General features: G+C 44.1%; 3 protein-coding genes and 4 non-coding genes across 9 annotated transcripts; 6 read left to right on the plus strand and 1 right to left on the minus strand.

The window, feature by feature from the left end:
* The first annotated feature begins 2027 nt into the window (after positions 1 to 2027).
* On the plus strand, positions 2028 to 35689 carry DHX37 (DEAH-box helicase 37). The gene is made up of 27 exons (XM_026716213.2): positions 2028 to 2188; positions 3601 to 3770; positions 3901 to 4013; positions 4706 to 5048; positions 6719 to 6867; positions 8199 to 8291; positions 9010 to 9106; positions 10771 to 10884; positions 11859 to 11960; positions 12648 to 12762; positions 14813 to 14908; positions 17638 to 17717; positions 18153 to 18300; positions 19118 to 19194; positions 20909 to 21141; positions 23176 to 23287; positions 24128 to 24234; positions 26559 to 26747; positions 27847 to 27971; positions 28427 to 28543; positions 28987 to 29159; positions 29869 to 29983; positions 30946 to 31083; positions 32872 to 32966; positions 33627 to 33700; positions 34478 to 34575; positions 34749 to 35689. Exons 1-27 carry the CDS (start codon positions 2086 to 2088, stop codon positions 34826 to 34828), a joined length of 3456 nt encoding a protein of 1151 aa, XP_026571998.2. The 5' UTR covers positions 2028 to 2085; the 3' UTR covers positions 34829 to 35689.
* Positions 35690 to 39483: 3794 nt separating this feature from the next.
* On the minus strand, positions 39484 to 39555 carry TRNAA-UGC (transfer RNA alanine (anticodon UGC)). Its single transcript has one exon. It is a non-coding gene; the product is annotated as a tRNA-Ala (tRNA).
* A 1178-nt stretch (positions 39556 to 40733) lies between these two features.
* TRNAD-GUC (transfer RNA aspartic acid (anticodon GUC)) lies at positions 40734 to 40805 on the plus strand. The gene has a single exon. It is a non-coding gene; the product is annotated as a tRNA-Asp (tRNA).
* Positions 40806 to 41527: 722 nt separating this feature from the next.
* On the plus strand, positions 41528 to 41600 carry TRNAF-GAA (transfer RNA phenylalanine (anticodon GAA)). The gene has a single exon. It is a non-coding gene; the product is annotated as a tRNA-Phe (tRNA).
* A 4974-nt stretch (positions 41601 to 46574) lies between these two features.
* TRNAD-GUC (transfer RNA aspartic acid (anticodon GUC)) lies at positions 46575 to 46646 on the plus strand. The gene has a single exon. It is a non-coding gene; the product is annotated as a tRNA-Asp (tRNA).
* A 616-nt stretch (positions 46647 to 47262) lies between these two features.
* UBC (ubiquitin C) lies at positions 47263 to 51181 on the plus strand. The gene is made up of 2 exons (XM_087913479.1): positions 47263 to 47401; positions 48591 to 51181. Exon 2 carries the CDS (start codon positions 48596 to 48598, stop codon positions 51107 to 51109), a length of 2514 nt encoding a protein of 837 aa, XP_087769605.1. The 5' UTR covers positions 47263 to 47401; positions 48591 to 48595; the 3' UTR covers positions 51110 to 51181.
* Positions 51182 to 53309: 2128 nt separating this feature from the next.
* Positions 53310 to 108138, plus strand: SCARB1 (scavenger receptor class B member 1). Of its 3 annotated transcripts, XM_026716192.2 has the most exons (14): positions 53310 to 53502; positions 72270 to 72427; positions 78313 to 78454; positions 81480 to 81683; positions 86076 to 86171; positions 88946 to 89061; positions 90157 to 90323; positions 93801 to 93919; positions 97012 to 97085; positions 97304 to 97355; positions 99387 to 99533; positions 102913 to 102996; positions 103448 to 103602; positions 106329 to 108138. In XM_026716192.2, the coding sequence occupies exons 1-13, from the start codon at positions 53356 to 53358 to the stop codon at positions 103553 to 103555; spliced, it is 1614 nt and encodes a 537-aa protein (XP_026571977.1). In that variant the 5' UTR covers positions 53310 to 53355; the 3' UTR covers positions 103556 to 103602; positions 106329 to 108138. The 3 variants fall into 3 exon arrangements, with proteins under 3 accessions (XP_026571977.1, XP_026571979.1, XP_026571978.1); XM_026716194.2 differs by lacking the exon at positions 102913 to 102996; XM_026716193.2 differs by lacking the exons at positions 102913 to 102996; positions 103448 to 103602.
* Positions 108139 to 142080: the final 33942 nt, after the last annotated feature.

Here is a 142080-nt window from a genome sequence, read left to right on the forward strand (position 1 = left end):
TTAAATAATGCAAGAATATAGAAAACTAAAACTCTTTTGTATAGTTAAGAGGTATTAGACGTGCTAAAATTCCACTTTGCCAAGATTTCTACATTCCTAGGGTGGTTTTTGTTCAAACAACTTAACAAACCCCAATCTTGCTGGGATATTACAGTGATGGCAGCTCAAGGGAACGTTTTTTTCCCCAATCAGAGAATTCCAGTCTTGTGTTAAAAATCAAGAGTGTCATGTAGACATTTGTTGTGATCCATCTGTGCAATTATTGTGATCGATTGAGGCACATCGGCCTGACCAAGAAATAGAACAGAACTACTGAATTTAATGTGTGTGTTTTTTTAAAGTTGTCTTGGGTTTTGGAATATTGTGTGCAAACATACTAAGATAATGTCATACTTTTGCCTTTTGGGATATGATTAGGGTTTTGGTTTTTTTCCAAAACTGCTTTGTGGGCTGTCTTTATTTTTTGGCTGAAGGTTATCTTTTTTTTTTCTGTTGATGAAGGTGAAATACGTTTTCTTGCTTGTTAATTTGTATTTTGCAGCTAAGATTCTATCTTATTGGGCTTCTCTTATCTTCTTCTTTTAAAGATCTTTAATCTTTCTTATGTTTTGCATGAGACTTAAAACTGCTTCCTTGATTCCTTGGATCCTTGTTGCCAAGTGCCATGTTTAAAAATTTCCTGTTGTAAAAGCAGAAATATATAGTATCTAGATATCTAGATATAGATATATATACCTGGAGCATAACTGTTCATCTGCACTGAGTATAGTGATTGATTATCCTACCTGGACATTTGATCTCCTGAGTATTAGCTTTTTTTTTAAAAAAAAAAATCTATTTAGCAAAATTACGTGTTTTGTTTAAGGGAAAAAAAAAAAAGATGATTTTGGTGAGAAGGAAATGTCGTGGGCTTCCTTTTAATTAAAGATCTTAATAAAACCTTAGTTCTATGAATAATGCTGTTGAATAACTGTGAAGATTTGGGGAAAAAGTTTGTCCGCGCCTTTATTTATTACCTGACCACCAAGACCTATGTATTTCTACATAGTGAATTGTTTGTAGACTGATGTCACAACTGAATTATGGTGTGGTGACCAAATAAATCTTAAATGTTTACTGTAACTTTTGCAGTGGTCTCTCTCTCTCTCTCTCTCTCTCTCTCTCTCCCTCCCCCTCTCCCTCTCCCTCATATGTGTGTATACACTTGTGGAGTGGAATCTGGCCAACTGAATGGAGTGTTTTTAATGGCTGGACGCCCTTACTGTGACCACTGTGGAGTTTTGTTCAGCTGATATACTCTCATGGTGGCCAGAGAGAGAAATATTTGCCTCTCCCTCCCTCCCTCTACAGTACACAAAAACACACAAAAAATCAATCAATTTGTGCACTGCCTTACAAAGAACCTGGCTTGTGGGATGCAGATTTGAAACTTCCTGTGACTTCATGCTAAAAAATTCCAAAGAAACTTTTTTTTTTTAACTGATCATCTGGAGCTGATGGAAGATTTTAATGCCTTTCTCCCCACCCCACACCAATGCTGAATGCAAAATCCCAATTTTGTTGAAAAATGCAAAAAAGAGGAAACCGTCTAGACTCAGTGAAAGGGAAAAGAAAAAAAGACGTCACTTCCAAGGTGGTTTTTTAATCATTAATCATGTTAATTTTTATTAATTTCAATAACAATAATGTTAATAAAATTATTAAAAATTAAAATTAATAAAATTGGATTGTATTACTATTTATTACTAATATTAATATTTTAATAATAAAATTAAGTTTATTAAAATTAATAGATTTTAATAATTAATCTTAACTACAGCCTCAGCCTCTGGGTTATCAGCGTCGTCCCGTTCCGCCATGACTGGATTCCCCCGCCGCGTTTTGCTTCCCACCCACTGGGGAAGCTGCAAGTTCCTCTTTTTCCTTCGAACGGACCTCTTTTTTTTTTAGTACCATAGAGTCGGAGTCCTGAGATGGGACGGGGCCGGACGAGTTCTCGCGAGACGAGACGCTGTAGAAGGCGGAAGTGTTTGCTTCCCGGGGAGGTCCACGTGGGTTGGAGTGGCTCCGTTGACGGGCGCCTCGATGGGGAAGGCGCAAAAGAGGCGCAACTGGCGGGCGCGGCTGCCAGGATCGCCCAGGAGGGGGGGTCCCGCTCCCCAGGAGCCCGTGCAGCTGGAACTGGGAGGTGAATTATTATTATTATTATTCTATTTTTAAACCCGCCTTTTTGATACAGCCCGCCTCCTGTTTCCCTTATAACAACAACCTTGCGAGGTAGGCTGATTTGGAGAGGGAAGGGCAGGCCCAAAAGTTCCAGATAAAGTGACATCTGTCAGAAATGGTGGAGGGTCTCCTGCTTGGGGGAGGGAGGGTCTTGGACTTTAGAGCATTTTTGTCCACCTATCGAGCCCTTCCCGAAGAGCTAAAATAGGCCAATGTGGTTGATTGGTGGTATTTTTGTTTGATTTATTTATTTATTTGCCAAAAGCTTACAATACAACAGAAACGAGAATAAACGTAAATTTAAATACGAGAAATAGGAACTAATAATTGGGGACAATAGGACAGGGACGGTAGGCACGACTGCGCGCTTATGCTTGCACCTTACAGAGCCCTTAGGAATGGGGTGAGGTCAATAGAGGTTAGTTTGAGGGTGAAGGAGTGGGGGTTTGAGCAGGTGGCAACAGGTAGTGAGTTCCAGACATTGACCACTCTCTGTTGCTGAAATCGTACCTCCTGCAATCAAGTTTGGAGTGGTTTACATTGAGTTTATATCTGTTGTGTGCTCTTGTGTTGTTGCAGTTAAAGCTGAAATATTCATTAACTGTTAAGATGTTGTAATGTATGATTTTATATACTATTCTTAAGTCCAATCTTAGGCGGCGTAGTTCAAGGTTGTCTAAGCCTAGAATCTTAAGTCTGGTGCTGTAGGGTATTCTGTTGCGAACAGAGGAGTGTGTAGTACTCTTCAGGTAAAATACTTCTGGACCTGCTCAATTATGTGTATGTCTGATATACAGTGTGGATTCCAGACAGCAGAGCTGAATTCAAGTATTGGTCTAGCAAAGGTTTTGAATGCCCTAGTTTGCAAATCAGTATTACCCGAGGAGAAGCTTCGTAAAATTATATTTACAACTCCTAAAGCAATACTGTTGCAGTGAGCTTTGGCGCTTAGGTCATTCGGTATGAGAACTCCAAGGTCCTTGACAGAGTGAGGGTCATCAACCAGGTCATATCCGCCTAGCTTGTATTTAGTATATGGATTTTTTTTTAACCGATGTGTAGGAGAGAGTATTTGTTGGTAGAGATTTGGAGTTGCCAATTGTTATTAAAGATATCATTGTCATAGGATGTAAGCTATGCCACGTAAAGCAGCCTTTTGCAATTGACTGACGGGGATTTCGTCAATGCCGAATTATGGTCAAGTGATGTTCCCAACTATTTGGGGATGGAACCCAAGGAACTATTGGTACTATCTTAGCCTTTGAGTTCGCAGGACTTCTTTCAGAGTGAACTTGGCGTGGAAGTGGCGTAGCAAAGTTAGGGTTGCAATTTAACTTGGTGGGGTCCTCCTTTCCCCTCCCACCCCCCTTCTAGATGAAGCCATTTTGAAAGGAGTGGATGAGAGCAACGCCCTGGTTCTTCCATCCCGAAAAACCCAGGAGAAACCAGCAACCTGCTTTAAAAGTCCAGGAAAGAAACCCCTGACCAAGAAGCAGAAGAAGAATTTGCAAAAGGTTTTGGAACAGAAAGCCAAGAAAGAGAAGGTGGGTACTTGATTTCAGGGGAAAAGCCCACGCTTGATTGAATACGGTGATGCGGGGAGGCAGGAGGCTTCACCCACCCTCCTCCTCGGCTCACGTGGTTTGTTCTGTTGGGTTGGGTTTGAAATTGTAGCGAGCGGAATTGCTGAAAAAGCTGAGCGAAGTCCAGGTGCCTGAAGCTGAAATGAAGCTTCTCTATACCACGTCCAAGCTGGGAACAGGAAAACGGATGTTCCAGGCGAAAAGGTAAGATAAAAGAAGTGGGAGGGGTCCCTGGCGCTCTCTCAGCTCGGTGGTCTCCTTGCAGACGTTTTATGACCCATCTAGGTAACATCATCAGTGGTAGAAGGGAGTGGGGTTTTCAGAGTAGAGAAGGAGAAAAAAGAGGAGGAAGAGGAGGACTGTGGGGTTCTTGGTGCTCTCTGAGCTTGGCGGGTTTCTTGCAGATGACCCAGATAGGTAACATTATCAGTGCTAGAAGGGAGTGGGGTTTGCAGAGGAGGAGGAGGAGGAGGAGGGAGGGAAATGACAACGACTATGGCGTATTTGATATATTCTCTGAGCTTGGCTATTTTCTTGCAGACATTTCATTACTCGACTAAGTAACACAATCAGTGCTAGTGAGATGTGGGGTTTGCTTTAAGGACGGGTCAAGTTCATTGGCTCATTTTATTTATGCAACATGGATATATGTTTCATGGCACCTTTCGGCAGCCATTTGAGCTTCTAACTCCTTTAGGAGGGGCTGATGATGTGCAGAAAGGGCAGCCAGCCTTTCTAGGCACCTAACAGATAACGGGAGCCTCCAGAATTGTTAGGAAAAAAATACCGGTATTTATCTGACTGGGGGATTCTGGGAGTGGACTATCCAAGCTGGCAAATCTTCCCTGGTGTCTCTTCAGTGCTTGGGGGATAATGTGGAAGTCTTGGTGTTTCAGGTCAGTCCAGGAAGCAAATGCCAGCTGGTCGAAGAATATCAAAAGCATTGCGGGTGCCAATAGGAAAAGAGGCAGACTTGAATTGGAGGAGGAAGAGGTAGAAGAAGAGGAGGAGGAGGAAGAGGAGGAGGAGGAGGATTCTGAGAAGGAAGAACAGGTTGGCAAGGCACTCCCAGAAGCCTCCACCACCACCACCACCGAGATAGAATCCACAAAGGTCTCCAAATCTCCACCTTCTTTACCCAAAGAACTTGATAAACCTTCTGGGCAAAGAAACACAACCTCTAAGGCCACGTCTGAACCTGCAGTATTTGTTCCAGTGGATCGATCCCCCGAGATCCAGGTTGGTTTTGAATCAGGTCCATGGAGAATGTTCTCATACGTCATTCAAGTTTGCTAGCTAAACTAAAAGCAGTTAAACTATCTGGTCTGGGAAGTGTGAAGCGACATGCAGCTTGCAACGAAAAGAAGTTCTTAGGGTGGGAATATTAACCACAAGCGGTTTTAAAACTCCAAAACGATGCGTGTTGAAATTCCGTTTAGAGTTTGGGCTGCCACAGCGTTTGTTGTTTCCAGTTTAACAGTAGTATTGAGTTATAAAATGAAATAGACAAAATGCGAAAGTAAATAGGAAAACAGGAGGAAGAGGGGGAAGAGAAGTGAGGAAGGATTAGGAAAAAGAAGCATTGACTTCCGACTCTCTCTGTTGCAGCAAAATAAGGCATTAACGTCAAATCCAACTTTTGGGGTTTTTTTTCCATAATAATATAAACTAGCCATTTTGTAAGGATCTATCAGTCTAATCGGTAAAACCCCAAATCAGAGTTTCATTCTTTTCCAATTCAAGCACAAAGTTCAGAAGCGGTCTCCAGGTGGAAATAAAAGTTCTTATGTTTCTTTTCTTTAATCAAAATAGTCAATTTTGCCATTTCAGCCAAGTCCATCAACTTCTGCAACCGTTTACCCATAGTAGGAATCAAAGTGTCCTTCCAGTTTTGTGCATACAATAGTCAACATACATAGTAGCAAAGTTCCCAATTTTTTTTTCTCCAAGTCTTTTCCCATTTAGTCCCCAAAGGAAAAATTCTGGTTTCATCTTTATCTTCATTTGATTGCCTATTTGTACCCTATGACTATATTAAGTGGAATAGAATAGAATAGAATAGAATAGAATAGAATAGAATAGAATAGAATAGAATAGAATAGAATAGAATAGAATTATTTATTGGCCAAGTGCGATTGGACACACAAGGAATTTCTCTTGGTGCAGAAGCTCTCAGTGTACATAAAATCATCAAGAGTCAAGAATCATCAGGTACAACACTTAATAATAGTCACAGGGTACAAGAAGCAATCAAATCATACTGGGAAACAGTCAATATAAATCGTAAGCATACAAGCGACAAAGTTACAGTCATACAGTCAAGTGGGAGGAGAAGGGTGATCAGGAGTGATGGGAAGATTAATAGAGTAGTGCAGACTTAGTAAATAGTTGGACAGTGTTGAGGGAATTAGTTGCTTAGCAGAGTGATGGCATTTGGGGAAAAAACTATCTTTGTCTCTAGTTGTTCTGGTGTGCAGGGCTCTATGGCGTCATTTTGAGGGTAGGAGTACCTTATGATTCTTGAGGAATGTTTCTTTTATGTACACTGAGAGCACATGCACCGAAGACAAATTCCTTGTGTGTCCAATCATTTTCAAAATTTTCTGTATTAAAATATGAATCGTACTCCTTTTTTTTTTTGGCTTTATCACATGTCCACCACAGCTGATAAAAAGTCCCTTCTTTGCTTTTACACTTCTAACATTTCTTTGACATACCTTCATGCACCTTAGGTAATTTAGGTGGTGTTAAAATACCAGCGATACCTCATCTTACAGAAGTTTTCTTTTAGGTTATAATTTTAAACTCTTCGTCCATCTATTTTCTCCATTGCTCAAGCGTCACATTATAGCCCAAATCCTAACATATTTTGTTTTTGTGAATATTCTCTTTGTCTTTGTTTGTCAAAGGAAGCCAGGTTGAAACTCCCAATTCTTGGAGAAGAGCAGGTTGTAATGGAAGCTGTGCGGGAGAATCCCATCGTCATCATATGCGGGGAAACAGGTTGCGGGAAAACTACACAAGTGCCTCAGTTCCTCTATGAAGCAGGCTACGCGAGGTATAAATATGGGGGCTTCTAAGGCAGCCCCTTGGACAGGAAGTCCTCAACTTATAACAGTTCATTTAGTGACCGCACCGGAAAAAGTAACTTAGAGTGTCATGCCCCTGTCAGAGTCTGACTCGGAGGAGGAAGCCAAACAAATGACAGGGAGTGAGAGTGTGGCTCTGTTGGCTGTGGAGGAAACTGGGGAAGGTCAAAGTCCAGCTGGGCAGAGCAGGGAAGAGGTAGAACAAGGGAGAGGGAGTTCAGAGGAAGATCCGGGCCCACCCCCTCTTCATCCTAGGGCATACAGGGAGGAATGGAGAAGGGAGCAATGTGGGTTGCGTGGCTTACGGGGGAGGAAAGGGCCCCGATTCCCTTCATTAGCCACACCTGGGAAGAAAGTTTATAAGAAATGCGTGCTGAGTGTGGCAGCTGCTGGGAACAAACGTGAATTTATCTTGTATCGTCATGGCTTATCTGTGTTCCTGGCATCTTCTGAGTTTTGCCGTGCTTTCAAGTTTGAAATTCTTGTTCCTGCCCTGCCAAACTGATTACTTAAGTTTGGCTTGTTTGGACTTTTAAGTTACAGTTTGTTTGTTTACCCTGTTTTGGACTTAATTTTCTGCAGTCAAAGGCTGCTCCTGGGAGAGTTTTTCTCCAGCCAGAACCTAACCTCAACATTAGGGGCAAAGTTGGAGATAATAAAGGGACTCTTCTTGATTATTTGACTGTGTTGCCTTTGTGCCACGCCCCTTTGGGTCATCACAAGGACCATTTTTCACACTTATGACCGTGGCAGCATTCCCCATTGGCCATGTGATCAAAATTTGGATGCTTGGCAACTGGTTCATATTTATGACTGTCCCAGGATCATGTGAACGCCTTTTGCGACCTTCTGACAAGTAAAATCAATGGGAAAGTCAGATTCACACGACGACTGTTTTACTATTTTAACAGCTGCAGTGTTTCACTTAACAACTGTGAGGAAGTTCCTCCTTAATTCCAGGTTGCTTCTCTCCTTGATTAGTTTCCAACCGTCAATTAACAATAGCTCACACATACTTTGGCTTTAAGCCTTCATTTCCGTAAAGCTCTGGTACAAATAATTATTTTAAACCAGTCTTTTTCTTAAGCTTACCAACTTTAAACAGGCATGGATTTCTTCAGCTCCCAGAATTCCTCAGCCAGAATCTTGGGAGTTGAAGTCCATCCGTGCTGCCTATGGAATTCTGCAAAGTGAAGCCTACTCAGGCGGCTAGGGAATTCTGGGAGTTGAAGTCCACACATCGCAAAGTTGCCGTTCTCTTAACTAATTCACTAAAGTCTCACCTCAATTCTGTTTGTAGCACCGGTGGCATCATCGGGATCACAGAACCTCGGCGTGTAGCAGCGATATCTATGTCTCAGCGAGTTGCAGCAGAAATGAACTTATCCCAACAGTAAGGATGGCCTCTTTCCAATATTGGTTTCAGATATTATTCGGGGTGAGGGCGGGAAATTCTGTTGAAATAGAAACATTGCAAGTTCTGGCATCTAGAATGCAGTACTGCAGGGCTACTTCTGCTGACTGCTGGCTGCTTGCAATTCGGCAGTTCAAATCTCACCAGGTTCAAGGTTAACTCCGCCTTTTGTCCTTCTGAGGTCGGTAAAATGAGGACCCAGATTGTTGGGGGCAAGAGGCTTGACTGTAAACCGCTTAGAGAGGGCTGTAAAACACTGTGAAGCAGTATATAAGTCCTATTGCTATTGCGCTTCCTTCCATCCACCCATCCATCCATGGTGCACAGTGGTTAGAATGCACTATTGCAGGCAAATTCTGCCCACTGTCAGCAGTTCCATTCTGACTGGCTCAAGGTTGACTCAGCCTTCCCTCCTTCCGAGGTGGGTAAAATGAGGATCCAAATTGTTGGGGGCAAGAGGCTGACTCTGTAAACTGCTGTAAAAGCACTGTGAAACAGTATATAAGTCTAAGTGCTATTGCTATTGTTATTATTCTGACTAACTCGATCCAATCAAATGCGTTCTCAGTGTTTGGAGGTCGTGAGCCTAATGTTCTTTAAGCATTTATTTGCCGTTTCCATTTGCCCTAAATACATCCAGCGAGATGGGTTGAAATGATGTCATCTCAGTTTTGTGTTTTCACATTCTCTGTCCCAGTGTGATTTCCTACCAAATCCGTTATGAGGGGAATGTGACCAAGGAGACGAAAATCAAGTTCATGACAGATGGTGTCCTGTTGAAAGAAATCCAGAAGGTGAGGACTTTTTATAGTTTCCTCTTTTGAAACGTGGGGTGGAAATGGATTTTTAGAATAATGCGCATACGCGCGGAGCATTTTCTTGTACTTTAGCACAGGGCTCTCTAACCTTGGCAACTTTTAAGGCTTGTGGACTCCCAGAATTCCTCAGACAGCTTAAGACTTGTCGACTTCAACTCCCAGAATTCCCCAAGCCAGTTTAAAACGTGTAGACCAACTCCCAGAATTCCTCAGCCAGGAATTCTGGGAGTTGTCTTAAAATTACCAAGGTTGGAGATGCCTGCTTTAGCCGGTTTGAGAAGGGATTTGGGGAGTCAGATAATCTCTGCTTCCTCCCCAGTAATGAAACAAAAGAGCAGGGAAGATTGATTTCTTTTTATTCTTCCTTAAAACGCTTTGAAATTTCCAAGAGTATTGCAAGTAGTCTTCAACTTACGGCCACCATTGGGGCCAGAATTTCTATTGCTAAGCCAGGAAGTTTTTAAACAAGTCACACCCAATTTTGCATCCTTTTCATTTTTTTTAGTATGATTGTTAAACAGATGAGTGCAGTTGTTAATTGAAACATACAGTCATTAAGCAAATACAGCTTCGCTCATTGACTTGGCTCGTCTCAACATCTTTTTAATAGTGCGGTGACCAAAACTGGATGCGGTACTCTAGGTGTGGTCTTACTAAGGCTTTGTAGAGTGGGATTAGTGCGTCCCTTGATCTTTTTTTTTTAATATATACTTATTCAATGTTTATGAAATTAAAAACATATATACATTTTACAGCGTTGTTTGAGCAGTAGATACACTTGTACTTTCCTTCTGATAGCGTGCTATACATTGTCATAATAACTGCTTCGTCATTTTAAATTCCATATATGCATACATATAGTTTATTTACATTTATTTACACGTCACCCTTATTTCCCAAAATGTTACCAGGTCATCAGATATCACCTTTTCTTTAGCCAGTCGTAACAGATATCCCATATTTTATAATATTCACTGTCTTGGTTGTCTTTTAACAATTTGGTTAGTCTATCCATCTTGGCACATTCATGTATCTTATTGATTATCATATTTTCTGAAGGAGTCATAGCCAATTTCCAGTTTTGAGCAAAACTTATTCTAGCTGCTGTTGTGATGTGCAAAGTCAAGTATTAGTGCTTCTTATTCATATTTGGTTCTAACATGCCCAATAAAAAAAAATCTGGTTTGAATTTTATTTTCTGTTTTGTTATTTCCTCTACCCATATTCTATTTTTTTCCAATATTTTTGTGCATGAGGGCATGTCCACCACATGTGGAAATATGTTCCCTGATTATAATTACATTTCCAACAGTTGAGTGTCACGTTAGGGAACATTTTGGCTAACCTCGGTGGCAGTAAGTGCCAGCAATGAAACATTTTATATAAGTTCTCTTTGTAACAGACCAACATTGTTAGCCCATAGTTTGTCTGTCTCCCTTGATCTTGATTGTATCTCTCTGTTAATGCAACTTAAGATTGCATTGGCTTTTTGGGCTGCCACCACACATTGCTGGCTCAATTTTTAGAAATCCAAGGCTTCTCTCACAGTTACTATTGCTAGTAGGTCTGGTTTTACCCAGTCTATATGTGTACTTTTGGTTTTTATTGCCTAATTCTTTCACGTCTTAATTTTTTTCCAGGATTTTTTGTTATCCAAGTATCACGTCATCATTCTGGATGAAGCCCACGAGAGGAGCGTCTATACCGACATCTTAATCGGTCTTTTATCTCGCATCGTGCCTCTTCGAGCCAAGGTAAAGCAGAAAAGAAGAGATTCATTCATGCAACGTATGCAGTGTTTCCACGCTGGGCTCCGTTTAATCAAAAAGTGTCTTACTTCAGAATTCTGTGTCCACTTTTGGTCACCACACTATAAAAAATATGCTGATACTCTAGAAAAAGCGCAGAGAAGAGCAGCCAAGAGGATTAGGGGACTGGAGGCTAAAACATACAAAAAAACAATGCAATCCTAAATTGCATTAACAGAGGATACAATAAAAATCAAGTAAAGTACTAATAGCACTCTATGAAGTCTTAGTAAGACCACACCTAGAATACTGCACCCAGTTCTGGTCACCACACTATAAAAAAGACATTGAGACTCTAGAAAGAATGCAGAGAAGAGCAACCAGGATGATGAGGGGACTGGAGGCTAAAACATACAATGAACGGTTGCAGGAACTGGGCCTGGCTAGTCTAGTGACGAGAAGGACCAGGGTTCCAATCTAAGGGGCTGCCACAGAGAGGAAGGGGGTCAAGCTATTTTCCAAAGCCCGCAAAGGCCAGACAAGGAATAATGGATGGAAATTGACCAAGGAGAGATTCAACCTAGAAACAAGGAAACATTTTCTGACGGTGGGAACAATCAACCAGTGGAACAAAAGTTGCCTTCATAAGTTGTGGGAGCTTCATCCCTGGAGGCTTTCAAGAAGAGACTGAACTGCCATCTGTCAGAAATGGTGTAGGGTCTCCTGCTTGGGCGGGGGGGGTCAGATTAGATGACCTACAAGGTCCCTTCCAACTCTGTTGTTCTAAAAATAATCGCCTACCTTTAAGCAAGATAAAAGCCAGCTAAAACCGTTTGCCAGATTTAAGAGGAAGCTTCTTCCACACAAACACCCTGCCTTCCTCCTCTTGTCTTACTCCCCACAGCCCCCCAAAAAACGTAATCTTTAATTTTTCCAGGAAAACCCAGCCGTTGAGCGTTGTGTTTCTCTTTTGTTTTCAGAAAGGGCAGCTGCTGAAACTGATCATCATGTCTGCAACGCTGCGGGTCGAGGATTTCACCGCCAACCAGAAACTCTTTCCTGTTCCTCCTCCGGTTATCCAGGTGAAAAGGGAGTCGGGGAAGGGTTGGAGGGATAGGAAAAATAAATGAGATTTTTGAACATTTTGCTCGGGCTTCCTTTCCAATCTCTGCTTCGATACAAGCCTCACGAAGCAGACTCCTCGTCGTTCCTCCCTGCATGTCCCAGGACGAAGAGGGGGTGGGCCTGAGTCTTCCTCTGAACTCCCTCTCCCTTGTTCTACCTCTCCCCTGCTCTGCCCAGCCGGACTTTGCCCTCCCCCAGTTTCCTCCACAGCCAATGGAGCCGCACACTCCCACTCCCTGTCAGCTGTTCGTCTTCCTCCTCGGATTCAGACTCCAACGGGCGTGAACAACTGCAGTGATTCACTTAACGACTGTGGCAGGAAAAAGCACTAAAATGGGCCGAACCTCACTTTTAGCTGTCTTGCTTATCCGCTGGGCTCGGTTGTGGTCATAAGCCAAGGACTGCCTGTATTATAATTATAGATCGTATTTATGTGAACCGTAAAATAAATGACAGGCCTTTATTCTGGGAAAAAAACCTGAAGGAACGGGGACAGTAATTTAATCCACAACCTTCTGATAATGTCGATTAAATCCGGGTTCAGACCATATTTTTTGGGTGTCTTCTTGCAGTTTGGCACTTTTTACTTACTTATTTACTTACTTACTTACTTATTTATTTGCCTGTGGTCTTTTCTGTATCAGGTGGATGCGAGGCAGTTTCCAGTCACTGTCCATTTCAACAAGAGGACCCCGTTGGAAGATTACCGCGGGGAATGTTTCCGGAAAGTTTGCAAAATTCACCGAATGCTTCCTCCAGGTCAGAGGGCTATTTAAAACAAAACAGAACAGTTGCCTGAAGAGATCTTCATCATCTTGTAACCCCCATAATCCATGCGGGCAACTGAATGGAGCCAGCAGAGCTTTTACTGGCCGGATGCCCTTCCTGTTGCCAGTGCAGAGTTTTTTGTTCGGCGGAGATATTCTCATCGTGCCCAGAGAGAGAGAAATATCTGCCTCTACCTCGGATCGAACTCCCAGCCTCCTGATTGTGAGGCGAGAGCTCCACCTTCTAGGCCACCACACCACTCAGTGGCCTGAAGAGATACCTCTGCAATTTAATTTTGTCTTTGCAAAGCATTCAAGTAGTAGCAGCAGCAGCAGCAGCACGCAATTCCCTGAGGGAGTTGCAATAAAGTTCCAACTGGAGGGGTCCTTGGTGCTCTCTGAGCTTGGTTATTTTCTTACAGACGTTTCATTACCCAGCTAGGGAACATCAATGCTAAATGTGAGGTTTTCAGCCTGCTATCACTGATGATGTTGCCTAGTTGGATCTTGAAACGTCTGCAAGAAAACCACCAAGCTCAGAGAGCACCAAGGACCCTAAGGTTGCCCCCCCCTCTTCCTCCTTCCCCCCCTCTCCATACATCCCACTCCCTTCTAGCACTGATGATGCTACCTAGTTAGGTCATGAAACGTCTGCAAGAAAACCGCCAAGCTCAGAGAGCACCAAGGACCCTAAGGTTGCCCTCCTCCTCCTCCTCCTCCTCCCCGCTCTCCATACACCCCACTCCCTTCTAGCACTGATGATGCTACCTAGTTAAGTCATGAAACATCTGCAAGAAAACCGCCAAGCTCAGAGAGCCCCAAGGACTGCTCACTTCAACCCTGAGCTACAAATATTCCCTTTAAAGTTCTGACTACCCATAGATCTCTCTGCTTCTTCCCCAAAGCAGGACCACCCAGCTGGATATCTACCCCCATCATCCCCAGCCAGGTGTTTCGGCATTTAAACATTTTGATATTCTGCAAAGGGAAACGGGAGGTTTTCATTATTATTATTTTTGCATAGACAGATGTTCTACGCCTCCTTGTTTTTTTCTTTTGAAGACGTTTCGCTTCTCATCCAAGAAGCTTCTTTAGCTCTGACAGGAAAGTGAGGCATGGAAGGGCTCATCTAAGAGAGGTGAAAGAGTGAAGAAAACCAACTGCCCCAAGACTACAGGTAGTTCTTGATTTACAAATGTTCATTGAGTGACTGTTTGACGTCACTGAAAAAAGGGACTTAGCAAGTGTGTTCACACTGATGATTGTAGCAGCGTTCCTCCGGGGGTCAGACCTGAAGAAGCTTCTTGGATGAGAAGTGAAACATCTTCAGAAGAAAAAGAAGAAGAAAATCCAGTCGCCTCCTGAAAAAAAAGGACCTTTGGGCCAACCAAGGCCTGGAGAATCTCTGCCAACTTTTTAGCTATACAATTTGGGATGAACCCCCTTTGAATGGTGTGGAAGTAGGAATGGATTTCCAGAGGGAAAAATAGCAGGAACCAGGAGTGACTTCAATGGCTCTGTAAAAGGATGCAAATGACCAGCTGTCTTCGAGGAGTATAAATCCTTCCATTCTCTACCATCAGAGCTGAAGAAGCTTCTTGGAGGAGAAGCGAAACGTCTTCAAAAGAAAAAAAAGTCCAATTTGGGACGAACACCCTTTGGATGAAGTGGGAATAGGAATATATTTCCAGAGGAAAAATTGCAGGCTACAAAAAAGCAGCAGCCCCATTCAGGTGACCTTGAGGACACAGATAAACCTCCAAGTGGCCTCAACGACCCTCTCAAAGGATGCAAATGACCAGCTGTCTGCAAGGAATATAAATCCTTCCATGCCCCACCGTCCATTCAGAGCTGAAGAAGCTTCTTGGAGGAGAAGTGAAATGTCTTCAAATGAAAAAAAAAAAAAGAACCAAGAAAGTCCAGTTACCTCCTGAAAAAAAAAAAAGCACCATGACTTGGATGACTGAGAATCTCTTTGTGCTCTTTGCAACTTTCTCTCCAATGGTCCAGTTTAAAATGCTGCCCTTCCTTTCCTTTTGCAGGGGGTATTTTGGTGTTCTTAACCGGACAGGCCGAAGTCCATTCCCTGTGTCGGAGGCTAAGGAAGTCCTTTCCATTTTGCAAAAATGCAACCGCGGGTAAGTTTTGCACTTTTTGAAATTTACCCCTGTTGTCCTCCGATTTAAGGCTTTTTCAGGCAGCAACACGGAAAAAGGGTGAAACACAGCCGTTTCTTCTCTGCTCTGGGAGGGGGCAACCAGGGGCCATCCAGAGGTTTTTGGGGGTGTTAACCTGGCCAAGGGATTGTGGGAGGGGTAAATCCAAGCATCTATTTACAGCTGTGTGGAAAAGTCCTGCATGCGTTCAGTTTTAAGCTGTATTGATACGTTTAATCAACTTTTCAACTCATAGAAACCACACAAAATTAGTGCTTTGATACAAATTGAGATGCATAATTTTTATTAATATCACCAAAGTCTTTTTAAGGTTTTGAGTGAGTTTATGTGCCAAAACAAACACAACTCGAATTTATTTATTTATTTAAATAAATTTTATTAAGTTTCCAACTTTTAAAAACATAAAATAAAACTTTATACATTGTTATCAACATCAAGACATCTTTTGCATGTCCTCACATTTTTCAGTATATGTATTTACTTATTCCTTTACCATTACATCTTACTCTTACTATAAATCAATATCTTTTATCCTTACATCTCAATCTTCTCCATGGTCTATTCTATATTCCCTCATTCTTTTCCTAATTGCCATTTTATTTTCTTTTTATTTCTAAACCATTCATCCCAGGCCCTATAATAAATTGAATCTTCTCTGTCTTTTATTTTCATCGTTAGCCTGTCCATCTCTATACAATCTATTATTTTTTTAATCACCATGCCTTCCGGTGGAACCCTTTTTTCCTTCCAGAGTTGTGCATACGAAATCCTTGCAGCTGTTAATATATATAACATAATATGATCTATCTGTTTTATTGTGTTTTTGTGTTGTTATACCTAATAAAAAAGATTCCAGATTAAATTCAGTTTTCTGATTCGTGATTTCTTCTATCCATTGTCTAATTGTATTCCAATAATTTTTCACTTCATGGCATGTCCACCAGGTATGAAAATAAGTGCCTTTTTCTTTTCCACCTTTCCAACAATTTGGGTCTGAGTTTAAACATTTTTGCCAATCTAGCGGGAAATATATAACAATATATTTGCATAGCAGTTAGTATAAAATATCATAAAATCAGTGGTCTATCCAAAAAATGTCACAAATGATAAAGCGTGCAGGACTTTTTCACACAGCTGTACCTGTGTTCTACATTTCTTGGTAGGTGACCTGGTTGAACTCTTTAGGGATGATACATAGCTTTTTTCTTTTTTCCTTTGCTAACAGCAGAAAATATAATACAGGTAGTCCTCGACTTACAAAGCTCAATATTTCTGTTATTAAGTGAGGCAATTGTTAAGTGAATTTTGCCCATATTACAATCTTTCTTGCTTCTGTTGTTAAGTGAATCCCTGCAATGGTTAACTTAATCACTCAGTTGGCTAAGCGAATCTGGCTTCCACATTAACTTTGCTGGTCAGACAGTCACAAAATGGGATCACCGGACCCCCTGGACACTGTGAGTCATAAATAGGCAGTTATACATGCGAGTCATAAATATGCGACCAACACAAATACGAGTTGCCAAGCATCTGATGCTGCCACAATCATCAGAGTGAAAACGCTCGCAAGTCACTTTTTTCAACAACGTCGTCACTTTGAGCGTCGCTAAATGAACTGTTGTAAGTCAGGGACTAGTTGTAGTCTTGAAGAAATTGTGTCAGCTTTGGAAGCCATATTAGCACCAGAAGCTTCCACGCTGCCACATTCTTGAGCCTGGGAAGGTGGGAGGGATAAATTTCTTAGAGTGTATGTGGTTGGACATAATAACATTCTTCTTTTAAGCCAAGGTCATGTCATTTCTGCACCTGGGTGAGAGGATGTCTCAAGTTGGGACAGATGGAGATTGGGGCATGTGATGCGATGATGGGTGCAGGGGGTGGATTTGTAGTTTTTTACTTATTGGAAGGAAACCCAGAACTTTCAGATTCGGAATTTCCCAGATGGGCCAGTTTACTACTCGAATAAAAGGAACCTTTGAGAAGATGCTTGTCTCTGAGTTTTTAATTGGAGTTCGGGTTTTCTGGAACACTGAAAAATTGATTTTCTCCACTCTTTCACCTCTTTGAGATGGCCCTGATGATAAGTGAACCCCACCAGGAAGTTCTGGCCCTTTTCATCACTGTCTTAAATTGGCTTTTTGAATTATTCACTCTGGAATTGTATTTCTCTGGCCACTTTAAGAGGAGAGGGCTTCACCTCCCATACTTCCCCAGCAAGAATGGATGGACTTGCCCGGGAATTCTGGGAGTTAGTTCATCTGTGCTGAGTGGAAAAATTTGGGAGTTGGTCCACACCTGCTGGCTGGGGAATTACGGGAGTCGAAATCTGTCCATGTTGGCTGGGAAATTCTGGGAATTGAAGACCATATTGGATGGGAATTCTGTGAATTGAAGTCCATCCATGTTGCCTGGAGAATTCTAGGTGATGAGGTCCATATTGGATGGGGAATTCTGGGAGTTGAAGTCCATCCATTTTGCCTGGAGAATTCTAGGTGATGAGGTCCATATTGGATGGGAAATTCTGGGAGTTGAAGTCCATCCATGTTGCCTGGAAAATTCTAGGCGATGAGGTCCATATTGGATGGGGAATTCTGGGAGTTGAAGTCCATCCATGCCGGCTGGGGAATTCTGAGAGTTCTACTAACATTTTATAGTCCTGATTGAGAAAAGTGTGGCTTTGCTCTTTGTAGGCTTTGAATTTGAGGACGATTCCGTAGAAGCCGTCAGAAAGTTTAAGAAATCCAGGCAGAAAAAGAAACACGCTCTTCAAGTAAGCAATATTTTCCTGCAACTGTCACAAATGACAGGCTTGGTTGCCAAGTGCCCAAATTTTGATCATGTGACCATTTATACACTGCAAAAATTACAGCTGCAAAAACCAGTTGTAAGTCACTTTTTTTTCAGTGCTGTTGTAACTTTGGTCATTAAATGGTTTTAAGTCAAGGACAACCTATGTCTGCTCCTTCTTTAAAAAAAAAAAAAAACTCCCCCCAAATACCTTAGTTTTGCACATTCATCTCCTCTAAGTACCCTCTATCTACTAAATGATAAGAATCTGATTTATCTTCTTGCTTTAGAATGATTGGATATGTTCCTACTTTCCAAACAGGTTTTAAGATTCTCCCAAATGCCTTCTAAATTTTAAATCTAGAAGGATGTTGAGACTTTGAAGTTGTTAGGTTTTTTTTTTTCTCTTTCTTTCTAGTCCCTGCCCAAAATTAATCTGGATAATTATTCCATTCTGCCGATTGACGAAGGGGATGAAGATCGAGAAGCCGCGGAAGACGACGAAGAAGCGAACTCGGCTGGTTCGGATCTTGATCTTGATCTGGGTGAAAATTGCCTGCAAGAAGGTTTGTCCTTTCCGGGCCTTTGAAAGTTGGCTGAGTTTTCAGAAGGCCAAAGAGAATTTTAATCATGGTTAGCCGATCAAATCACATTAGCCTGAGTAACAAACATTGTATTGATAAGATGAGACGTCGTCTGATTCAGCCTCGTTTCCCCCCCTATTTTAGGGACAGATCTTGCCTTCGTATTAACCAAAATTGGCAACTTTAAGACTTGTGGACTTCAACATAGCTGGCTGGAGAATTCTGGGAGTTGAAGTCCACAAATCTTAAAGTTGCCAAGTTTGGGGACCTCTGATATTAACGTAGGAAAACGAAACCTGGCTTATTCAACAAATCACAAATGTTAAGTTAGCACCTTATTAGATCACCTCCTCAAAGATGGTCTTTCTTTAAATGCAGGAGAGCTTTTTTTAAGGTCGACTATCCCTGTTGTTAGAGTGACCGCTCTGTTAGATTTATGCTCAATAGATCAATAGATTTAGGAAATAAAATCACAAAGAGGCTAATTCTTATGAAGCTGCCAGGAAAAAAAATACACGTTGCTTTTCTTCTTCCCTAACCCCTTAGCTCTGATTTTGAAAAACATACTGAAACATATTTATTTATTTATTGGTTATATTTTTATACTGCCTTATTTCCCAAGAATTCATAGGGTTGAGCAATTAAAACAAAAACACGTAAGGTTAATCATCAAATGGTTAAAAAAAAATAGCACAGGTCTTACTGTGCCTTGAAAAGGCAGATTATAGTACTAATAACCTAAAAGGCTAATCTTTTCAGCACTTATATATATATTTTCCTATTTATAATTTGAATGCAGGTGAAAAACCAGATTCTTCCCACCCACTTTACATTCTTCCTCTCTACTCTTTGTTGGCTCCTGAAAAGCAAGCCAAGGTAAGACTAAACACCCCTGTAGGAATATTGAGGTACATTCAGAAAAGCTGTGTGTACTTATGAACATTTGTAGACTTAGAATAACTTGCTTGTCAGTTTGAACATACATTAATTGGCATACATTAAAATGAAATTCCATTGCATACAGCTCTCAAAGGGTCACCACTCAGAATAGAATAGAATAGAATAGAATAGAATAGAATAGAATAGAATAGAATAGAATAGAATAGAACAACAGAACAGAACAGAATAGAATAGAATAGAATTCTTCATTGGCCAAGTGTGATTGGACACACAAGGAATTTGTCTTCAGTGCAGATGCTCTCAGTGTACATAAAAGATACGTTCATCAGGAATCCTCAGGTACAACACTTAATAATAGTCATAGGGTACAATAGGCAATCATATCATACTAGGAAACAGTCAATAAAAATCGTAAGGATACAAGTGACAAAGTTACAGCCATGCAGTCACAAGTGGGAGGGGATGGGTGATAAGGAGTGATGAGAAAATTAACAGTAATAGCAGTGCAGACTTTGTAAATCGTTGGACAGTGTTGAGGGAATTATTTGTTTAGCAGAGTGAGGGCGTTTGGGGAAAAACTATCGTGTGTAGTTATTCTGGTGTGCACGGCTCTATAGCGTCGTTACACCTTATGTAAATATGACAAAGTATATAAATACAAAATTATGCTTATACCCACATATATTCTATGACACAGAGATACAACACTGTCTAGTTCAGATGTATAGATGTTTATGGTGAGAGAAACTAAACTTGTGAGTTTAGCAGACGGGTGGCGGCGTAGGGAACAAAACTTACAGAATCTGGAAGTCCTGCTAGAAATACTCCAAAAACTCCTCCCAGACGGGAGCAACAGAAACAGACCCTAAAGTGGGCATGTGGGGTCTCTAACAATGATTTGAACTCTAAGCCCATAGCGCTTATAAGCAGTATCCTGAATAAAGAGAAGTGAGCTTCCTAAAATCTTCTCCGCTGTCCTCACCACTCTCTGTAGGGACTTTCTATTGGAGGCACTGCAGCCACCAAACCAAACAGGGATGCAGTTTGTGCAAAAACGCTCTCAGTCGTGCCTCTGTTAAAAATTGCAGTGTCCCAAGGTCACGTGTTTTCCTTTTGCGGACCTTCTGACAAGCAAAGGCAAGGGGGAATCCAGACCACATTCCACCCCAGTAAATGGAGTTGTCAGGACTCCGACATGCATTCAAATCATAAGTCTCCAGCTGCATCTCTCGAAGTAAAAAAGATCGATTTATTAGGAGTTTACATGTTGGCTTGTCCCAGTTACAGCCGACTCTAAGACACATCATTCATTTCATCCTTGACCCTGGTCTTCCACCCACCCCCTGGATGTATATTCTCCAATGAGACACATCCATAGCCAAGAGTCATCAATCATGCGCTCCAATAATAATCTTGCATGCCAGAAGCTTCGGTTGCCAAAGCAATTATCTGAAGCATTTAAGGAATGCACTGCTTTCCCCCGTCCCTTTCTGCTGACAACTAAAAAGGCCAAAGAAGTGTTTTTTTAGTTGACAGGAGTCTTTACAAATGGGGCATGGGCTGGTGGGAAGCCTGGAGCTCTCCAGTGTGGAGAACATCACTGCAGTTGCTCCTTGTAGGAGTGACTAGTAGACTTCATTCTCTTGTCTTTGGTGAGATGGTTCTCTGTTGAAACCTGCCCCCTTCTCAGGTTTTCAGGCCGCCTCCCCCTGGGACCAGGCTGTGCGTCGTGGCTACCAACGTGGCAGAGACATCACTCACCATCCCGGGCGTCAGATACGTGGTTGATTGCGGGAAGGTCAAGAAACGGTTCTACGACAAAGTCACCGGCATTTCGTCCTTCAAGGTTATGTGGACGTCACAGGCTTCGGCCAACCAGCGGGCGGGCCGAGCTGGCCGAACAGAGCCAGGACACTGTTACAGGTCAGCTAAATGCCCTTTTTGACCATGGACTGTGGGGCTTTTGGTGCTGTCTGAGCTCAGTTGTGTTCTTGTAGACGTTTCATAACCCAACTAGGTAACATCATCCGTGCTAGAAGGGAGTGGGGTTTGTGGAGGAGGAGACAAAGGAGGAGGAGGAGGATAATGACAGGGTTCTTGGTGGCTTTCTTGCAGGTGTTCCATGACCCAACTGGGGAACATCATCTATGCTAGAAGGGTTTGTAGAGTGGAGAAGAAGATGAGGGACCACTCTATGGTCCTTGGTGCTCTCTGAGCTGGCTTGTTTTCTTGCAGATGTTTCATGACCCAACTAGGGAACTTCATCAGTGCTAGAACTGCATGGGGTTTGTGGAGTGGAGGAGAAGACAGGAGGAGGAGCGGGGCTGCAGGTTCCTTGGTGGTCTCTGAGCTGGGTGATTTTCTTGCAGACGTTTCATGACCCGACTAGATAACATCATCAGTGTTAGGAGGGAGCAAGGGTTTGCAGAGTGGAGGAGAAGGAAGAGGAGGAGAAGGACTGTGGGATCCTGGGTGCTCTCTGAGCTTGGTGGTTTTCTTGTGGACATTTCATGACCCAACTAGGTAACATAATCAGTGCTGAAAGGAAGTGGAGTTTCCCCTTATTTTTATATACTAACGGTTTGCCCTCCCAGTGTGTCCTTTATACTAGCCTGTTTTTGTTGCTTCGTTGTTGGTCTGGTATTTGTATACAGGCAGTCCTCGATTTACAGCCACAATTGAGTCCCCAAATGTATGCTATTAAGGGAGACCTTTGTTAAGAGAGTTTTGCCCCATTTTACGACCATAGTTGCCACAGTTGTTAAGTGAATCGCCGCAGTTGATAAGGTAGGAACGCGGCTTCCATGAGAATGTGGCTTCCCCCTTGAGTTTGCTTTTCAGAAAGTCGCAAAAGGGGGAAATCACCTGACCTAGGGACACAGCAACGGTCGTAAGTAGGAACCAGTTGGCCAAGCGTCTGAATTTTGGTCACGGGGATGCTACCAGGGTTGTAAGCGTGAAAAAAGGTTGTAAGTCACTTTTCTCAGTGCCGCTGTAAGTTTGAATGGTCACGAAATGAACCGTTGTAAGTCAGAATACCTCGTATGATGAGCCGCGGTGGCACAGTGGTTAAGAGTGCAGGACTACAAGCTATTTCTGCTGACTGCCTGCAATTTGGCAGTTCGAATCTCACCAGGGTTAAGGTTGGCTCAGCCTTCCGTCCTTCTGAGGTGGGTAAAATGAGGACCCAAATAGTTGGGGGGCCAGAGGCTGACTCTGTAAACCGCTTAGAGGGGGCTGGAAAGCATTATGAAGAGGTATATAAATCTAAGGAATATTGATATTGCTATAAACAGAGGGAAAACCCCGCTCCCTTCTAGCACTGATGATATTACTTCATTGGATCATGAAACGTCTGCAAGAAAACCACCCAGCTCAGAGAGCACCAAGGACCCCACAATAATCCTCCTCCTCCTCTTCCTCACCTCCTGCCAATCTCCACTCCCTTCCAGCACTGATGATGTTACCTAGTCGGGTCATGAAACGTCTGCAAAAAAAAACCAACCCAGCTCAGAGAGCACCAAGGACCTCCCAGTTCAATCCTGAACTACAAATATTCTCTTCTACCAATGCCCAAATTTTCGGGAAAACGTCTTTAATTCCCTAGCTCTGAGGATCAGCAATTGGTACCCACTGAGTGAAGATAGCAATTTCTGATTTGGGCAGCTGGCTCCTTGGAAAGGCAGAGCCTTAGTGTGTGCATGGTGTGTGTTTGAGTGTACATATGGACAATATTTGCCCACACACTTCGGTTTCCTTTTTAAAACCCCTTTCTGTCACCATCCCAGTCCTAAATCATCTTGGATTATTTTTTTTAACACAACAAGGGGATTAGCACGGTTCTTTAAAAACAGATGTTTGTTAGCCACTCGTTGCTGTTGTTGTTTTCCAAGGATTGCTTTGATCTCCGTTGTTCACTTTTGTGTGTGTCTCTATTGTGTGTGTCTCTATATCCAGGCTCTATTCTTCAGCTGTGTTCAGCGATTTTGAGCCATTCTCTGCTCCCGAGATCACCAGGCGACCCGTGGACGATTTAATCCTGCAAATGAAAGCGTTGAACATCGAGAAGGTGGGAGTCCCATATTTTTAGGCGCTTCCTTGATAGGTGTTCCTCAACTTACAACCGTTCATTCATTTTGAAGTTACAACGTCCCTGGGGGTGGGAAATGGGGGAACTTGTGACTGTCCTCGCACTTACAACCGTTGCAGCATCCCTGTGGTCATTGGATCAAAATAACAGGGTAGTTCCTGTTTGCCAGCTTTTCCGGAACTGGAAGCCGATAGGAAAAGTTGGATTTACTTGAGGGGCTTCCCCCCAAAAAAGGAAGCACCAGAAAGGCAGGACAAGAAGCAATGGGTGGAAACTAACCAAGGAGAGGAGCAACCTGGAATTAAGGAGAAACTTCCTAACAGGGAGGACAGTGAACCAGTGGAACAGCTGGCCACCAGAAGTTGTAGATCCTTCATCACTGAAGGAGGTTTTTAAGAAGAGACTGGACAGCCACTTGTCTGAAATGGGATATAAGGGTCTTCTGCTCGGGTCCCTTCCAACTCTGTTCTATTCTGTTCTGATTTGCTTAACAACCATGGCAAAAAAAAATGGTCATAAAATCAAGCATGGCTCACTTAAACGATTACCTCGCTTAGCGATGTTAATTCCAGTCCCAGTTGTAGTCATGAGGTCAAGGCATTCAGAGTTTGGTCAATCTCCTTCCTAGCTTTTGTTTGTTCTTTTTTTTCATTTTTTTTGGCGGGGGGGTGAAAGTTGAATTATTTCTTGTAAGGCTGAGATTGTTCGCTAGGGAAGCCCCTCTTCCTTCCATCCGCCAAGGTCCTTCCCTCCTACCACCCCAGGACTATACCGCACGTAACCTCTCCATCTCACCGGTCGTCTCTTTCCTCTCTGCAGGTAATCAACTTCCCATTTCCTACCCCTCCGTCCTCCGATGCCCTGAAGGCCGCGGAGGAATTGCTGATCGCCCTTGGTGCCTTGAAGGCTCCCGCCACGTCTGGAAGGTACGAAAGACGGAAAGGGACCAGAACCGGGATGGCAAACCTACGGCTCGCATGCTGGAAATGGCGGACCTAGGGCTTGCCAGCCGTTGCCTGTTGCCTCTTCGCGCGTGCATGCTTGCCAGAAACTGGAAGACCGACCGGGTGGCTGGCGTGCATGCAGAAACTGGAAGTTCAGCTTCCCAGTGTTCTTCCGGTTTGTGGTGGTCCCTCCCCAGTGTGCGCTCCCATTTCGGCACTCGGTGCCCCAAAGATTCGCCAACGCTGAACTAGAAGAACTTAGAACAAACGCAGTTGGGTACAATTCCGAGTCTACCTTTGCGTAATGCAGCATCCGATCCATTGGAGACGTCCCTCTCGGACGTGTCCTGGTGTGGAGTAGCTGACCTTAGATAGATTAACAAGAGTCGGAAGGGACTTTGTAGGTCATCTAGTCCAACACGTACACACTCCTGCCCAAGCAGGAGACCCTACACCGTTTCTGACAGATGGCAGTTGAAATTTCTTGTTGAATCCATCAGGATATGGGCTGCCAGGGTTGCCCCCTAGCCACACTGGATGATATCGCCAGGTCCCGCTGTCCCAGCAGAGTGAGGAAGGATCCTGAGGGATGATTCACACCCTGGACATCATTTCTTTATTCTCCTCCCATCGGGCAGGAGATACAGAAGCATAGCTAGCCAGACAAATAGGCTGCCAAATAGCTTTTATCCGTGGGCTGTTAGACTTTTAAACGAAACGCAACACTACAATCAGATTTAATAGGACAGACTTACAGTGCTAATGTAACAGTTAATATGTCTATACCGATGTAGTATTTTTGTATGTATGTATGTGGAAATGTGTGCCTAGTTCTATTACTTACTTGGGTTTAAGAATTTTCTTTCAGAATAGAATAGAACAGAATAGAATAGAATAGAATTCTTGATTGGCCAAGTGTGATTGGACACACAAGGAATTTGTCTTGGTGCAAATGCTCTCAGTGTGCATAAAAGAAAAGATAAATTAGTCAAGAGTTAAGAATAGAATTGAAATAGAATAGAATAGAATAGAATAGAATAGAATAGAAGAGAAGAGAATAGAAGAGAATAGAAGAGAATAGAAAATATGGAATGGAATTAGAATAGAAAATATGGAATGGAATTAGAATAGAATATAGGATAGGATAGGACAGGACAGGACAGGACAGGACAGGACAGGACAGGATAGGATAGGATAGGATAGGATAGGATAGGATTCTTGATTGGCCAAGTGTGATTGGACACACAAGGAATTTGTCTTGGTGCAAATGCTCTCAGTGTACATAAAAGGTACATTCGTCAAGAGTCAAGAATCATAAGGTGCAACACTTAATGATAGCCATAGGATATGATAAGCAATCCAATCATACTAGGAGACAGTCAATATAAATCGTAAGGATATACTAGTGACAAAGTTACAGTCATACAGTCACAAGTGGGAGGGGATGGGTGATAAGGAGTGTTGAGAAGATTAATACAATAGTAGTGCAGTCTTAGCAAATAGTTGGACAGTGTTGAGGGAATTATTTGTTTAGCAGAGTGATGGCGTTCGGGGAAATAACTCCCCTTGTGTCCAGTTGTTCTGGTGTGCAGGGCTCTATAGTGTCATTTTGAGGGAAAGAGTTGAAACAATTTATGTCCAGGATGCGAGGGGTCTGTAGATATTTTCACAGCCCTCTTTTTGACTTGTGCAGCATACAGGTCCTCAATGGAAGGCAGGTTGATAGTAATTGTTTTTTTCTGCAGTCCTATTTATCCCCTGAAGTCTGTGTCTCTCATTATTGAGATGTATTCTGTATTTTGTGTGGGCTGCACCAATGGCAAAGGTAAAGGTTCCCCTCGCACATAACACATGCTAGTCGTTTCTGGCTCTAGGGGCCAGTGCTCATCTCTGTTACAAAGCTGAAGAGCCAGCACTGTCCGAAGACGTCTCCATGGTCATGTGGCCAGAAGGACCAAACGCCGAAGGTGTATGGAGGAACGCTGTTACCTTCCACCAAAGGGGTCCCTATTTTTCTACTTGCATTTACATGCTTTCGAGCTGCTAGTAATACTTCACCCGATCTTGATTCTATGCCTCTGTTTATACAACCCAGGATTGTATTAGCTTTAATTTAGAGTTAAAATTTGAAGAATTTTAGTTCTTCAAAAGAAAGGATTGAACATCAAGCAGGTGGGATGGAGTCCATTTTTTTTAGTACTTGGTCGAAAGATAATCCTTGACTTGCCTTTCATTTGTTTAACCACCTTCCTTCCTTCCTTCCCTCTCTTCCAAATGCCCTTCTTCTTCTTCTTCCCTTCTTCCAGGTTGGGAAAGCTGCAGGAAGCCAAGTTCAGCTGTCCCATCAGCCCTTTGGGCGTCCTCATGGCCTCCTTCCCGGTAGCCCCACGCTACGCCAAGATGCTGGCCTTGAGCCAACAGCATCACTGCCTGCCCTACACCATCGCCTTAGTCTCGGCCTTGACGGTGAGGGAGCTGTTTGAAGAATTCAACAGGTAAAGCCACGGTGGGGCTACCGAGAAACTCAGTGGTTTTTATGGGCTCCAACTCTTAAAAATGGCACCGATTTGTCCATGGATTTGGAAGAGTTTAGTCATTTTAGTCATTGCACCATCTTCAGTGTAAAATTTATGACTATGAAAATAAGCACAAACACACATTCTCACACTCCACACATTGAATTGAAAACCCCTGATATCGCATTAATATTGCACTATGGGATAGAAGCTGTTTTTCAGCCTTTTTGTCCTTGTTTTGAATATTCTGTACCGTCTGCCAGATGGTAATAGTGCAAAAAAAAGGGTGCCCCAGGATGAGATGGATCTTTGAGAATGTTTTGAACCTTTCTTAAGGCAGGGGAGCTATAAAGCTCTTCCAAAGAGGGGAGAGGACAACCCAGGATCCTCTGGGCAATGACGTTAACCCCCTGGAGCGCTGTCCTATCTGCCCCTGTGCAATTGGCAAACCATACAGAGGTGCCGTCAGTTAAGATACTCTCTATGGTGCAGCGGTAGAAGGTCAACAGCAGTTTTTCGTTTGAGTTGTTGTTTTCTGAGAAGCCTCAGGTAGTCTAATCTCTGCTGGGCCCTTTTGGCCAGGGCTTCAATGTGAGCCCCCCAGGTCAGGTCCTCTTTTAGGGTAACACCCAGAAACTTTAAACTGGCCACGCTCCACTGATAAGCAAGGGCTGGATGTCTGATCTATTCCTTCTGTAGTCCACTATAAGCTCCTTGGTCTTATTGGGGTTGAGGACCAAGGTATTGTCTCCACACCACAAAAGCAACCATTGGTCCACCTCATCTCAGTAGGCAGATTCATCCACCCTGGAGATGAGTCCCACCACTGTTGTATCATCTGCAAATTTAGTAATATGGTAGAAAGAAACATCAGGTTTGATAAAGCTAACTGAGAACTTGACACTTAAGATTCCTCTCATTATCACGTATTCCTTCCACATTTCACTCTCCCCTCCTCTAAAACATTCGTTTTCCACCCCAAATCAGTAACTAGGGACATTTCTGTGGCCTGCACGATGGAACGATTGTTTCATCGAATCCTTCATTTATTCTTTTTTTTTTCTTTTTTTAAATGCAGGCCTGCCCTGAATGAAGAAGATCATGAGAATCTGAAAGGGAAGAGAGCCCGTATGGCACAGATGCAAAGGATTTGGGCTGGCCAAGGACCTTCCCAGAAGCTGGGAGATCTCATGGTGATGCTTGGTAAAACTGACCTATCTACTTGTCGATTGGGTTGGGGGATGTAAACTTTCAATGGGTCAAGGGTTTCCATCAGAAATAAGAGACACCCCCCATGCTCACTTGAAGTGTTAGTACCACTTTATAATTTTGGTCACCACACGATTAAAAAGATGCTGAGACTCTAGTAAGAGTGCAGGGAAGAGCAACCAAGAGGATTAGGGAACTGGAGGCTAAAACGTATGAAGACCAGTGGCTGGAGTTGGATTCAGGTTTAATGGAAAGAAGGATTAAGGGTGACATGAGAGCAGTGTTCCAATATTTGAGGGGCTGCCCCAAAGAAGAAGGGGTCAAGCTATTTTCCTAAGCACCTGAAGGCAAGACAAGAAGCAACGGATGGAAATTAAACAAGGACAGAAGCAGCCTAGAACTAGGGAGGAATTTCCTGACAGTGAGACGCTGTTATTCCGTTACTCCAGGAGCCGTGGGGGCTTGTGAGTATGCAGGATGCACTCCTCATTTCTGTAGCTCCAATGGCCTGCGCTACAAGGCCATGGTGGAAATCCGGCGGCTGCGCGGGCAGCTCACCACGGCAGGTAAGACTCCACACCTGCTGTCTTCCTTGGGACCTGCTCTTCCTTGTCTTGGGAGCATCATTCAGGTGGGGCCACCTCCGTCCGTCCCTTGACTCTCACAATCTTGGTATGTGTACGTGTACCAGTGATGAGGATTCAAACAGGTTTTTTTAACTGCTGGTCCTGTGGGCGTGGCATGGAAAGGATACTGCAAAATCCCCATTCCCTCCCCACCCCACTAACCTGCTTTCCAGCTCCGTTCTCCTGTGCAGGGCAACCAAAGGAGACCCAGCCGATTGACTGGGACTCAATAGGAGGCAGAGAAGAGATGGGGTTGGCGGGGCCAGTCAGAGGTGGGATTGGCCGGTCCTCCGAACTACTCCACATTTCCGCTACCGGTTCTCCACAACCGGTCAGAACCGGCTGAATGCCACCTCTGATGTGTGTGTATGTTCCTTCCCAAGTGAATGCCGTTTGCCCGGGTTCAGAGCTCTTCGTTGACCCCCAAATGAAGCCCCCCACAGAAGAACAGGCCACTTTCTTGAGGCAGATCGTCCTGGCCGGATTGGGAGATCACGTTGCCCGAAGGATCCAGGCGGATGAACTCCTTGATGAGAAGTGGAAAAACGGCTACAAGGTCTGCCTCTCAGACTCCTTTTTAAGTGCCAGCAGTTTGCTTCTGGAATTCATTTAATCAATGTTATGTACAAATTGGAAGAAAAAAGGTAGACAGAACAACGCAGTGTATTGAAACACAGACAGATGTAATTGAAGCCATCTCTAAAAATAGAGGAAACAAATTAAGAAACTAGGAAGGAAGGAAGGAAGGAAGGAAGGAAGGAAGGAAGGAAGAGGGAGGGAGGGAAAAGAATGAAAGAATAGAGAGGAAGAAATAGATGAGGGGAGAAAGGAAGGAAAAAAAAAGAATAGAGAGGAATAAGGGAGGGAAGGAAGGAAGAAAAAGGAGGGAGGAAAAAGGATGAATGAAAGAAAATATAGGGAGAAAGGAATAGGGGAGGGAAGGAAGAAAGGAATAGAGGGAAGGAGGAATAGGAGAGGGAGGGAAGGAAAGAAGGGAAAAAGAAAGGAATAAAGGAATAGAGAGAGGAAGAAAAACGTTCCTCGTATGTTATACTTAATAGTTGCTGGTTTACTAATAGATATAATAAAGTAATATAATATGATAAGTAGGTAGTATTGTTATAAAATGTCACATAATCTTTACAGAGGACTTTTAGCTGCATAGATGAGGTTGCTGTTGGTTTGTGCTAGATGGGAATTTTTTAATTCTTTCTTTTCCTATTTCTGCCCTCCCTCCTTCCCTCCTCCCCCCGCCCCCAAATTAGACGCCACTGCTGGATGATCCGGTCTTCATCCACCCCAATTCCATCCTGTTTAAGCAGCTCCCGGAGTTTGTGGTGTATCAGGAAATCGTTGAAACCACCAAGATGTACATGAAAGGTGAGCGGGCGCCTCTTTTCCCTTCCTTGACTTCTGTCTGTCTGTGTGTGTGTGTGTGTGTGTGTGTGTGTGTGTGTGTGTGTGTGTTAATATTCCTTTAAGAAAAGAATCTACACCGGAGGAGAGAGAAAAGACCAGCATTGAGCTGCAAATATTTTAACAACCGGTAGGCGTGGCCAATTGGTCATGTGACTGGGTGGGTGACATCACTCATCACACCCAGCCCCGCCTCCCAGCCGCTCGCCGCAAAGGAAGAGGTGGGATTCAGCCAGTTGGGGCTAATCCCGCCGCTGGATGGCCCCGCTCCCACCTGATCTTTTGGCCAGTTTGGGGGCTGTTTTCAGCCGTTTTTTTCAAACTGTTCTCAGACTGTTTGGGGGGCTATTTTCAGGTCATTTTCAGGTCATTTTACCCGAAAACAGCCCAAGAAACTGCATGAAAACGACTCAAAAACCAGAGTGTTTTGGGGCCAATTTCAGGCAGTTTTCCCAGGCTGTATTTATCCCAGAAAATAGCTTGAAAATGACCTGATAAACAGTCTGAAAACGGCCCCAAACCCAGGCCATTTTCAGGGTGTTTGGGGGGGCGTTTTTGGCCCAAAAAACAGTTGAAAAATGGCCCCAAAATTCCCCCAATATGGCCTGGGTTTGGGGCCATTTCTCAGGCTGTTTTTCGGGCCGTTTTCAGGTCGGTTTTGGCCCCAAAATGGGTGGGGGTGGGGCCAGCCAGGGGTGGGATTTGCCAGTTCGCTGAACTGTGCCGAATCCTTACTACCGGTCTGCCTAAACCGGTGCGAACCGGCAGCAGCCCAACTCTGGAAAAGACACCTCCAAATAATCCGAAAATAATATATTGCAACCATATTAGCTTAGGAAATTATCATTTGTATTGTGTCACTTTTTAGCCGATCTAAACTCCTGCTTTCTCCCAATTTTTTTTTCTGGCTTCTCTCCCTTCTGAAGGGGTTTCGGCAATTGAACCTGAGTGGATCCCTCTTCTCCTGCCCCCCTACTGCCATTTTGAAAAGCCCCTGGAAGAGCCGCCTCCATTTTTCTGTCCCGAAACTGGCCATGTCCGTTGCCACAGGCCCAGCGTCTTCTGTAAGTCTGTTTTTCCCCAGGAAATTAAATTATCTTTCTTTTCTCCTTACCAGTCCACCACAAAAGAAACAGAAGTTCAGTTGTGATTCTGCTACCTTTAGGCAAATCCTGCTTGTGTGCCTCAGAACCACTTTCTATATTATTGTGCAAGTGGTCCTTGACTTATGACTGCAAGTCAGGCCAAAATTTGCATTGCTCAGCAAGACAGTTGTTAAATGAATTTTGCCCCGGGGTATGACTTGTTAAGCGAATCCCTGTAGCAATTAAGATGTTGTTGTTATTATTATTATTATTATTATTATTATTATTATTATTATTATTATTCATCGCACAGTCAGCCAGATGTTCAGACTGGGTTTGGCATTTTTGTCTACCTATCGAGTCCTTACCCAGGACCTGGGATAAGCGAATATGGAAGTTTAATGGCGTTTACAAATCTCGCCGCTGGATGGAAACTGTTCCAAGGAAAGCTGCCTTCTGCAATTGACCGATGGCAAATTAGTCAATGCCATTGATGGTGTTCAAGTGATGCGCCAGTTGTTTTGGAACAGCACCCACCCAAGTACTATTGGTACTACCCTTGCTTGCCTTTGCCACAGACGTTCTATTTTTATTTGTAGATCTTTGCATTTTGTTATCTTCTGCAGTTCTTTCTTTTCTGTTCTGCTGTCTCCAGGCACTGCCACATCCACTATCTAGACTTTTTTGTCGTTCTTATCGACAACGGTTAAGTCCGGAGTGTTATATGGTGGGTGCTTGTCTGTCTGGATTCTGAAGTCCCAGAGCAATTTCACTTATTCATGTTCTATGACTTTTTTCTATTTTATGGTCCCACCAGTTCTTGCTTACGAGCAAATGATATTTCTTGCAGATCTTCCAATGTACCATTGTTGTGGCTTTGTCATGCTGATGCTTGTAGTCAGTTTATTATTGTTATTGTTATTATTATAATTAAATCTTTAGTGAGATTCATAGCCTTCGACTGTGAAGTCCTAACCAAGGAGCTAGGAACTGTTTAGGTAGCGTTGGAGGATATAAGCTGTTCCAAGTAGGGTGGTTTTTTGTAGAATCAGGGTATTCAAGTCTGATACATTCAGAATTTCCAAATAGTGAGGTAGCCCTTTAGATATTGCTCCAAGGGCTCCAATTACAATTGGGATAACACACAATTTCTTTTTCCAAAGTTGCTCAACTTCAATTTGTAAGTCCCGATACTTTGTGATTTTTTTCTTGCTGCGTGTCTACAATTCGTGCATCACCAGATATTACAATGTCAATGAACCAAATTTTATTATTATTATTATTGTTGTTGTTGTTCTTATCTTAACTTTATTCATTAAACATGAAACACAGTCAACTGAACATTCAACAATGTATCACAAATATCACTGATATTATTATTAGCTCTTTTATTCATTAAACATGCAATTCAGGCACCTGAACATTCAAAAATGCATCACAAAATAGTCCACCTGTGGCCTTACTCCCATGTCGACCCTGAGTTCATAATTGTGCCTTCCTTTTGGCAGCTCTGTGCATGCGCAGGCTGGGAACTGGCTCCAGCTGCTCCTCCGCCTCAATGCTGTCTGAGCCCGAAGGCAACTGATGACTGCCAGCCTGCCCTGGCCCCATCTCTGCCTCTGATGCAGAGCCCTTGTCCGAGCCTTCCTCAGCCTCCAGGACCTGCCCATCCTCCTCACTACCATCCGAGTCTGCTGCCGGCTCCACCAGCCACCGGCGGGCCACAACATACCTGTATATTCGTTCAGCTCTCTTCTCTTCCTACAGATCGGGTCGGTTGGCCGCTTCCTGCGGTGGAGGTTGATTATCCCGAAGGCCTTGATCGTTTCAAACATTTTGCCAGGTTTCTCCTGGAAGGAAAGGTGAGTGCCAGCCTCGCTTTTACAGCCAGTCCTCAACTTAACGACCACAGTTGGGACCGGAACTTAGAGCACTAAAGCGACACAACCTTAAAGCGAGTTGTCAATACGATTGCACCCAGTTTTATGGCCTTTCTGCTGTGGTCATTAAGCGAACCTGGGAATGGCGATCATGTGGCCCCAGGACCCTGCAACTGTCAGGTGCAGTCATAAGAGTGAGAATTGGTCGTAAGTCCATTTTCAGCCCCATCGTAACTTCAGGTGGTCTCTGAACCAATGGCCATAAGACGAGGACTGTATCTGTATCTCGTCTTCTGCCGTGATCCGTTGCTGTTTTAGACTTTCACTGAATTTTAAGCATTTTCCCCAACCTTAGACCCGCCCGTTAATTGCATTCGACTACAAATACCAAGTTCTCCACCCAGCAGTAGCCAAATTAGCTGCACACGGGAGTTGTGATCCAGCAACAACTAGGCCATTAATTTCCTACTTTTACATTTTATTTAATCATGTTTTTTTTTTGGAGACTGCGTTTACTTGGATATGAATACAGCAGCTTAAAAAGTTGGTGACGAGTCATCGAACAAATTCAATAAATTCATCAGGGTGTCGAATTCATAAAATACATAGATTAATCCAGTGGCTCTCTTTTCTTTTTCCTAGGTTGTGAAATCGTTGGCGGCTTACCGCCGTTGCCTGCTGTCGAGCCCAGTCACAATGCTGAAGACCTGGTCCAAGTAAGTCGTGGGCTTTCTCTCCTCTACTTGTGTACGGGGTGTGAAAATTGTGTATCTGTCTCTTTCCACCCCAGAGAGCCAGGGACCTGTTACATTTGCTCCCATGCTTACCTTTGATTGAATCAGAATCGGAATAGAGCTGGAAGGTCCTGGGAGATCATCTAGTCCAACCCCCTGCTCAAGCATACCATTCCAAACAAATGGCTATCCAAACTATTTTTAAAAACCACCCGTGACTTCTGGTGGCGAGCTGTTCCACTGATTAATTGTTTCCACTGTTAGGATCTTCCTCCTTAATTCCAGGTTGCTTCTCTCTTTGATTAGGTTCCATCCATTGTTTCTTGTCCTGCCTTCAGGTTTTTGGGTAATAATTTGACCCCCTCTTCTTTGGGGCAGCCCCTCAAATACTGGAAGACCGCTGTCATATCCCCCAGTCCTTCTTTTCTCTAAACTAGCCAGACGCAAATCCTCCAACTGTTCCTTATTATGTTTTAGCCTCCAGGCCTTTAATCATCTTAGTTGCTCTTCTTTGCAACTCTTTCTAGAGTCTCAATATCTTTTTTTGAAATGTGGTGACCAAAACTGGATGTTTCCAGGTGTGGCCTTATCAAGGCTTTATAAAGCAGCACTAATACTTCGCGTGATTTTGATTCTATGCCTCTGTTTATACAACCAAGGACTGTATTAGCATTTTTGGCTGCTGCCGCACACTGATTGATCAAAAGTTGGTTTTATTTGCCCCTTTGGATTCAATATTTTGCTTGATTTTCCTTATAGACTTCAGCCCAGGACAGAATCTTTACTTCAAGCGCTCGTTTCTGAAAATGCTGATAACCGGGACACTTTACAGCTAGCCTGGAAGAAAAATCCAAAATGTAAGCATTAAAAATATTTTTTTCAGGTTTTTTTTTTTAAATTATTTATTATGCCACTAAAGACTTGTGGTCATTGTGAATCACGATTGCAAACTAAATTCAGGAATGGAAACTTTTAATCACAGCGGACTGACAGCTCACTCCTTTCTCCAATTTTAATCTTCTCATTTCAGATTTATTGGCTGAATATTGCCAGTGGGTTCCAGAAGTCACTCACGAGGAAATTGCTAAAATGTGGCCTCCGGTGCGTTGATGCGGTGAATGTTTGAGCCAGGAACTCTCCAGCTTGCGTTCTTCCCGAAATGGCCATGAAGATTTTCCTGGGAAAAGCAAGATCCGTAATTGCACAAGGAAAGGGAAGAAAGATTAAACCTTTCTTCATTTGTCATCCCAAGAGGCAACGTGTGCAATTTGCAACCTGCCAAGGAGCACAACACGTGATATTTGCGACCTGCAAAAAATAATAATCGTGCAGATGTTCAGCCGTGCTGAATGCAGCAGCTTTCCAGTGAACAAAAGCAATGCACATCATTTCATACAAAAGAAATTCAGTGTTTCCCAACCTTGGGAACTTTTAAGACTTCAACTCCCAGAATCCTCCAGGCTTCTCTTGAGAACAGACTCTATGGCTGCTCATCCAATATTTCTCAACCTGAGCACTATTTTAAGAAGTTTGGACTTCAATTCCCAGAATTCCCCCAGCTAGCAAAGTTTGAAAAACCGTGGATTTCAGTGGCAAGGATCTTGCATTCCATTAAGCAGCATTTACTTTAATCATGGTTTTCTGGCTAAGCCACGGTGATTATGTTTTCCTCCAGAAACCTGGCTTAAATATACGTCCCAATAGGTTGGTTCACACAAATAACCTGAGCCACAAACATAAAGATTTAGCAGGGTCAAACAAACAACTAACTACAGTTATTCCAAGTTTTGTAAGAGATAAGTATCAAGAAAGGGAATAGTCTAATATGCCACCTCATATTGGAAAAAAAACTATAGTTTTGAGTATCTTTTTACCTGTTTCTTTACGTTTAAAAGACACTCATCATGGCATTTTTCAGTTTGTATCCACAGGGTGCCGCAGCTATTTGTAAATATAATAGCTGAATGAACATTTGCTGTTGGTGTTTGGTTATTTATTTTCCTTTGTTTAGACATGCACACAATCCAGAGGTTTTATTCTGAATGCTTATGGCTGGTTGCAATGAGCAGATTTTTCTTTCCAGATATGGTTGCTTTCTATCCCAGTTGCAGTTGTAAAAATGTCCATGGAACAACTCCAGTTTTGGGGGGGGTTTTTTGATCATCCAGTTGGAAAGAATGAAATTGAATGGATTTACTTGGTATCCAGTGCCTCTTGCAAAAACAAAAAATTGCAAATACAAGAAGACGGATGAATGAAGTCGAATGGATTTACTTGGTATCCAGTGCCTCTTTCAAAAACAAAAAAAAATTACAAATATAAGAAGACGGATGTCTTGGGGAGGGAAATCTCCTAAATTTTCCTATACCTCTTCTGGCCTTAAAAATCCCCTATAGTAATTATTTAAAAAAAGCAACGGAAGCATTTCCTGTCCGTATTTGGATATTACCCCAAAGGGTTTTCTGAAATAAATTGGTTTTCATCCAATCCACTGGTTCAGCCATTCCTTGGCCAATAACGGCGTTATATATTCATTCATTGACGTTGCTGGCAATCACCTGCTTGTGGGGAGGGGGGTTTAGACTAGATGACCTCCAAGGTCCCCCTCCAACTCTTGTTATTCTATATTCAGTGGAACAGATTCTGCAACCGTTGTAAATAGCAGAATTTCCGTTGCTAAGCAATGCAAAGCAAGCCATGCCCAGTTTTATTTCTTTGGCGCCATTGTCCAGTGGAGCACTGCAGTTGTAAAGGCTCAAACTCTCTCCCCTTCAAACGATAAGAATGAACTTTTGAACATATTTGAATCCCACCACACTGTCTCTCCAAGAGGGGACAAGTTTCCAGGCCTCTGGGCTCCAGTCCCCAGTTGTATATTATGTGCAAGTTATACAGATTCAATACGAGAATTAAGATATTCAGGTTATATTAAAAAAAAGGATTACTTGTACCAACCGCCTCCCTTCTTCCATTGAAGAATGGCAGATACACGGATCTGACAGCAGTGGTTAAAGAGAATCACGTTAAGAGGACCCAGCTTCCTGGACATCTGTCAGAAATGGTATAGGGTCTCCTGCTTGGGTGAGGGGGGCAGGGGGTTGGACTAGATGACCTTCAAGGTCCTTTCCAAGTCTGGCATTCTATATTCAACGGAACAGAAGTTGCCTTCAGAAGTTGTGGGAGCTTCATCCCTGGAAGTTTTCAAGAAGAGACTGGACTGCCATCTGTCAGAAATGGTGTAGGGTCTCCTGCTTTCATTGACGTTGCTGGCCATCACCTGCTTGGGGGGGGGGGGGTTGGACTAGATGACCTCCAAGGTCAATTCCAACTCTGTTAATCTGTATCTAGATTCCTTGACCCCGGCATGCTGCACCATCGTAAATACATTCCCAGTTGCCAAATGCCCAAATTTTGAGCCCACAAATGTGGGCAATGCTGCAACGGTCGTAAGTGCGAGGACCGGTCCTAAATCACTTTTTCCAGCGCTGTTGTAACTTGAGCAGTCACTTAAACCAATGCTAAGTCAAGAACTACCTATAATGGGATGCAAAAGAAGAAGTTGGATCAGTTGGCTGAATATTGGACATCCATCTGTCCTTAGATGGCGTAAGAACTCCTGCCTCGGGCAGGGAGTCAGACTAGATGACCTCCAGGGTTCCTTTCAGCCCTGGAATTCTATGGTTTGTACAGGTAGTCCCTGACTTAAAAACAGTTCATTTAGTGACGGTTCAAAGTTACAATGGCACTGGGAAAAAAATGATGTACAACCATTTTTCACAGTTACGACCTTTGTGCCATCCCCATACTCACCGGATCAAAATTCAGATGCTTGCCAGCCGATTCATTTTATGATCATTGCTGTGTCCCCGGGGTCCCCTTTTGTGCCATTCTGACAAAGTCCAGAAACGGTGTAAGGCCTCCTGCTTGGGCGGTGGGTTGGACTAGATTACCTCCAAGGTCCCTTTCAGGCCTTGTTATTCTACACTGCTCAAAAAAATAAAGGGAACACTTAAACAACACAATGGAACTCCAAGTCAATCACACTTCTGTGAAATCAAACTGTCCACTTAGGTAGCAACACTGAACAACATGCTGTTGTGCAAATGGAATAGACAACAGGTGGAAAGCATAGGCAGTTAGCAAGACATCCCCAATAAAGGAGTGGTTCTGCAGGTGGTAACCCACAGACCACTTCTCAGTTCCTATGCTTTCTGGCTGATGGTTTGGTCACTTTTGAATGCTGGCGGTGCTTTCACTCTAGTGGTAGCATGAGATGGAGTCTACAACCCACACAAGTGGCTCAGGTAGTGCAGCTCATCCAGGATGGCACATCAATGCGAGCTGTGGCAAGAAGGTTTGCTGTGTCTGTCAGCATAGTGTCCAGAGCATGGAGGCACTACAAGGAGACAGGCCAGTACATCAGGAGACATGGAGGAGGCCGTAGGAGGGCAACAACCCAGCATCAGGACCGCTACCTCCATCTTTGTGCAAAGAGGGACAGGAGGAACACTGCCAGAGCCCTGCAAAATGACCTCCAGCGGGCCACAAATGTGCATGTGGCTGCTCAAACGGTCAGAAACAGATTCCATGAGGGTGGTATGAGGGCCCAACATCCACAGGTGGGGGTTGTGCTTACAGCCCAACACCATGCAGGACGTTTGGCATTTGCCAGAGAACACCAAGATTGGCAAATTCACCACTGGTGCCCTGTGCTCTTCACAGATGAAAGCAGGTTCACATTGAGCACATGTGACAGACGTGACAGGGTCTGGAGATGCCATGGAGAACGCTCTGCTTCCTGCAACATCCTCTAGCATGACCAGTTTGGCAGTGGGTCAGTAGGTGTGGGGTGACATTTCTTTAGGGGGCCGCACAGCCCTCCATGTGCTCGCCAGAGGTAGCCTGACTGCCATTAGGTACCGAGATGAGATCCTCAGACCCCTTGTAAGACTATATGCTGGTGCGGTTGGCCCTGGGTTCCTCCTAATGCAAGACAATGCTTGACCTCATGTGGCTGGAGTGTGTCAGCAGTTCCTGCAAGACGAAGGCATTGATGCTATGGACTGGCCCGCCTGTTTCCCAGACCTGAATCCAATTGAGCACATCTGGGACATCATGTCTCGCTCCATCCACCAACACCAGGTTGTACCACAGACTGTCCAGGATTTGGGGGATGCTTTAGTCCAGGTGTGGGAGAAGATCCCTCAGGAGACCATCCGCCACCTCATCAGGAGCATGCCCAGGCGTTGTAGGGAGGTCATACAGGCGCATGGAGGCCACACACACTACTGAGCCTCAGTTTGACTTGTTTGAAGGACATGACATCAAAGTTGGATCAGCCTGTAGTGTTTTTTTCCCACTTTAATTTTGAGTGTAACTCCACATCCAGACCTCCGTGGGTTGCTCAATTTGATTTCCATTGATAATTTTTGTGTGATTTTGTGGTCAGCACATTCAACTATGTAATGAACAATGTATTTAATGAGAATATTTCATTCATTCAGATTTAGGATGTCTTATTTTTGTGTTCCCTTTATTTTTTTTGAGCAGGGTAAACATATCCATGGGGAAGCCAGGTTCACTTCACTGCTGGGTTCTGAACTGATCAACTGCAATGATTTCCTTAGCAAACAAGGCAAGAAAAGTCTTTAAATGGGGGCCAAAACTCAAAGTTAACAAGCTCCTCACTTAACGACAGAAATTTGAGGTGGGGGCGCTCTCTTGTGGTCGTAAACAACTGAACGGGGGAGGAGAAGAAAAAAACGTGGAGATGCCGGGGATTGAACCCGGGGCCTCATACATGCAAAGCATGCGCTCTACCACTGAGCTACATCCCCTTCCCGGGCAAAACCCTTCCAGCGGGAAATACAAAGCTATTCCATTGTTACCTTTTTTTTTTTTCCTCCTCCCTCCTTCCAAAACTTTTCTTTTCTTCTTCTCCTTCTTCTCACGTGCAACTTTTTCCCGTGCAGACAGAAGCGCCTCCCGCTCGGGAGGAGGAGAAGGCTAATCAGGAACAGCTGCAACTATCGGGGGGGAGGCGGCGGAATCCAGAATTTGGGGCTACTTCGGGAGGGGCAAGGACCCAGTTTGAAGAGCAGCAGGACACCCAAAGCCAGCTGGGCCTTTGGATTGGTCGGTTTTTGTTTTATGGGAAAGACAGAAGAGGGAGGGAGGGAAGGAAGGAAGGAAAGAGAGAGATGGGACAAGGGAGGAATGGAGGGAGGGAGGGGGAGGAGGGAAGGAAGGGAAGAAGGAGGGAAGAAGGGAGGAACTAGAAAGGAAGGCAGATGTGGGGGGAAGGGGAAAGGAAGGGAGAGGAAGATAGGAAGGAAGGAAGGAACTAGAAAAGGAAGGAAGGGGGGAGGAAAGAGGAGAGAAGGGAAGATAGGGAGGGAGGGAGGAAGTAGAAAGGGAGGGGGAGGGGGGAGGAAGGAAGGGAAGAGGGAGGGAGAGGAAGATAGGAAGGGAGGGAGGAACTAGAAAGGGAAGGGAGGGGGGAGGAAAGAAGGGAAGATAGGAAGGGAGGAAGGAAGGAGAAAGGGGGAGGAAGGAAGGAAGGGAAGAGGGAGGGAAGAAGGGAGGGACTAGAAAGGAAGGCAGATGAGGGGGAAGGGGAAAGGAAGGGAGAGGAAGAGAGGAAGAGAGAGGAAGGAAGGGAGGGAGGAGGAGGAAGGAAGGAAGGAAGGGAAGAGGGAGGGAAGAAGGGAGGGACTAGAAAGGAAGGCAGATGTGGGGGAAGGGGAAAGGAAGGGAGAGGAAGAGAGGAAGAGGAAGGAAGGGAGGGAGGGGGGGAGGAAGGAAGGAAGGAAGGGAAGAGGGAGGAAGGGAGGGGAAGATAGGAAGGGTGGAAGGAAGTAGAAAGGAAGGGGGAGGAAGGAAGGAAGGGAAGAGGGAGGGAGGGGAAGATAGGAAGGGAGGAAGGAGCCCGGGAGGGAAAGAAGGCGAGAACAAGCATGCAATCAGCATGTGCGCAACTTAACTGGCCTGTTTCGGGAAAGAGCGCCGGAGCTCCTCCTCGTTAGTATAGTGGTAAGTATCCCCGCCTGTCACGCGGGAGACCGGGGTTCGATTCCCCGACGGGGAGGCTCGACGTTTTCTTTTCCAATAAAGTAAATTCCAAAAACGAGGGGGAAAAAAAACTCTTTAACCAAAGCCGCACACATCCTTTCTACCTCGCAGAATAGGGTTGTTGTTTTTCTTAAATTCCTTCATTGGATTCTCTGACTTTTGCCTCTGAGGCTCCTTCCTTCCCTCCCTCAAGTCTCTCGCAGGGGGGCGGCTGACAATGCAACAGATACAAGGAGGGGGATTAACCCCCCCCCACACGCAACCCTGCCTGTTGTCCGGAGACTGAAAGGGGGGGAAGGGCTCCAGGATTTCTGCCCCCCACACACGACAGTTGACCCCCCCCCACACACACACACACAGAGGTCTTCAGGGTGGGGCAGGAGGGCAACTGCCGGGCTAGCCCTACTGAAGAAAAGTGGGGAACAGTTTAATGCAGGGGTGTCCAACCTTGGCAACTTTAAGACTTGTGGACTTCAACTCCCAGAATTCCTCAGCCAGCTTTGCTGGGCAACTTTAAGACTTGTGGACTTCAACTCCCAGAATTCCTCAGCCAGCAAAGCTGGCTGAGGAATTCTGGGAGTTGAAGTCCACAAGTCTTAAAGTTGCCCAAGGTTGGACACCCCTGGTTTAATGCATTAGGGGAAGTTGCAACTTGCAAAAAAAAAAAAAAGGGGGGGGGGTGAAAGAAGGAGGATCTCCGGGTCTTGAAGGGGAGGACGAAGAGCCAAGATGACATCAGCCGAAATAGCTCAGTTGGGAGAGCGTTAGACTGAAGATCTAAAGGTCCCTGGTTCGATCCCGGGTTTCGGCAGTTTCTTTTTTTTTTTTTTCTTCTTGAGGGCAGTGTGTGTTGAGTGTGTGTGTGTGTTATGTTGTATTGCAAAAAAAAAAACCCTTCTTTTTGTACGGCACCCTGAAAAGAAGGGGGAGGGGAGGGGGGACGGGAGCCATGCCTTCCTTCAGCTGCTTTGTGTGTGGTTTGTGTTTTGCAAAGCATGCGGAGTTACATGGGCCCTACAGAATCTTTGGGTTGTCCCAAAGGTCCTTTTTCAGGAGGCAACTGGACTTTCTTGGGTTGTTTTTTTTTTTCTTTTGAAGACGTGTTGTTTCTCCTCCAAGAAGCTTCTTCAGCTCTGACTGGATGGTGGGGGATGGAAGGATTGATATTCCTTGCAGACAGCTGGTCATTTGCATCCTTTGGGAGGGTCCTTGAGACCACTTGGGGGTTTAGCACTAATAGGAATGGATTTCCAGAGAGGAAAAAATGTCAGACCACAGGAACTATTTGCACTACTCAGGTGACCCTGAGGACACAGGTTAGCCTCCAAGTGGCCTCAACGACCCTCTAAAAGGATGCAAATGACCAGCTGTCTGCAAGGAATAGCAATCCTTTCCTTCCCTACCATCCAGTCAGAGCTGAAGAAGCTTCCTGGAGGAGAAACAACACGTCTTCAAAAGAAAATAAACAAACAAGAAAGTCCAGTTACCTCCTGAAAAAGCACCTTTGGGATAACTGCGATGATGACTGAGATGACTGAGAATCTCTGGATGACTGAGAATCTCTACAGACTGTACAATTTGGGATGAACAGACTTTGAATGGTGTGGGAGTAGGAACGAATTTCCAGAGGAAAAATGGCAGACCGTGGGTTGAAAGTCTGTTTGCCGCAAGTGAAAGTGAAGGGACTTGGCAGAGAGAAGAAAGATAGAGGACAATAATGAGTAAAAAGGGAAGCTTACGAGGTCGGGAGATATACCACACCGATATTAATAGAAAGGAATCTAGTGGCTGGAAGGTGACTGGAAGGTGTGGAGGATTTGGACTATTTCATTCGATTTTTATGCTGGAAATCTTTATTAAATCAGAGACAGGAAGAAGATCAGAGCTGACGGAACAGAGACAGTGCGGCGCCACAGGTGATACTTAGAAACCCTGAAGTTATCATAATAATATAATTGATGTAAACCATTTAACTGCCCTTCAGGGAGTATACTGATCTAACTGAGGAGGTGGTTCCATCTGAAGAAAATCAGGAAAATTGAACTTAGGAACGCTAAGACAAAAAGTACAAGTGGAAGCTTCCAAATGTGTGGAGATACCGTGTAATTATAGTCACTACTCAGCATTTCTTACCTCCCCACTTCTGGTGCGTTTGGAGTGAAAGCTCTTAAACTTAGAGACGGAAAGCTAAAAACTTACTTTAAAATTCCCTTTTTCCCCCTTCTTTACTCCCTTTTTCCTGTATACACTTGCTCATTTTTTCTTTATTCTCCCACCATCCGGCGCTATGATGAACTATCTCTCCTTTTTCAATCTCTCTTTATAATGATTATAAATATGTATACTGGGGAAAGGAAAATTGATTGTTGTAAATGATTGTTAAATAATTGAATTAATTGATTTATTAATAATAGTGGTATACTTTGATTAGATATATAGGGAAAATAGAAAGAACATTAAGTATTATTTAATTAATAACCATAGGATTTTATATATTAATATTATAATTCATTTTGCGATCACAATTAATCCACTTGGGGACGAATGTAATACTGTTTGTGTTTAAGAATATTTAAAATAAGGTTAGGTAATACATATATTTATTTATCATATTTAAATATAGTTGGATTTGGATATATTTATATTTATATATATATATATATATATATATATATATATATATATATATATGTATATGTATATTTCATTATGTGAAATTATGTATAGAGGCTGAGCACTGAGGCCTTACAAAATTATATATGTGATTTAGAATTTGGATTTAAAATAATACAGTGATAATATTTTTATCTATAAGAACCTATACTCCAGTAATTAGCTAAGAGTACAGCTATCCAGCAGATAGATAAAGTAATTAGATACCGGTCAATTCTAATATAGAGATTCTATTACGGAATGTTAATTTGGGATAATATTAATATATTACAACAACAGAAACAAATCTTAAAAGAAATGACTTCCACAACAACTGCAGCTCTGAAAACTGGAAAAAAGGTCACCCCGACGTTAACAACTACGTCGGCAACAGCTTCGCCCATGGCACAAAAAACCATTGAAGAAACATTACCAGTGGAGAAACAAGCTAACATCTCAAATGCCAACGTCCAGTCAATTCTGCTGACTTTACAGGAATCGATGAAGCTGAAAGAAACAATGATGAAAAACCATAATGAGAGGAGAGCAGATATCAATGAACTAAAAGAGGAGATGGGGAAATTAAAAGCAGAAATGAAAGCGGATATCTCCAAAGTAGAGGACAAAGTTGGATTATTACAGCAGGTCTTGGGGAAAAAATGAAGCAACAATAAAAGAGGTAGAGAAAAGGACAGAACGAACTGAAAGGAAATTAGAAAGGGTAGATGAAGAATTAAAGAATGTGAGTAAAGAAATGGAGGACTCACTGGTCTACCTAGAGATGGACAAGGCTGCTACATACTTGAGATTCCAAAATGTAATGGAATCCAAAGAAGAAGACTTGGAACAACTAATGGCGGGAATATTGGCTGGACTATTGGAAAAGGATAAAGATGACATCTTGAGGGAGTTTGATGAAGTTCACAGGGTTAGCACTAATTATGCGAGACGCCACAAATGCTCAAGAGAAATCCATATATGATTTGCGAGAAGGAGTGTTCGGGATATCATATATAGGATGTCAAGAGATGAAAAAATCACATATAAAGGCAAAGAAGTCTTGGTTCTCAAACAAATACCAAGAAGAGTAAGAGAACAAATACAAGATTATAAATTCTTAGCAGCTTACCTAAATCAGAAAAGAATCATATTTAAGTGGCTAATCCCAGAGGGGATGTTAGTTTCTTGGGACGAAAGGAAAATTAAAATAGACTCCATGGAAAAGGCCCAGGAATTTTATGAACAATTGGTAGGCCCGGAAGACCAGAGCAGTAAGGAGGAACTGGAAACGAACTCCCAGGAAGATCAAGGCTATCATAAGAACAGAGGTGGAACTTTAGGAAATCAAGGAAATACTCAATTACAACAGGAGAGAGAAGAAAGTAGGACACATCTTCAGGCACAAGGAGAGACCGGAGCCATTACAAGACAAAGAGTGAAACAGAATTAAATGGAAGAAGAAAAGAAACTACTATCAATTAATATAAATGGTTTAAACTCGACGATAAAAAGGAAAGGATAATAGCCAAACTAATCAAACAAAATGCTGATATAGTATGTCTACAAGAAACTCATATAAAGAAATCAGTAGCAAAATACTTAGAATGTCTGAAATTAGTGAAGCTATTCACCTCTACCGGCAGACCCAGGGAAAAAGAAAGGGATTGGAGTATATGTTAAAGAGGATTTGAAAGCAGATTAAGGAAGAAGAATATAAGTTGCAAGCGTTTGCGGATGATATGATTTTTTTCATTGAAGAACCAACAGAAAGAGGACAAAAGTTGATGAATGAATTAGAACAATTTGGAGCAGTAGCAGGACTAAAAATTAATAGGAAGAAAACAAAATTAATGACTAAAACTTTAACAGAAAAACAGAAAATAGAACTAGAAGAAGTTATGGGAATACAAGTGATAAAGAAAGCTAAATACTTAGGAATATGGTTGACAGCACATTGTAAGACACTTAAGGAAAATAATTATGATAAATTGATGCAGCAGGTAAAGAAGGATTTAGAAACATGGGGCAAGCTGCATCTTTCATTATTAGGCAGGACTGCTGCTATTAAAATGAATATTCTTCCAAAATTCCTATATATATTTCAGACTATCCCAATCAAAGTACACAATTTTTTTTTGAAGAACTTAATAAAATAACTGTAAAATTCATTTGGCAAGGGAAAAAAACCTAGAATAAACTTAAAGGCAATGCAGGATATGAAGAGCAGGGGACGGCTGGCACTTCCAAATTGGGAGTTGTATTATATATAGTGCAGCCTCTTTAGTATGGTTGAAGGAATGGGTGAATTTAACCAATAAGAGAATATTATTCTTAGAAGGCCATGACTTGCAGAGGGGGTGGCGTGCTTGTTTATGGGATATTGGGAAAACTAGCCAGAAATATTTTCACAGACACCTAATCAGAGATTCATTATTGACTAATTGGAAGAAAATACGGAAAAAATACTATTTAAAAATACCAATTTGGATCTCAACAATGGAGGTGACGATTCACCCAAATAATCTGGATATTACTAAAATGATTAAATATAAGAACCTATTGGATACGCAAGGAAATCTGAAATCGCGGCAAGACCTTCAAGATCGGGGATTAAAAATTGATCGGTGGGCATATTTTCAAATTCAAAGTAGATATAAACAGGACGAGAAAGAATTTGGAATTAACAATAAACTCCAGCAACAAGATAAAATTTTATTAGGATCAGGCAAAAAAAAAATATAACCAAATTTTATAATTATTTATTAGAAGTAGAATTAGAAGAAGAAATTGTAAAAGGGAACATGATAGCCTGGAGCAGGAATATAGGACATAGTATCTCCATAACAGAATGGGAAAAGGTCTGAGGTAGAAATAATAAAATTACAAAATCGGTATCGTACAAAGAAAGTCTGTTTGCCTGTTGCCTCCTGAAAAAGCACCTTTGGGGTTTACATGGGCTGCTGATGCTGCTCCCGGGAAAGTTCATCCGGAAGGTCTGCTTGAGTCTCTTTTCTCTTGCAACAAAACAAGATTTCTTTGCTTAGGAAACGTCTGAATCAGGTCTTAAAGTGAGTCAGAAGTTGATTCTGTATGATCTCCAAGGAGGGTGACTGGAAGGCTCTGCCAGGGCCCCTCCTCGTTAGTATAGTGGTAAGTATCCCCGCCTGTCACGCGGGAGACCGGGGTTCGATTCCCCGACGGGGAGGCCTACGTTTTGTTTTTAAGTTAATTTTTTTATAGTAAAATTTAGTTGGTCGCAGCCTTTATTTATTTTCTTTATTTGCATTGATGCATGAGCACCAGATGCCTCCAAGGAAGATTTAAGCAGAAAAAATGCAATTTTCCCTTTTTGCAGACTCGGTTGATAGAAAAATTCTGGGCTTGCTGGAGAAAGTAGTTGGGGAGGTTGCAATTTTTACCCGAATGAGGCCACTTCTCCAATCCCTATTTTAAGAGTCTTCCATTCCCAGAATTCCTTAGCCAGAATTCCCTAACTTGCTTGACTGGATGAATTCTGGGAGTTGAAGTCCATCCATGGGGAAATCTTGGAATTGGCTTTAATTCTTTATTTCCTCCTTTCTTCTTCTCTTCTTATCCGTCCATTCCGTCTTAGCAAAGAAATCCACGCCTGGTTTTCCTTCTAACCAATCCCTCTTCCATTCAACCGCTTTGTCTTACATTCACCGCGCATCGAACTTTTTATCCTTCCGCCGCTGCATTCCACAGAAGGCGGAGTGGATTAACTGCGTACGCCCCCTTTCTGACCGTCCCGCCTCCCTATTGGCTAACAAGAGACCGCGTGCACTCTAATGAAAAATAACCCCTCCCTTTCTGTTGGCGGAGGGATCCACGTGCGACGCCTATATAAAAGGCCGCCGCGGCCGGGTACGCAGTTAGATCAAGTTGCCTCTTGCTTCTGTGAATTTGTTGCTGTCTGCTAGGGCCCACTCGAGCTCCGCCGTAAGCCTTGATTGTTACATTTATGTCTTATAGTGATATGTTTTTTCCTGTACTTTCTGTTAAATTCGGTCTGAGGGAGGGTTAACTTTCTTTGGACGAGCCTCATTTGGAAAGTGGGGGGGGATCCTCGTTTCTGAGGGGGACTGAAACCGTGTAGGCGGGAAGCGCGGATTTTCACACGTTGCCCCTTCGTGGCGGCTTTGGCTGAAGGGGGGAAGGCTATTTTTAATTAAAACGAAGAGGAGGAGGAGGAGGAGGGAAGGGAGAGGAGAGGAAGGCCCCAACGGCTCTTATTCAACCGCGGACCAAAATGGCCGCCCCGGAAGCTGGGAAAGGAGACTTAGTCCCCGCCCACTCGCTTGTGACGTCTCCATTCTGACGTCGCACGCTTGTAACTCCGCCCCCCACCAAAGTCACCCAGTGCGCAGACGCGCTTTCTCTTGCTCTGCTCTTGGATTCTTGGGCCGAGAAGCGTAGGTAAAGGAGGTCGGTTGTGGCCTGCAGCCCCTCTCCCCACGGACCTTGCTAGATTTTTTTTGGGGGGGTTGATAGGGAATGGGAGCTCATGCACCCTAAGAAGGCTCCCTTGGGGGTAAAAGCAGGGTGGGAAGGGGTTTGTGAAGGTCATCTAGTCGTGCCCTCAGCGGCCTGCTGGAAAAGCCAGGAGACCATTCTTGGAAGGTGAAGGATCTCTCCTGAAAGAACATGCAGTCCCCAAACTTGCCAAATTTAAGACTTGTGGACTTCAAGAGCTGGCTGGAGAATTCTGGGAGTTGAAGTCCACAAATCTTAAAGTTGCCAAGTTTGGGGACCTCTGATGTATGCAAGACAGCCTTTGTACTATGTATATTCATTGGTTTAACTGGATTAGGGGGTGGTCCAGCTCCAGCATATGAATCCTGGAGACTACAGTAAGGAAAAAGAAGCATGAAGGACCTGTTGTGGAGTTTTCCTTGTGTTTAAATCAAGGATCCTCCAGACTTGGCCACTTTTTTAAGACTTGTGGGATTCAGTTCCCAGAATTCCTCAGCCAGCCAGAAGTTTACCAGTTGCCAAGTTTGGAGCTGCCTGTTTTAAATGGAAATGTAAGCTGTTACAAGTTGACATTGGAAAAAGGAGCTCAGTTGAAAGCGTTACAAACTGGATTGACCTGGTTTCCTCTCTCTGTTTCCCTCTTTCCGTATTGCAGAGAAAATGCAGATCTTTGTCAAGACCTTGACTGGGAAAACCATTACCCTGGAGGTGGAGCCCAGTGACACCATCGAGAATGTCAAGGCCAAGATCCAGGACAAGGAAGGCATTCCTCCCGACCAACAGAGGCTGATTTTTGCTGGGAAACAGCTAGAAGATGGCCGCACCCTATCTGATTATAACATCCAGAAGGAGTCCACCCTCCATCTTGTCCTGCGTCTGAGGGGAGGCATGCAGATTTTTGTGAAGACCCTGACTGGAAAAACCATCACTCTTGAGGTGGAGCCCAGTGACACCATCGAGAATGTGAAGGCCAAGATCCAGGACAAGGAAGGCATTCCTCCCGACCAGCAGAGGCTAATCTTTGCTGGCAAACAGCTAGAAGATGGCCGCACCTTGTCCGACTACAACATCCAGAAGGAGTCCACCCTCCATCTTGTCCTGCGTCTGAGGGGAGGCATGCAGATCTTTGTCAAGACCTTGACTGGGAAAACAATCACTCTTGAGGTGGAGCCCAGTGACACCATCGAGAATGTGAAGGCCAAGATCCAGGACAAGGAAGGCATTCCTCCCGACCAGCAGAGGCTGATTTTTGCTGGGAAACAGCTAGAAGATGGCCGCACCCTATCTGATTACAACATCCAGAAGGAGTCCACCCTCCATCTTGTCCTGCGTCTGAGGGGCGGCATGCAGATCTTTGTGAAAACCTTGACTGGGAAAACCATCACCCTGGAGGTGGAGCCCAGTGACACCATCGAGAATGTCAAGGCCAAGATCCAGGACAAGGAAGGCATTCCTCCTGACCAGCAGAGATTGATCTTTGCTGGCAAACAGCTAGAAGATGGCCGCACCTTGTCCGACTACAACATCCAGAAGGAGTCCACCCTCCATCTTGTCCTGCGTCTGAGGGGAGGCATGCAGATTTTTGTGAAGACCCTGACTGGGAAAACCATCACCCTGGAGGTGGAGCCCAGTGACACCATCGAGAATGTGAAGGCCAAGATCCAGGACAAGGAAGGCATTCCTCCCGACCAGCAGAGGCTGATCTTTGCTGGCAAACAGCTAGAAGATGGCCGCACCTTGTCCGACTACAACATCCAGAAGGAGTCCACCCTCCATCTTGTCCTGCGTCTGAGGGGCGGCATGCAGATCTTTGTGAAAACCTTGACTGGGAAAACCATCACCCTGGAGGTGGAGCCCAGTGACACCATCGAGAATGTCAAGGCCAAGATCCAGGACAAGGAAGGCATTCCTCCTGACCAGCAGAGGCTGATCTTTGCTGGCAAACAGCTAGAAGATGGCCGCACCTTGTCCGACTACAACATCCAGAAGGAGTCCACCCTCCATCTTGTCCTGCGCCTGAGGGGAGGCATGCAGATTTTTGTGAAGACCCTGACTGGAAAAACCATAACTCTTGAGGTGGAGCCCAGTGACACCATCGAGAATGTGAAGGCCAAGATCCAGGACAAGGAAGGCATTCCTCCTGACCAGCAGAGGCTGATCTTTGCTGGGAAACAGCTAGAAGATGGCCGCACCTTGTCCGACTACAACATCCAGAAGGAGTCCACCCTCCATCTTGTCCTGCGTCTGAGGGGCGGCATGCAGATCTTTGTGAAAACCTTGACTGGGAAAACCATCACCCTGGAGGTGGAGCCCAGTGACACCATCGAGAATGTCAAGGCCAAGATCCAGGACAAGGAAGGCATTCCTCCCGACCAGCAGAGGCTGATCTTTGCTGGCAAACAGCTAGAAGATGGCCGCACCTTGTCCGACTACAACATCCAGAAGGAGTCCACCCTCCATCTTGTCCTGCGTCTGAGGGGAGGCATGCAGATTTTTGTGAAGACCCTGACTGGAAAAACCATAACTCTTGAGGTGGAGCCCAGTGACACCATCGAGAATGTGAAGGCCAAGATCCAGGACAAGGAAGGCATTCCTCCTGACCAGCAGAGGCTGATCTTTGCTGGGAAACAGCTAGAAGATGGCCGCACCTTGTCCGACTACAACATCCAGAAGGAGTCCACCCTCCATCTTGTCCTGCGTCTGAGGGGCGGCATGCAGATCTTTGTGAAAACCTTGACTGGGAAAACCATCACCCTGGAGGTGGAGCCCAGTGACACCATCGAGAATGTCAAGGCCAAGATCCAGGACAAGGAAGGCATTCCTCCTGACCAGCAGAGGCTGATCTTTGCTGGCAAACAGCTAGAAGATGGCCGCACCTTGTCCGACTACAACATCCAGAAGGAGTCCACCCTCCATCTTGTCCTGCGTCTGAGGGGAGGCATGCAGATTTTTGTGAAAACCTTGACTGGAAAAACCATAACTCTTGAGGTGGAGCCCAGTGACACCATCGAGAATGTGAAGGCCAAGATCCAGGACAAGGAAGGCATTCCTCCCGACCAGCAGAGGCTGATCTTTGCTGGCAAACAGCTAGAAGATGGCCGCACCTTGTCTGACTACAACATCCAGAAGGAGTCCACCCTCCACCTGGTCCTACGCCTGAGGGGTGGTTTTTAAACTTTCTGCTTGCTTACAACTATAGAAGTAAGCTTCACTGCACTTTGTTTCAATAAAGCTGTTGGGATTCCCTATTGTCTTTGTGAATTGTTGTGTACAAAATATAAACTAGAGCCAGGAGGGTGGAATGAAAACTCATTTACAAAATGGGGCAAACACTTAAAGCGGAAGGTGGTGAGATTTAAGATGCTTTGCCAATGCTTAGCAAAGGAAGCTAGTCATGAATGCTAAGTAGATCATGACTCAAAATTGTGATTAAATGTAAAATAACAAGGCTTGAAGGCCTTTGCTTCAGCCCCAGGGACTTAAGATGATATATACGTTTTCTAGCGTATTGGAAAAAGGATAGGAAGTGGAGACTACCTGGTACTACTGTTCATTTTGGGGGCTTGAGTGACTTAATGCAGTTAAGGGTAAAGAATCTTAGGTTTCCTTTACATTTGGAAAAGTTCCAGCCTTTCCTATAATGGGTTTGTTCAAATGTCACTAGATCAGGGGTCTCCAACCTTGGGGACCACCAAACTCAATTTTAAATCCCAAAAACTCTGCAGGAAAATTCCCTGCCCTGTTTTCCTACCATCAATCATTCGTCACCATCTCAGTTCTCACAGAGGGAGACCTACCTACCTGCTTCATGTGAGGAAAGTAGCAGAAGTCTCTCTCCCCCAAAACCGCCAGAAATGAGTCTGTGAGGCTTGCAGCCCAAAGCCAAAGAAAGCAGCAGCAGCCCTGTAGCCAGGCGTGTGGGGTGGGTGGGGCAAATCCCCCCCCACCTCACTGGTTAGCAATGCAAGCTAAGCAAGCCTTGTGTTCCCGCACAGCCTGGATTAATTTGGGAGGGACATTTCTCTGCGGACCACCAGTGGTCTCCAGCCCACTGGTTGGCAACGATTGCATGAGACGACACATACCGAGTAACCTCTATGGAGATTACCTAGTCTGTGATGTGTATTCTGTTAAAACTAGACCGTTCACCTTTGGCCAGCACCCCTGGCCACGTTAGCTAATGAGTTTATTAGATGATACAAGGGGGAATTGTGCAGACTGATTCTTTGGAGAGGAACCACAATCCCTGCTGGACAGCCACCGCTCTGATGGCGCATCTTCCCAAGGTGGGAGATGGCGCCTGGAGGAACCCTGCACACCGTGCCTGGAAGTGCAGAGGGAGCCACAATGGGACCAAAGGCCCTTTTCCCTCCTGTTTCCAACTCATTCCCCTTTTTCGTCACCTCTCATTTTCCTTCCTATTCCTTCTTTCCTCCTTCCCTTCCATCCCCAACTCCTTTCTTCCTCTTGTTCCCAACTCCTTCCTGTTCATTCTTTCCTCCCTCCCTGTTCACCTTTCCTATCTTCCTCCTCCCATCCATTCCCAACTCCTTCCTTCCTTCCTCATCCCCAACTCCCTTTCTCACTCCTTCCTTCCTTCCTCCCCATTCACTTTTCTTTCCTACCTTCCCAACTCCTTCCTTCCTTCCTTCCTCTCATCCCCAACTCCCTTTCTCACTCCTTCCTTCCTTCCTTCCTCCTTCCCATTCACTTTTCTTTCCTACCTTCCCTTCCCAACTCCTTCCTTCCTCTCATCCCCAACTCCCTTTCTCACTCCCTTCCTTCCTTCCTCCCCATTCACTTTTCTTTCCTACCTTCCCTTCCCAACTCCTTCCTTCCTTCCTCAACTCCCTTTCTCACTCCCTTCCTTCCTCCCCATTCACTTTTCTTTCCTACCTTCCCTTCCCAACTCCTTCCTTCCTTCCTTCCTTCCTTCCTTCCTTCCTTCCTTCCTTAACTCCCTTTCTCCTTCCTTCCTTCCTCCCCATTCACTTTTCTTTCCTACCTTCCCCCCTCCCTCCCTCCCATCCATTCCCAACTCCCTTCTCGTTCCTCCTCTCTTTCCTCCCTTCCATCCTTCTCATTCCTCCCCTCCCCTCCCATTCCAACTCCTCCCCAGCGCGAGAGCCCCCTTCCCCGCTCCCTCCTCCGAGGTGCCAGGCGAGACGTGGCAGCGGAGCCGACCGACCGGCCGACCCCGGCCAGAGCCTCCCTCGCGCAGACCCTCCCGCCCTCCCGCCTTCCAGGCCAGCCCCGGGGGCGACGCCCGCGTCGGGCCCCTCCTTCTGGAGGCGTTGCCGGCCGTCGTTGGCTGCCGCGCCGGGCGGGGAGTGGCGGCGGCGCCCGTCAAGAGCCCCCGCGGCGGGCATCGCACGGAGCGCGGAGCTGCGGCGGCGGCGGCGGGACTGGCAAGGCCGGCTATGGCGAGGGGCGAGAGCACCAAGCGCGGCTGCGGGAAGCGCTGCGGGGCCGTGGCCGGGCTGGCCGGGCTGGGCTTGCTCTGCCTGGGCTTCGGGCTGCTGCTGCTGCAGACCGTGCCGGCCCTCTTGAGGCAGCAGGTGGCCAAGGTAAGGGGGCCGAGGGTGGGGGGTGCCTTTCCCACCCACCCCCTCACCCCACCTCAGACAGACTGCCTCGAGGAGGGAGGCTCGACCCCGCCTGCAGCGGGGCTCGCTCGGAGAGGGGCTCCCTGCAGTTAAGAGCTCTGAAAAAACGCTAATTTTGTTTTTAAAAAGACAACCTAATTGGGATTGAAGAGCTGCAAATTTTTTTCCCTTCCTGTCCGGTTCGTTATTTATCTTCCCTTTCCTTCCTTCCTTCCTTCCTTCCTTCCTTCCTTCCTTCCTTCCTTTCTTTCTTTCTTTCTTTCTTTCCTTCTTTCTTTCTTTCCTTCCTTCCTTCCTTCCTTTCTTTCTTTCTTTCCTTCTTTCTTTCCTTCCAGCCTTCTTTTCTTCCTTCCTTCTTTCTTTCCTCCCCCTCCCCCTCCCCCCCCTCCCTCTCCCTCCCTCCCTCCTTGGGTGGGGGTTGACTAGATGACCTACAAGATCCCTTCCAACTTTGTTAATGTGAATCTCTCTCTCTCTCTCTCTCTCTCTTTCTCTCCCCCAATTTCTTTCTCTGTCTCTCTTTCTTTTCCCGTCTCTTTCTCTCTCTCTCTTTCTCTCTTTGGCCTCTGTCTCTCTCTCCACCTTTTTTCTTTCTCTCCTTTTCTTTCTCTCTCTCTCTCCCTCCCTTTTTTTCTCCTAGTTCTTTCCTCTAAGTTCTTGTCCCGCCAGTCCTGCTAGTGAGGCTAGGGCGACTCTTTTGCAATCTGAGTTTGATTTATCCTTGGCTAAATAAACGTTTGTTTTTCTGTCTTTGCAAAGATGGGTAAAGCTGGTGCTTTGGCCAGCTAGTTAAGCTGCTTGCTTTCTTTCTTTCTTTCAGTCTCCTCCTTTCTTAAATTTAGGGATTTCTTTTTTTTTTTTTTAAAGTCAGTTCAGAGTCTGGAGGCTTCAAATGGAGACAAGACAACCACAAAAGCACCCACACACACCAGACACTCCCAAAACCTTTTCTCCAGTTGGAACTTACGCTTCTAATTGATGAAAATATTATTTTGTGCACTTGTGGGCATGCCTGAGACAGGATGCATAGCAGCACAAATCAGAATAGAGCTGGAAGAGACCTTGGAGGTCTTCTAGTCCGGCCCCCTGTTCAAGCAGAAGACCCTGTACCGTTTCAGATAAATGGTTCTCCAATCTCTTCTTCAAGACCTCCAGTGATGAAGCCCAACTTCTAGAGGCAAGTTGTTCCACTGGTTTATTGTTCTCACTGTCAGGAAATTCCTCCTTAATTCCAAGTTGCTGCTCTCCTTAATTTGCTTTGGAAAATAGCTTGACCCTCTCCTCTTTCGGGCAGCCCCTCAAATATTGTAACACTGTTATTATGTCCCGCCAGTCCTTCTTTTCTCTAGATTGGCCATAACCAATTATTTTACGCATAAGGACTGCAGGTGGACAAAGGGAAAGAAAAGAAAAAAGAAAAAAAAAGAAAAAAAAACACCTTTGCAATTGTGTGGCACCCAAATTTACAACCTATTTGCCTTGGTGGTTCCATGAATTACTGAAGCTGTTATGCTGCTACAGTCATAAGTGCGAGGACCAATTCGTCAGCCACTTTTTTTTCCCCCAGTGCCGCTGTAACTTAAGTGGTCTCCAAAACAGTCTTAAATTGAGGACTAGCCTCCCCATCAGAATCATTGCTGAACCCCATGGAATTGCATGCAAGAAATAGCAAGCTTTGTCCAAGTTCTGTTGTTTAGTTTTTCCAGGCAGAATTGGAAAGGAGTCGGACTTTGTTTTCCACACCCAGCTCTCTTGAAATCCACTTTCTCCCGTTCTCCCTCCCTGTTTCTTGTCATTCCTGTTGGAAACACAATATCTGTGTGTTTGTTACAGTGCTTTGTTGTTGTTGTTTTGGGGGGGGGGGTTGCTGGAGCAACCAAAAAATTAAATTCAGACTTCAAGACAGAGGAAGGAAATCTTGCTCGCGCGTTCCAAGGGCTTCTAAACTAAGATTTATTATTTTATTTTTTTGGTCTCTTCTCTCTGCTGGATTTTGTAGGTTACGGAAGGATTTAATGTACACCAGTTTTCATCTACAGCAAGCAACAGATTGAATAAATAAAGGCAGGACAAACCCATTCATGAGGCTTCTGTGCTTTAACATTTATTAAGCAAGTCTTCCTCTGCAGGCAATGCAACCTTCCTCTTAAATTTACAAAATCTGAAGTGTTCCAGTTGGCAATACACAATCCATAACAAAAGAAAGTATAATTAAAGCACTTACCGCCCCACCCTTCTCCTTTGATCCCATTCCTCTCTCAGCTAAGAGCTGTGATTCTTAACCCCTGCCGCCATTCAAGTGTACGTTACCTGCAGCGATTGAATAATTTGCAAACATTAAAGCACACAGTTCAAGAAACCTTGGGAATAAATCCAGGTTTTTCCCTCCCTCCTCTGCAGCCTGGGTTTTAAGGCATTTTGACAGCTTATAGTTAGAATAATAATAACAGAATTGGGTGGGACTTTGTAGGTCATCTAGTCCAACCCCTCCTGCTCAACGCCTCCCCAAGGCCATTCCTGACAGATGGCAGTCCAGTCTGTCCTTGAAACAGGATGGATTTGATTTAAATCCAGTAGGTTTAAATCATGATTTAACACATGATTTAAATCATGATTTAAATCAGTAGTAGAAAGGCTTGATTTAAATCCCCTCGATTTAAATTATAATTTTTAAAGAGCCACTGTCATCTCTGTCCTGCAGCAGCTCCTCCTCTGACCTGCTGTTGACTCACCGACAGTCCCATTGCTTTTAATGGGATGGCTGGTAATGCGCCAGGGACACAAGGTGAGGGACGTGATAGGCAGCAGGTGAGTGGATGCCCACTAACAGGCGCTGCCACGATGGATCTGAAATGACAGGTGCCCTTTAATATTACATTTATAAGTTCCTTAGAAGGCCTCCCTTTCGTTTTTTTACTGCTTGCTTCTCCTCCTCACGCTTAGAGCCTGGTGGCACAGATGCATTTTTCTTCAGTGTACACAGATTTGCAAAACAAGGGGATAAAGGAATATTCCTGAGCGGTGTTTTATGATTCATCTCGCGTTACTGTGAAATTGCGTGAAGGCGTCCATGCAGGGCATGTTATCTCAGCTTGCAGAGCTTGGATTCATGGAATGAGTTTACCCCCACCCCCCAAAAGTAAATATTGCAGAATACATGCACTCACATAACTAAGCTCCCTTTCATGCTGAATAAACTAAATTACGAGTGTATCTTAAATGGAAAACTATCTTTAGATAGATTTTTACTCCAAAAGTATTTTATTAAAATTAATTGGATAAAATTTAAAAAAAAAATCTGATTTAAATTTAAAAAATTCAATTTAAATTTTAAAAATCTGATTGTTGTTTTTTTAAATTAATCATTTATTTTTGTCCGCTCTATCTTGAAAGCTTCCAGTGATGAAGCTCCCATAACATTTGAAAGCAAGCCTTCCATTGATGGGTTGGTTGGTTGGTTGGTTGGTTAGTTGGTTCAGCTTTTTTCTTCTGGTGGTTGGAAAAGTTATCCTTTAACTTTGGCGTCTGAGTTTTTCATGAGCAGTCACGGTCTTTATCACTCTTCTCCTTTGTCAACAAAGCTAGACTCAGTTGCTCAGACTTTGTGCTATGCTTATCATGTATGGCTGTCCCTTTGTCCGAAAGGAATACACCTGTACAAATAGCAGGAGGGTGTTGACCTTAGTGGCCACAGCAGCACATCTTTCTCTGATATCACTCCTTCGAGGAAAGCCAGATCATGGAAAAGTCACCGCTAGGATTACCTGGAACTCTTGTCGCAGGTTATAATAACAGAATCTTGAAAGGAAGCCAAGATATTCCCTCTGCCTACCCAAGAAGATCAGTCTTGAGTTTCTTCCTCACCTGTTCTTCCTAAGCTGGTGTTTATCCAACAATGGTTGAAACTTTTTTTCTCGAGGTCACCCCCATGCTTCTGTTCATTGGGGGACTTAATCCTTCGGCCTCCTTTGGCTGAGTTGGAAGGGACCTTGTAGGTCATCTAGTCCAATCCCTCGCCCAGCAGACCCTACACCATTTCTGACAAATGGCAGTCCAGTCTCTTCTTGAAAGCTTCCAGGGATGAAGCTCCCACAATTTCCGAAGGCAACTTCTGTTCCATGGGTTGATTACTCTCACGGTCAGAAAGTTTCTCCTTATTTCCAGGTTAAATCTCTCCTTGATCAGTTTCCATCCATTATTCCTTGTCCGGGTGCCTTGGAAAATAGCTCGACCGTCTCCTCTCTGTGGCAGCCCCTCAAATATTGGCAGACTGTTGTCTTGTCTCCCCTGGTCCTTCTCTTCATTAGACTAGCCAGGCCCAGTTCCTGCAACCGTTCATCATATGTTTTAGTCTCCAGTCCCCTCATCATCCTGGTTGCTCTTCTCTGCACTCTTTCTAGAGTCTCAACATCTTTTTTATAGTGTGGTGACCAAAACTGGATGCCGTACTCTTGGTGTGGCCTTACTAAGGCTTTACAGAGCAGTATTAGTACCTCTCTTGATCTTGATTGTATCCTTCTGTTAATGCATTTTAGGATTGCATTGGCTTTTTTGGCTGCTGCCACACATTGCTGGCTCATATTTAACTGGTTGTCTACCAAGACTCCAAGATCCCTCTCACAGTTCCTGCTATTAAGCCTGGTTTCCCGCAGTCTATATGTGTACTTTTGGTTTTTCTTGCCTGAGTGTAAGCTTTTCTCTACATTGAATTTCATTTTTGGTTCTGGGGTACTATCTGAATGAAATCATTTCCCTAGATGAAAAGTCCCCTCCCCCCGTCAAAATAGTTAATTCTGCCATCTCTCCTTGGTAATGGGGCAATTCCAGATACTTGGATGAGGCAGAATGGAGATTTTTTTTTCTTTCCCAAAAATGTGTGGGCTCCAGTTGCCCAGCCGTCTCCTTTAATCTGAATTCTCCAAGTGAAAGGATTGGGAATCCGATTCTTATTTGCAAAAGAGAGTTGAAGCACTGTGAAAAACACAAGATCCAGATTGTCAACATTGAACTTACGTGATATAATTTAGACAGAGTTGGTGCAAGCAAACAGGCAGCCAGAGTGGGAAAAAAAAATGTGGCGCAAACTTGCCAAACCGAGCATGAATTCTAACAAAAAGCCTCGGGGAGGAGGACATCTTTTAATTCTGTCAGTTTTCCTGCAGACTTTATTTTACCAGCTCTTCCAGAGTTTTCTAAGCTTTCGTCTTAACCCCCCAGTTTTGTTTTAAGACTCCTATCCTGCGAGGATCTTGCAACTCAAACTTGGAACAAAGCAATTCCTAAAATGTTCTTCCACTGGAGAGAAACGTGGTTGTGAACTGAAACTATTTAAAGTACCCCTAATTCGTTAGCAGGGCCCTCAAAATTAAGAATCATCCTAATCTACTGCAAGGGCGATTGTTGAGGTTGGCCTTGTGAATCCAGAACTGATTCACCTTAGAGCGCTTTTCTATTGATGCAACAGTTGTGGGTTGTTGGTTTTTTTGAGGAACTAACTGTTCTGTGGCCGAGAGTTGGTGCCAAAATGATGGTAATTTTCTGGTCTCAAACCCAGACCAACCAATTATTTTGCAACTCGGGAAAGCATCTGATTAAGGAAAGATGCGTCAGTGATAATGTCAGAATTGAAGTATTTAGCAGTATCCCCAAAAACAGAAACGTTGCACTGGAAAGGCGACAGGACCGAATAATTTTAATTTCATAGCTCAGGAATGGCAACCTTTTGCAGGATGGCAACCTTTAATGTCTCAGAATGAGTCGCTGTTTCTCTGGTGCCGTAAATCTGATTTGGGGGCAAAGACTCCTGTTTACGATTTCTATTTTTTGTGTGTCTGTGCACGTGTGTATGTTGTTTTGCCCCAGAATAAGGAACTTCTCAAACCCTAATATAAGAAACAGAGGATTTTTTTTTTGCTGATCCCATATCTTATTAAGAAGGGTAGAAGCATCAATTTTTATGCTTAGGGAAACTGCCTGACTTAAAATGCCTCAATTTCGGGTTTCACTTCTTCTTGGCCAACACTCAAAAAGCCAAAGGAGCCAGTTTGAATTCTATCTTGGAAGTGAAAAGGAGATTGATGGTGAAGTGGCTGGGAACTGTCAGAGGAATCTGATTAGAGATTGAATCTTAAGTGAGGGATTAAACCAGGCTGGTGTGTCATCCTGCAAAAGAGAACAAGAGAGAGGAAAAGGGGACAGACAGACAGTGACAGAAGAGAGAAGAGAAAGAGACAAGAGGAAGAGAGGAGAAGAGAGACAGAAGAGATGAGAGAGAGAGAGGAGAAAGAGAAGAAAGATTAAAAGAGAAAGAGGCAAAAGAGAGAGGACAGAGAAGGAGAAGATAGACAGAAGAGAGTGTGAGAGAGAGAGAGAAGAGAGAGAGAGAAGAGAGAGAGAGAGAAAGACGAGAAAGAGACAAGAGAGAGGAGAGAAGGAGAAGAAAGACAGAAAAGAGAAGAGAGCGAGGGAGAGAGGAGAAAGAGAGAGAGAAGAGAAAGAGAGAGAGAAAGAAAGGCATATTCAAAAGTCTTAAATAACTCGCAGTACGAAACAAAAGCTGCCAGTCTTCCGTGGCTCTTTAAGCTGGCTGGCACTCCAAGTGGGCGTATATATTTGAGCAAAAACAAAAAATAATTACAAGGACGGGAATAGCTTTAAGAATATGACTATTATGAGATTGTATTGTGGGTTTTTTTTTGTTTCTTTCTTTCCACTTGCCTCTGTTTGTACAGCACACTCAAAGAGCAGCCTCTTTCCTCCTCCTCTTTCCTCCTCCGTTCAGATCCGGCTTGTCACATCGGATTAGGGTTAGCTCTCTTGGAACGCACAGCTAAGCATCTGGGTCACTTTGCTGAACCAGGATGGAGTTAACCCCCAAAAAGCCAGATTGTGCAAAGTGTCTTTTTTCTTTTTCTTTTTTCCCCCGATTCCCCCCAAAATTGGGTCCTTTGGATGTCTTAGCTTCTGAATGTCTCGACTTGACGGTGATTAAATACAGGTAACGCTCGACTTACAACCACGATTGAGCACAAAATTTCTGTTGTTTAAGGGGAGCCATCTGTTGAGCTTTGCCCCATTTTTATGACTTTTCTTGCCACAGCGGTTCGGTGAATCGCTTTGCCTGAGTTTGTGCATTGTTGTTAATTTATGAACATGGTCATTAAGCGAATCTGGCTTCCCCATGGTCCCATGACACACACACACACACACACACGGAGACTGGAATCACCATAAATATGAACCAGTGGCCAAGCACACAAATGCAAATTACATTGCCCATGGGGATGCGGCAAAGGTGGTGTGAAAAACAGCCATAAGGTGGTATTCAGCTGGTTCGGATCGGTTCTGAAGAACCGGTAGCGGAAATTTTGAGTAGTTTGGAGGACCAGCCAATCCCGCCTCTGACTGGCCCCGCCAGCCCCCATCTCTTCTCCGCCTCCCATTGCGTCCCAGCTGATCGGCTGGGTCTTCTTTGGTTGCCCTGCATAGGAGAACGGAGCTGGAAAGCAGGTCAGTGGGGTGGGGAGGGAATGGAGATTTTGTAGTATATCCTTTCCCAGCCATGCCCACCAAGCCATGCCTGCCAAGCCAAGCCACGGCCACAGAACCGGTAGTAAAAAAAATATTGAATCCCACCACCGGCATAAGCAGGGATGAGATTCTACCAATTTGGACCGGCTCAAGTGAACCGGATGTTAAAGTTACATCTGGTTCGCCGAATTGCTATTTCAACCGGCAGGCCCTGACCACCCCACCCCTCCTACCACCTCACCCCTCCCACCACCCCACCCCTCCCAGGAGTCTCCACGCAGCCCATTTTGATGCAGGTAAGTGCAGGTAAGCGCAGACGCTCTGGGACGGAGAAAAATGGGCCTTCCGGAAGTCTGGAAACAGACCTGTTTTCGGTTTCCGGTGGGTCTCTCAGAGCCTAGGGAGGCTGTTTTCACCCTCCCAGAGGCCTGGGGAAGCCTGCGGACCCTTGGGAGGGCAAAAACAGCCTCCCCCCAGCTTTGGAGACCCACCAGAAGCCAGAAACAGGAAGTTCCGGTTAGGCTACTCCCACCATGGCCATGTCCACCCAGCAACCAGGCAGCAAACCGGTTGCTGGGATTTTTGAATCCCACTCCTGGGCATCAGTCGCTGTTTTCAGTGCCCTTGTAGCTTTGAACGTCACTAAATGAACTCCTGTTAAGTCAAGGACTGCTTGTACGGGGAAATATCTGATTTTGGCCCTGGCTGCAGTGTACAACCCTGAGTTTCATTCATTGTTTCATTCCCCGTCCTTTGAAGCTGATCTTGAGCAGTTTGTCAAATTAAGGCTTGCCTGACTGGGGGCGGGTGGGATAGAACATATATTTGCTTTGGGTGCTGCGTTGGAGACCTTCTCTTGTCTTTCTGGTATCAAAAGAGATTATAAAGAGCAAGTGTAGAACATGGTTAATCTGCTAATGGAGAGGAACAACTATGGATTATCCTGTCTGCTAATTACAGTTAACCCAAGAGGATTAGATCCTTTATTCCAATTATTTAGGAAAAGATAACCCAAGAGCTTAAAGCAATGTTTTTAAAATCTGGCAACTTCAAGATGCATAGACTAATTCTCCAGGCATAACTAGCTGGAGGGGTGGGGGAATTCTGGGAGTTGAAGTCCATACATGGTGTACGGACTCCTGCTTGGGCAGGGTTTGGACTAGATGTCCTACAAGGTCCCTTCCAACTCTGTTAATCTGAATCTTCACGTATCCCAAGTTTCAAAAACACCAATTTAATTAAGGCTCTAGTCCAGGGGTCGCCAACCTTTTGGACCTCAGGGACTACCAAACTTATAATTTTAGATCCCAGGGACCATTAACTGTTTCTGTGGGTGTGGCCTAATTTGTGGGTGTGGCTTGGTGGGCATGTGACTGGCTGGGCATGGCTTGTATGTAAATATTATAAATATTTATATAAATATTGAATTTTTTATTAAAAAAGAGCAACTTTTACCCAAAATCAGGCAAAGCAGGCAGATGGAGTTGCTCACAGAGTCATTCAGTGATCTATCTATCTGCCATCGGCTAGCTCAGTCTCTCAGATTTGCTTGCCGTGAGTCTGCACTGAATTTGCTTGCAAGCAAACCTCCAGTCCTAAGGGAGGTTCGGCTGTACTTAAAAGCAAAGCTGAAGATCTAAAGACTAGCTGGAAAGCAAGAAATCCAACCATTTTCTGCTTCCTAGCTAACCTAAATCTCCCGGTGCAGCAGAACCGATGATGATCGGAAAAAGGAAAAACAGAAATTTAGCCGGCAAGTTTACCAGGTAAGGAATAAGTGGGTGGCGCAGTCTTGTGTTTCTGCACAGCCTGCTTTGGGGGTTGCTCTGGGGGTGAGATTTCTCTGCAGCCCACCAAAATTTTCTCACGGCCCACCGGTTGGTGACCGCTGCTCTAGTCCTCAAGAACTCTGCCAACATATTTGGGGTGTATTTTATCCAAAAGCTTGCGTGAAAATTATGTGGTTCTAGAACTCAGCAATTACAGAACGGAATTACAGAACAACAGAGCTGCAAGGGACTTTAGAGGCAGTTGTGAGATTCAAAAAATTTTTTTTTTATTTTTAAAATAAAGTTTATTTAAGATTAATATATTTAAAACACTTTAAAAAAACAAACAAACATATAAACACACATATATATACATATATACATTTTGCAGGAGGTATTGAGCATTGGTTACACTTTTTTTTTCACCCCCTAACATTGACGTGATCTGCCTTGTTACAATACTTCCTCGTTTTTTTTAATGTTTTAATTTCATAGAATACTTTATGATTAAATGCACGTCTTCCATAGTTTCATAGCTTATCTAGTTGTCAAATATTGCTTTTTCTTTAACCATTCATACCAACAATTCCAAATTTTATAGTAGTCACTATCTTTGTTGTTTTTTTAATAATTTAGTTAGGCTAACAATCTCTGCACACCCGTGAATGTTTTTAATGACCATCGCCTCTGAAGGAACAGTAGACAGTTTCCAATTTTGTGCATAGCTTATTCTGGCTACCGTTACAATGTGCAAGATTAAATATTGATATTTTTTTTCTATTTTTAAATCTATCATACCCAGCAAGAAGGTTTTTGGTTCAAATTTTACATCTTGTTTAGTTATGTTTAGAATCCAATTTTTAATATTTCTCCACAACTTCTGGGCATATGGACACGTCCACCACAAATAAAAGTATGTTCCCTGGACACAGTTACACTTCCAACAATTTGGCCAGAGATTCGGAAACATCTTAGCCAGTCTCACAGGTGGCAGATGCCAATGATACACCATTTTATACAGATTCTCTTTGTACGAGACTCACATGGTTAATTTGTAATTTATTTCTCAAATATGTTCCCACTTGTCTAGTTCAATACTGTGGCCCACATTTTTTGCCCAAATTATCATACATTCCTTAACTGTTTCTTCTTTTAATTTGTAATCCAAAAGATATTTATATATTTTACTAATCAATTTCCTTTCCTCTCCATGCCAGATCTTGTCTAATTCTTGGTAGGTCATATTAAAGCCAAATTGTTCTTTATCTTTTTTATAATACATGTACATAGGGCCACCATGCTATCTCTTTTCCTTGTATTTGATTCCTACCCCTTAACTCTCCGGTTTCGTGTAGTAGGTCTTTATATCTTACAATATTATCAAAATCTAAAACATTTGGATGTGTAACTGCCTCCATTGTAGATAACCAAAGTGGGACCTTAAAATAGTGTAATTTTTTATTTTTTCCCAAATAGTTAATAACACACTCCTTATATAATGCCTTTGAAAATACGAGTGGTGTTTACTCTTTCCATCCCACATAAATGCGTGCCATCCAAGTTGGAGATCAAAGCCCTCTAATGTTAAGATCCTTTTATTTATCAAATTAACCCAGTCTTTGAACCAAGTTGCTATCGCGGCATGGTAGTATGTTTCAAAATCTGGAAGACCGAAGCTGCCTTTCTTTCTGTGTCCTGTAACAATTTATATTTTATTCTGGTTTTTTCCCCCGACAGATAAATTTAGATATATGTTTATTTTATTCTTCAAAAAACCTTTTTTCCAACTTGACTGGCACTGTCTGAAATAGAAGCAATAATTTTGGCAAAATATTCATTTTTACTATTGCGATACGACCCAATAGAGATATTTGTAATTTAGCCCAATTAACTAAGTCTTTAAATATTTGAATTGTTAATTTATCATAATTATCTTTTTTAATTGACGAGCACCTGGCTGTCAGCCATATCCCCAAATATTTTACTTTGTTTACCACCTGTATCCCTAATCTGTTTGTTAGTTCTTCCTTTTGTTCATTTGTACGATTTTTTGTTATCACTTTTTTTTTTTCTTTGTTAATTTTCAACCCTGCCACCTTTCCATGTTGTTCTATTTCTTTCATTAAAATGGGGGTCGTTTCTAGGGGGTCTTCCAATATAAATGCCATATCATCAGCAAATGCTTGGAGTTTGTACTCCTCTTTTTAAACTTTTAATCCCCTGATCTCTTGATTTTGTCGAATTTGTGCTAATTGCGTCTCTTCTGCTAATATATATATATTTATCCTTATACTATCTGTATTTTCCCCATTTATCAATATTTTTGCAGTTTGGGTATTATATATTGTTTTAATGAATCCTAAAATTCTTTTGCCAAATTTCATGCCTGTCAATTGTTTGATAAGAAAATTCCAATTCAAGTTGTCAAAAGCCTTCTGGGCATCTAAAAACATCAGTGCCATTGATTTAGTTGTGTGTACTTCATAGAATTCTAAAACGTCCATAATTATTCTTGTACTTGTCTTCATTTGTCTATACGGTAGAAACCCATTCTGGGCAGTCAGTATGAATAATCCTGCTTAATACTTTCTTTAATATTTCTGCCAATATTGTGGCCAAAATTTTATAATCTACATTTAAAAGTGATATTGGCCTATAATTTTGATTTTTTTGTGGATCTAATTGCTCTTTATGAATAAGGGTTATATACGCTTCAGTCCATGATTTCGGTATATTAGCACTATCCAAGGCTTCATTATATAAGTCTGTCATTAACTCCTCCAGTAACTCTTGAAACTCCTTATAAAATTCAGACGAATTTCCATCCGGGCCCGGGGATTTATTTGGCTTTTGTGCTCCAATTGCCTTTCTAATTTCTTCTATCGATATTTTATTATTTAAAATACATTTCTTTTCATCCGTAATTTCCAGCAATTTTTTTCCCTTCAAATATTGATTAATGAGTTCTTCTGGTACTTCTTCTTGATTGTATAAATTCATTTAAAAAAGAAAATCCTTAGCAATTTCTTTCTTTTCCTTAGCCTGAGTACGTACTTTCCCTTCTTGGTCTTGGAGAGCTACAGTCATTCTTTTTCCTTGTTCTTTTTTTATTTTATGGGCTAGCCAGGTTGCTTCTCTCCTTGGTTAGTTTCCATCTGTTGCTTCTTGTCCTGCCTTCAGGTGCTTTGGAATTCTTATTTCAGATATTGAAAGATAGTTATCATGTCACCCCCAGTCCTTCTCGTCATTCTCTTCATTATACACCTAGTTCCCACAACCTTTCATCATATGTTCTAGCCTCCTAATCAGATGTTTTAAGTTTCGCAATGGAAAATAATTGGAACAACTAATCTTCGAGAGAGTAATTTTTTTCTCACCCGCAAACATGTCTTCATTTCTATTTATGTGGGAAAAACCTGGGAGGCCAGGCCAAGGGATGTTACCAAGGGTTACATCAGATAAGAGGTGGCTTAGCCCACAGATGGATAATGGACTGGGCAAGAAAAGAGACTCTCCCCAGTTTCTCATAAAAAGAGACAGTTGGGAGAATTACGTTTTCAGTTTTCTGAGATTCTGTAAATGTAACTTTGCAATAAAGTAGAATTCCCGGTAGTTCTTCTGATTGTGTTTCTTGTCTGGTCTCCCTGGTTGGGCTGGCAATTTATGGCAAGACGGGTAGTCCTCGAGTTATGGTCACAATTGTGCCCAACATTTATTTCGCTAAGTAAAACATTTGTTAAGGGAGCTTGTCCCTTTTTGTTATCAGCGTTCCAGAAAACCTTAACTCCAATAAATAGCTCTGAGATAGACGTGTTCTTAAAGTTTCCTTTTATTAGAGTAGTTATACTGGCAAATCTAGGAAACCCCAAATCTGAAATTTCCGGGTTTCCCTCCAATAACTAAAAAATTACAAATTCACCCCGTTGCACCCATCATCCCATCACCTGCCCCAATCTCCATCCGTCCCAACTAGAGACGTCCTCTCACCCAGGTGCAGAAATGACATGACCTTGACTTAGAAGAAGAATGCTATTATGTAACCACATACTAACCACATACACTCCAAGACATTTACCCCTCCCATCTTCCCCAGGCTCAAGAATGTGGCAGGGTGGAAGCTTCTGGTGCTAATATGGCTTCCAAAGCTGACATTTATGACTTTACGTGCCATGGTTGTGAAGTGAATCTTTTAAGATTTAAGTTAATAACACGGTCATTAAGCGAATCCTATGGATTTTGCTTGTCAGAAGGTTGGAAAAAGGGGATCGCATAACTCCAGGAGATTGTGACCGTCATAAATATGAATCAGTTGCCACGTACACCAAGACAAATCAATGACCACGATAGAGATGCTGCAAAGGTTATAAGTGTCATGTCATAGTCTGAATCCGAGGGGGAAGACGAACAGCTGACAGAGCGGGAGTGTGGTTCCGTTGGCTGTAGAGGAAACTGGGGAAGGGCAAAGTCCAGCTGAGCAGAGCAGGGGAGAGGTAAACAAGGGAGAGGGAGTTCAGAGGAAGACCCAGGCCCACCCCCTCTTCATCCTAGGGCACGCAGGGAGGAACAGAGAAGGGAGCAACAGAGAAGGGAGCAACAGAGAAGGGAGCAACGTGGGTTGTATGATTTACGAGGGAGGAAAGGGCCCTGATTCCCTACATTAGCCACATCTGGGAAGAGAGTTTAAAAGAGATGCATGTTGAGTGCAGCGCCTGCTGGGAACAAACATGCTTATTTTGTCTTGACTTTGGTTATCTGCGTTCCTGGCATCCTCCCAACTATGTTGAGTTATTACCATGCCTTCACATCTGGAATTCCTTCTCCTGCCCTGCCAGACTAATTACCTCATTTTGCCTCATTTTACCTTGTTTGGGTTTATAGTTACAGTTTTTGTTGACCATGTTTTGGACTTGATTCTCTGCAGCCAAAGGCTGTTCCTGGGAGAGTTTTTCTCCAGCCAGAAGGTAACCAGGACATTGGGGGCAGAGTTGGAGCTACTAAAGGGACTGTTATTAATTATCTGATTGTGTTGCCCTTGTGCCATGCCCCTTTGGGTCGTCGCAATAAGTATGAAAAACAGCCATAAGCAGTGGTGGGATTCAGCCAGTTCACACCAGTTCGGAAGAACCGGTGTTAACTTTCTGAGCAGTTTGGTGAACTGGTTGTTGGAAGAAATCATTAGGGGAGAACCGGTTGTTACATTATTTGAATCCCACCACTGGCCATAAGTCGCTTTTTTTCAGTGCCGTTGTAACTTTGAATGGTCACTAAACGAATTGTCATTAAGTCAAGGACTGCTTGTACAGGGAAATATCTGATTTTGGCCTAGCTGAGTGATAGTCTTGTTTTATTTCCTATCTTTTAAAGATCAAAAGCCGATCTTAAGCGGTTTGTCAAATTGATGGTTTGCCTTCCTTGCGAGGGATAATATATATAACACGTATATTTGCTTTGGGTGCTGCGTCTGAGGCCTTCTCTTGCCTTTCTGGTATCAAATGAGATGAAAAACAGCCTGTGTAGAACATGGTTAATCTGCGCATGTCATTTTTCCCCCCAGTTCTGTCGAAACTTCAAACAGTAACTAAATATTACCTGTAATGCCCTAGGAAATGGACATTTGGGGCAAGGTGTTTGGCAACACAATGACTGTTTGGAGTATTGCAGTGTACATTCAGTACCAGAAGAATAAACACAGATGGCTGAGGCTTCATTTAACTTCTTTATAATCATATAAAGTAAATTTTACACTACCAGTTGTAGATTTCTCCAACATGGAGCAAACTCAAACAGAAGCAGACATGTTACAGGTTCAGAGGAGAACAGCAACTCAGGAGCTCAGGAACAGACCTCAGTTTCACTTTAGTTCAGCCGGCAAGCAAGCAAGTTAGTTTCTCTTTCACTTTAGAGCTGAGCACAGAACAGAGATAAACCACGGCCTGATTCTCTCTTTAAGTTTCAACCCTCAATTCAGCTCTCCTTGGCTTGACCTTGTCACCAAGCTCTATTACAGTTCGTGAATATACTCTGATAATGACCCACTGGCAGAATTCAAGTTGCAACCTGCTTGAGGCTAAGGGATTGCAACTGATATTGGGTAATCCAGAACTTGGTTAAACCTGTGGTTCTGGCGGTTTGATTATGGGTGGACCATTTGTCCAGCAAACTCGGAGATAACCGCCTATAGGCCAAGAGAACAGGCAAGAACAGGCAAGGCAAGGACTCTTGGAGACGTTAAAGATTAAGAGAGAGTGGCATGAATGTGTAGGCTGATTCAGCCTCTTATCTTCTGCCCAAAAAAGTCAAGTTGCTGAGTTGCTTTCTCGTGTTCTCGCACGCTTTCCACTTAATTATGTTGAGGCTCTAGAAAGAGTGCAGAGAAGAGCAACCAGGATGATGAGGGGATTGGAGGCTAAAACACATGAAGAACTGTTGCAGGAACTGGGCCTGGCTAGTCTAGGGAAGAGAAGGACCAGGGGAGACAGGAGAGCAGCCTTCGAATATTTGAGGGGCTGCCACAGAGAGGAGGGGGTTGAGCTATTTTCCAAGGCACCCGAAGGCCAGACAAGGAATAATGGATGGAAACTGAACAAGGAGAGATTCAACCTGGAAATAAGGAGGAATTTTCTGATAGTGAGAACAATCAACTGTGAGAGAACAGAAGTTGCCTTCAGAAGTTGTGGGAGTTTCATCACTGGAAGCCTTCAAGAAGAGACTGGATTACCACCTGTCAGAAATGGTGTAGGGTCTCCTGCTTGGGCGGGGGGTTGGACTAGATGACCTACAAGGTCCCTTCCAGCTCTGTTAATCTTTTCTCTTCTCTTCTGTTAGATTCGATTCTTCATAATTCTAATCCTAATTCTTCTTCTTCTTCTTCTTCTTCTTCTTCTTCTTCTTCTTCTTCTTCTTCTTCTTCTTCTTCTTCTTCTTCTTCTTCTTCTTCTTCTTCTTCTTCTTCTTCTTCTTCTTCTTCTAATTCTAATTCTAATTCTATTCTAATGACCATCATTTCAGGCTGTAAAGAGGGTTGTAAGGACAGGTCTCCTTGCACTTGTTGCTTGCACAGCTAGTCCTTGACTTAACGGCCACAATTTGAGCCCAATGTTGTCGCTAAGCAAGGCCTTTGCTCAGGGAGATTAGCCCCCCTCTTTCTCGCCACCGTTAAGCAAATTGTTGTGGTTGTTAAAATGGCATAATGAGGTTGTTAAGTGAACCTGGCCTTCTCGTTGGTTGCAAGAGGGGATCCCATAATCCTGGGATCCTGCAACCATCACAAATACCCAATGGTCCGTGACCCCTGCAAATGGATAAATAAGGGAGTCCAGCATATCTGTTTGCAGATCCCCAGTTTCTCCTTGCCTTGAATCAGAGACGGTTAAGCGCACTTCCAGGTTTGGGTCTGTAGCGAGCACAAAACCACAAACCACAAACCAGTCTGGCCTATTTTAGCATCATGTTTGGGGACAAATTCTGCTTTCTGGACAGTTCAGAACATTTTGAGACTTGTGGTGGATTTCAGGGAAACTTCCTGAAAGGTGAACCCGATGTGTAAATAAATTGATTCGATGTGTATTTTCGATGTGTAGTAGTTTCTCGGATGAGAAGTGAAATGTCTTCAAAGAAAAACCAGAAAGTCCAATTGCCTCTTGAAAAAAAAAGCACCTTTGGGACAACCGTGTTCTGGACGACGGAGAATGTCCATAGACGAGAAAATGTGGAGTTTTTTAAACCTCCACTTCCAAGATTTACTTGCGTACATTCTAACACAGCACCGGTAAGCGTTTATGACGTGACTGCGGTGGCTTTTGGCACCGCAGCGGGAGCGAATCGAATCATTTGGGATAATGCACCATAATTGGCTTTTTCACACGAGGCGCTGAACCCGGTAAAATCGGTGCCTTTTCCCCCTAACTTAAAAGCATGCCCTCGGGGCAGGATTTCAAAGCAGTAGATGAACAGCCTGTTTCAAGAGAAAGGGGGAATTCCCTCCCTTAGGAAAAGCCTTAACTAATAATTAAAACACTTAGTCAAATTACAATCCTCTCAGGACTGTGTGAATCACACTGATGTTAACATCCAGAAGCACGAAACAGAAGCAAGGAGCCAAAATCCGTGCAGCAATGGAGGTCACGGGTGATAAGCCGGTGACACCGGACATCTCTGGAGGTTAATTCTGGGTTTTTTTTTCCAAGTGTTGGCTTTAAAAACAAAAAAACCGATGTAAATATGGGTAGCCCTTGACTTACAAGCTATTTCTTTAGTGACTGTTCAAATTTGCAACAGCACTGTGGGGAAAAAAGTGACTCACAGCAGGTCCTCATATTTATGACCACCTTGGGCAGGGGGTTGGACTAGATGACCTACAAGTGTCCATTCCAACTCTGAATATCTGTTATCTATTATGAACATCCCCCAAAGTTGGGTGCTTGGCAACCAATTACAATAGTTGTAGCATCCCGTCTCCATATGTGACCTACCCAGCTGGCTTCCCACCAGCAGAGTCCATGGGGAGGGAAGCCAGATTCACTTAATGACATAATTCACTTAACAACCACAGTGTTTTTTTGTTTAACAACCATGGCAAAAGAAAGGTGGTGAAATCGGGCGTGACCCACTTAACAAGAGCCTCACTTGGAAATTCGGGCTCAGGTTGTGGTCGTAAGTCAAGGAGTACCTGCAGTTTGAATATTAACCAGGGAGCAATGTAGCATGATGAAGAAAGGAGAAAAACATCAGAGATGTGCCTGTTTTTCTAGTGAAAAGGAGTGAATGAATGTACTGCGTAAACTCGTGTTTCCTCACAGGTTTGGTTTCAAATCAGTTGTGAGAACTTCACCCCTGCAGGCTTTTCAAGAACAGACCGGACTGCCATCTGTCAGAAATGGTGTAGGGTCTGCTGGCTTGGGAAGTGAGGGTTGGACTAGATGACCTACAAGGTCCCTTCCAACTCTGGTGTTCTATATTGAAGGGAACAACTTGCTTTCAGAAGTAGTGGGAGCTTCATCCCTGGAAGCTTTTCAAGAAGAGTCCAGACTGCCACCTGTCAGAAATGGTGTAGGGTCTGCTGCTTGGGTGGGGAGAGGTTAGACTAGATGTCCTACAAGGTCCCTTCCAACTGTTATTCTATATTCAATGGAACAGAAGTTGCCTTCAGAAGTTGTGGGAGCTTCATCACTGGGGGCTTTCGAGAAGAGATCGGATTGCCATCTGTTAGAAATGGTGTAGGGTCTGCTGCTTGGGTGCGTGGGGGGTTGGACTAGATGTCCTACAAGGTCCCTTCCAACTCTATTATTCTATATCGAATGGAACGACTTGCCTTCAGAAGCAAGGTCTCCTGCTTGGACTAGATGACCAACCCTTCCAACTCTGTTAATCTGTTAACCAGTCGGTAATGATTAGCTGTCGGTTCTGACCCCTGTCCGTTTACAATTGCAGAATACCATAATCGATCCCAAGAGTGCCATGTTCACCCTGTGGAAAGAACTCCCGGTGCCCTTCTTCATTTCCTTCTACTTTATGGAGGTGATGAATTCCAAGGACATCCTTCTAGGTGCCAAGCCAATTGTCCAGCAGCGGGGGCCTTACGTGTACAGGTATGGCTTCAACACACGGGGTGACCCTTGGCAGGACTGGGCAGGAGGGCAGGCCAAGGAGAAAGAGCGAATGGGGAAGGAGAAGGAGGGAGGGTGGGAAAAAAGGGAAGGGAAGGAGGGTGGGTGAGAGACAGGGAGACAGGGGGGGCATACATCCTCAAACCCCCAAAACTTTAACCTCAAACTGTCTACCGTGGATCTCACCCCCATTCCTAAGAGGTCTGTAAGGGGGGCGTGCATAATTGCATCAGCATGCAATTTCTACTGTCCCCATTTATTCATACTAATTTATTATGTGTATACTTATACCTGTTTGTACTTATATGTTTGTATGTTACGTTCATACCTCTACTTGTTTTCTCATACATGCTTGACAAACTAAACTAAATAAATAAAAGGGATGGAAGGAAGGAAGGAAAGAAATAGAAGAAGGGAAGGAAGGGAAGGAATAATGGAGGGAAGGGAGAAAAAGAAAGGGAGTGGGGGAGGAAATAAAAGGAAGGAAGGGAATAATAGAGAGAGGGAAGAAAGAGAAGGAAGGAACAGAAAGGGAGAGGGGGGAGGAGGGAAGACAAGGAAGGAAGGGAGGGGAGGAAAGGAGATGGAATGAAGAAAGGAAAAGAAAGGGAGAGAGACGAGGGAGAGAGGGAGGGAAGGAAGGAAGGAAGGAAGGAAGGAAGGAAGGAAGGAAGGAAGGAAGGAAGGAAGGAAGGAAGGAAGGAAAGAAAGAAAGAAGGAAAGTAAGTGGCCTCAGTTTTTCATGCTACCCAAGTTGAATTCTTGAGGTGTTAATTGCCTTGGTTCATATCTCATCAGGAAGGCCAATTTGGAATAAGTCCTTAGTATGTGGTGTGTGTTTGAATAACCAAGAGAAACAACACAATCCGTCGCTGGCTGTAATCCTGTCTTTATTTTTATTTATTTTTTATTTATTTTATTTTGTCAAGCAATTATAAGATAACAGGTATAAGTATAACATAGTTATGAATACATGAAATGGATATATATATAAGAAAAATAAAAAGAAACAATAGGACAGGGACGGTAGGCACGTTGGTGCGCTTATGCACACAGACCTCTTAGGAAAGGGGTGAGGTCAATAGTAGACAGTCTAAGGTTAAAGTTTTTGGGGTTTGGGGAAGAAACCAGAGTCAGGTAGAATATTCCAGACACTGACTACTCTATTGCTGAAGTCGTATTTCCTGCAATCAAGTTTGGTGCAGTTAACCTTGAGTTTGTATCTATTGTGTGCTCTTGTGTTGTTATAGTTGAAACTGAAGTATTCATTGACAGGTAGGACATTGCAATGTATGATTTTATATACTATACTTAGATCGGACCGAAGGCGGTGTAGTTCAAGGTTTTCTAGGTCTAGAATTTCGAGTCTGGTGTCATAAGGTATTCTGCAACGAGTAGAGGAGTGGAGAAACCTTCTTGTGAAATATTTCTGGACTTTCTCAACTGTGCTAATATCAGATATGTAATGTGGGTTCCAGACTGATGAGCTGTATTCAAGTATTGGTCTAGCAAATGTTTTCTATGCTCTAGTTATCAGTGAAATATTACCAGAGAAAAAGCTATGTAAGATTAGGCTAACAACTCTTAATGCCTTTTTGGCTATGTAGTTACAGTGGGCTCTAGCACTTAGGTCATTAGAGATGAGTACTCCAAGGTCCTTGACAGAGTTTGGATCATCAACAAGGTCTTGACTATTCAGCCTGTATTTTATTTTCTGATTTTTTTGCCAATATGTAAGACAGAGCATTTATTTATTTATATTATTTATTTATATATATATTTATATATAATATTTATATATTATTTATATTTATATAATTGGTTTATTTTGCATGCACCATATCTACATAACCAGGCTATAATTTTGATCATGGGCAAAACCAGGTTAATTGAATCATACATAGTCAAATTAACCGGGATGATCAAACTCAGCCCATCGAGGAAGATTTTCCAGGAAGGAATGTTAATCCAATCATTTGCAAAGCATTGAGGGATGGTTGCCTTTCTGGTTCAATTTTGATGTAAATTAAATTATAGCTTTTCCTGGAAGATGATTAAGCCAATAAAGGAAGAGCCATCTCATTGTGATGTGTTATTGGTTGCCTTCATTGTTAATGTGTTGATCTTTCTGGAGAGTTTTGCTCCTGATGATATGAAATTAGGGTCTTAGTTTCAATCCCTCCCTCCCTCCCTTTCTTCCTTCTTTGGTTTTCTTCCTTCCTTCCCTCTCCCTCCTTCTCTTCCTTCTTTTCTTCCTTCTTTTATATTCTTCCTTCCCTCTCCCTCCTTCTCTTCCTTCCTTCCTTCCTTCTTTTATATTCTTCCTTCCTTCTCTTCCTTCTTCCCTTCCTTTCTTTCTTCTTTTGTATTCTTCCTTCCTTCTCTCCCTTCTTCCCTCCCTTTCTTCCTTCTTTTGTATTCTTCCTCCCTGCCTCACTACTTCTGTATTCTTCCTTTCTTTCTTTCTTCAATTAGTCTTTTAGCATGACCGAGGAACCTCTTCTTAAACTAGTTTATGCCGAATACTTCCAGTATTAAATAACAAATACATGGAAGTCTAAGATACTGAAGAAGAAAAAGAGGAAGAGGAAGAAGAAGGAAGAGGAGGAGGAGGAGGAGGAGGAGGAGGAGGAAGAAGAAGAAGAAGAAGAAGAAGAAGAAGAAGAAGAAGAAGAAGAAGAAGAAGAAGAAGAAGAAGAAGAAGAAGAAGAAGAAGAAGAAGAAGAAGAAGAAAGGGAGGAGGAAAAGAAGAAGAGAGGGAGGAGGAGAAGGGGAGGGTAGGAGAAGGAAAGAAGAAGGAAGGAAGGAAGGAAGGAAGGAGAGAGAAAGAAAGAAAGAGAGAGAGAGAAAGAATGAAAGAATGAAAGAAAGAAAGAAAATTATGATTAGTAGTTGTGAATTTATGATAAGCCTCCAATTCCACTTTTTGGCAAATGTTTGTAAAGCATAGCAGTTGCTTAACTGACCTCCTGTGCACAGCACTATCCTCCCATCACACAGCAGAGGTTGGCTCCCTGGCTTTTACACAACACAGTTGAGGACAGTTGTACCTGGCACATTTGGAAGGCCCAATCTGTGTGCAACCGGTGTAATTTCTGCCTGCTTTGCATTATCTGATATTTATACAGTTGAGAAAGTCCAGAAATATTTCACAAGAAGAGTTCTCCACTCCTCTACTCGTTGCAGAACACCTTATGACACCAGACGTGAAATTCTAGACTTAGAAAACCTTGAATTACGCCATCTTCGGTCTGATCTAAGTATAGTATATAAAATCATACATTGCAATGTCAATGAATACTTCATTCATTCATTCATTCATTCATTCATTCAATGAATACCTGTCAATGAATACTTCGGCTTCAACCATAACAACACAAGAGCGCACAATAGATACAAACTCAAGGTTAACCGCACCAAACTTGATTGCAGGAAATACGACTTCAGCAATAGAGTAGTCAGTGTCTGGAATATTCTACCTGACTCTGTGGTTTCTTCCCCAAACACTTTAACCTTAGACAATCTACTATAGACCTCACCCCTTTCCTAAGAGGCCTGTAGGGTCGTGCATAAGCGCACCAAGGTACCTACCAATCCTGCCCTATTTCTTTTTATTTTTCTTATATATATATATACGTTTCATGTATTCATGACTATGTTTATACTTATACCTGTTATTTTATAATCACTAGATAGATAGATAGAAAGGAAGAAAGAAAGAAAGAAAGATAGATAGATAGATAGATAGATAGATAGATAGATAGATAGATAGATAGATAGATAAATAGATAAGCCGGCTCCTCGGTGGAGCAAGATACGGATTGTTAGCCTCCTCACGTGGGGCAGATTACAAAATAAATCCCAGTGTGAAGGCACGATGTGTGTCCCTGTTTTTACACTCCCTGTTAAGTAAGCATAAATTTAGAATTGTATTATAATGCCCAGAATTTATTCCCAGGCCAAGGGATTAAAGTCTTGAGATAAATGCCCAAGTCGTTTTTGAAGCAATTCCCTTCCAGCAATGGAAGGAACAATGTGTAAGGATGAACCCTTCATTTTTATTGTCTTGTTTACTCCTATGGGTTTAGTTTGCAATTCTTCACGCAGGGCGAGGAGTCCTTGGTGTTCTCCCAGTTGGTTGTTTGCTTCCAGGTGTTTCGTTACCCAACCCTGCCACATCATCATCATCCATGTGAGGAACATGTGACAGTAGAAAAATTTAAGCATGCCGAAAGTCTAAATCCAAGCAGCTCAGATAAGCAGAGATTAACACCAGATAAAAGAGCAGGCAGAAAACAATTCCCTAATCCAGAATTGACGAAACCACATAATTGTGGCACTGACAGGATCGTCTTCTGTATATAAACAGGAATGAAACTCCACACTTCGTCGCACTGATGATGTGACCTGGTTGACAAAGGAAACATCTGCAAGAAAATCACCAAGCTCAGAAAGCACCAAGGAACCCAGAATCTTCCTCCTCCTCCTCCTCCTCCTTCTCCTTCTCACAACCCCACCCCCTTTCTAGCACTGATGATGTTGCCTAGCTTGGTAATGAAATGCAAGAAAACCACCAAGCTCAGAGAGCACCAAGGACCCCACAATCATCCTCCTCCTCTTCCCTTCGCCTCCTCCCTACAAACCCCACTCCATTCTAGCATGGATGGCGTTGCCTAGCTTAGTAATGAAACGTCTTCCAGAAAACAGCCAAGGCTCAGGCACCGTCAAGTCTCAGTCCTGAGCTAGGCAGAGATTCCCTTCTATTGAAACACTGATAAAAACAAGTCCGTACAATTGAGCGTATTTCAAGATTGCTACGGAGGAAAATAAAAAAACTGGGCGGAGTTATCACAAAGCAAGGAATTTTTCTCAGGCTGTGTGGGTCAGGGGAAGCCACTCACTCGTGCGTGGCTGTAACGTTTTCAGAAAAGACAGAAACAAAGAAAGGGCTTGACACCATCTTGCGAGTGAAAAACCTCAACTTTTTAAGAGCAGACTGTTTGCAGCTGCTAAATTTGGATGCAAGGCTGGTCTCAGCCTGTCTTTTTCGGTTTGGATCGAGGGAAGCGGTTGGTCTCTTTCCAAGACTGAATCCACTGTCTGGATCTTCTTCTTTATTTCTTTTCCATTTAGCGTCACTCCATCCATCCAAACATATGATGTTCTATTCATTAAATTTGCACAGAATAACAACCGCAAACCGTTCAGCCTCGGTTTGTGACGAACGCAGCTTGGATTTTGTAAAATAAAACTGTTGGGAAGCACGCAGCACCCTTTGTTTGATTTTAATTGGAGGAGCCCGTGCAACCATGGACAACCCTGGGCCTCATTTAGACGGAAGCCAAAATGAAATTATGGGTTTACCTGCCATTTAGAAGGACATCTCTTTCCTGCTTAAACGGGGGTTTAAATCATGAAAAAAAAAAAATTCCTTTCTAACTCCTAATTTCAGCATTCCAGAAAACCTCCACTCCAACAAATAATTCTGAGTCAATCATCCTCTTCAAAGTTTTTTATTTGAGTGGTAAACTTGCACATCTGGGAAATCCCGAATCTGAAAGTTCTGGGTTTCCTTCCAATAAGTAAAAAACTACAAATCCACCCCCTGCACCCATCATTGCATCACAGGCCTCAATCTCCATCCATCCCAACTTGAGACGTCCTCTCACCCAGGTGCAGAAATGACATGACCTTGACTTAGAAGAAGAAGGCTATTACGTCTATCCACATACGCTCCAAGAAATTCCCCCCCCCCCCTCCCATTTTCCCAGACTCAAGAAATGTGGCGGCGTGGAAGCTTCCGGTGCTAATATGGCTTCCAAAGCTGACACCTGATTTGTTTTGTCGTGCTCTGTGTTCTCTTGCAGGGAATATAGGGAGAAAAAGAACATTACTTTCCATAGTAACAAAACCGTCTCCTTTCTGAATTACCGCTCGTTTATCTTCCAACCGGACCGCTCCAATGGATTGGAATCTGATTACATCATGATGCCGAATATCTTAGTTTTGGTAAGCAGCCTTCCAACTCTGGGGAAGCCATTTCTGGATTTTTGTGCAAAGGCTCAATTTTTCACCAATTTTGTTTTTTGGTTTTTTTTCCATTTTGGGGCTTCACCTAGCAATGCATTTCCCAGAAGGACAATTGACCCTACCCTGTTTCCATGAAAATACGACCTACCTTGAAAATACCGTGTTTCTCATATAATAAGGCTGGGTCTTATTTTTTTTTGAGCCCCGAAAAAATGGCTAGGCTGTCTTTTCAGGGGTGACTTAATTCCCCCCACCCTTGCATCTTTGGGCAGGCAGGTGGCGATGGCTTGGATGTTGACCTCGGCGTTGGTGAGGCACTTAGTATCGGGGTCAATGCAGGCAGCACCATATCCGGGTGTGCAACAAAAGTACTTCCTAACGGCAAGCCCCCCCCCCATTTCCCCCCATTTCACATGTTTTAATATAGGCCTTAATTTGGGGGGAGGGGCTTAATTTCATTTCATGCCTATAAAACATGCTGGGACTTCCTATTGGGGAAGGCCGTGTTGTTGGAGAAACAGGGTAAGTCCTAGCTTGATTTTTACATGTGAGCCTAATATAAGCCCTACCCCCAAAATAAGCCCTAATTAAGATCCCATCCATTGCATCCACTGTGCAGCTGCCTTGCTACTTACCTTTGGACAGTTGTAGCCAGGCCTTGCACACCCTGACACCTGCCTTGCCAGCCCATTTCTTCTGCAGCCGGTAAGGCTGGCAAGGCTTTCCTGAAGGCCTCTGTAGCTGATAACAAAGTTCCAGATTGATCCAGAGTTATTGGCTGTTATCGGATGAAGAGGCCTCCAGGAAAGCCTTGCGGGCCACTGAAGAAGTTCCTGAAGGCCTCTGACAGCAACGCATGCAAGTGACATTAGTCAGTGAATGACGTGCTCCAAAAATAAGACCTGGTGCCTTTTTTGGTGGCAAAAAAATTATAAGACAGGGTCTTATTTTCGGGAAAACACAGGTACTTGCTTTTCATAAATTCGGATAAGACTGTTCTGTCCCAGCAACTGTGGTGGCTAGGCTTCATTGTATTATTACACTAAAAAAATGTACTACACAGATTGTTGGTTTTGTTTCCCCTTGGAGTGCACTCAAAGTCTCGGTAGAACAGGGCGATCTGCAAATATGCAGAGAAATTGGTAAATAGATACTTGCAAACTTCTGCAGGATTGCAGGAAAGCCCACAGATGAACAGGTTCCAGAATTTCTCTATATGTTTCAGAAATGAAGCTCCAAGGTCACCAAGGAATTTTATCTGCAAGAAGAGATCCAGGGCTAACCTTTGCATACTCAGAAATAAATATAGTTTGTTGATAGTGGGCTTTACGGATGCCATTTTCTTTGAAGGCCAAAGAGAGGACGGGGAGTTATTCCTGTTAAAGAGAAATGTTAGTTATACAAGGGGGTTTCCATGTCATTTCTGACGATTCCCAGCTCTCAAACAATTGGAGGTGGATGAGTGACAGTTTTAATGATAAGTCATGGTTTGATTTAAATGTGGTTTAGTGGCATACTTCCAAAGGTGTGGGCCCAAACAGAATCAGATGGATATCACCTCCTCAGTGAAACACAAACTGGATGAGCAATTAGGAAAGGCACCTCCATGTTTACAGAAGAGGAGAATAACATAATAGTTGGAAGAGACCTCGGAGGTCTTCTAGTCCAACCCCTGCTGAAGCAAGGAACTCTACACCATTTCAGACAAACAATCTCTTCTTGAAAACCTCCAGAGATGGAGCGCCCAAAACTTCTGGAGGCAAGGTGTTCCACTGTTTAAATTAAGTCAATTAATTAATAGCCATAGCCTTTAGACTTATATACCACTTCAGAGTGCTTTGCAGCCCTCTCTAAGCAGTTTACAGAGTCAGCCTCTTGCCCCCAACAATCTCGGTCCTCATTTTACCCACCTCAGAAGGAGGAATGGCTGAGTCAGCCTTGAGTCTGGTGGGATTTGAACTGCCAAATTGCAGGCAGCCAGCAGTCAGCAGAAGTAGCCTGCAGTACTGTACTCCAACCACTGCGACACCATGGCTCAATTTACGGCAGAATTAGCCTGCAATACTTCATTCTAACCACTGGGAGAGAAGAGGCGGTGGGAGGGAGGGAAGAAGGAAGGAAGGAAAAACAAATTGCTTCACCGTGCTCTCCAGCTCTCTCTAAGCGATTTACAGAGTCAGCCTGTTGCTCCCAACAATCTGGGTCCTCATTTTACCGACCTCAGAAGGATGGAAGTCTGAGTCAACCTTAAGCCTGGTGAGATTCAAACTCCTAATAGGCAGCAGAATTAGCCTGCGATACGATATTTCATTGTAGCAACTGGGAAGAAAGGAAGGGAAGGGAAGGGAAGGGAAGGGAGGGAGGGAGGGAGGGAGGGAGGAAGGAAGGAAGGAAGGAAGGAAGGAAGGAAGGAAGGAAGGAAGGAAGGAAGGAAGGAAGGAAGGAAGGAAGGAAGGAAGGACAGAAATTGCTACAGTGCTTTCCAACCCTCCCTAAGTGGTTTACAGAGTCCGCCTCTTGCCCCCAGCAATCTGGGTCCTCATTTTACCCACCTCGGAAGGAGGGAAGGCTGAGTCAGCCTTAAGCCTGATAAGGTTCGAACTCCTGGTAGGCAGCAGAATTAGCCTGCAATGCTTCATTCTAACTACTGGGAAGGAAGGGAGGGAGGGAAAGGAAAGGAAAAGGAAGAAAGGAACGAAGGAACAAACGAATGAAAAACAGACATTGCTTCACAGAGATTTACAGCCCTCTCTAAGCAATTTACAGAGCCAGCATATTGTTAGCACATTACCTCCAAACAATCTAGGTCCTCATTTTACCCACCTCGGAAGGATGGAAGGCTGAGTCAACCTTGAGCCAGTCAGGATCGAACTGCTGGCAGTGGGGCAGAATCAGCCTGCAATCGTGCCATCTAACCACCGCACTACCGTGACCAATTCCTAAAACTATTCTCCCTGCCTGTTTTGAATCTTCTTCTGTTTATTTTAATTTATTTCCCTTCCAGGGAGCAGCTGTCATATTGGAAAAGATGCCGTTTCCCGTGAGGTTAACCTTCAGCAGCGCCCTGGCCCTCTTTCGTCAAAACGCGTTCATGAACCGGACGGTCGGCGAGATCGTTTGGGGGTACAAAGAACCCTTCATTAAATTCCTGAGCAACCTCGGGGTCACCATCGGTCCCTCCAATGAAAAATTTGGCTTATTTTCCGATGTAAGTCTGGTCCTTGGGGTTGGGGACTGAATCCAAACCTGAACTCTTGGGGGATCAAAATGAGCAGATATCCTTCAAGAACAGAGACTTCCTTCAGGAAAATGACAGCTGTCGTATTTATGGAAAGAAAAGATCAGAAACTTGCCTTCTCGTTATTATTTTTTAACCAGGTTGAAGAATATACAGGGGGTCCTTGATTTACAACAGTTCATTTAGTGACAGAAGTTACAGCGGGGTTGAAAAAAAAAGTGACCCGTGGCCTTTTTTCACACTTGTGACCGTTGCAGGCTCCTCATGGTCACGTGATCAACATTCAGATGCTTGACACAACTGACTCGTATGTACGATGGTCGCAGTGTCCCATGGGTCACGTGATCCCCTTTTTTGTGACCTGCCAAGTCAACAGGGGAAGCCGGATTCACTTAACAACCATGTGACTAATTTAACAACTGCAGGGATTAACAGTGGGCCGGTAAGCTCTTAAAATGGGGCAAAACCTTCACTGTCTCACTTAGCAACGAAGATGTTGGGCTCCATTGTGATCGTAAGTCAAGGATTTTTGAGTGGTGGATGTTCCCCTGATGTTAGGCATTTCATCATGGTTGTTGTGGTCCACCAGCAGCCTGCGGAGATGGCAGCAGAGTCGGACAGTGGGGAGGAACATGGGCCAATCCTGGAGTCTGGAGAGGCCTCAGACGAGGGATCTGCATCTGGCACAGAGATAGGGCCAGGGCCATCTGAGAGCTATGTGCTGACTCCGGAGCCTCCAGAATCTGACAGCAGCGAGGCAGAGGAACAAGGGGAGCCTGTTCCCAAAGTGTGCTTGCACAGAGCTGCCAGAAGGCTAAGATAAAAGGGGCAACTTGGAGGTGATTGGCCCTCCCATAAGACATAAAGGAGGAGCAAAGGGACAGGAACCTTTGCAGGAAGCAACTTTGTTCGTACTGGTCGGTTTGAAACCTGAAGTTCCATGTTGCATTTGTACTCCGTTTGGTCTTGTTCAACTATTTGACAATTTAGTTGTTGGCAGCCTTTCAAGGAAGATAAAGGTGCGTGCTTATCAGGCTTATCCCGAAGGACTTAGGCAGATTTCCATGGGACTATTTACAAACTGTTTGAGACTCATTACGGGCTGTGAATGACTATAATTCACAGCTGTTGAAATAAAACAAAAGGTTTTTGGGACTAACGTGTTTGTTAAAGTCTCAGGAAACCTTGTTCAGAACAATGGTCTCCTTCCAAATTAATACAGGAAGTGTTGCATTGCTGCAACCTGTTTGAGCAATTCTGCCCGATTTCCATCTTAACTTTGAAATGTTGGCCAGATGTATTTCCCCAATTTTTATCCCAGCCAACCAGCATAACCAGTGGTTAGGGAGGATGGCAGTTACTTCCTGAATATAGACACACAAAATTAACCAAAGTTCAAGGAAGCCAAACATTAATAGTCCACTCCTAAAAAAATTAACAATGGTGGGAAAATTATGTGGATGGCAAGTTTAAAAATTACACTAAACTCTAATTGAAAAGAAAAGTTTTATAAGATGATGTATCGCTGGTATTTAGCACCAGGTGAGTTATCCAGAATGTAATAAAGGTATATCAAATGAATGTTGGAAGCGTAAAAGCAAAGAAGGAACTTTTTTCCAGTTAGGGTAGACATGTGATAAAGCAACGAAAAATATTATTATTCTAATACAGAAAATTCTTTAAAATGAAAATTAAAAATGAAACCAGAAGCTTTTCTTTGGGGTTTAATGGAAAAAGACTTGAAGAAAAAAAATTGGAACTTTGATCTTATATATGTTGACAGCAAAAAGACTAGTTTATGCACAAAAACAGACATTTTTATTCCCACCATGAATGAACAGCTGCAGGAGCTGATGGTGTTGTCAGAAATGGCTAAATTGACTATTTTGGTTAAAAAAAAGAATAGTTTTCATATGGAAACCGCTTTTGGAGTTTGTGCTTGAGATGGAAAAAAAATGAAATTTGATTATGGGTTTTATCAATTAGACTGATACGTGTTTATAGAAATAGCTAGTTTATATTACTATGGAAAAGCAAAAAGTTGTGGTTTGATGTTAAGGCCTTTTTTACTGCAAAAGAGGGAGTCAGAAATCGACGTTTCTTCTTTTCTTTTCCTCAGTTTCTCCTTACTTTTCTCTCCCCCTTCCCTTCCCCTCCCCAAACTGGGTCTTCCTATTTACTTTTGCATTTTCTAATTTATCTTATAACCTAATAAAAGTGCTAAACCAAGAAACTTAACAATGGAACCGGCTTTAATTCAAAGCTCCAGCAGGTTTTTCGTGCTTCCCTGAAATGTCTTTCATTAGATTAACAGAGTTGGAAGGGGACCTTATCAGTCATCTAGTCCAACCCCTTTTTCCAGTTGGATCAGGGATTAAAAAAAATTATCCTCAGCCGAACGGCCACAATTGAGCCTAACTTTTCCATTGTTAAGCAAAACATGGCTTACGTGAGTTTTGCTCCATTATACAAACGTTCTTGCCGCTGTTGTTAAGTGAATCCCTGTACAGTTGTTAAGCTTGTAACACGGTTGTTAAGTGAATCTAATTTTCCGATGGACTTGGCTTTGTCAGGAGATCGCAAAAGGGGATCTAGTGATCCTGGGACACAGCAACTGTCATCAACATGAGTTGCCAAGCACCTGAATTTTGATCATGTGACCATGTCAGCTTTGGAAGACATATTAGCACCAGAGGCTTCCATACTGCCACATTCTTGAGCCTGGGAAGATGGGAAGTGTTCTGACCAAGGCTACTGAGACCGTAATTAAGCACATGCTTAGTCAAAATAACTCTTGTTTTATTTCAATGCTGGGAATTATGTGCATTCCCAGCCCATAATGAGTCCCAAACAGTGCCTCGAGATAAGCACCCACCCTTCTCTCTATAAAATGGCTGCCAGCAACTAAAGTGCCAAAGGAACTGTAAAAAACCAGCCAAAGTACAAAGTCCACACAGAGCTTCAAGATTTAATCTGAACAGAGCGAACAACTTTGCTTCCTGCAAAGGTTTTCCTACCTTTCCCTGTCCTTTATACATTATGGGAGGGGCAGTCACCTCCAAGCCTTACTCCCAAGTCGCCCCTTTTGTCTTAGCTGCTCTTGCCTTCTGGCAGCTCTGCGCACATGCGCACTGGGAATAGGTTCCCCATGTTTCTCTGCCTCATTGCTGCCAGATTCCGAAGGCCTTGGAGGCAGCACCCCACTCCCAGATGGTCCTGGCCCCATCCCTTCATCAGGCGCAGGACCCTCGTCCGAGTCCTCTCCAGATTCCTGGACTGGTCCCCATTCTTCCCCAATTCTGCTGCCGTCTGCACAGGCTGCCAGCGAACCGCAACATGAGTGGGGATTTCTTGATTGTATGTGCTTAGATATAATAGCATCTTTCTTCTAAGTTAAGGTCATGGTATTTCTGCACCTGGGTGAGAGGACATCTCAAGTTGGGAAGGATGGAGATTGGGGCATGTGATGCGATGATGGATGCAGGGGGTGGATTTGTAATATTTTACATATTGAAGGAAACCCAGAACTTTCAGATTCAGATTTTGCCAGATGTGCCAGTATAACTACTTTAATAAAAGGAAAACTTTGAATAATGGAATGTGCGTGAGTAGATTAACAATGGCAGTCAAAGAACAGGAAGAAAAAGAGTATTATAAGATTTGGAATTTATTTTATGAATGGTTAGACAGAAGAGTAAAAAACTAAAATATGTGGTCATAGTAATAACATAACTGATTGGTTTTGAATGAATAAGAGAATGAATATAACTTAGTAAGGATGGGTTATATTTTTGAAAGATAACTATAATGTTAATGATAAAATTATAATCAAACAGTATGATATAAAATGTTGATTAGAATGGCTATAAACATAATTAAATAAGAAATGTATGATAATATCATTATGCACACAAGATATATGTACCCAATCGACACACTGTAAGAATCAGAAGATGGTTTTATTTGTTATTTTTGTTTTAAAAATGAAAAAAAGATATTTTTTTTTTTAAAAAAAGGAAAACTGAGAGGAAATGCCTGTCTCGGAGTTTTTAATTGGAGTTGGGTTTTTCTGGAACGCTGACATGGGGTGTTGCAACGGTCATAAGTGTGAAAAATGGTCATAAGTCACGTTTCAAGGCTGCGGTAACTTGGAATGGTCACAGAACAAATTGTTGTAAGTCGAGAACTAAATCTGTATAGGCAATTTACCTCTCTGCCCTGGCTCTATGACCTACTATGTTAAAATAGAAGCCTTTGCATTCCTGTATTCTTTTTTCCTAAAAAAAAATTAGTCAACAGGGAGTCCAACTTATTGTGTAAAAGTGTGTAAATCGCCTAACCGGTTCTCCTTTTCCATTGCAGTTAAACAATTCCCACTCGGGCCTCTTCACGGTGTTCACAGGCATGGACGATATTAACAAAACTCACATGGTGGATTCTTGGAATGGATTAAAAGAGGTAAAACGAAATAAATATTTTCAGTCCCTGGTTATTATTATTGTTATTATTATTTTAAATGAAGAAAAGCTGAAACGCCGTAATGAAAGAATTCTTGTCACTGCTGCATAATTAAATGGGAGCCCATCTGTCAGAAATGGTGTAGGGCAGGGGTGGCTAACCTTTTGGGGCGCCTGTGCCGAAAATTGCATGCGCCCTTGCATGCTTGCACTCACGTGCCAGCACCCAGAAGGTAATGTGCGCCCCCCCACGCCCTCCATGCATGCGCGCATAATCCCACCCACCCACCCTTGCCACCCCCTTACCTGCACTGCGCCTCACAGCTGATTTTTAGCCGGTTTGAGGCCTTTTTCGGCTTCCCAAAGGCTTGAGGAAGGCTTCTGCGGGCTTCTGCAGGCTTTGTAGGCCGAAAACTAGCCCCGTTTTGTCACTTACAGTATTTTCTGTGAGGCACGTGCATGCCTAGTGAAGTACGTTTGCCTGAAGCTCACATGCCAGCACAAATGGCTCTGCATGCTATAGGTTCACCATCACAGGTGTCGGGTTTCCTGCTTGGGCAGGGGGTTTGGACTACATAACCCACAAGGTCCCTTCCAACTCTGTTCACCTGTAAGATCACCCTCGACTAACAACAGCTCATTTAGTGGCCATTCAAAGCTAACAGCGGCACGGAAAAAAAAGTGACTTGTTATGACCGTTTTTCACACTTACAACCATTGCACCATCCCCATGGTCAAAATTCTAACTGAACTCACAGTTATGACCGTTGCAGTGTCCCGGAGTCACGCGATCACCTTTTGCAACCCGCCTGGCCAGCCAAATCAACAGGGAAGCCAACGCTGTTACTAAAAAAAAAAAAACCTACGGTGATTGACTTAATAATGGTGTCAAGAAAGGTGGTAAAATGAGGCAAAGCTCACTTCACAAATGTCTCACTTAGTAACAGGAATATTGGCCTCAAGTGTGGTCGTAAATCAAGGACTCTACGTGCATGTGATGACCCAGGGTGGGATACAAAAGCAACAAAGTCGCCAAAACATGTGAAGTCCCTTTAATTCCTTCAACTTGGCTTCAAAGGTCCAATTATCATGGACTGGAGAAAAAAAATTTATCCACAAACAGTTGTGAAAAGGAAGACCTTCGGTTCAAACTCAAAATACGTATAAATTATAAATAGAAAAAAAACAACAACACAAGCCACGCTGAAGCAATTAAGAAGACCAGGCAGGATAAGGGCTTGAAGACAGTCCGCAGATATTGAAATACACACACTGGGAAAGGACACCAGAACTCAAATAAGAACTGTAAGACGAGAAGTATTTTTACGCTTTGCTTCCAGCACTGGCCCATGAGCAGTTTGTCCTTTTAAAACAGTCCTCACAGCTGCAGCCCATGAAGGGGATCAAGGCCCTTCCTCCCTGCCCCCCGTAGACCACACCATTCACGTTTATCCGCTCCTCCCTGCATGCCCTAGGATGAAGATAGGATGGGCCAAGGTCTTCCTCTGAATGCCCAGCTGTTCTGTGCCCTTCCGCAGCCTCCTCCACAACCTCCGGAGCCACATTTCCTGTCAGCTGTTCCTTCTCTCTCTCTCTGAGTCAGATTCTAACAGGGGCATGACACTGCATAAGAAAACCAAGTCACGAGTTTTTATGCTTCTTCTCAGCTAAGCTATGCCGTGAGATAAAAGAATCTTATTTCCATTTTTTTTTATTTGCTTGTTTTGCTAACAGACACATCTGATGATTAAGGCGTTTTCCTCTAACCGTGCCAGGATTAATTAGCATCTGGAGCAGGAATTTTACAGCATGCCCTTTGCAAAAAGCAGATTCGTTTTCTTAATGACTGAAACGACGCCTCCGCCATCAGATAGGCGACAGAGATGTTAACTCCCGGCACCTCAGTGTTAGTGGACTACAGCTCCCATCATCCTGATTTTAAGCTTTTTGGGGGTGGGTTGGGGGCTGATGAACACGTAGGTTATAATCTGACTAATCCCAAAGCCTTGAAGCGCTCACTTTGATTGAGATGGAATTTGATAAATAAACATTTTCACATCCAATTAAGCAGCAGACCGTGAATTGTCTTATGTAAAGGAGTTGCAATCCTCGTTCACGTAAACTTGATTTTGAAGGCACATCAAAGAGTTCCTCAAGAGTTTTATTTTCATATTTTATTTTTTTCCAGCTTGATTGGCGTTTTGTGTTTGTTTTTGGTGCAACCTGTTCTATTCAAAGTCCTTGGGGGATTAATTTTCTTTCTTTCTTTCTTTCTTTCTTTCTTTCTTTCTTTCTTTCTTTCTTTCTTTCTTTCTTTCTTTCTTTCTTTCTTTCTTTCTTTCTTTCTTTCTTTCTTTCTTTCTTACCATAACCTAGCTTCTCATCTTGCATTAAGCTAATTCTTTCCATGCTATTTTTTCTGTGTAGCAGATTGGTGAGCTAATGTCACCAGGGAGAGAGAGAGAGGGAGAGAGAGAGATTGGCCAGGTGACGTTAGCTCACCAGTCTGCTACAGAGAAAATATAGCATAGAAGGAATTACCTTAATGCAAGGTAAGAAGCTGGATAAAGATTTTTATAAGACTGTTGTTCTTAGCTTCAGACTTGGCAACTTTCAGACTTGTGGCCTTCAGCTCCCAGAATTCCCCAACTGGCATGGAATTTTGAGAGTTAAAAGGCCACAAGTCTTAAAGTTGCCAAGTTTGAAGGTTCCCTGCTCCATGAGTTCTCACATCAACCTGGCCTCTAGGTATTAAAGTTCCTTCTCTCTTAACAGGTATCTTATTGGCATTCTGAAGAATGTAACATGATCAATGGAACGGCTGGAGAACTGTGGCCACCGTTCATGACCCCATCTTCACCAGTGGAACTCTATGCTCCTGATGCCTGCAGGTGACTTGCAAATCCTTATCGCTACAAGACCTTGTCCTACACTAGAATTCTGCCCAACCTTTTGAATACATCTTCAAGTGCAGTGAACATCTTCAAGTGCAAATACATCTTCAAGTGAAATGGCCAAATGGCCAACTTTCATGTCATGCCATCACTCAAATACATTCTCTTGGGATTAGATGGCCGTGAAATGTTGCTGGTGGTCCAATGTGGACCCTTCAACCTCTTCTTCCCCTCAACTTGAAGGTAGCATCTAACCACCCAAGTTGTCCATCTCCATTCTAAACTTTCAGACATGTTTCTTCCTTCATAGTCCATCTTCTTGGTCCATCTTCGTTCATGGTTCATCTTCTCCATTCATGGTCCATCTTCTCCATTTGTGGTCCATCAGAATGCTGGTGTGATGACGCAGGGTATGACACAAAGGCAACACAGTCGAATAAGCTATAAGAGTCCCTTTATTATCTACAACTTTGCCCCCAGTTCCCAGATTACTTTCTGGCTGGAGGAAAACTCTCATAGGAATAGCCTTTAAGTGGAGGAAATTCAGTCTAAAAACAAAGTACATGCATACTGTAATTAAAAATCCAAACACCAAGCTGAAGTAATTAACTTGACAAGGGCAGGAGAAGGAATTTCAGACTTGAAAGCATGGCAAAACTCACACAGTTGGGAAGACACCAGGAACACAGATAAGCAAAGTCAACACAAGATAAATGTTCCCAGGAGATGCTGCACTCAGCCTGCATTTCTTATAAACTTTCTTCCCAGTTGTGGCTAATGAAGGGAATCAGGGCCCTTTTCTCCCCCATAAGCCATGCAAGTCATGTTGCTCCCTTCTCCGTTCTTCCCTGTGTGCCCTAGAATGAAGAGGGGATGGGCCTGGGTCTTCCTCTCTCTTGTTCTACCTCTCCCCTGCTCCACCCAACTGGACTTTGCCTTTCCCCAGTTTCCTCCACAGCCAATGGAGCCACACTCCCACACCCTGTCAGCTGCTGGGCCTCCCCCTCCAAGTCAGATTCCAACGGGCATGACAGCTGGTCTTCCAAAGAACTTCTGTCTCAATTAACCTCTCTTTTAATCTGTCTTTTTCAGGTCGCTTAAATTAAACTACACCCAATCTGGAAATTTCAAAGGCATACCAGTTTATCGTTACATGGCTCCGAAGACCCTGTTTGCCAACGGGACCACCTATCCACCCAACGAAGGCTTCTGCCCATGCCGGCAATCCGGAATCCAGAACATTAGCTCCTGTAAATTAAGTACGTGTCTACTGAACCTTTTGGTTGTAGGAAGGCTTTCCAAAATTTTCCGTTTTCCTGAAAGGGGCTGGTTTTCGAAGAGGATTTAACGCAAGTAGACTAATAGCGGATGAAGAATCTAAGAACTGAAGGGATGATATTATTAGAATCACATCAAAGAAAAGCTATACATTTGGTTCCCTCTTTCGGTAAAGGTGAGATTAGAAAAGTTTACTCGAAGTAACGCATCTAAAGGGAAGTCATTCTAGAGGATAAAGCACAGGTACAGATTAACAGAGTTGGAAGGGACCTTGTTGGTCATCTAATCCAACCCCGCACCTTAGCAGGAGAAACCCTATATCATTTCTGACAAATGGCAGTCCAGTCTCTTCTTGAAAGCCTCCAGGGATGAAACTCCCACAACTTCTGAAGGCAACTTCTGTTCCATGGGTTGATTGTACTCCCTGTCAGAAAATTCCTCCTTATTTCCAGGTTGAATCTCTCTCCTTGTTCAGTTTCCATCCATTATTCCTTGTCTGGCCTTCAGGTGCCTTGGAAAATAGCTTCACCCTCTCTTCTCTGTGGCGGCCCCTCAAATAGTGGAAGACTGCTATCCTGTCTCCCCTGGTCCTTCTCTTCACTAGACTAGCCATGTCCAGTCCCTGCAACCATTCAACATATGTTTTAGCCTCCAGATCTTTGACCATTTTAGATAGATTCAGATTAACAGAGTTGGCAGGGAACTTGTAGGTCATCTAGTCCAACCCCCCGCCCAAGCAGGAGAGCCTACACCATTTCTCACAGATGGCAGTCCAGTCTCTTCTTGAAAGCCTCCAGGGATGAAGCTCCCACAACTTCCGAAGGCAACTTCTGTTCTATGGGTTGATTGTTCTCACTATCAGAAAATTCCTCCTTATTTCTGTAAAGGTACAATTCATGTAAGGTACAATTTACAGAAGTCCATTTAGTGACCCTTCAAAGTTACAACGGCAGTGTAACTTTTCAGTGCCTTTGTGACTTTGAACGGACACTAAACGAACCATCGTAAACCGGGGACTGCCTGTAATTTGTTCTTTTTCATATTCCCGACTCTCCGTTGATTTGACCATCACACGTTCACGTGGGTCTTTCTGCATCCAGGAGTGCCTTTTTCTACCCTCTGGCTGGATGGCCTTTGAGTGTCCCAAATCACATGCTGAAAAGTTCCACCTTTGCAATGATCATGTGCCCAGGAATTAGCAACCAAGGGAGTAAACTTCACGGAGCTTATAGGAAATAGAGACGGCATTTCTTTCTTTGCGTTAATGACACACCGTGACTTCAGTCAGCTTCCTGTTTTTGTGGCTGAGCTAAAAGGAATTCTGTCCAAATTCTTGGCTGACTGCCCAAGCTTTAAGTAGATAAACTGGGTTTGTGCGTTTACATCACTTGTATTTTTCTCTCATGTTTTCTTTTTTGTTCATCTCCCATCCTGAGAGATCTTCTGAGGTCACCGAGGATCAGCCGCCCTCTGTTCGCATTTTCCATTTGCATAAACCTGTGCAATTGTTTTTTAAATTTGCAATTGGCATGATCTGGGTAATTGTTTTTTTGTTCATTGCAATTTGCATAATTCGTGCAATTTGTTTTTTAAATTTGCACAACTTCTGTACAATTTTTTAAAAAGAATTTTCCATTTGCATCACCTGTGCAATTGTTTTTAAATTTGCAATTGGCACGGCCTGTGCAATTGTTTTTTAATTTTCCATTTGCGTAACCTGTGCAATTAAAAAAAAATATTTTTTTTTTGCAATTTTGCAAAAGTTACAGCCTTGCCCTGGAAATCTTTCGGCTACGCTGTGCTCCTATAAAACTTCAGCCAATAAATAACACGGAGCCGGCTTGCTACACCACTGAGGATTTGACTCAAACAAGTTACTGGTCCTCGTGACTGATGAAACTTCAAAGCAAGGGCCCAAAACAAAAAAATTGGACCTCGTGTAAAGTGGCATAGCTGGCAGGATGAATCCTGCCCATGTTTCCAGGTGATCTTGACATACGACTGTATGTCAACCGATTATGGTCACAAATCAAGTTGATCTTGTGAACAACTCGGTTTTATGACTTTTTTTTAGCAGTGGCAACAAACATAGCCATCGCAAAACAAGCCCATTGTTCACTACGGCACGGTTTCTTAAAGCCAAATCGTCGCAAACCGAGGTCCCAGGATTGCAGGATGTTGCGAAGGACAGCAAATGAAACTGTTTGCAGAGGGGTCATGTGGCTGTAGGCCACTCCTCCCCCAAATTTTAGAACTTCAGATCCAGGTTGCAGGTCCCTTTTTGCAACTTCAAGCGATTGCAATGTCAACTCATAAAACATTCCTATGCCTGTTTTAGTAGTTGCCATAAAAGAAAAAAAAAGGTGGGAGAGGAAGGAAATCTGGAAAAGCAGTGCAGCAGTTTGAAACTGAAATGTGATGACCCAAAGGGATGTGGCATAAAAGCAACAAAGTCACAAAAATAGGTAAAGTCCCTTTTATTCCTCCGACTTGGCCCCCAGTGTCCAGTTATCATCGGCTGGAGAAAAAAAACTCTCCCAAGAACAGTTTTCAAAGGGAAGAAATTCCATCCAAACTCAAAGTACATATAAATTATAAAGAAAAACCACCACAAACCACACGCTGCAGCAATTAACGAGACAGGGCAGGATAAGGGATTGAAAATGTCAAAAGAGAATGAAACACACACACTTGGGAGGACGCCAGAACTCAGATAAGACTTGACAAACCAGAATAATTTCACACTTTGCTTCCAGCAACTTTGCCGTGCGCAGTCTGCCCTTTTAAAGTCTTCCCAGCTGCAGCCAATGAAGGGGATCAGGGCCCCTTCCTTCCCCATAAACCACGCAACTCATGTTGCTCCCTTATCAGTTTCTCCATGCGTGCCCTAAGATGAAGATGGGGTGGGCCTGGGTCTTCCACTGAATGCCCAGCCGGACTGTGACCTTCCCCAATTTCCTCCACAACCACCTGAGCCACACTCCCACTCCCTGTCAGCTGTTCCTCCTCTCCCTCGGAATCAGATTCCAACAGGGGCATGACACGAAAGTATATTCCAACTCTTATCTTTAAAAGATTGCAATCAAAACACCACAGCTTTTGCCCACGAATACATTTAATTGGAGAACGTGAATGATGGCACCCAGCCCGTGAAGGTGCTCAATTGGAGAATCTGGTTTATGAGACACCCGGGGGAAGTGGGGAAATAAGGGTCACAGGGGACTGTAAAGGACGTATGCCAGAATTGGCTTCGCACAGGGCAGTGCCAGTACGTCTCCTCATACTAATAAATCCTTTGAAGTTTTTTGAAGTTTGTCTCGAGGATCATGATTTAATTAGGGCAATTGCTGGAATCCTGACACGCTAAGCCATTGATTGTAAGTCGAGAACTACCCATCGAAAAAAGAGCCTGTTACATTCTGATTTTATTTATGTTCCCCCCTCCCTTTGTTTTAAAGATGCCCCAATATTTATTTCTCAACCTCATTTCCTAAACGCTGATCCGGCTTTATTGGACACGGTAGTCGGTTTGCATCCGAACGAAAAGGACCACGATCTGTTTGTCGATATACATCCGGTGAGTTTGCCTTTTTAACTCCAATTTGGTGATTACGGCTGTTATCAAGGTGATGATTGCAGGTTTTAATGTTTTAGCAATCCTTTCGCTCAAACAGGACAGGTGAGTACAATTCCAGGCAAGTTCCCTGCCCATTTATTTCAACTGATTAGCCCTGTTTACGTTTTAAGGTTTGATTAATCTGAAAAGAATTATTATTATTATTATTTTTAAAAAGAGGGAGCAGATTTCCACACTGTGGGTGGAAGTTATTTTAATGTTGGCTTTGCCATTTTGGAAAACATCCCTCTTGGAAGCATTGGTTTGGTTATTATTATGATAATGGTCACCATTGTTTTGTTTTTGCTTTTACATTTGCAAATGCTACCTTATATTTCCTTTTTTTTAAATTCATCATTGTGCACCTCCCACGGTTGGCTTCAGTGAACAAGGCGGCAGCCAGTATAATTTTGATTAAATAAATAAATGAAATTAGCATTAGCATTTGTATTCTAAAGCAAAATAGCTTGATAATATCTCCTCCATGCAAATTTAAACAACAAAACATTTATTTGCTCAGCTTGTCTTTAATTTTCTAAACTGAACGTGTAATTTAAAAGTTCCTTCACTACTGGATCATAAATTTTTTTTTAAAGTAATGGCTAAAGGTCAGCTAAAGTTTTTAAATGAACTTTGGGGTGCAATTTGAGAAACCCAGGGAAATCTTCGTTGGAAATAAGTACCAGTCTTTGCCATCATTCTTGATTTGCAGTTATTATTATTTTTTTTTAAGATGCAGGACTGAAGTGAACAAATGATTAAATGAATGAATTTTGTGTCTGGAAGGTGCGCACAAATCAAGTTTGTATCTATGAATAAATTGGCCAAGAGGGCCTCGTAGAAAATATGAAATCCTTGTTTAGAGAGAGTTGTGATTAAAATCTGTGTTTAGGGATTTGGCTCTGAGAAAGAGCGCTGTGTGTTATAGAATAGAGTAGAATGAATGAACTGGAAGGGGCCTTTGAGGTCTTCTAGTCCTGCCCCCTGCTCAAGCAGGAGAACCTATCCCATTTCAGATGTCTAGACTCTTCTTTAAAAACCTCCAGCGATGAAGTACCCACAATGTCTGAAAACAAGCTAATTCCACTGGTTAATTGTTCTCATTCTTAGGGGATTTCTCCTTAATTCCAGATTGCTTCTCTCCTGGATTAATATCCAACCATTGTTTCTTGTCCTGCCTTCAACTGCTTTGGAAAATAATTTGACCCCCTCTTCTTTGTAGCAGCCCCTCAAATACTGTAATACTGCTATCCGTCACCCCTAATTCTTCTTTTCTCTAGACTAGCCAGACCCAAATCCTGCAGCTGTTCTTCATATGTTTTCATCTCCAGACCTTTGATCATCTTAGTTGCTCTTCTCTTAACTTTTTTTCCAAAGTCTCAACATCTTTTTTGTAGCATTGGTGACCAATATTGGTTGCAGTATTCCCAAGTGCGGCCTAAGTTTGGTAGAACCATTCAAAGTAACAACGGCACAGCGGGGGAAAAAAAAGAGACTTACAACCATTTTTCACACTTATGACCATTGCAGCATGCCAACGCTCTCACGGTTTACATTCGGATGCAAAAGTCCACGGGGGAAAAACCACATTCACTTAACAACCGGGTGACTCATTTAAGAGTTGCTGTGATTCGTTTAACAAAGGTGGCGGGGAAAGTCCTCAAAGTGGGGGAAGGGCAAAGTAACCTTTGGGCTCAACTTGTGGCCATAGGTTTCGAGGACTGCCTGTATTTCCCCCCAATATTTTCACACAGGCTTCGTGGGGTCCAGATCCAGACACCGACCAACAGCATTTGCTCCTCGCTTCGTCATTATTATGAAATGTTGGGTGCTGCAATCCATGCAGATGGGATTCCTTTGCAGACCTTCTGAGCTTTGCCCTAGATACCAGAATTGTTTCTGAAATGCAAAATACCGTTCATGTAGGCAAGGATGCTTCCTGGTACTTGAGAATCGCTTCCTTGGAACTGGTGCCCCACCTCTGCTTCCTTATTGTGTCAGCCTTGAAAGTCATTTTTGGTCTTGGGAGCTTCGAGGCTGCCACATTCAGTGCCTGGGAATTTGGGAGAGGGGGATTTCATAGTGAGGTAGAAGATTGGACTCGACAACATTCCTTTCTCAGAGAGTCAAGGACATGTTGCCCTGCACCTGGAAAGTGGAGGGACGTCTCCAGTTGGGACAAAGATTTCATTGGGCCATGTGATGGACTGATGGAAGCAGGGGATGGATCTTTCGTTTCTCTTTTGGGAAGGGAAAACCTGGAACTTAGATTCAGGTTTTCAAAGATATGACAATATGACATCTCTCATAAAATGGGGGACGCGGTGGCTCAGCGGCTAAGACGCTGAGCTTGTCAATCAGAAAGGTCGGCAGTTCGAATCCTTAGCGCCGTGTAACAGAGTGAGCTCCTGTTACTGGTCCCAGCTTCTGCCAACCGAGCAGTTCGAAAGGATGTAAAAATGCAAGTAGAAAAATAGGGACCACGTTGGTGGGAAGGTAACAACGCTCCATGCCTGCCAGTCCTGCCGGCCACATGACCACGGAGACTTTTCGGACAGCGCTGGCTCTTCAGCTTTGTAATGGAGATGAGCACTGCCCCCTAGAGCCGGAAATAACTAGCATGGATGTGCGAGGGGAACCTTTAGGTAAAGGTGAAGGTTCCCCTTGCACATATGGTCACTAAACGAACTGTTGTAAGTTCGAGGACCACTTGTATACCAGCAAGCCAGACCGCAGAAGGAGCATGCAATTTCCTGGATAAAATGAACGGCGATTTGGTTCCGCTGCAGACGCGCCCATTTTGTTGACGTGTGTACAACTCGGTGCATGCAAATTATGGGGTGACTTTTGGCCGTTTTGTTCCCTGTGGTCTGATTACATTCCTTTTTGGGTATTTTTTGTTGAGGGGGGTGTGTGAAATAAGATTTTGTTGAATACAACGCCTGGCTTAGAAAGGTCTTGGACACCAAGCCAAAAAGGAAGAAAAAAATAAATAAAAATAAATGGGATCTTTGTAACCCAAACAACTAAATCCATTTCTTCTTTCTCTGCAGCTGACAGGGATTCCCATGAACTGTTCGGTCCAAATACAACTGAATCTGTTTATAAAACACGTTTCTGGCATCTGGTAGGTTTGTGGGCCAAGCGAGGCGAGGGCGGTGAGAAAAGGGGATTTATTGGGCTCTTCTTGCAAGCCTCTTAATCCCTTGCCAGGGAGCTGGGCAGCCAAGACTGAGTTGGTGGAACAATGACCCTCACAGGGGCCAAGACTCAGGCTTACAAAAGGGGGGCACGAGGAGGCCAGCCACATGATTTTTTTCAAATGAGTGTTCTCTCTTTGTGCAGGCAAACCGGACAGATTAAGCCTGTGGTTTTGCCCCTAATTTGGTTTTCCGAGGTAAGTGTGGGTCTGTCTGCATGCTTACACACACAAACACATACAAACAGAGAGAGAGAGAAACAGAGAGAGAAAACACCTGAGAAGGATGTATATAGTTTGCATTAACTTTTAATCAGGTTAACCTTCCTCCTTCCTTCTCTCCCTCTTTTTCCTCCTTCCTTCCTTCACTCCCTCCCTATCTGTCTCCTTCCTTCCTTCCTTCCTTCCTTCCTTCCTTCCTTCCTTCCTTCCTTCCTTCCTTCCTTCCCTCCCTCCCTGTCTTTATCCAAATATTCATTACTTCATTACTGTGTGTGTGTGTGTGTGTGTGTGTGTAGGTCTAGGTGTGTTCGGGTCTTTTCCCGTGTAAGATTAAGAGTAAAAGACCCGAACACACCTAGACCTACGTACCTGTACCCGTGAAAATCTACGAAAACATATATATATGAAACATGAATAGAAGAGATGATTCCACCAGACTGTCAATCATTTGGAAGCCTGCACTCACAGACAAAAAAATCTCCACACCACTAGCCAGGCAAACACCTGGGCACAAACAGATCCCCCCCCCGATACCTCCAGCTCAAACACACCCCAACCAGGCACCCAGATGAAACCTAGCTTCCTAACAAATGATAGCCATCCATTTACTCAGAGCCAAGCTGCACTAAAAGCCTCCAATACAGGAACACAATGTTGCCAGCCAATCAAGACACAAAAAAGCCACAAAACAGACAGAAGATATCAGAAACACCAATCAAGCAGAACACAGCAAACTCCAAGACCAATAAACATAGACCAAGACTCCCAACCAATCAGGATGAAGAAAAAACCATTCTGGCACAGCAGTAGGCTAGCCCCAAATTTAAAACTGAAACAACTGTAAAAGTCTGACTCACAGACGAACACAATACAGAAGCCTGATGATGGCAGATGAGATTCTGCCGAAACGTTGCTACAACTTTAAAAGCACAACTATAATGATGTGGGAAAATACCTGAACAAAGCTGAATAACATACATGTAAGTACCCGCAAAAACTTAAGAAAACAAATATATTTTTTTATTGTTTGAAAACAAAACAAGGAAAGTTTTTGGGGCTGGTGAGAAGAAACTCTGGTTTGCCATTGGCTAACCTGCTGTGATGTCACAGAAGGGATCTGAACATGCTTAATCTAAACCAAATCTGAGCGAAAGGAGATCCACCGCATGTGGCTGCATGTTTGGGGAGGCTGGAAGGACAACGCACCAAGGGGAGCAAATGAAACCCACCTGTTCTGACCTAGGCTTCCCAAAATCATGAAAGCCACTCTTCGTCCCAATAAAATCCCTTTTATTTAGGTTAAAGTGAATTCTTCTCCAGCAAAGTCCCGGCAGACAGTCTTTCAAGAGATTTTACAACTATAGACCTTTATCAGGCTTGGAGAGTTGTCAGGACGATAGCTTCCAAACGCCACGCTGTAGCAGCAATTACTTGGCAAAAAGTCAGGAACAGATCTTCACCCTAATGAATTGAACTAATTGTCTCCTGCAAACCCCACTCCCCTTTCACTGCTCGAGCCATTCACCGTCTACCTGTGCCTTTACTCCCGAGTCGACCCTTGTTCCTTAGCTGTTCCCTTCTCCTGGCAGCTTTGTGCATGCGCACACTGGGAACAGGCTCCAGCTGTTCTTCCACCCCACTGATCTCCGACTCCAAAGGCAGCTGATAACTGTCAGACGGCCCTGGCCCCATCTCTGCCTCCGATGCAGAGCCCTCATCAGAGCCTTCCCCAGACGCTAAGACGGGCCCATATTCCACCCCAAGCTCCTCACTGTCCGAATCTGCTGCCAGCTCTGCTGACCGCTGGCAGGCCACAACACCACCTGGGATGCAAAGCCAAAGGGTCCCTCACCACCATCAAGCTAAAAACCACGGAAAGCCAGTTGGACTTCGATTGTTTCTTTCCTTGGGTGCAGCCTCGTTCTCCCGCTCGGCCTCTTGCAGAGTAAATAAAATCTTATAGGGAACGCAAAACCCACTCACTCTTTGTTTCTCTGTTCTGACCAGAGCGGGGAGGTCGAAGGAGACGTTTTGCACGACTACTACACCCATCTGATCATCATTCCTTCATTGCTGGAGTACCTGAAGTTCAGCCTCATGGGCTTAGGAGGCCTTTTACTCTTGGCAGCCGGCTTAATTGGGCTCAGGAGCAAGGTAGGCACCAAATGACCTTAGACTTGGGGAGGTCTCCTTCCTTATAACCATTGTTGTTGTGTTTCTTCCTCATGCTGACCTTCCCTGCTGTCGGTCAGACTATTACTTCCTTCTTTATCCAAAGGCTCCTCTTCTTTTCTAACCTTCTCGAATTTGCACAGAAGGCATTTTTTTTGTAAAAACAAACATTTAACAAACAAGAAACTTGTAGCTGGTGTGTCAGCGAAACCCGATAATGGGACTCTTGCTGAACTTCTCCTTTCAGTGAGATGGAGATACATCTCTTTCGTTCCCTCCTACCCCAAGTTCGGCTTACTACAGGCTGCTATCCTGTCCTCCTCCTGGTGCTACTCAGTTTGAGCTGCCTGCCTCTTTCCCTTTGAGAAGAGGTGGTCCAAGCAAAGGGAGAAAAGTGTCCGTTCTTGAGGTTCGGCTTTGGTTTGAAGCCACCTGGCCACAGGACTCAGCTATGGACCTCCCAGTAGATTAGAAGCTCAGCCAGATCCAAGGTGGCCCTCAAAGAGAACCTAGTAGAAGATTCCACAGTCCCCTGGGAAACGGCCAAAATCCAGAGCCATCCAATGAAGAAGAAGTTGTTGTTTTTTATGACACTTGGAAGCTCAGGCTGCGTTTTTCGAAGTAGCCATCAAAAACCAGAAACAGCCTTCCAGCAGATGTTTCCTTCCAGCTGAGTCCCACCCCCGCCCCCCGTAGGGATCTTGCAAGTTATAGTCCAAGAATTGTCATGGTGGTGTGTCTGGTATCAAAGGGAGCAAAAGGAGTCGGAAGTTGCATCAAGAACACTAGGATAATCAATCAATCAATCAAATTGCATGACATGGAATGGAATGGAATGAGAGTAGAGTAGAGTAGAATAGAATAGAGTAGAATAGAATAGAATAGAATAGAATAGAATAGAATAGAATAGAATAGAATAGAATATATGGAATGTAATTAGAATAGAAGAATAGAATAGAATAGAATAGAATAGAATAGAATAGATGGAATGGAAATAGAATAGAATAGAATAGAATAGAATAAGAATAGAATAAGAATAGAATAGAATAGAATAGAATAGAATAGAATAGAATATATGGAATGGAATTAGAATAGAATAGAATAGAATAGAATATATGGAATGGAATCAGAATAGAATAGAATAGAATAGAATAGAATAGAATAGAATAGAATAGAATAGAATAGAATAGAATAGAATAGAAATCTTTATTGGCCCTGTGTGATTGAACACAGAAGAAATTTGTCTTGGTGCAAATGCTCTCAGGGTACATCAAAGAAAAGATACATTCGTCAAGAGCCAAGAATCATCAGGTCCAACACTTAATGATAGTCATAGGGTCCAATAAGCAATCAAATCATACTAGGAAACAGTCAATATAAATCGTAAGGATACAAGCGAAGTTCCGACTTTTGGAAGCCTGCAAGAGTTTGTCTGGCTGGTTTTTTTTTTCAACCCGTGTAGCCCCTGAGAAGCAGCTCTGGGTTGACAGTCTGCAACGGGTGCTGATTTAAGGCGGCCTTTCCCTTTGATCTTTATCTTTTTTTCTTCTTCAAGTTTTACTACATTTTTATTAGATTATAAACTAAAATACAAAACTACAAAAGCTAAGAATAGGATACAGTGGGAGGGGAAGGGGAAAGAAAAGTGAAGAGAGGAGAGGGGGAGGTGAGAATAGGAAGAGAGGAGAGGAGGGGCAGATCGGAGGAGAGGAGAGGAGAGAGAAGAGAGGAGAGGAGGAGGAGGAGAGGGGCAGAGTAGAGGGGAGGAGAGGAGTGGAGGGGAAGAGACAATAGGGAGAGAGGAGAAGATAGGGCAGAGAAGAGGGGAGGGGAGAGGAGGAGGAGGAGGAGGAGGAGGAGGAGGAGAGGAGGAGGAGGAGGAGGAGGAGGGGCAGAGTAGAGGGGAGGAGAGGGGAGAGGAGAGAGAAGAGAGGGAGGAGGAGGAGGAGAGGGGCAGAGTAGAGGGGGAGGAGAGGAGTGGAGGGGGAAGAGACAATAGGGGAGAGGAGAAGATAGGGCAGAGAAGAGGGGAGGGGAGAGGAGGAGGAGAGGAGGAGGAGGAGGAGGGAGGAGGAGGAGGAGGGGCAGAGTAGAGGGGAGGAGAGGAGGGGAAGAGACAATAGGGAGAGAGGAGAGGATGGGGCAGAGAAGAGGAGGAGGGGAGAGGAGGAGGAGAGGGGGAGGAGGAGGAGAGGGAGAGGAGGAGGAGAGGGGCAGAGGAGAGGGGAGAGGAGGAGGGGCCAGGGTGGAGGGGAGGAGAAGAGTGGGAAGAGACAATAGGGAGAGAGGAGAGGATGGGGCAGAGAAGAGGGAGGGGAGAGGAGGAGGAGGAGGAGGAGGAGAGAGGGAGAGGAGGGGCAGAGGGGAGGAGAGGGGCAGAGTGGAGGGGAGGAGAGGAGGGGAAGAGAGAACAGGGAGAGGAGGAGGAGAGGGGCAGAGGGGAGGGGAGGAGGAGGGGAGGGGAGGTGGCAGAGAAGAGGGGAGGGGGGAGGAGGGGAGGGGAGGAGAGAAAGGGTCTTGACTTCCAGCTCCCTCCATTGCAGCAGAATGAAGCATCAACATCGAATCTCAACTTTTAAAACTTTTCCATAACCGTATAAACCAACCCTTTCAATAACAGCAAATCAATCTGACCAATAAATCCCCAAATTGGTTGAAGGCCGTTTCTCAACCTCTCACAAAGTCACAAGGTGCGTCTAATGGGCCTCAACGGAACGCCTGTCTCATCCGACCTCCCATGAGGCTGAGCCAACAGTGCAAAATCCTTCAGCTGGGGGTGGGTGGGGTCGGACTAGAAGACCTCCCAGGTCCCTTCCAAACTCTCTTATCCTCTATTCTGCAAGGGGTAACGTAAGTTCAGCCGTGTGTTGGTTGTAAACGTCTCGCTTCCATGCTGATGCCCTGGGCTTTTTTTCGAAAAGGAGACGTCATCCTTCATCCACGGTCCAGGCACAGAATGTTTTGGGATGGGCATTGAAGCTTTATGAGGACTGGTATGGTGGCCTAGAGCTGCGAGTTCGATCCTATGTAGGGGCAGGTGTTTCTCTGAGCACCATGAGAATATATCTGCCGAATAAAACTCCGCATTGGTGACAGGAAAGGCATCCAGCCAGTAAAAAAAATCAGGTCTGTTTAGTTGCTCAGACCTCCACCCCACAAGGGATTATGGGGGTCATTAAAAAAAAGACGATTAAAGCTTTATGAGGTTTCCTGCAGGTTTCTGAATCTTTTTCCCATTAAATCTGGTGACCGGGCAATCGTTTCGGCGCTGGATGAAAAGACAGGTTAAAAAGCAAATCACAATTTTCTAAACCTTATTATTTTCCCGTGTTCACGTTGGACCTGTTTACTTCCTCAACAGACGTTGACTCTGTCATGGCAAAAGGATCGATCGGTTGCCATACAGAATCCACCTAGATCTGACATTAATTATCACAGTGTTTTGGTAAGGGATCCTTCAGTGGATCACATTGAAAAAGAAATAGCTGCCTAGTAGCGAATTCTTCTCTTCTCTTCTCTCGTGTTACTCAAAACAAACGTTACAAGCTTCCCTAACTCATCTGCTGAATGTTTACAAGAATCTTTTTTCACAATACTAGCAACTTGTCAAATTTTAATTGTGTGTGTTTGTGTACCTCGGTGGGTTTTTGCATACGTCGCACACCCTCACCACCTAATGATAACTCACTTCTTAATCGCTTATAAATCATATTTAAAATGATAAGCCTGACTGTTTAAATGTGCTTAATTTAGGACTGACCTCCTAAACTTAATTTTAAAAAGAACATAAACTAACCAATAAAAACGCAGCTTCTCCCTTCTTTCAACCCGTAGCGTAAATGTCCTGATAAATCTAATCTAAAAACTGTTTTAAACCCAGGCTAATTATCTTCTAGGAAAAAAACTTTTTATTTTGGCGTAGTAATAAATACTCAGGACCTAAAGGGGCAATCGCTGCCTCCAGGAAAAAGCCCAGCTTGCAATGGATGGAGATGAAATTGTAGGCGGACATCTGAAAAAAAAAAAAAGCCAAACCAAAAAAAAGCAAAAGGTAACGTCGAATGCGTGTTTTAACAGCAAAACGTAGCTTGGCTCACTTTTAAAACCTCGAGTTTTAAGACGGCTGCTGGAATGGCTCCCTGCTTTAAAAGTGTTTCGTCTTCGCGGCAGCTAATCTTAGCCAACGGCTTCTGCTTTTTAATGCCGCGCCCCCCCCTAACCTTATCCCTGCCCTACTCATTCCTTCCCCATATAATAACCACTTAATCCTCTATAACTTCTCCCCTTCCCACCCCAGTCGTTTGATAACACAACAGCAAAGGGAGAAAAAAAGACTGAAAAGAATCGAACCCGTTCCTACAGTCCGTTGCTTCGCTTAAACCTCAGATGGCGTCACTCTTGGGACCTGACTAACTTCCTGTTGAGCCCCTTTCTAAATAATAATAATAATAATAATATATGAAATTATGTAGGATGGGTATCTCTGTCAAACTCATGGCCTGGAGAGTCTGGGTCCGAATGACTTCAGTGGTAGGATTCAAAACTTTTTACTACCAGTTGTGAGGCCGTGGCTTGGTGGGCCTGGCTTGGTGGCCGTGGCAGGGGAAGGATACTGGAAAATCCCCCTTCCCTCCCCACCCCACTAACCTGCTTTCCTGCTCTGTTCTCCTGGGCAGGGCAACCAAAGAAGACCCAGCCGATCAACTGGGACTCAATGGGAGGCAGAGAAGAGATGGGGGCGGAGCCAGTCAGCGGTGGGATTTGCCGGTTCTCCAAACTACTCAGAATTTTTGCTACCGGTTCTCTAGAACCGGTCGGAACCAGCTGAATACCACCTCTGCTCCTCCCCGCCCCATTAGAAAGAAGGAAGATACAGGAAATCCTCGATTTACGACCGTTCCAAGTTACCAGTGGCCTTCCCCGAAGCCGCTGACAACTCAGATTCGAAGTTCTGACCGTCCCATTATCCCCTTTTGGTTGCTTGGCAACAAGCCTGCATTTTCAGCTAATTGCAGCGCCCCGCCAGTGACTTGACCAAGATTTACAATGGTTTTTTTTTGTGAGGGTTTTTTTTTGTTTTTTGTTTTTGCCAGAAACAGGCTGATTTCTGGCAAAGAAAACCCCACTCGGTTCCATTTCAGGCAAGGTTTGTTTAATTACGGTGGCCCTTCGCCTGATGGCCACTGGAAGAAGGTTATAAAATCAGTGACTTGTTTAATGACCAGCGTGACTTAGGATGGTAATTCTGGGCTCGGTTACGGTCATAAATGGAGGATTGCCTGTACTCCCTAAATGTAGCACCTGGGATAATCTTGTGGCAGGGAGTTGGTAAGGATTCTGCAAATTGCAAAGAGGCCTTGTGCTTTAGCCGGAGTCTTCTGCCTGTGGAGGGCTTCTCGTGTTCAAAATGGAAACCCAACCAGGTTGACAACCCAGAAGGATTCTTGGGGGTCTCTTGAGTGGTTTTCTTGCAAACGTTTCATGATCCAGCTAGATGGTATCATCAGTGGAAGGAGGCCTGTGGGGTCCTTAGTGAGTCTTGCAAATATTTCATCACCCAAATGAGCACTGATAATGCTACCTAGCTGGGTCATGAAACGTCTGCAAGAAAAACAGCCAAGCTCAGAGAGCATCAAAGGACCACACAGTAGTCCTTTTTCTCCTCCTCCTCTTCTTTCTCCTCCACCTCCCATTGATGATGTTACCTAGCTGGGTCATGAAACGTCTGCAAGAAAGCAACCAAGCTCAGAGAGCATCAAGAATCCCTCATTTCAACTCCGAGCTACAAATATTCTCCTTTATGGAGCCATGATGGCGCAGTGGTTAGAATGCAATAACAGCAAGCTCATTCTGCTGACTGCCAGCAGTTTGATCCCGACCGGCTCGAGGTTGACTCAACCTTCCCTCCTTCTGAAGTCAGAAAAATGAGGAGCCAGATTGTTGGGGGCAAGAGGCTGAGTCTGTAAACCACTTAGAGAGGGTTGTAAAAGCACAGCGAAACGGTATATAAGTGCTGTTACTATTGCTTTTAGTGGCAATCCAGAGCAATCATTCTGTGTTGCATCAGAGTGAGATTAGATGCTTGGCATATTTCTTAAACCAGTGAGGACCCATTGCTGTGACTTTACTACCTTATTCAAAAGAGCCCTTGAATGAGGGATTGTTGACATCCCACAGGCCTTAGGAAAGAAACCAGGAAAAGAAATATTGGCATCACATTGGCTGCTTGGCCAACGTACAGCCTCGCCACACTCCCAAGCTTGTCTCTTTGCCACATTTCTCTAAACAGGAAATAAATCTTGGCTTCCTTTTTAGACGGTCAATATTGATATAACACAAAAACGGCGGTTCATAGACGCAAACCAGATTCCAACCATGGCCTGTTGGAATCCAATCCAATTCCTTGACGTAATTAAAAACTTCATTTGGTTTGATTTATTTAATTAAAACAACAGGCCTCCGGAGGAGGTGAGATTCAGGCGCATCACATTAAATCATCTCCTCAGACTCATGGGGACTGCAGAGAGTTTGATGCTGCGGTTTGGAACCGTGACGGGAGACAATCTCAGTTTGTCCCCTTATCTCTGAAGGACACCAGGTTGGGCTAAACCACAGGATTCAGTGGCAAGAGGAACCGGGCCAGCCTGCTGGTTTGTAGAATGTGGGAAAGGATGAGAGGCCAGAACAGGAAGTTGGCTCAGCTGAGGGAATCGACCCAACCTCACCTATTTCAGGATCAGTGCAATTCTAACTAACTTCTGCCTTTTTTTCCCCCAGAAAAAGGCAGCAACAAGGACTTTGCAAGCACCCAATCATCCGGAAGCTTCGGAAACAAGCCCACTTCTGCAGGAAGACGCAACAATCACAACTTACGATAGCAGCCGTAAAAGCTGACGGATCTCCGTACCTTCTGGTGAAGGATCTCAAGTTCCTTTTAATCGAGCCTGCTTGATTGCAGACAGGGGGAAACAAATGAAAGGGAACAGACCTACCCCACTGGAAACTTAAAGACTGTGTTGCCTCTTGGGAAGGAGTTGGGGACCCCAACCCCAAGAAGCCAGCCTAGTCCAGGTTGTTATTTTTTTCTCATGCCAAGACTTGAAGAACCTCAACAGCAACCTTGGAGTTGGAGGACGGATGGAGAACCCTTGGAGCGGCTAAGCAAAGACTCCAATCGATTTCCTCCACCATTTCCTTGCGGGATCGTTTCCAGCTTCTCCTCCCCAGAAAGTCCTATGATCCTTCTTTCAAAGGAGATTACCCACTGTCAGCCTTACTGTATAAACAAGATAGGAAACACAACCTCAGGAGTGTTAATTTTGCCAATCTTGCCCCGTCAGAAAGCACAATTCTCCCGCCATCTCCTTTTGCACCCTGAGAAATTTGGGAGGACCTCTTCTGAGAGTATTTTCCTCCACCCATTACCCATCTGTGGGCTAAGCAGTCTGTTACCTAACTTATCGCTTAGCGGCATCTTCTCGGGCGCCAGGAAAATCGGGCAAGATTCAGGCAAATTCAAAGGAGCATAATGATTGATCGCAAGCTTAAGCTCTCTACAAGAATCTGAGCTACTAACTGTCAAGGGAAAGTTAAGAAAGGAATTCAAGGAGGGCTGGACTTACATCTCTTGTAGGTGCGCAGGGACTCATGACTGATGACATGTTTGACACCCCCTTCCTCAGGTGCAGCCTGGTCATCTCTTTCCTCCCTAGACCTTTGCCATATACTATAACAGCCGTCTCCTTTACAGCTTAAGAAACTAGGGAGATTTCCTTCGAAGCTTCATTCTCCACCCAATATATAGCTGAGGGCTCAGCAGTCCCTTATCTGCCCCGTCCCCTTGGCAGCATCTCTGGCTCCCTTTCCTCGCAAGGCCATTCTCCCATTCCTTTTACCTATGGGGCTGTTCACCTAGCTGTCCAATTGTTGTGTCTGTAAAAGAGCCTTTAATTGTAGCCTCTTTCCCTTTTTGATGCGAGAGCCTCCTGGCGCACAGCTGCACAAACAGTTGTTCAATTCCAGTTCCGCGCAGCGGACGAAGACCAAAAAACAAGCAAGTGCAAATTTGTGAATGCAGATGATCTATTCCTGGTTGGTCTGGGCCTGGAAAACGTATCGACAATCCTTATCAGTATTTAGAAGCACCAGCAAAACATTCAGCCAAACTACCTGGAAATAGACATTGGGGCAGGTGTGTGTGTGTGTATATGTGTGTGTGTGTGTCTTTGCACAGAGAACAAACATTTTTGCTGTCAACACTTGAAACCCAAGACGTGAATCTCCTTCCAGGGGAGGCTTCAGCACCCACCAAAGTTCATTCTGCCTTTTTCAGCAAGCACTTCTTTTTTTAAAAGGAAGCAAATAATTTTATTCACCTTTTTTAAAAAAACTAATACAAACTAAACTAGGAAAAAACAAACGTTTGGAAGGTGCAGAAAAAGAAAAGGAAAAGGAAAAACGATGACAGAAAGGCAACAAAGAATAATAATAATAAAAACCAGTTTCCGGCTTCATCACACTGAGCAAAAGCTAATATAACTTTTCACCCTCTTTTAAAATTGCAAATAAATAAACGCTTCTCCACTTAGTCTGAGTTTTATCTATGCGCAATCCAGAAATGGTCACGCTTGTAGCAAAAAGTCCATGAGGAGTTACCAGAACATACAATCTCAAAAAAATACAGGTACTCTTTGATTGACGACTGGTCTTCACACATCTCTGGCAGCCGTCCCCACAGTCATGTGATCAAAATTCAGGCACTTGGCAACCGGCATATGTGTACAACTGTTTGCAGCACCCCGAGGTCACTGTTTACGATTTTGCCACCTGCTTTCCTTCAAGCAAAGTCAACGGGACAAGCTGGATTCACTTAATGGCCGTGTGATTCACTTAACAACCGGGAGTTTCAATTAACAACATGGCAAATTGGTGGGAAAATTGGGTGTGACTCACCTAGCAACTTCCTTGCTTGGCAACAAAAATTCAGGTCCCAATAGTAGAGAGAAGAGGGAGGCAGAGGAGAGAAAGAGGAGGGAGAGAGAAAGAGGAGAGAGAGAGAGAAGGAGAGAGAGAGAAGGAGAGAAAAGAGGGAGAGGAGAGAGGAAGAAGGAAGAGAGGGGGAAGAGGGGGAGAGAGAGGGGGAAGAGAGGAGAAAGAAGGGAGAAGAGAGAGAAAGGAGAGAGAGAAGAAAGAGAAGAAAGAAAGGAGGGAGAGAGAAGAGAAAGGGGAGAGAAAAGAAAGGAGAGAAGAAGAGAGAGAGAGGAGAGAAAGAGGAGGGAGAGAGGAGAGAGATGAGAGAGCGAGCAGAGAGAGAGAAGGAAGAGAAAAGGAGGGGAGAGAGGAAGAAGGAAGAGTGAGGGAAGAGAGAGGAGAAGAGAGAGGGAGAGAGAGGAGAGAAAGAGGGAAGAGAGGAGAAAGGGAGAGAAGAAAGAAAGGAGGGAGAAGAAGAAGAGAAAGAGAGAAGAGAAAGGAGAGAGAAGAGAGAAAGAGGGAGAGGACAGGAAGAAGGAAGAGAGAGGGAAGAGAAAGAAGAGAGGAAAGGAAGAGGAGAAAGGGAAGAGAGGGAAGAGAGGAGAAAGAAGGAGAGAGAGAGAAAGGAGAGAAGAAAGAAGAAAGAAAGGGAGAGAGAAGAGAGAAAGGGAGAGAGAAAGGAGAGAGAAGAAAAAGAAAGGAGAGAGGAGAGAGAGAAAGAGAGAAGAGAAAGGAGGGAGAGGAGAGAGAAAGAGAGAAGAGAAAGGGGGAGAGGAGAAAAGTGAGAGGAGAGAGAGTTGGGGGGGCAGAAACAAGTCCAGGTCTACCTGGAATTGGCCTTGGATTTGGAATTCCACCCTCCCCGTGTCAGAGGTGTTGATTTCTGTCTCCCACAAGCTCCCGTCTTGAGAGTCTTGTGTTTCAGATGTTTTATTCTAGCCCCCAGTCCTTGAGAGTCCAACTCTTTTATTTTTTACAAGTGAGGGGGAAAAATATATCAGTTTACGCTACAGCTTTTGATGCGGGTTTCAGTACTACATTTGGCCACTAGGTGGAGGTGTTGCGTTGTGATTTTACATTTTCGTTGATTATAAAAACAGATCCAATGACGGGAATTCATCTGGGTTAGGGGGAAAGTCCAGCCTCTTGTATGGGATAAAGTGGGATCTTTGGGTCCAAGAAGGATCCCAACAACTGCCTTTGTGCCAGATGGTGTGGAGGTCCCGTCCTCTGAGCTCATCCTCCCAATAAGCCACGATTAAACACCACCCAATTGACTGGGGGGTGGGAGGGGGGCACAGATCTGATAAGAGTCAAGCACAAACTCTCTTCAATGGACAGAAGAGAAAGTCAACCCCAAATAGTCCCACCGCTGGCTGGCAGTTAGGATCTCATAATGAATTAACTCACAGACATCTTGACTTTGAAGGAGAGCCGGCCCACCGCAGGCTCACAAAATCCCAAGCCCCTTTAGGACGGGGGTCACCAACCTTTCGGACCTCCGGGACCCGCTAAATTCATAATTATAAATCCCGCGGACCACTCCTTGGATCTGCCTAATGAACGGCTGGGTGGGAAAAGGAGTTGGACAAACAGCGTGGGGGCCCTTTCCTGTGGCTGGGAACAGGAAGCGGGGACGCAGCCCCAGAAAGGAGGGACAAAAGCTGCCTCCGTTCAAATTGGATCCGACTGAGAAGGAGGCTCAGCAGAAGCACCTCACTGAGGACTAGGAGCATGGGCTTTCCAAGCAGAGGGAAGACCTGCGGGAGCGCAAGGCCAGGTCCCGCACCTGGAGGCTCAGTGGGCTGAGATGCTCAGCCAGTTCCAGGCTATGATGCCGTCCCACTGGAATGAGGTCCTTTGGCTCTATGCCACCAGGGGCCCTTCCCTCCAGCCTTCACCCAAAGCCCCACACCGGGAGGCTGATTATTATGTAATCTCTGTAATGGTAGCTTAATACTCTGACGATATCAGTAGAGACGGATGAAAGCTTACTAAGTACATTAAATATAATTTTAAGTTCCAGAGATCGCAGGATGTCTGTTTCTTCTTTTACATACATACCTACATACATACATACATGTTGTGACTCGGAGGTTTGAGCCTGCTCTGTTAGAGGACACAGACTTGGACAATGAGGAAGAGGAGGATTTGGCTCTGAGATTTGAGCCTGCTTTGTTAGAGGATTTGGAATTGCCTTCCTCCCCAGGACTTTCCTCTTTGGCAAGACCTTCCTCCCTGGTTGTGCCTCAGGTGTCGGCAGATAACCAGGAGGGCGTATCAGAGCCTCTGGCTGAGGAATGTTGGTTTGATGCGAGGCAAAGACGCAGGCAAAAGTGTGAGATGCAACGCAGAAAGAAAGGACAAATCAGAGACTGAGATGAGCGACTGACACGCCCCACAGGGAATAAAAGTGGGTGTGTTAGCTCTGGGTTCTTGTTCGGGACAACGTGTTAATTTGTGAGAGAAGCTTCGAAAGATTCTGTGTGTGGCGATAGCTTGTGATTTCTGTTCTTGCTTTATTGTCGGACTTGGCAGACAGCTTGTGTGAGACTGCCAAGAACTTTTCTGCGGACTACCAAAATTTTCTCGCGGACCTCCAGTTGGAGACCACTGCTTTAGGAGACAATCAGAGTTACTTTGACTATCATCTCTGCCCTAGATGGTCATCTTAAGAGAGGTTGAAAGCTGGGTGGGGGCGCAGAGAGTGGTTTTGAAACCATCAGGGAAGTAAGGTTCTTCGGCCATGGTGAACAGTCCTGGAGGCAACCTAGAGAAGAAGTGAGGTCGATGTTCCGAAGCTTGGGTGGAAACATTAAGACTCAATAATAAAAACAAGGACAACTAGGCTGAAAAACAGCTTCTATCCCAGGGCAGTAGCTCTGTGGAATTCTACTGTATAGTGCAGTGTTGGTGCGGTGTCGGGGGTTTCCGGTTCAATGTGCAGAGGGTGGAGGATGTGTGTTTGTGTTTATTTTCATGGTCATGATTCACACTGAAGATGGTGTTTGATTTTGTTGTACGAGGTGCAATGACAATAAAAGTAAACTAAACTAGAGTAGGGCAGAGTAGAGTAGAATAGAATTCTTTATTGGCCAAGTGTGATTGGACACACAAGGAATTTGTCTTCGGTGCATAAGCTATCAGTGTACATAAAAAAGTACATTCATCAAGAGTCTTAAGACACAACACTTAGTGATAGTCAGAGGATGCTAAATAATAGGATACTTTTAGAATTTAGAATAAAATACAGCTGGAAGGGACTTTGGAGGTCTTCTAGTCCACCCCCCTGCTCAAGCAGGAAAATCTATAAAGTCTCAAACGACTGTCCAGTCTCTTCTTAAAAACCTCCAGTGATGGAGCCCCCAACAACTTCTGAAGGCAACTGGTTCATTGTCCTCACATTTAGGAAATTTCTCCTTAATTCCAGGTTGCTTCTCTCCTGGATGAGTTTCCATCCATTATCTCTTGTCTTGCCTTCTGGTGCTTTGGAGAACGATGTGTCCTCCCTCTTCTTTGGGGCAGCCCCTCAAATACCATCAATTACCATCAATTCCATATATTCTATTCTATTCTACTCTACTCTACTCTACTCTACTCTACTCTACTCTACTCTACTCTATTCTATTCTATTCTATTCTATTCTATTCTACTCTACTCTACTCCTATTCTCTATTCTCTATTCTCTATTCTCTCTTCTCTTCTCTTCTCTTCTCTTCTCTTTTCTTCTCTTCTCTTCTCTTCTCTTCTCTTCTCTTCTATATTCTATTGTACCTTATGATTCTTGACTCTTGATGAATGTATTTTTTTTACGTACACCGAGAGCATTTGCACCAAGACAAGTTCCTTGTGTGTCCAATCACCCTTGGCCAATAAAGTATTCTATTCTATTCTATTCTATTCTATTCTATTCTATTCTATTCTATTCTATGTATTCTACTCTACTCTACTCCATATTCTGTTCCATATTCTATTCCATATTCTATTCCATTCCATTCCATTCTCCACCTTTTGAAGCAAGCCACGTCAAGGAGAGGCGATCGCTGCTAATTCCAACTGTAAATTTGACCTTGGGATCAGGTGGGGAATCAAAATCGTCATCTCCAGAATGCCATTCCAGTCACTCTGGGACTCTCAGACACACAGCCCCCTGCTATGTTTCCACACCAGCCTACCTCCAAGCCGGACGAAGTGAGTGGGCTTATTGAAGCAATGGCCTTCAAAGGTCAGATCACTTTGGGAGCAATTAGGGAGGGAGAGGGGGTGGAAATGCTACAGAGGGGACCGGAAGACCTTCGGCGGATTGGCATTTCCTGAAAAATGGGCATTTTGCATTTGTTAAGTTCATTGGCAAATTGCAAAGCAGGAGCAATTAACCGCTCGGCTGGATGCATTTGGCAGAGAGAGGTGGAAAAAAAAACCCCCGGAAGCCACAAGATCCCTGATCAATCAATACATTTCAAATCTGGGTGAGCAAACACACACACACACACACACACACACACACACACACACACACACACACCGAGTCTCAACAGTGAAGGAACTAAATCTCCCCCCCGCCCCTTTTTGCTGTTGTTGTGTGTTTGGGTGTGTACATAAGGGCCAGTGTGATATACTTCTACTTTTGCCTTTCAGTTTAGTTTAGTTTACTTGATTGCCATTGCACCTCGTGCAACGAAATCAAACACCATCCTCAGTGCACATCATGACCATGAGCATGAAAATCAACATAAACACACAACCTTCACACTCTACCCATTGCATTGAAAACCCCTGACATTGCATTAATATTGCACTATAGAGTAGAATTCAACAGAGCTACTGCCCTGGGATAGAAGCTGTTTTTCAGCCTATTCGTGCTTGTTTTGAATATTCTGTACCGTCTGCCAGATGGTAATAGTTCAAAAAAAAGGATGCCCCAGGATGAGATGGATCTTTGAGGATGTTTTGAACTTTCTTAAGGCAGCGGGAGCTATGAAGCTCTTCCAAAGAGGGGAGAAGGCAACCCATGATCTTCTGGGCAATGACGTTAACCCTCTGGAGTGCTGTCCTATCTTCCACTGTGCAATTGGCAAACCCTACAGAGGTGCAGTAAGTTAAGATACTCTCTATGGTGCAGTGGTAGAAGGTCACCAGCAGTTTTTCATTCAGTTGTTGTCTTCTGAGAAGCCTCAGGTAGTATAATCTCTGCTGGGCCCTTTTGACCAGGGCTGCAATGTGATTTCAGCCCCAATCCAGGAGCCTTCGCGGGCAATCGCTTCCGCCACAAACTATTTTGGTGTTGAATTTATGTTTTAACGGCAAAAACATAAATCAATCCCAGAATCGATGTTTCACTTAGCAACAGAAATGTTGGGCTCAGCTACGGCCATAAGTCAAGGGCTGCACCCACGGCTTGGCTCTTCCAGGCTTCTCAGGTCGGTCTTTTCAAAGCGTGACGCAAAACAGAACCGCCGTTTTTCTTCTCTACTTTCTTCCTTTTGACTCATCCATCCCACCGCAGTCATACGACCAAAAAAAAAACGTTGCAGGAACATGGTGGAAGATAATGTTCCATTGTTAATCGCAGGGGGGAGGCAGGATGACATCTCCAACGCTGTTGGGTTAAAGAGAAAATTCACCCCGCTGCAAGAGAGATGAAAGAGTCAAAGAGAAGGAGGGGGGGGAGGAACCCAACCTTTCTTGGGAATAGCTGATGGGGACTTCTATCTGGAGATCTTCCTGATCTCGGATGCTGCTTTGAAGCGGAGCACACCGTGTCCTGCCAACGGCGTATTTCTTTTTTGATCATCCACCAAGACGCTGCTTAGGGCCGATTAGCAAATGGTGAATTATGCAAACGGGAGGGGCTGGCAGCCAACTACACAACTCCTTCCCCCCTCTTCCCCCTCCCCGATCTCTGTTGGCAACCGCTATTTGGTGCTTGAAGCATCTCGTGCGATCTGCGAAGGCTTCCCAAAAAATAAAAAATAAAAATTGCACCTGATCCAGACCTTTGGTGAGATCCATAAGACTTACGACCACAACGGAGCCCCCAATTTCCGCTGCTAAACAAGACAGACTAGAGTAGACTAGAATAAGGGATAGGGATAAGGATAGGGATAGGGATAGGGATAGGGATAGGGATAGGGATAAGAATAGAATAGAATAGAATAGAATAGAATAGAATAGAATAGAATAGAATAGAAGTAGGGATAGGGATAGGGATAAGGATAAGGATAAGGATAGGGATAGGGATAGGGATAAGAATAGAATAGAATAAAACAGAACAGAACAGAACAGAACAGAATAGAATAGAATAGAATAGAATAGAATAGAACAGAAGTAGGGATAAGGATAAGGATAAGCATAGGGATAGGGATAGGGATAAGAATAGAATAGAATAGAATAGAACAGAACAGAACAGAACAGAACAGAATAGAATAGAATAGAACAGAAGTAGGGATAAGGATAAGGATAAGCATAGGGATAGGGATAGGGATAAGAATAGAATAGAATAGAATAGAATAGAATAGAATAGAATAGAATAGAATAGAATAGAATAGAATTCTTTATTGACCAAGTGTGATTGGACACACTAGGAATTTGTCTTCAATGCATAAACTCTCAGCGTACATAAAAGAAAAGATACATTCATCAAGGATCATAATCATCATTAATAAAAATCATAGGGTACAATAAGTAATCAAATCATACTAGGAAACAGTCAATATAAATCATAGGGATACAAGAGACAAACTTACAGTCATACAGTCACAAGTGGGAGGGGAGGGGTGACGAGAAGGTTAATAGTAATAGTAGTGCAGACTTTGTAAATAGTTGGACAGTTTTGAGGGAATTATTTGTTTAACAGAATGATGGCATTTGGGAAAAAACTCCCCTTGTGTCTGGTTGTTCTGATGTGCAGGGCTCTATAGCGTCGTTTTGAGGGTAGGAATTGAAACAGTTTATGTCCAGGATGTGAGGGGTTTGTAAATATTTTCACAGCCCTCTTTTTGACTCGTGCAGCATACAGGTCCTCCATGGAAGGCAGGTTGGTAACCATTGTTTTCTCTGCAGTCCTAATTATCCTCTGAAGTCTGTGTCTGTCTTGTCGGGTTGCAGAGCCAAACCGGACAGTTCTAGAGGTGCAGATGATAAGACTCAATGATTCCTCTGTAGAACTGGATTAGCAGCTCCTTGGGCAGTTTGAGCTTCCTGAGTTAACGCAGGAAGAACATTCTTTGTTGTGCTTTTTTGATGACGTTTTTGATGTTAGGTGTCCATTTTAGGTCTTGTGATATGACAGAACCTAGAAATTTGAAGGTCTCTACTGTTGATACTGTGTTGTCTAGTATTGTAAGAGGTGGGTAGTATGGGAGGGTTTTTCCTAAAGTCTAGGTACAACACTTAATTATACTCATAGGGTACAAACAGTGGTGGGATTCAAATAATTTAACAACCGGTTCTCTCTGCCCGAATGATTTCTTTCAACAACCAGTTCACCAAACTGCTCAGAAAGTTAGCAACCGGTTCTTCCAAACTGGTGCGAACTGGCTGAATCCCATCACTGGGTACAAATAAGCCATCAAATCATACTAGGAAACAGTCAATATAAATCGTAAGGATTTATAAACAGACGGTGGTAACTCAAGGACTACGAGTATACCAGTTTAATATAATTTTCTGCTGTTCCTCCTCTTTCCTGTTTTCTGAACCCAAGTGCCCAGTATGAATTATAATCATTTCGTCTTTCCTTGCTTTTCCTCTCGGCTAAATTAAGGGATTTTCTTTCATCGTGTTAAATTTAAAAAAAAACAAAACCTGCTCCGTAAAAAACTATCCCCAAAAAGTTACAGAACAATATCCCCCCCTTTTTCTAACCCTTTGTTCTGTCCTAGTACAAGCTGGCTCTGATGCCAGCACATTTTCAATTCCTGCCTCCTCCTCCTCCTCCTTGTATGGCTCGCACGCTTTATTCCGTCTGCTATTACACAGCAGAGTCCCCTCCAGCACACAGCCTTACTCCAAGGAAAAGCCACCACCCCCCTCCCAAAAAAACATTGTTGATTTTACGATTGGGGGAATAAAAACCCAATGATTTGAGGTTGCAAACGTGAGGATTGTGCCGGAATAGCAAAGAGTCTGTCTGAGCAGCATCGGAAAAAATGACCTTGGATTAAACCAACAAATCCGCGAACAGGGTCATTGGTCGGGGCATCAGGTTTAATTATTGGCCTGACCTTCAAGGGAGGCTGGACTACGAAGCAATAATCCTCTTTTTCCCCCTTTTTTTAATGAGATTTGGTTTGGTCAGGGTGACTCAATTGCCAACGCTCGGGAGCTGGAGCATGAATTTCAGATAGGTCAAGTGTTCTCAAGGACGCAAATGAGCACCTTTGGATAACGGAATGACAGAGTTGGAAGGGACCTTGGAGGTCTTCTAGTCCAACCCCCTGCCCTATATCCTTGCAAACAAAAGATTGTCCAATCTCTTCTTTTAAAAACCTCCAGGGAGGGGAACACTCAAATTTATCACAATTTACTCTTAATCATCTCCTTTTAATGACCCCGTCCTCCCTTGCATCGGGGTGGAGTCTGGGCAACTGAATGGAGCTGAGTGTTTCCTGGCCAGATGCCCTTCCTGTCGCCAATGCAGAGTTGTTGTTTTTTCAGAAGATATATTCTCATTGTGCCCAGAGAGAGAAATATCTGCCTCTACCTAGGATCCAACTCACAGCCTCCTGACTGTGAGGCGAGAACTCCGCCTCTAGGCCACTGGACCACTCAGTCATAATTTATGTTCATGAACCCAGATAATTATAAATCATAGAATAACAGAGTCGGAAGGGATCTTGGAGGTCTTCTAGTCCAACCCCCTGCCCAAGCAGGAGACCGCCTACCATTTCAGACAAATGGTTGTCCGATCTCTTGATAGAAACCTCCAGTGATGGAACAGGAGCACCACAACTTCCTCTAGGGAAGTCGTTCCACTGATGGGCTGTCCTCACCATTAGGACGTTTCTCCTTAAGTCCAGGTTGCTTCTCTCCATGATTAGTTTCCATCCGTTGCTTCTTCTCCTGCCTTCTGGTGCTTTGGAGAATAATTTGAATCCCCTCCTCTTCTTTGTATCAGCCCCTCAAATACTGAAAGACTGCTATCATTTCCCTAGTCCTTCTTTTCCTTCAACCAATTACTAGACATACCCAATTCCTGCAGCCATTCATCCTGTCTTTTAGCCTCCAGATCTTTGATCATCTTAGATTGATTCAGATTAATCGAGTTGGAAGGGACCTTGTAGGTCATCCAGTCCAACCCCCTCCACACCGAAGCAGGAGACCCTACACCGTTTCTGACAAATAGCAGCCCAGTCTTTTCTTGAAACTACCACAACTTCTGAAGGCAGCTTCTTCCATCAGTTGATTGGTCTTACTGTCAGAAAGTTTCTCCTTATTTCCAGGTTGAATCTCTCCTTGTTCAGTTTCCATCCATTGTTCCTTGTCTGGCCTTCAGGTGCTTTGGAAAATAGCTTGACCCCTTCCTCCTCTCTGGAGCAGCCCCCCAAATATTGGAAGGCTGCTCTCCTGTCTCCCCTGGTCCTTCTCTTCCCTAGACTAGCCAGGCCCAGTTCCTGCAACCGTTCTTCATGTGTTTTAGTCTTCAGTCCCCTCATCATCCTGGTTGCTCTTCTCTGCACTCTTTCTAGAGTCTCAACCTCGTTCATTCAATGACCATTCAAAGTTACAATAGCACCGGGGGGAAAAAAAGTGAATTACGGCCATTTTTCACACTTACGACCGTTGTAGTGTCCCGATGGTCCTGGGATCAAAATTTGGACGCTTGCCTACCGGTTCATGTTTATGACAGCTGCAGTATCCTGGGTTTATGTGATCCCGTTTTGCGACCTGCTGACCAGCCAAGTCAACGGGAAAATCGGATCCACTTAACCACCCTGTTACTAGCTGAACAATGGAGGCGAGAAAGGTTTGCAAAATGGGACCGAACTCACTTAACACATGTCTCACTTAGCAGCATGAACGTTGGGCTTGTAAACGCAGTCGTAAGTCGAGGACCACCTGCGTCTGGTCAGTCAGCCAGGCATGGAGCCCAGCCGGTCCACGGCCCTGATGGAGGTTTTGCAAAACCGGGTGCCTTTTGTAATGAAATTGGTTGGTTTGCAAGAAGGCGCTGCCAGATCACTCTTATTAAAGCCCCCTGGAATTTACACCCCCTGGTCTGCCAACCCCAGAGCAGCCCCACCCTTGCAGCAAATTCTCTTTTTCCTGAATAATTTGACTTCCCTCTCGGGGTGGGGGGTGTGGGGTGTTTTCATTTGCAAGGCGACACATGAGTGGCTCGGTGGCTGAGGAGCCTTTTAGCAGACAAGGGGGCAGCGTGCCAAAAGTGCATTCACCCATTCACCTCTCTGCACGGGCTTTTCAAAGCGGTTTATTCATTTATTTATTTGAAGTATGTCCGCTGGGATTATTGTAAGAGGTAGGGTGATATGGGGGGAAAAGAGAGAGAGAGGACTCAGCCACCTCTAAGGAACGGCATCCCATAGCTCCCTGTGGAGTATCTCTCTTCTATTTCTCTCTCTCCTCTCTTCTCCCTCTTCTTTCCTCTCTTTCTCTCTCTTCTCTTCTCTCTCTCTCCTCTGTTTCTCTCTTGCTTCTCTCTTCTCTCCTCTCTTCCGTCTCTCCCTCTCCTCTCTTTCTCTTTTTCTTCTCTTCTGTCTCTCCCTCTCTCCTCTCATTCTCTTCCCTCTCTCTTCTCTCTCTCTTCTCTCTCTCTCTTCTTCTGTCTCTCTTTCTTCTCTCTTCCCTCTCTCTGTCTTTCTTCTCTCCTCCTCTTCTCTCTCTCTTCTCCTCTTCTGTCTCTCCTCTCTCCTCTCATTCTCTTCCCTCTCCTCTTTCTTTCTTTCTTTCTTCTCTCCTCTCTTCGTCTCTCACCTCTCCCCTCTCTTCCTCTCTCTCTTCTCTCTCTCTCTCTCTTTCTTTCTTTCTTTCTTTCTTTCTTTCTTCTCTTCTCTTCTCTTCTTCTCTCTCTCTCTTCTGTCTCTCTTCTCTCTCTCCCCTCACTTCCCTCCCTCTTCTCTCTCTCTTCTCTTCTCTTCTGTCTCTCCTCTCTCTCTTCTCTCTTCCCTCTCTCTTCTTTCCTCTCTGTCTCCTCTCTTCTGTCTCTCCTCTCTCTCCCCTCTCTTCCCTCTCTCTTCCTCTCTTTCTTCTCTCCTCTCTTCTCTTTCTTTCTTCTCTCCTCTCTCTCCTTTCTGTCTTTTCTCTTTCTCTTCTGTTTTGTCTCTCTCTCTCTCTTTCTTTCTGTCTCTTCTCTTTCTCTCTCTCTTTTTCTCTCTCCTCTGTCTCTCTCTCTCTCTCTCTCTCTCTTCTGTTTCTTTCCCCTTCTCTCTCTCCGTCTTCTCTCTCCTCTCTCTTGTGTCTCCTTGTCTGTCTGTCTGTCTGTCTCTCTCTCTCTCTTCCCATAACATACAAAGGCATAAATCAAAGATTGCCAGTGACAAAGATTGGGTCAGCATGGCCCCAATGAAAAAAAAATAAAAATAAAAATTGCATGAGATCTTAGCACTAGGGAACCCTGCCTGAGTTTCCTTTACTACAGGTGGCCCTCGACTTATGACCCCAACTGAGCACAATTTTTTTTTCTTGCTAAGTGAGTCATCTGTTAAAAGACCTTTGCCCCATTTTGTGACCTTTCTTGCTACAGTTGTTAAGTGAATCACTGCAGACGTTAAAGCTAGTAATACGCTTGTTAAGTGAATCTGACATCCCCGCCAAAGGTCGCAAAAGGGGATCTGCAACCATCATAAATATGAGTCAGTTGACAAGCATCTGAATTTTGATCACGTCACCGATACTGCAGTGTTCATAAGTGTGAAGAGCAGTCATAAGTCATGTTGTTCAGTGCCGTTGGAACACTCACTAGACAAACTGTTGTAAGTCGAGTTCCATATCGTATTTATTCTTTTATTCCCTTTTTGCAAACCCAAATGTTGCCCCTTCCGAGACTCCCTGTCTGAGACCTGCTGCGGTGACCCAAAGAGGCATGGCACAAAGGCAACACAGTCAGATAATCAATAGGAGTCACTTTATGAGCTCCAACTTTGCCCCCAATGTCTCGGTTAACCTTCTGGCTGGAGAAAAACTCTCCCAGGAACAGCCTTGGGCTGCAGAGAATCAAGTCCAAAACATGGTCAATAAAAACTGTAACTATAAGTCCAATCAAGGCAAAATGAGGTAATCAGTCTGGCACGGCGGAAGCAAGAATTGCAAATGTGAAAGCATGGCAATAACTCAACACAGTTGGGAAGACGCCAGGAACACAGATAAGCAAAGTCAACACAAGATAAACTCACGTTTACTCCCAGCAGCTGCCGCACTCAGCTTGCATCTCTTTTAAACTCTCATTCCTAGGTGTGGCTAATGAAGGGAATCAGGGCCCTTTCCTCCCCCATAAGCCATGCAACTCATGTTGCTCCCTTCTCCGTTCCTCCCTGCATGCCCTAGGACGAAGAGAAGGTGGGCCTGGGTCTTCCTCTGAACTCCCTCTCCCTTGTTCTACCTCTCCCCTGCTCTGCCCAGCCAGACTTTGCCCTTCCCCAGTTTCCTCCACAGCCAATGGAGTCGCACTCCCACTCCCTGTCAGCTGTTCGTCTTCCTCCTAGGATTCAGACTCTGACACCTGTGTAGCCGGGGGGCAACCCACCCAGTCCTAAAGGCTTAAAATATTTCCAAAACATTAAAAAATAAATAAATATCCATCAGATTCTTTTCTGGTTTGCTTTCAGCTCCTAGCTTCCTGCATCTTTATTTAAAAAAAAAAAAAATATCCAAAGAAGAAGTATTGCTTATTGCATGTTAAGAAGGACAGTGTTTGCGTTGAACTCCGTTCTCTTGTTCTGCACCTCACGGCAGCTGCCACGTTGCACGCTGTGTGGAACCTGTGAGTAAAGGATATTTGTAATTTCACTACTCTCCTGAAGAGGATGGCATGATTCATCCCTTTTGCTAATACCCGCTTGGCTGCAGAAAGAGAGATGCTACATTTATAGAGCGTCTCATTGCAGAGATTTACAGGGTATTTTAGCCATCAATAATAATAATTAAAAAAAGAGAGAGCCAAGAAGGCCACTGCCTGGAAACGCCAAGCATTCAGGCACCTTTTTTAAATTTAAAAGATAACCATTTGCAACCGCCTTTAAAAAAAAAAAAGAGCTTGCAAATTGATCTAGTAAAAAAAATTAGCTAGCAAAAGAAAAAAAATAATGCACAAATTTGGGTCATTTGCTGGGAAATTAGCACCTTCCCCCTCAAAGGTGTGATTTCTTTTCCTGCTTGAACTGACTTCAACTTTGACCAACTACTGATACTTCTGGGTTGGTGGAGGCAAAAAAAGAAAACACGAGAAGCCTGGAGGTGTGAAACCACCAGACTCTGAACGCTTCTGAAAGGAGACGGTGCAAACGCTGGCATGGAGGAGGATGTGAAACAGAAGGGGGAGCTGAGCCATAAACCCCCCCCCCTTTTTTTTAGAGATGCTGTGAAAAGCACCTCTAAAAAAAACCACAAACCAGGTGACCTTGGGATCCTGGGTACTCTCTGAGCTTGGGGGTTTTCTCGCAGACGTTTCTTGACCTAGCTAGACAATACCATCAGTGTTAGAAGGGAGGGGTTTTGTGGAGAGGAGGAGAAGAGGAAGAGGAATAAGGAGGAGGAGGAGGAGGAGGAGGAGGAGGAGGAGAATGGGGGATACTCGCTGTTCTCTGAGCTTAGTTGTTTTCTTGCAGAAATTTCATGACCCAACTAGGGAACATCATCAGTGTTAGAATGAAAGGAGGGATTTGTGGACAGGAGGAGGAGGAAGAAGAACAGGAGGAAGAGAAAGAAGAGGAGGAGAAGGAAGAGGAGGGGGTGTCCTTGGTGCTCTCTGGGATTGGTGGTTTCCCTGCAGACATTTCTTGACCCAACTAGGTAACATCATCAGTGCTAGAAGGGGGTGCGTTTTACTCTCTGTTTACATACAATGTTGGTGGAAGGGTTCTTGCTGGTTCCTTCATTAGGCCGTTTACTGTTTGATTGTTTGTCTTGACTTTGTCTGTTGTTTACGGCTGGATTGTTGGTGTAGTATTAATCTTAGTGTTAATCTCGACTTATCTCAGTGTTGTTTGTGGCAAGGAGGGGTTGTGGGTTTTTTAGTTACCAACACTGACAGGGCAAGCTTCTCGTAAATAAACAGGGAACAAACCCCACTCCCTTCTAACACTGATGGTGTTACCTAGTTGGGTCATGAAACGTCTGCGAGAAAAGCACCAAGCTCAGAGAACACCAACTATTGTCATCCTCTTCCTCCCCTGTCTCATTCTGATGTGGAGACCCTAGAAAGACTCTAGAAAGACTCTAGAAAGACTCTAGAAAGAGTGCAGCAGCAAAGATGATTAAGGGACAGAGGCTAAAACATATAAGGAACAGTTGCTGGACTTGGATAGGTCTAGTTTCATGAAATGAAGAACCAGGAGTGACATGACCGCAGTCTTCCAATATCTCAGGGGCTCAAGTTATTCTCCAAAGCCCCTGAAAGCAGGACAAAGAAACAATGAATGGAAACTATTCAAGGAGAGAAACAACCTAGAATGAAGGAGAACTTTTCTGACAGTTGGAACAATTAACCAGTGGAACAACTTGCCTCCAGATGTTGTGAATTCTCCAACACTGGAAGTTTTTAAGAAGAGATTGGACAGCCATTTGTCTGAAACAGTATAGGGTTTCCTGCCTAAGCAAGGGGTTGGACTAGAAGACCTCCAAGGTCCCTTGCAATTCTGCTATTCTATTCTCCTCCATAAACCCACTCCCTCTTAGCCCTGACGATGTTCCCTAGTGGGGTCAGGAGACGTCTGCAGGAAAACCACCCAGCTCAGAGAGCACCAAGGACATCAGCGTTCAATCCCCAAACTACAAAAGTCCTGTTCTCTTGGTACCCTTGTGATTGCAAATGTCCTAACTTCGCAAGCACTTTCTCAGCCAGCTTCTGAAGATACACCTCCATTCTCTCGGCTGGGCTTGTGACATCCACGCCCACAGAAAACCAAAGCAACAGCTTGATCCAGAGACCTCGAGATCCAAAGACCCTTCGGAATGTTCTCCACCTTAAAACACAATCAAACGTGTCTCAGCAGTATAAATATAAGGTTTTTTTTAAAATTATTATTCTCATTATTTCCTTGGCTTTGTCCACTTGTGTTGTTGTTGTTTTTTCCTTCTTATTTTCTTATTTGCAAAGAGAAGCCACTCCTGGCTTTTGTTGGGTGGTTGGAAAAGATTATAGGAAGCCTCGGCCGATGGATCTGGCCACGTTCTCTGTTTTTCCAGATGGTTTGGCCATCTTTTGTGTTTAGAGTGGGGTGGAGAGATCTTTTTACAGAAAACCTGTCTCTCCTGGAGGCTTGAGAAATGTGAGTCAACATAAAAGGACCGAGGGGGGGAAAAAATTGAGTTTTTTATTTATTTATTAGAAAAATACCTCATTAAACACATTTATACAAATACAATAAAACCAAACAGTCCGCTTATGTCAATGTGAGCAAGGCAGATTCACTCAATTTGACATCTCTCAAATGATGTAAAATAATTATTCAGACTTACTACATTAATATATAACATGAAGTTTCATCTAGGTGTATATTACAAATGTATATCTGATACATTTGTGATGTGATATTATTAATTTTTGTCATAACTTCCTATTTGACTTTCTTTTGTTCATTTCATGTCTACCTTCCAACCAACTGTACCATAAATTCCAAATCTGGTAGTACTCTGACTTTTCTTTGTTTCTGAGTTCCATTGACAAACTGTCCATTTCTGCACATGCCCAAGTTTTCTTCCTAATCATAACGTTGGGAGGAATATTTTTGCATTTCCAATTCTGGACAAAGGCAAGCCTTGCTGCCGTTAATATATATGGAGCATAATATATAATAATTTTTTACTATTTTTTTTAAATTCTTAATAAAAGCATCTTTGCTTTCCATTCAATTTTAACTTTTGTAATTTCTTCTAGCCAATTTCTAATTTTTCACCAATATTTTTTTTTGCTTTTGACCTGCCCCAAAGTTGGGTTTTTGTTGATGTTGTCATTGCTCTGAGTTCAAATCAGGAAAGGAAGATTGAACGAACAAATCCAGATTAAACAGATGAATCTGGATTTGAAAGAGTATGGTGTTCCCCTCCTCCTCTTCTTTGGAAGATGCCAAAATGCAAGCCGTCTTCAACTTATGGCCACCATGGAGTCCAACATTTCTGTTGCTGAGCGAGACCGTTGTTAAGTGAGTTTTGCCCCATTTTAGGGCCATTCTCGCCACAGTTCTTAAGTGTTTCACGGTGGTTGTTAAATTAATAATACGGTCATTAAGCGAATCTGCCTTCCGCATTGACTTGGCTTGTCGGAAGGTCACAAAAGGGGATCTCGCAACCCCGTGTTAGATTAGCAAATATGGTCGTTGAGTGAATCTGGTTCCCTCCCCCGTTGACTTTGCTTGCTGGAAGTTTGCAAATATGTGTCATGTGACCTGGGACATTACAACTGTCATAAATGTGAGTCAGTTGTCAGGTGCCTAAATTTTAATCACGTGACCATGGAGAGGCTGCCGCAGTCATTAAGTGTGAAAAACAGTGCTAAATCCCTTGTTTTTTCCAGGGCCACGGTAACTTTGAACCTCACTAAATGAACGGTTGTAAGTGGAGGACTGCCCACATTATCATCATTATCGTGTCAGGATTCCAGCAGTTACTTCACTTAAATCATGAGCTTTGAGCCACATTCCCCAAACTAAAAGATTCATTTGAAGTAACATTCTACATCCGGCATTTACCTGGGCGTAGCCAACTCTGAGACATGTAATTCACTGTCACCCTTGATCCTGCTTCCCCACCCCCACCCCTCTGGGCGTATCATCCAACGAAACACATCCATAGCCAAGAGTCGTCAATCATGCTCTCCAATTAGATTTTTGTGCGGCAGAAGCTTCAGTCATCTAATCAGTGTTTGGAGAAAATATGAATGGGATGTACTTTCGATTCCACACTGCTGCCTGCTCTTTGAAACCTCCCCCTTTCTTTCTGTTGACAACTATAAAACGTGTATACAAAATGTTTCTTTGAGTTGACATTCGGCTCCCCTCACTTCTTGAAGGTGACCTGTACACACAAAAAAACAATTGATTGCAGATATGGAAGCTTATGGCTCACGAAACCACCCCCAGGCTTGGTTGGATTTTCTGCATGGAACCTTGCTACAAGGCGATCGGCTTGGACGTTCCTACTCTTTACCCGTGATGCCTCTGATAAGGGGCAGCCCTTCCATTTGATTAAATATTGGAGTTGTCTCCTGTGCCACCTCGAATCGAGGATTTGCTGCACCTCCTCATGGGCTTGGCCTCCTATGACCATGGGATCCGGGGGCTCAACAAGGTAGCGTTGACATATTGATCAGCAGGAAGGCAGAAGAAGGGGAATACAGGCGGTCCTCGACTTACAACTGTTCGTTCAGTGACGGTTCGAAGTTACTACGGCCCTGGAAAAAAAAGGGGTCTGAGGACCATTTTTCATGACCATTGCAGCATCCCCAGGGTCACTGGATTTATATTCGGATGCCTGATGACTGTGACTCGCATTTACGATGGTAACGTTCTAGGTCACGTGACCTATTTGCAAACTTCCAGCGAGAAAAGTCAACCGGGGGGGGTGGGTGGGAGGGAGAAACCAGACCCACTTAACAACCGTATTTGCTAACCTAACCACCGCCAGGGATTCTCTTCACAAACGCGGCAAGAAAAGTCATCAAAACCTGAGCAAAAAATCCCTTTCACCTGTGTCTCACTCAGCAACCATTGTGGTCGTTAAGTTGAGCTTGCTTGTCCTCCACTTTGGCTAACCCTCCTGCCAAGGCCTCTTAATGGGGGAGGGGCAAAAGGGCCGGGGGGAGGGGGGAGAAGCTCATTGCAAACCTGCTTTGAAGATAGATGGATGGATCAGTGCAAGATTAGGTGGAAAATGCGAAGTATTTGAGGACTTCTTGGCTCTTGGGGAGGAGGGGTTACACACACACACACGCACGCACACACATACACACATACACACCCTGCTCTGGTCAACAACACTTTGAATACCCTCTTAGGAATGTGGACTTTCCCCCCTCCCCTCCCCCACTGGCCCTGGATTTGTGGACCAAATTTGACTCGGCCCTCCGCAGCTATCGCGCTTCCTCATATTGTCTCTGCCCTCGACTTCAGCTTTTCTCTCCTGGCCTCCTGGATTAGAATCAAGACCCCGTGAAGCATTCCTACCATTTTATAGTACCGTGGTGAGGCCATGCCTAGAGCATTGCATCCAGGTTTGGTTGCCATGATATTAAAAAAAAAAAAAAAAAGATGTTGAGACTCTAGAAAGAGCGCGGAGAAGAACAACCAGGATGAGGAGGGGACTAGAAGCTCAAACCTACGAAGAAAGATTGCAGGAACTGGGCCTGGCTAGTCTAGGGAAGAGAAGGACCCGGGGAGACAGGAGAGCAGCCTTCCAGTATTTGAGGGGCTGCCCCAGAGAGGAGGAGGAAGGGGGTCAAGCTATTTTCCAAAGCACCTGAAGGCCAGACAAGGAACAATGGATGGAAACTGATCCCGGAGAGATTCAACCTGGAAATAAGGAGAAATTTTCTGACAGGGAGAACAATTAATGGGTGGAACAGAAGTTGCCTTCGGAAGTTGTGGAAGCTTCATCCCTGGAGGCTTTCAAGAAGAGACTGGACTGCCATCTGTCAGAAATGGTGTAGGGTCTCCGGCTTGGATGGAGGGGGTTAGACTAGAAGACCTCTAAGGTCCCTTCCAACTTGTGTTATTCTGCATTCTATCCTTGCCTGGGTACATTATTAACGTAAATTATGAAAACTTTTGGGCGTTCCATCATTGGAGGTTTTTAATAAGAGATTGTCCAACCTTTTGTTTGAAGTGATATAGGGCAGGGGGTTGGACTAGAAGACCTCCAAGGTTCCTTCCAGCTCTTGTTATTCTGTGTCAGAGCGACCGTGGAGAAGCACCGTTGTTCCAAGCCAGACCCTTTCTCCACCTGCAAAGATCCGCCAAAGTTCTTCCTTCTTTCCTTTCAATAAGTTCCCCCAGAATTGTGGCTGTTGTGATCTCTGCCCATCTGGAAGGCATCACTTGTGGGCATGACGTCGGTTTGGGCGTCCTGCAAAGCTGCGGTTTGTTTGACTGTCGTTTAATTGAATTTGGCTCGGGAGTTCACCAGTCGTAAATCACATTATAGCTTTGTGGGATGCATCTGCGTCTTTATAGAGCTATTGGAGAGTGACGGAAGGCTGTTTTTTTCCCTCTCTCTCTCTCTCTCTCTCTCTTTTTGTCTGTTTTACACCACAAAGTAGGAGGAAAACATTTGAGAAAAGACATCCAGAGATAGACGTGACCAAAAGTTTTCGGGAAAAGTGTCATAAATAAGAGAAAATGGAATTCCCCTTCTCTTGAATGGATGAAAACATTTAGTGATGGATTGAAAATAGAATGGAATGGAATGGAATGGAAGGGAAGGGAAGGGAAGGGAAGGGAAGGGAAGGGAAGGGAATGGAATAGAATAGAATAGAATAGAATAGAATAGAATAGAATAGAATAGAATAGAATTCTTTATTGACCAAGTGTGATTGGACACACAAGGAATTTGTCTTGGTGAAAATGCTCTCAGTGTACATAATAGGAAAGATACATTCATCAAGAATCATCAAGTCCAACACTTAATAATAGTCATAGGGTACAATAAAGCAATCAAATCATATTAGGAAACAGTCAATACAGTAGTGGTATTCAAATAAAGTTGCCACTGGTTCAGTGGGCATGGCTTGGTGGCTGCGCTTTGCGTGCATGCACACTTTGCGTGCACTCACACGCCAAACACGCACTTTGCGCAGGTGCAGAGGCGTTCTAACTTGCCTCCTGCAAGCCTGCACGATGCTGGTCGCTGCAGCAGCTGCCGCACGGTGCTATTCTGTGCCCCACAAAGCAGCTGCGCTTTGAATTCTGGCCATAAAAGTGAGTATGGGAGCCGGGGCAGGCAGGTGGGCCAAACACAAAGCAGCGAAGAGAACCGGTTCGGTCTCTATTGCTCATCGCTCGCTACCAGCTCTCCAGAACCAGGCAGAACCAGTCGAATACCACCACTGAGTCAATATAAATCATAAGGATACTAGCGACAAAGTTACTGTCATAGAGTCACAAGTGGGAGGAAAGGGGCAATAAAGAGTGATGAGAAGATTAAAAGTAATAGTAATGCAGACTTAGTAAATAATAGGACAGAGTTGAGGGAATTATTTGTTTAGCAGAGTGATGGCTTTTGGGAAAAAACTCTCCTTGTGTCCAGTTGTTCTGGTGTGCAGGGCTCTATAGCATCGTTTTGAGGGAAGGAGTTGAAACAGTTTATGTCCGGGATATGAGGGGTCTGTAGATATTTTCACAGCCCTCTTTTTGACTTGCGCAGCATACAGGTACCTGGTACCTCAGCAGCTCGTCTCCTAACCAAAGACCTAGGGACTGCTCAGGTAGCGTCGGAGGATAAAAGCTGTTCCAAGTAGGGTGGGTTTTTTTGTAGAATCGGGATATTCAAGTCTGATAAATTCAGAATTTCCAAATAACGAGGCAGCCCTTTAGGTATTGCTCCAAGGGCTCCAATCACAATTGGGATAGCACACGATTTCTTTTTGCAAAGTCACTCAACTTCCATTTGTAAGTCCCGGTACTGTTGTGTGTCTACAATTCGTGCATCACCAGGCATTGCAATGTCAATGAACCAAACCTTTTGTCAAGTGTGTTATGGGCCAAGTGCCTGTCCGTCTGAATTCTGAAGTCCCACAAGATCTTGACTTTTTCATTCTCCAGAACCTTCTCAACCTGATGTTCCCAGTAGTTGTTACTATACTTAAATCCAAACTTTTGGCATAGTTTCCTACTACTACTACTACTACTATTATTATTATTATTATTATTATTATTATTATTATTATTATTATTATATTGATTTTCTATTAAATGCATTTCTTAGTGCTTAATAAACATTGTGTTGTCTGAGTATTTAATGTGCTTAATAATACAAATTTACATTCTTAATCTCCATCCCTTCTTTCCCACCATTGATAAAATAGATTCCCCATTTCTTCCTCTCCGTGGTATTTCTTCATTTTTCCAGTCTTGTGCCTAGATCATCCTCGCTGCTGTTAAGATGTGCAATACGAAGTCCATTGTGCTGTCCAGACAGTTTAGAGTTAATGGGATTTGGGATAGTTAGTTAGAAATTAAGAGCTGTCCCCTTAAGGGAATAGTTTACATCATGGTAAATGTAGTTAAGGCATCCTGGAAAATGTAGTCCATGTCATGTGGTCACATCTGTAACCCTGATTGGTCACTAAATTGACCCTTGTTGGGTTGGGGGAGGCTCCCTCACTCTTGCCGGATCCTTTACCATGCAGCCACTTCAATCATCATGGGGATGAGAGTTTATTATCTTTCTACACCATAATGCAGATATGCAAAGGATTGGACATTAAGAAGAACCTCATCATAACTGTGAGTTGATAAGGATGCCTGATGAACCAATAAAAAAAGACTTTGTATGGATGCTTTGTGGAGTTGCTCTGTCTGCTTTATACCCATCCAGAGAGTAATAAGCAGAACATCCATACTTTCCTTACCCACTTTTTCCCCTGATATTATACCTAATAAAAACCAGGGGTGGGTTTCTACTGGTTCTGTCCACCTCTGTAGAACCGGTATCCCTGAACCGGTTCTATGTGTCTGCTGATGTTTTTGCCCACCCGGGCTATTGCCTGATCTTTATTTCCTGATTTTTTCAACTTCAGCTGCCGAACGAGGCACATCTGCAGTTTAAAAAGCAGGAAAAGAGGGCCGTTTCAAAGGCTGCTTCTCTGCACTCAGCGCGCTGATGACGATTTACAGGCGCCCGCTCGCAGCGTGCAGGGAAGCACATCATAAATCGCTGAACCTCGTAAATCCCAAACTGGTAGTTAAACCCTGTCGTATCCCAACCCCGATAAAAACAATTCATGTTTGAAATCTACATGTTTCCCTATCAACTTTTCCAGCCACCCTATCAACTTTGCTAGCCACAATGGCTTCATTATTATTGATTAACCACTCAGCGGCTCTCGTTCGTAATTCTTTATTGCCAGTTTCTTGATTCCGGGGTTTACCGAAGATTTTATTTTTAACTGTCTCGCCTTCTTCTCTGGCACTTCGGAGCCTTGTGGGAAGAGGGAAAAGATTAATCCTCTTGCTCGAGAAGGAATGGATTTATGAGCCTGTTTCCCTGGCCTTTTTTTCCCCTCCTTTTTTAATTGTTACTGGGGGATTTTTCTCTCTCTCTTTTCCCCCCTTTTTTTAATCTTCTGCTGATCTGCTGCCTTCCCCTTTCACCTCTCTAGCGATGAATCATTTTGGAGTCCCGGTGTTTGGCATGTTGTGATTCATAACCATGCTACCAAGACATTAAAAAATGCAGTGGATATGTGTGTGTGTGTTGTGAGACAGTGAGTGTGTGAAAGAGAGAGAGAGAGAAACCTTTAGATGAAATTAAAATGCAGCAGGCTATTTTGGGGAGAGAAAAAAAAAGAATGAGAAGACGACCCTTGCTGAAATAAAGATTTTGTGCTTTTCTCGCCTACTCGAACAACGCAACATCTTTGCACGATATTTGACCTGCTTGTGAAGAACGAGAGTGACGCCTTCTTCAATGATGGCTAAAAACCACATCGGAAACTGGAGAGGCTGTTCTTTCCATCAGTCACAATCGAACGACATTTTGGTCAGCGCATTTAAATGTGTTTCACCCGCACAGGTCATCCTCAGCTTTAAAAAAAAAACCCCACACTCGTTTGAAGCTGGAAAAAAGCGACTGAACGGCTGCTCCTCGCATTTACGACCATCGTAGGATTTCCCACATCATCAAACTTCGGGTGCATAGCAACTGGCATGCATTTATCACGGTTGCAGCATGCAAGGATCACATGGTCGCCATTTGCAACCCGTTTCTGATCAGCAACGACAAGCTGGGTTCACTTAACAGCCTCGTGATTCACTTAACAACAGTGGCCAAAAAAAAGAGTCATAAAATCAGGCCTGACTGACACAACAAATGCACAACAGAAATAATAATAGAAATTCTGGTCACTGAGAATTCTGGTGTTGAAGTCCGCATCCAATAAGAGGTTGGGAAGCAGTGGTTTTATCAGAACCTAGGAGTCGAAATAGAGCTGGAAGGGACCTTGAAGGTCTTCTAGTCCAACCCCCTGCTCAAGTAGGAGAACGGTTGCAGGAACTGGGCCTGGCTAGTCTAGGGAAGAGAAGGACCAGGGAAGACAGGATAGCAGGTTTCCAATATTTGAGGGGCTGCCACAGAGAGGAGGAAGGGGGTCAAGCTATTTTCCAAAGAAAATTTTCCACCAACAGATTAAACCTGCCATGCTCCTGCCGGAGTCTGAATCCAAGAAAGAAGATGAACAGCTGACTGGGAGTAGAAGTGTGGCTGAGTTGGCTGTGGAGGAAACTGGGGAAGGGCAAAGTCTGGCTGGGCAGAGCAGAGGAGAGGTAGAACAAGGGAGATGGAGTTTAGAGGAAGACCCAGGCCCACCCTCTCTTCATCCTAGGGCATGCAGGAAGGAACGGAGAAGGGAGCAACGTGGGTTGCATGGTTTATGGGGGAGGAAAGGGCCCTGATTCCCTTCATTAGGCACACCTGGGAATGAGAGTTTAAAAGAGACGCAAGCTGCGTGCGTCAGCTGCTGGGAACCAACGTGAATTTATCTTGTATTGACTTTGCTTATCTGTGTTCCTGGCTTCTTCCCAACCGTGCTGAGTTATTGCCATGCCTTCATGTCTGGAATTCTTGCTCCTGCCCTGCCAGACTGATTACCTCATTTTGCCTTGATTGGACTTATAGTTATAGTTTTTGTTGACGAAGTTTTGGACTTGATTCTCTGCAGCTAAAGGCTGTTCCTCCTGGGAGAGTTTTTCTCCAGCCCCAAAAGTAACCAGGACATTGGGGGGAAAAGGTTGGAGCTAATAAAGGGACTCCTACTGATTATCTGACTGTGTTGTCTTTGTGCCAAGCCCCTTTGGGTCATCACAAAACCACCAAACAGATTAACCATGATGGAAATGAACCAGATTTAGCCTGGCCTATTGGAGGAGACGGATTGCCAAGCTTTTGTAGTGTGGTCAATTCAGGGGTTGATCCATTGCTTTCCTCTCTCCTTCCTTCCTTGAGACGGGACCTGATCCTCTCATTCTTCATCCCGGCCCCTTTTATCCAAAGAGGAATCCATTTCAAAGCATTGCATTTAGTGCAATGACTCGGATGGGGCGAGGGGAACCAAGAAAGGCTGTGCCAAAAATATTCCTCTAGCAACAGCTGCCTTATATTTCCCTCTTTTTTAAAAAAAAAATGTTTTTGTCTCTGCTGAGTCAAACGTTTTGGGTGCCAGCCAAATTCTTTCGCGTGACCCAGAATACAAAAATCGTTTCTCTCTCGCTCTTCCGCCACGGCTTCTTTGGAGTGACATTCAAGGGCATGAAGCCCAAAGAAACAAAGGAAAGGAACTTTTCCTTCGGCAGATCAAGGGTTGTTTCCCTGCAAGGAGGGATTTTCAAGCACCAGAAGTCTGGTTTTCGTTTGAGTGGACTCCTCTGCCAAGGCTCGTAAAAGCATCAAGTGTGAAGGAGACGATGAAGAGGTTTGGATTCCTGATCTGCTCAGGAAACAAGAGCCATAAATGGGTCTATCCTGGAGTCCCAGATGCCTTCAGGATCTTCCTTGGAGAAAAGTCAAGTCGTACACTTAGGCAAGAAAAGCCAAAAGGACACATATAGACTGGGTGAAACCAGGCTTCATAGCAGGAACTGTGAGAGGGATCTTGGAGTCTTAGTGGACAACAAATACGAGCCAGCAGTGTATGGCGGCAGCTAAAGAAGTTAATACAATCCTAAGTTGCATTAACGGAGGGATACAATCGAGATCAAGGAAGGTACTAATTCTACTCTATAAAGCCTTAGTAAGACCACACCTAGAGTACTGCATCCAGTTTTGGTCACCATGCTATGAAAAAAGATGTTGAGACTCTAGAAAAAGTACAGAGAAGAGCAACCAGGATGATTAGGGGACTGGAGACTAAAACATATGAAGAACAGTTGCAGGAACTGGGCATGGCTTGTCTAGTGAAGAGAAGGACCGGGAAGACATGAGAGAAGTCTTCCAATATTTGAGAGGCTGCCAAAGAGAAGAAGGGGTCAAGCTATTTTCTAAAGCACCTGAAGGCCAGACAAGGAACAATGGATGGAAACAGAACAAGGAGAGATTCACCCTGGAAATAAGGAGGAATTTTCTAACAGGGAGAACAATCAACCTATGGAACAGAAGTTGCCTTCAGAAGTTGTGGGAGCTTCATCCCTGGAGTCTTTCAAGAAGAGACCGGATGGACATCTGTCAGAAATGGTGTGGGGTCTCCTGCTTGAGAGGGGGTTGGGGGTTGGACTACATGACCTACAAGGTCCCTTCCAACTCTGTTAATCTGAATCTATCTAAGATGATCAAAGGTCTGGAGAGTAAAACCTACGATGAATGGTTGCAGGAACTGGGCCTGGCTAGTCTAGGGAAGAGAAGGACCAGGGGAGACAGGAGAGTAGTCTTCCAATATTTGAGGGGCTGCCACAGAGAGGAAGAAGGGGTGAAGCTATTTTCTAACGCACCTGAAGGCCAGACAAGGAACAATGGATGGAAACTGAACTAGGAGAGATTCAACCTGGAAATAAGGAGAAATTTCCTGACAGTGACAACCAACAACCCATGGAACAGAAGTTGCCTTTGGAAGTTGCGGAAGCTTCATCCCTGGAGGCTTTCAAGAAGAGTCTGGACTGGCACCTGTCAAAAATGGTGTAGGGTCTCCTGGTTGGGTGGGGTGAGATGGTTTGGACTAGTTGAGGACTTGCAATCCCTTTCTTCACTGTCCTCAGTGAATAGTCCAGAAGGGAAAGTTCATTTGTGGATCATCTCTAAGATAACAGTCCCTTGAAATGTTCTCCTTTTCAAACAACAGTTGGATGGACACAATCTCTTTCACAACTAATATTAATTTTATGGGTGCAATGTGTGATCATCAAGAGTCCATTGGCTGTGATACACCCATCCATCAGCCTTGGTCCTCCTAAGAATCGGCTCTGGCCGATGTTTTCACCCAGCTGGAAATAAACTGGGAGGCAGAGGGGATGATCTCATGACTGGTTAAACCCAGGAATCTGGGGGTGGGGAGAACAATTTCCCAGCTGGACGTCTGTGAACTGTGCAAAGTTTGAGAGTAAGCAGAAGAATGGAATAACAAGGTTCCCAGATCTCTGTGATTTTTCTTACATTCATCTCAGCAACTATTTCTGGGTGAGGTCATGTGTTCCTACGGGTTTAAAAAAACAAAAAAACTGGAAAGACGGTGTCACGGTGGGAAAATTTTGCGGTGTGTTGGGAGTTTTCTTCCACCCCTCCTCATAGGACATAACAGAATAAAACAGAATAACGGAGTTTGAAGGGACCTTGGAGGTCTTCTAGTCCAGCCCCTTGCTCAAGCAGGAGACCCTACACCATTCCAAACAAATGGGTGTATGTGATGACCCAGGGCGTGGCACAAAAATAACAAACTCACCAAAGTAGATAAATTCCCTTTAATGCTTCCAGCTTGGCCCCGCAATGTCCAATTATCCTTGGCGGGAGATCAAACTCTTCCAGAAACAGTTTACAAAGGGAAGAAATGCAGTCTGAACCCAAAATACAGATAAAGTAGAAATAAAACAAAAAAAAAATCACAAACCATTAACACGACAGACCAGGATAATAACTTGCAGACACAGATGGGAGGGCGCCAAAACTCAGATAAGCCTCGACAAAGATAATGCAGGCTTTGCTTCCAGCAACTTTGCCATGCGCAGGTTGCCCTTTTAAACAGTCTTCCCAGCTGCAGCCCATGAAGGCGATCAGGGCCATTTCCTACCCCATAAGCCACGTTGCTCTCTTATCCATTCCTCCCTATGTGCCCTAGGATGAAGAGGGGCGTGGGCCTGGGTCTTCCTCTGAATGCCCAGCCAGCTTGTGCCCTTCCCTAGTTTCCTCCACGGCCACTGAAGCCACGGACTTCCACTCTCTGTCAGCTGTTTCACCTCGCCCTCGTAATCAGATCCCAACTGGGCCATGACAGTTGTCCAATCTCCTTTTGAACACACCCAGTGATGAAGCACGCACAACCTCTGAAGGAAAGCCATTCCACGGATTATTTGTTCTCATTGATCAAGAAGTTCCTCCTTAATTCCAGGTTGCTTCTCTCTTTGATTAGTTTCCATCTATTGTTTCTTGTCCTGCCCTCAGGTGCTTTGGAGAATAGCTTGACCCCCTTTTCTTTGGGGCAGCCCCTGAAAGATTGGAAGACTGCTATCACTTCACCCCCTAGTCCATCTTTTCATTCATCTGGACAATGGGATTGCACGCCTTCAGAAAAGCATCTTAAAATAACGAATGCTGTATGATCTATGTTTAGAATGTTGAAAATAGAATAGAGCTGGAAGGACCCTGAAGGTCTTCTAGTCTAGCCCCCTGCTCAAGCAAGACAACCTATCCCATTTCAGACAAGGACCTGTCTAGATTCTTCTTTAAAACCTCCAGTGATGGAACACCCATGATTTCTGGTGGCAAGCTGTCCCACTGGTTATTTGTCATCACTGTTGGGAAGTTTCTCCTTAATTGCAGGTTGTAATTATTATTATATTATAATTATTATAATTATTGATTAGTTTCCAACCATTGTTTCTTGTCTTGCCCTCCGGTGCTTTGGAGAATAATTTGACTCCCTCTTCTTTGTGGCAGCCCCTCAAACACTGGAAGACTGCTATCATGCCCCCCCTAATTCTTCTCATCTTTAGTCTAGCCAGACACAAATCCTGCAGGCCTTTTTTCATAGGGTTTCTCATCCTGGCCTTTGATCATTTTAGTTGCTCTTCTCTGAACGTCTTCCAAGTTGAAAATGATCTTTTATGTAGTACGGTGCCCCAAACTGGATGCAGTATTCCAGGTGTGGTCTTACTAAGGATTTGTGCAGTGGTACTAATACACCATGTGATCTTGATTCTGTGTTCTCTGCTTATACAAGCCAGGATTGAATTAGCTTTTTTGGCTGCTGCCGTACACTGCTGGCTCATATTCAAGCGATCGTCCATTAGGACTCCAAGGTCCCGCTTTTAGGCACAGTTTTTGAGCCAGGTCTGGCCTAATCTGCACTTATAGCTTTGATTTTTTTTTTTCCCTGCCTAAATGTAAAAAGCTTTTCTTTTCTCTTACAGGACAGCTGATTTTGCTTTTTTTTCCAAAACTGGGACTCAATCCCCAGCCAAGGTAAGAAAGGGTTATCCTAACCTCTCAATTTTCTCTCCCCCACTCCATTTTTCTATCCCAGTTGTGTGAATCCAGCCAACTGAGGTTCAGTTCCCCAAAATGAGATCTGTGCACAGCTAAGAATCCACCTCCTCACTCCAGTTCTTCAACTTGACTCATTTTTCATCTGTACCACCATCTTACTCCGAATTGGCTGTTCATCTTGTTGTTAAATGGGAAGCCGTAGTTAAGAGTTACCTTAATGCAATTTCTGGCTAGAAAGTGGCTGATTACAAACTCTGGGGAATCTCCAGAAATTGGAGACAATTGAGTGGATTGTCTGCATTTTTTTTTAAAAAAGGCTGCTTTAATTGGGAGGCCAAGGCTGGCTAGATAATCTTTCATGAGATAATTTCTGTCTCCAAGAGCTTCCAGTCAACCAACCCCATCAAATTTCTTTTTCACTTTGAATGCCTTCTTAAAAAAATATTATTCCAAAAGAGAAAAGAAACCAGCATGTGGAATGGGTGGATTCCTTGTGTTTTGCTCCAAACTGTCTCCTTCTAATGGTTTTGGATTGGAAGATAGGAGTCGTCTTTTGATCAGAAGAGCTGCATTGATGATGTTATCTAGCTTGGCAATGAAATGTCTGCAAAAAAAAAAACAGCAAGCTCAGAGGGCACCAAGGACCCCACAGTCCTCCTCCTCTTCCTCCTCTCCACAAACCTCACCTCCTTCTAGCACTGATGATATTACTTAGCTTGGTAATGAAATGTCTGCGGGAAAACAACCAGACTCCACAATCATCATCATCTTCTTCTTCTTCTTCTTCTTCTTCTTCTTCTTCTTCTTCTTCTTCTTCTTCTTCTTCTTCTTCTTCTTCTTCTTCTTCTTCTTCTTCTTCTTCTTCTTCTTCTTCTTCTCCTCCTCCTCCTCCTCCTCCTCTCCACAAACCCCATTCCCTCGTAGCACTGATGATGTTACCTAGTTGGGTCATGAAATGCCTGCAAGAAAACAACCAAGCTCAGAGAGCACCAAGGACCCCACAAATAAGATGCTCCCTGCATACTGTTGCCCTTGGAGATTCAACTCTTTGCTTTCACCATCTTATTGGCCCATGTGTGGAGTTCTCATTATGGAGATAGCTTTTGATCTGCTGAAGATTTTGGGGTGCTCTTATATATGCCTTGAAAAGTCTTCTACCTTGTTGGGGTTCACCTTATTGTTCCCAGGTCATAGTCTTATGAGGAATCTCTCTACAGCAAGTGGATGGTGGTGATTAGGGTGTTGAGGGACACTTTAATTTTGTCTGATCTTCTACCACTGCAGAAATAAATATCACATTACTGCATCCACAGCTGTTTCTGTTAGGAAGTTCCTCCTGTTGTCCACCAAGATCTAGTTCCTTGGAAGTTAAAACTCTTGTATCTCGTTCTATGCCAGGGGTCTCCAACCTTGGCCACTTGAAGACTTGTGGACTTCAACTCCCAGCATTCCTCAGCCAGCGGAGTTGAAGTCCACAAGTCTTTAAATGGCCAAGGTTGGAGACCCCTGTTCTATGCAACTCCTCTGAACATTTCTGCTGTTCTAGAAGATGACAGCCCCTCGGGAACATGCAGCAAGCTTTTCTGTCCCCCCTGAGATCTTCTCTGGGTTAAACACATTCAATACCTCCATCCCTTCCTTCCTGGCTCACCTTGATTGCTCTGAACGTGCTGCAATTTGTCTAAGTCCTTACTAAAAGCTGGTGCCCAAGAATAGACACAAGACATTTTATGTGCGTTCTGATAATCAAGCTGTGGGTTTGTGTTCATGTGAGAGAGAGAGACAGAAAGAGATGAAAAAGAGAGAGAGAGAGGAGAGAGACAAAAGAGAGATAGAGAAGGTAGACAGAAGAGAGAGGAGAGAGAAGCAGAGAGAGAGAGAGAGAAAGAGAGACAGAAGAAAGAGAAAAGAGGAGAGAGACAGGAGAGAGAGGAGAGAGACAAAAGAGAGAGAGAGGAAAGAGAGAGGAGAGAGACAGAAGAGAGATAGAAGAGAGATATGAGAAAGAGAAGAGAGGAGAGAGAGACAGAAGAGAGAAGAAAGACAGGAGAGAGAAGAAAGGAAAGACAGGAGAGAGAGAGAGAAGAGAGAGGAAAGAGAGGAGAGAGGAGAAAGAGAGAGGAGAGGGGGGGAGAGAGGAGAGGAAGAGAGAGAAGAGAGGAGAGAGAGAGAGAGACCCAGCAAGAACAGATAATGATGAGGAGACCTAACAGAAAACCTTTGTCCATCTGAGCCCAGCTGGCACATAGCTGATAAGGAGACCATTTCTTTAAAGTCCTAACTCAACAGTTTAGCCCAGAACTGAATCGCTCAATCCTTTTGCCCATGGAGGGTTGTTGATTGAACATTTCTGTGGTGCTGAAATAAAGACCCCTGAAAAGAGACAGGAGCTTCCTTTGTGTGAGGGACACACGACTCAAGATGCCCATCAGAGACGGGCCTCCAACCCCTGGTGGAATCCCAGGTGCTGCCGAAAGGCAAGGTGGAGACCAGACGTCAAACTTCAGAAGAGGGGAGTCCATGGCGTTTAGACGCTAATTTTCCTGCTTTGAGCTGATAAAACAGGCCCTGTAAGAAGACAGAACCAATCTCTTCCTGGCGCATCTTCTCCTCTACCTTTGAGGTAACCCCAAGTTGACTTCTGGGTGTCTTGGTTAGTCCTTGGGTTGACTTCGGGATGGAGAAACCTCTGCCCATCCATTTGGAGAGCTGGTTCCACAAAGGGCAAGTAGGAGGACTCACTCTACCTTGCCCAACAAACCATGATGGATGTGGTTAGGGTATTGTAGGAACACCACTCAGGTTTCACTCTGGCTACCTTGTTCATCCAGCGTGGTGCCTCTTTAACCAAACTCACTGGGAATTTCCCCACCTTTTCCTAAATTAGATATCTTCCTCCTACACTTCTTCTTCCTTTTCCTCTTCCTCCTCCTCTGCCTCTTTCTTCTTCATCCTCCTCTTCCCCCCCTCCTCCTTCCTCCTCCTTCCTCCTTCTTCCTCCTCCTCCTCCTCCTCCTTCTTCTTCTTCCCCTCCCCCTCCTCCTTCCTGCTTCCTCCTCCTCCTCTTCCTCCTCCTTCTTCTTCCTCCTCCTCTTCCTCTTCCCCCTCCCTCCTCCTCCTTCCTCCTCCTTCCTCCTTCTTCTCCTCCTCCTCCTTCTTCTTCCTCCTCCTCTTCCTCCTCCTTCTTCTTCTCCTCCTCTTCCCCTCCTCCTCCTCCTTCCTCCTCCTTCCTCCTTCCTCCTCCTCCTTCTCCTCCTTCTTCTTCTTCTTCCCCTCCCCCTCCTCCTTCCTCCTCCTCCTCCTTCTTCTTCCTCCTCCTCTTCCTCTTCCCTTCCCTCCTCCTCCTTCCTCCTCCTTCCTCCTTCTTCCTCCTCTTCCTCCTCCTCTTCTTCTTCTCCTTCTCCTCCTCCTCCTCCTCCTCCCTCCTCCCTCCTTCTCCTCCTTCCTCCCCTCCCCCTCCCCTTCCTTGTTCCCTTTCTGTATTTTATTTCTCGATGGTTTTGGAAAAGCGAGGATTTGGGTGAGGTATTCCCTCCACCCTGTGCCTTTCCTCCCTCCTTCTTCCCATCTGCTTTGGACTCTTCTGCGTAGTGGAAAAAGTTCATTCATCCCAGAGCAAGGATTCTGTGCGTAGCTCCTTCTCTGTTCTAATTACAATGCGCCTTAGACACAGTAGGGCCTAGTAAATCTCCTTTTCTGATAATATACACTGTCTATTGTGTTGCTTTAATGAGGAAGGATGGGGAGGGATGTCCTTTGATTCATTTCACACACACACACACACACACACACACACACACCGCTTCTAATTTCCATCTCTCTTTCTCCTGAAAATCCATTAATATTCCCAGTGCAGCCTGAGACACAGGATGGGTCTTCCTAGAGATCTGAGGAAAATCAGATTTATTTGAAATTCTGAAGCGGGCAGAGCGACTCAGTGCTGGACTTAAAAGGAAGTGCTAACTTTCCTTCCTTGAATGCTTGTTATTATCCTATTTCTCCCCCACTCCAGCTGCATTTTAGCACTCACTTCCTTCCCATTCTTCGCTCCCCCCTGCCCCCAGACTGGAGCACCAGAATGCCAAAAGGGATGCCCTGCTGGAAAGGGAAATTTATTCAAAAGCGTACAGGTTCAGCAGCAGCTGTGTGAGTGCGGCAAGAGGGAAGGAACGCCTAGGGTTATCCCCCCTCCTCGCTTTTCTCCCTCTCCGACACCTTCTTTCCTTCCTCCGTCTCCCTTCCTTCCTTTCTCTCCCCACCTCTCCCTTCCTCTCCCTCTCCCTCTCCTCTTCCTCCCTTCCTCCTCCCCTCTCTCTCCCACCCTTCCTCTCCCCTTCCTTCCTTTCTCTCCCTCCCTCTCTCCTTCCTCTCCCTCTCCTCTCCTCTCCTCTTCCTTTCTTCCTCCCTCCTTCCTTCCTTCCTTGCTCCCTTCCTCTCCCTCTCCTCTCCTCTTCCTCCCTTCCTCCTCCCTCTCTCTCCCACCCTTCCTCTACCCTTCCTTCCTCCCTCCCTCCCTCTCCCTCCCTCCCTCCCTCTCCCTCCCCTCCCTCCTTCTCTCCTTCCTTCTCCCTCCTTCTTTCCCTCCCTCCTCCTTTTCTTTCCTTTCTTCCTGCCTTCCTCCTTCCTCTTGCCCATCCTCCCTCTCCCTTCCTTCCTCCCTCCCTCCTCTCCCTCCCTCCCTCTCTCCTTCCTTCCCTCCCTCCTTCTCCTTTTCTTTCCTTTCTTCCTCCCTTCCTCCTTCCTCTTGCCCATCCTCCCTCTCCCTTCCTTCCCTCCCTCCCACTTTCCTCCTCCTCCTCTCTCCCTCTCCTTTTCCTCCCTCCTCCTCTCTCCTTCCTTCTCCCTCCTTCCTTCCCTCCCTCCTTCTCCTTTTCTTTCCTTTCCTTTCTTCCTCCCTTCCTCCTTCCTCTTGCCCATCCTCCCTTCCCCTCCTTCCCTCCCTCCCTCCCATCTCACTTCATGACTTTGTAAGTAACTCAAGGCAGCAAAACATACCTAATACTGCTCCCTCTTCCTATTTCCACCACCACCATCACCAGGCGAGGTG

This window comes from Pseudonaja textilis, chromosome 15 (genome assembly GCF_049901715.1).
Source record: "Pseudonaja textilis isolate UNSWEBS1 chromosome 15, rPseTex1.2, whole genome shotgun sequence".
In the NCBI taxonomy this organism is placed as follows: domain Eukaryota; kingdom Metazoa; phylum Chordata; class Lepidosauria; order Squamata; family Elapidae; genus Pseudonaja; species Pseudonaja textilis.

Excerpts from the sequence above, each read along its gene's own strand:
- SCARB1 (XM_026716192.2), top strand. The coding sequence starts at position 53,356 with ATGGCGAGGGGCGAGAGCACCAAGCGCGGCTGCGGGAAGCGCTGCGGG. Across the intron at positions 86,172-88,945 it reads CTTGGAATGGATTAAAAGAG|GTATCTTATTGGCATTCTGA; the intron begins GTAAAACGAAAT and ends CTCTCTTAACAG. Across the intron at positions 102,997-103,447 it reads TTAATTATCACAGTGTTTTG|GAAAAAAACTTTTTATTTTG; the intron begins GTAAGGGATCCT and ends ATTATCTTCTAG.
- UBC (XM_087913479.1), top strand. The coding sequence starts at position 48,596 with ATGCAGATCTTTGTCAAGACCTTGACTGGGAAAACCATTACCCTGGAG.
- DHX37 (XM_026716213.2), top strand. The coding sequence starts at position 2,086 with ATGGGGAAGGCGCAAAAGAGGCGCAACTGGCGGGCGCGGCTGCCAGGA. Across the intron at positions 8,292-9,009 it reads GAAATGAACTTATCCCAACA|TGTGATTTCCTACCAAATCC; the intron begins GTAAGGATGGCC and ends TCTCTGTCCCAG. Across the intron at positions 27,972-28,426 it reads AGATCTCATGGTGATGCTTG|GAGCCGTGGGGGCTTGTGAG; the intron begins GTAAAACTGACC and ends CCGTTACTCCAG.